This window comes from Micromys minutus (genome assembly GCF_963924665.1).
Source record: "Micromys minutus genome assembly, chromosome: 27".
Lineage (NCBI taxonomy): Eukaryota > Metazoa > Chordata > Mammalia > Rodentia > Muridae > Micromys > Micromys minutus.
The window spans coordinates 36848357-36990752 of record NC_137962.1 but is presented as its reverse complement, the minus strand read 5'-3'; the positions used below and the strand labels follow the sequence as shown (position 1 = coordinate 36990752).

General features: G+C 44.2%; 4 protein-coding genes across 7 annotated transcripts in view; 2 read left to right on the top strand and 2 right to left on the bottom strand.

The window, feature by feature from the left end:
- The first annotated feature begins 24730 nt into the window (after nt 1–24730).
- On the top strand, nt 24731–81720 carry EP300 (EP300 lysine acetyltransferase). Of its 3 annotated transcripts, XM_080939146.1 has the most exons (32): nt 24731–24831; nt 25127–25228; nt 36757–37394; nt 42168–42344; nt 43498–43759; nt 44557–44670; nt 45840–46085; nt 47831–47924; nt 48441–48578; nt 51786–51903; nt 53005–53179; nt 55376–55453; nt 56013–56122; nt 58152–58289; nt 59329–59760; nt 60329–60508; nt 60628–60772; nt 62030–62148; nt 63642–63881; nt 64455–64543; nt 65907–65987; nt 67999–68055; nt 68601–68678; nt 70741–70808; nt 71647–71797; nt 71909–72055; nt 72341–72454; nt 73154–73319; nt 74387–74551; nt 76136–76297; nt 77960–78241; nt 78442–81720. In XM_080939146.1, exons 2-32 carry the CDS (start codon nt 25135–25137, stop codon nt 80629–80631), a joined length of 7248 nt encoding a protein of 2415 aa, XP_080795272.1. In that variant the 5' UTR covers nt 24731–24831; nt 25127–25134; the 3' UTR covers nt 80632–81720. The 3 variants fall into 3 exon arrangements, with proteins under 3 accessions (XP_080795272.1, XP_080795274.1, XP_080795273.1); XM_080939148.1 differs by having other exon boundaries at nt 24786–25228; XM_080939147.1 differs by lacking the exon at nt 24731–24831 and having other exon boundaries at nt 25025–25228; nt 63663–63881.
- Nucleotides 81721–91320: 9600 nt separating this feature from the next.
- L3MBTL2 (L3MBTL histone methyl-lysine binding protein 2) lies at nt 91321–112176 on the top strand. Of its 2 annotated transcripts, XM_080938817.1 has the most exons (17): nt 91321–91450; nt 93918–94155; nt 95379–95512; nt 96879–97002; nt 97576–97655; nt 99732–99849; nt 100441–100575; nt 101064–101152; nt 105470–105701; nt 106099–106175; nt 106421–106525; nt 107344–107491; nt 107833–107915; nt 108249–108483; nt 108850–108915; nt 109741–109851; nt 110474–112176. In XM_080938817.1, the coding sequence occupies exons 1-17, from the start codon at nt 91427–91429 to the stop codon at nt 110584–110586; spliced, it is 2112 nt and encodes a 703-aa protein (XP_080794943.1). In that variant the 5' UTR covers nt 91321–91426; the 3' UTR covers nt 110587–112176. The 2 variants fall into 2 exon arrangements, with proteins under 2 accessions (XP_080794943.1, XP_080794944.1); XM_080938818.1 differs by lacking the exons at nt 105470–105701; nt 106099–106175.
- Nucleotides 109787–118233, bottom strand: CHADL (chondroadherin like; the record flags this gene model as incomplete). The annotated part of the gene is made up of 4 exons (XM_080938819.1): nt 109787–109925; nt 114517–114712; nt 115987–116153; nt 116572–118233. The coding sequence occupies 3 exons, from the start codon at nt 118231–118233 to the stop codon at nt 114529–114531; spliced, it is 2013 nt and encodes a 670-aa protein (XP_080794945.1). The 3' UTR covers nt 109787–109925; nt 114517–114528.
- An 8808-nt stretch (nt 118234–127041) lies between these two features.
- The window catches only part of RANGAP1 (Ran GTPase activating protein 1), a 22467-nt gene continuing 7112 nt past the window's right edge, over nt 127042–142396 (bottom strand). The window contains exons 3-16 of the mRNA XM_080939916.1: nt 141046–141173; nt 139735–139794; nt 137951–138130; nt 135998–136132; nt 134286–134444; nt 133489–133602; nt 133130–133229; nt 132961–133045; nt 131995–132187; nt 131083–131202; nt 129113–129215; nt 128311–128399; nt 128103–128224; nt 127042–127962 (exon numbers count right to left, since the gene is read on the bottom strand). Of these exons, the coding sequence (XP_080796042.1) occupies nt 127893–127962; nt 128103–128224; nt 128311–128399; nt 129113–129215; nt 131083–131202; nt 131995–132187; nt 132961–133045; nt 133130–133229; nt 133489–133602; nt 134286–134444; nt 135998–136132; nt 137951–138130; nt 139735–139794; nt 141046–141173 (1658 nt within the window). The 3' untranslated portion in view covers nt 127042–127892. The remainder of the gene's footprint in view (nt 127963–128102; nt 128225–128310; nt 128400–129112; nt 129216–131082; nt 131203–131994; nt 132188–132960; nt 133046–133129; nt 133230–133488; nt 133603–134285; nt 134445–135997; nt 136133–137950; nt 138131–139734; nt 139795–141045; nt 141174–142396) is intronic.

The following is a 142396-nucleotide window of genomic DNA, read 5'->3' as shown; positions in this document are numbered from 1 at the left end:
TAAAACTCCCAAACCTGAGTGTTGGGGGGGATTGGTTCTGATGCTTTGTTTTAGTCAAAAATCTTCATATACAAATGCTGAAGGACTTGTCCCCGGTTGGTTATTCATTGATCAAATAAAGATGCCAGCAGCATCTTTATTGGTTGGGCAAAGGGAGACAGGGTGAAACACTTGGATTTTTGGGGACTAGGACAAAGGAGAGAGGGGAGAGAAGAGAATCACCAGGTTTCAGAGGGAGATGAATCAGATCTAGAGCTGCAGAAGGAAAATTATCCAAAATGTAGGTGAGAAGGAATGTGGCCCTGGGAAGGGCTGTCCAGAAGCATCTTGTGCAGCCAAAATTAGAGGGCTGCCAAGAAAGGACAGGGCAGCAAAGATAGATTGTAAGTTTAGAGGGTGTTGATTCAGGAGTATCAGAGGGAAATCTATGATAGCTGGGTGGAAGATTAACACTGCCCAGCCTTTGAGCTAACCAAGACATTTCAAAAATAAGCTAACTTGTGTGTGTCTTTCATTCATAGATCCAAAGAGTTCCTGGGTGGGTGGCTGAAAGTTCTCAACCACCCGTCAGGAACACAAAGCAGTATAGCCAAAACTACCACTACATCTGGGAGCCATAGTTGAGGTCCATTATCCCACAGTACTTGGGAGGTAGAGGCCAGAAAGTCAATAATTCTAGGTCATATTTGGTGATATATAAAGAGTTGAAGGCTAGCCTGGGCTAAGAAATAGGGGCTAATACACCCCTATTTGTGAAATAACAACTAAGACATATTTATTTATGAATAAATACATAAGACCATAGCTTGAGTTTATTCTCTGACTAGCTCATAACTTATTTAGCCTGTTTTAAACTATTCTATGTCTACCACATGGCTTGTTACCTCTCCTTGGTTCCATTCATCTATCCTCTCCAAGTCCAGGGCAAAATCTCCTGCTCTTGACTCTTTCCCACAATACTATCTATCTACTGGACCTCCTGCCTCTTATTTTTCTACTTTTTACTAATAATAGGCCTTTAGCTTTTTATTGACAGGTGATGTTTTCCACACGGTACACAAGAGATCCTCTCTACCTCTCCACCTTTTTATAGGTGAGATCCTGATTTGTAAGAAGCTGGGCATAGTAGTATACGGTCTTAGTTACTATTGTTATCATGCATTATAATAACCAAAAGCAATTTGGGGAGAAAAGTGTTTAGTTGACTTATATTTCCATATCATAGTCTGTAGATTGTCCTGAAGCTGTTAGTATTTTAATGTAAATCCCACTTCCCCAGGAAGAGCTGCCTAGTCATATGACTCCAACTGAACCTTCCCATTTTAATTAGTAAAATAACGGAAAGCCAGTGACTGGGCGGGGTGAGGGAAAAGTAGGGAGGGCTGAGAGCTCTGAGGAGGTCAGAGAAGGTCAGACGATAGAGGGGGATGATCGAGGCAACACGGAGCGTCCGAAGGAGCAACTAGACCCAGGTGGGATTGATTGGTGTTAAAAAGCTATGAATATTAAGGATTTTACAGGTCTAGTGTCTCATGTAAAAAGGCAATTTGTATCTTTGTCTATTTGATGCAATTTTGTTGTGTAGAGGGTTTGTGGATTGAGAGTTAGATATATGAACCTGTATGAAAAGCTGTCGGGCTGTAGAGTTGTGTTTGTGGGATTTGGGGGTAAAGAAATACCCCAGGACAGAGGCAGAGAACAGGCGGTAGAAAACCTCCAGGGAAGGGAGTTGCGCGGACAAATTGGGACCGAGGCTGTGCCGGCCCAGACCTGGCGCCAGAGTCGCGTGGCTCTGTATCGGAGTCGGTCCTGAAGAGTGAGACCTCAGGGCCAGAAAAGAGATAAGCATATTTATTTTTTTTTAAAATATTTACTGCAATGATAGTCCATCATTGAAAGAAGTCAGGACAGGAATTCACATAAGAACGTGAACCTGGAGGCAAGGATGTTGATTACTGGCTTGTTCCCATGGCTTACTCAGCCTGCCTTATTATAGAACCCAGGACCACCAGCTCAGAGATGGCACCACCACAATGGGCTGGGCCCTCCTCTATCAATCACTAATTCAAAAAATGCCCACAGGCTTGCCTATAGTACATTTTTTAGAGGCATTTTTCAACTGAGGTTCCCACCTCTCTGGTGACTCTAGTTTGTGTCAAGTTGACATAAAGCTAGCCAGCACATATAGCAAGACTTTGTCTCGGTAATAAATAAAAGAATAACAAATCAGAAGGATGGAAAGTAGGAAAGATACATGTAACAAAATACTACTTTGTACAATGTGAATACTCAAGCTTACACATTTTGGTTTTCTTTTTAATTATTTGTTATTTATGGATTTACACATGTATGTACTTATTTATTTAATGTGCAGTGGTGTTTTGCCTGCATGTATGACTGTGAAGGTACCGGATCCTCTGGAACTAGTTACAGTTGTCAGTTGCTAGGTGGGTGTTGGGAATTGATCCCAAGTCATTTGGAAGAGCAGCCATTTCTCTAGCCCCCATATTTTGGTTTTATATGCTTAAAAAATAAATTTAGGGACTGAGAGATAGCTCTGCATTTAAGTGTCCTTATGTCTCTTCAAGGGGTCCTGGTTCTGTTCACAGCCTCTGTAACACCACTTTCAGGGATCCTATGCTTTCTTCTGGCCTCTATGAACAGAGATGGACAAACAGACAGAACACGAATACACAAAAACTAAACTTAAAAATATTATTATTTTTTAATTAAAACAACTTTTAATTATTTTGTTTTATATGTTTTTAAAGTGGTGGGGAAAAAAAACCTGTAGAGCCTATATATAATTCTAGCACTAGGGAGTCTGAAGGAGTGTTTTGAGTTAGGTTCAGCCTGGACCATAAACCAAAACCAAGTATCTTAAGTCTAGACCTTTATTTGTGCCTTTCTTTGAGCTCAGGATGGCATCAACCCACTCCATAGCCAAGGATACCTTTGAATTCTTGATTTTCCTGCCTTCATTTCCCAAGGGCTGGGATCACTCATAATCTGAGTGTGGACCTGCACCTTTGTTTTCTACTCTCTCCTGCTTTATTTGCTTTATTAATCTACTGGTTAAAAAAAAAATCACTGATACTATAAATATTTTTCTTCTTTCCTCTGCCCATTTTCCTTATTTAAAAAAAAAAATGCTGTCATTACCATCCTTTTTGTGTGAATCAAACAGGAGCAAAACAAAAGGCCTAGAACCCACTCTCTTCAGATGAAAGAAAAATCAGCCTCCTAATGTTCTGCAGGGATTGTGCCCTGGGGCTGCATTTACAATTCAGCAGGGCTCCAGTTTCTCTGGCAGCTGAAGAGTGCTGGGGCTCTGGGCTCCCAGCTCAAAGTATGTGTTTTGAGCATTAGTGGAGGCTTTCTGATCAGTTGCTTCTGGTCACACTAGCTTTCTCTGGAGGGCGTTAGGCAGATGGACGTAGGAGAGGGCTCCCTGTCCCCATAATATAACAAGAAGTGTCAGTGACATTGTTGCAGACACACCCATGCTATCTTTAAGCTCAGCCCTATGATGCTATTTTGTGGGCTAAAGACCTTTGGTTGTCGAAGAGCACATTTTCACTGCAAAGAGTCTAAGCAAAGCTGCTCCTGGCTCGAATGCAATGGGTAATGTTGGAAGGGAAGGTTCCAGGGTCCAGAGCTTTGTTCCTTGCCTCCACCCCAAGGAGCAATGCTGAGTGGATCCTGCCGCTGTCATTATTGATTTATGACCCAGCTGTTGGCCTTGAGTGACAGCTGCTTAAGGTTCTGCAGGTCCTGTGTGAGGGACTTGACAAGGAATGGTCCTGTGCCTTTATTCCTCTCTGGACCATGGGGTTGATTACATTGCCAGTACCATGTTCCTCCCATCTTCACCCCAGGCTTTCTCTGTATAACCCTGGCTGTCCTGGAACTCATTTTATAGACCAGACTGGCCTCATCTATCTGCTTGCCTCTGCCTCCTGAGTGCCGGGACTAAAGGTGTGCACCACCAGACCTGACCAGCCAATGCCATCTTAAGAAACTTATCGTATCTCCGAATCCCCTCCTCTAAGTGAAGACCCAAAGCTGTAATTGCTGAGGGGGCTGTTCAGAAGGTGTGGTCCAGCGGGGCTGAAACATGTGACTTGTAAAGTTGCTCCATAAGCTGGGTGTGGTGGTACATAGCCTGAAACCCCAGCACTGGGAAGGCAGAAGGAGGAAAATCAGGAGTTCAAGGCCATTCTCAGCTACAGAAAGGGTTGGATTAAAAAACAAAACAAAACAAAAACAAACAAACAAACAAAAAACAGGTAAGTTGGAGTCCAGCCTAGGCTCTATAGGAGACTGTCTTAAAAATATGAAAATCCAGCTGGGTGGTGATGGCACACACCTTTAATCCCAGAACCTGGGAGGCAGAGGCAGGTGGATCTCTGTGAGTTGAAGGCCAGCCTGATTTACAATTCAAGTTCTCAGACAGCCAGGGTTACACAGAGAAACAGTCTTAAAAAAAAAAAAAGAGAATAAAAGAAAAAAAGAAAATCCTGCTCCCTCCATCCCTGTTCAGTACCATTACCTGCTTATTATTTGGAAGAGACAGGCACAGGCATCTGAGCAAGGGCTGAGAAAGAAAGGAAGGGACTTTGTCACTGATCTCCTACAGACCTGTGCTACTCACTGAGGTTAATAGGGTGCTGAGGAATCGCACCCAGGGCTTTGTGCACACTAGGGAAGCACTCTACCAACTGAGTTGCATTTCCTAATCCAGGAACGTCTGACTGTTGGACCTTATGTGCTCCAGACCCTGTCTAAATGTACTGGTAGCTTCTCTTCTAATTCTTGCCAATAAGCGGGTGAGAGATTTTACCAACAATTTCTTAAATGGAAGGCCAGACAAGTTATACAAAACGACCGAGTGTCACAGCTGGTTATCTGTCTGAGGAGCTAGAACCGTTTAACAATTACTGTGCCTGTTCTAGGTAGCTCCTGTATAAAGCTTACAGGGCCTTCAAGACTGGTCCTGTTGAGGACATGATAAATCAATACAGGGCCATTCCTAAAGTTGCTGAGACTGTTCCTGGTGTAGGTGATGCCAGAAAATTCTCTTTTTTTGTATCATTTAACTTACCTAGCCCTGCTTTTGTGGGAGATTTCGGGTTGTGCCCACTGCTCATTTTTTCTTAAAGTTGTAGGTCAACAGCTTGAGATAGCCCATGGTAGCCTCAGCTCACTCAGTGCCCTTAGCACCTATGGCCTGTTCTTCCCTATTTTCTCTTGGTTCTAGCATATCTGCCTTAAAAATATGTATTTAATTTGGGGAGGGGCAAATGGGGGATGCACATGCTATACCGCGTGTATTGTGGGTGTGCCAATGACAAGGACAGTTGCTGATGTCAATATGAGGTTCCTGGGGATTTACTCAGGTTGTCAGGTTTGGTGGCAAGTCTCTTTACCCACTGAACCTTTGGCAGCTCCTTATCCACAGGTTCTAGGATTCTTAACTGACCCTGTTGGACTTCTCTTCCTGAAGCACCCACTCTGTTTCTTTCTATTGTGGAAGAACCCTGGGACTTGATCCTAAATGTCTTAGATAGGGTTTTACTGCTGTAAGCAGACACCATGATTAAGGCAACTCTTATAAATCAACTGGAGTTGGTTTACAGGTTCAGAGGTTCAGTCTATTATCATCAAGGCAGGAGCATGGTAGCATCCAGGCAGGTGTGGTACAAGAGGAGGTGAGAGTTCTACATCTTCCTCTGAAGGCTGCTAAAAGAAGACTGGCTTCTGGGCAGTTAGGATGTGGGTTTTAAAACCCACGCCCACAGTGATTTACTTTCTCCAACAAGGCTATGCCCACTCTAACAAGGGAGGCCACACCTCCAAATAGTGCCACTCCCTGGGGCCAAGCAAATACAAACCACTACACTGAATTCGTGTGCCTATCTAGGTGTCCTTGCAGTGACATTTTGCTCATTCTTGACTGTGTCCCAATAGCTTCTAAGTTATTTCTCCTGCTGCAGCCTCTTCTGCAAGAGATCGAGCCAAGCATCCCTTGTGTGCAGATGCTTCATACCAGGAGCCATCTTTGATACCCAGTGTTCAGTGGTTTGCAGTACAGCCACATACCTGCACAAACTACCACTGTGTTTTGTTTGCTAAGCCTGCTTTTTTCTGAGACAGGGTCTCCCATGTGCAATCCAGGTTGGCCTGGAACTCACTATGCAGCACATAAGCTAAGCACAGACCCTTTAAAAACATTTTCCTAGCCAGACAAGAGTGTCACTTGCTTTTAATCCCAGCACTCAGGAGACAGAGGGAGGTGGATCTCTGAGTTCCAAGCCAGCCTAGTCTACAGAGTGAGTTCCAGGACGGTCAAGGTTACACAGAGAAACCCTAGTTTGGAGGCAGGAGAAGGGATGACCAAAAAAACCACCACCACAACAACAACAAAATAAAAACCACTGATTTCCTTAAAAGACATTTTCAACTCCCTGGGACCTCCAATCTCTACATGCCCTTACAATCATTAATCTGCTTTCTGTCTACATACATCATTCTGGATGTTCTATACGAATGAGATTATCAACACGCACCCTTCACATGCCTTCTCCTTTTTCTCCTTCCTTCCCCTTCTCTTCCCTCGCTCGTTTTGAGACAGGCGTTTGTGTACCCAAGCCTGGCCTGAAATTCAGTATGTAACCCAGTGTGACCTTGAACTTCTGGTCCTCCTGGTGAGGGCTGGGGTGACTCACCACCACTCCTGCTGGAACTCAGCTTATAGGCATCGGCAGGCTGGAAAGGGAGTGGGCTCACCATCGTCTTCCTTCAGCTTCCGTGTGTGTGTGTGTGTGTGTGTGTGTGTGTGTGTGTGTGTGTGTGTGTGTGTGTGTATGTGTGTGTGATAAGCACCATAATTTTTGAGGCAGAACTGCCAAACTATTTTCTATAGTAACATGTCATTTTATATGCTTTCCACCCACTGTACCTCTCTGTATATCCAGCACTTATTATTCTCTTTCAAATAATATTTATTTCATTATTTGGGTGGGTGGGTAGGTGTGCATGCCCGTGGGAGCCCACAGAAGTTCACCAGGCCACTCGGTGGTAGAGTGATGGTGGTTGTGAGAAGATGCAGGAACCAGACTTGGGATCCTGAACCATCTCTTGCGGTTCCTGTTCAGTTTTTTTTTTTTTTTTTTTTTTTTTTGTTGTTGTTCATTTTTTGAGGCAGGGTTTTACCATGTAGCCCTGACTTGCCTGGAACTCCCTATATAGACCAGTCTGGCTTTGAATTCACAGAGATGTGTCTGCCTCTACCTGCCGGGTGCTGATATTAAAGTTATTCACCGCTATGCCGGGCCCTGTTTACATTGTATTTGATGTGTATGAGCATTTTCCTGCATGTATGATTGTGTACTATTTGCATGCCTGGTGTTCTTGCAGGCCAGAAGAAGGTATTGGATACCCTGGGACTAGAGTTACAGATGGTCATCCATGGCCATGTGTGTGCTGAGAATCAAACCTGTGTCTTCTGGAGGAGCAGTCAGTGCTCTTGACTGCCAGCCCCCATATTCAGTCTTTTGACGCAGTCTAATTGCATCTACTTCTCTGACCTGGAACTCAGGCGTTTGCTTCCCCAGTACTGGTATGAGCCACCAGTAAGAGTATTTACTTGTTGGTTTTGAAACAAGGCTTTTATGTAGTCCAAGATAGCCTCAACCTCATTATCTAGCCAAAGATGACTGATAAATGACAAATCCTAATCCTCAGGCCTCTGCTGGGATTATAGACATGTGCCCCCATGCCTAACTCTTTTTATTTATTTTTTAAATTGTGTGTGTGTGTGTGTGTGTGTGTGTGTGTGTGTGTGTGTGTGTGTGTTTGTGTGTAAGTAAAACATAGAGCTTACCTATGCATGCTCATGTGGAGGCCAGGAGTGGACTTCAGATTTCTTCTGTCATTCTCTGTTTGTTGAGATAGCATCTCTCACTGAATCTAGAACAGTGCCTCAAAGTTTCAGCGACAGTGGCTGTCCAGTAATCCTCAGAATCTGCCTGTCTTTGTGGCCCCAGTGCTGGGATTGCAGGCACATGTTGCCTCCCTGGCTTTTATGTGGTAGATCTGAGCTGCGGTTCTTAACATTTGCACAGCCGGCAAGCACATTCCATAGTAAACCAGCGAGGCGTCTCTCAGATCTGGTAGGGTTATTCAATTCCTCTGAGACAGAATTGCACTGGGAAGCTGAGTATGACCTAGAACAACGTACTGGAGTGAAACAACCTGGCCTTAAACTTGTGCTGCTCCTTCCTCAGCTTCCCAAAGGAATAGAGTGATTAATGATGGGTGTGTGTGTGTGTGTCTGTGTGTGTGTCTGTGTCTGTCTGTCTGTCTGTCTGTCGGGGCGTCTGGCTTCTAACTGCTCAATTCTTAACCTTCCAGATCATGTCACTATATCAGACCCACCCAAATTATCCAATGCAATCCCATTTGACATCTTTAATTACATTTACATGATAACCTTGGATAATTCAGTGGTTTGTGGGTTAGGGCATTGATATTGGGGGTGGGGAGGTGCGTTGGACTGGCTATATAGCCCAGGCTTGTTAGAAGGAACTCTGCTTCTGCATGGCATTCCAAGGGCTGGGATTACAGACTTGTACCATCTGCCTCTCAGGACATAGAAATCTTTTAGGAGTCATTATTCCAACATATATTAGTAGTATATTGATATTAATTATCTCCATGTTGGATAGAGTTTTTCTACATTAATGTATCAGTAATACAATGGTGACGATATTAAAGGGTATCTCCTGAGGCCTGCACCAGTGGGGGGTGATTTTGTTTTTATTGCTGTGAATTTTTTTTTGTTTTGTTTTGAGATAGGTACTCTCTGTATAGCCTTGGTCAGCTTGGAGCTCCGTATGTAGACCAGGCTGGTCTTAACTCTCAGGTATCCCCCTGCCTCAGCCTCCTGCATGCTAGGATTAAAAATCTGTGTAACTATGCCCAGCCTAGATTATTTGATTCTTGAGGCAGTGTTTCAGTATGTGGTCCAGACTAGCCTCAGATTTGTAGTAATCCACTTGCCTTCTAGGATTACAGAATGAACCACTCAGCTACACTCCCATTTCTGAAAAGCCCTCACTGTCAAATATAGTAGTGTGATGCTGGGCACAGGGGCACATCCCTTTTTCCCAGTGCTAGGGGGGCAGAGATGAACAGATCTCTGAATTCAGGGCCAGACTTGTCTACTTGTCTACCCAGGGACTTTCAGGACAATGGCCACATAAAGACACCTTGTCTCAAAAACCAAATCCATATCTATACTTACATATGTATATGTGTGTGAGTGTGTGTGAAAAGGTTTCTTTCCTGTGAAAGGTAGCTAGCCTGCCAATTTAAAACCTCCCTGATCTTTTAATGTGCCTCTTTGCCTAACACATGGAACTATGGTGACCTTCTCCTTCACAGTGCTTAGCTAATTGGGAAAGATTGTGAGGTCAAACTCCTACTGATGGGATGAGATAGTTTCCTCCTGCTTTATAATAAAAACTAAGTGAAGGGCTGAAGAGATAGCTCAGCAGTTAAGAGCACTGACTGCTCTTCCAGAGGTCCTGAGTTCAATTCCCAGCAACCACATGGTGGCTCACAACCATCTGTAATGGGATCCGATGTCCTCTTCTGGTGTGTCTGAAAACAGCTACAGTGTACTCATATAAATACAATAAAGATATCTTAAACAAACAAAAAAAGACCCTAAGTGAAGCCAGGTGGCAGTGGTGGTGCACACTGGTGCACACGTTTAATCCCAGCACTTGGGGAAATAGAGGCAGGTGTATCTCTGTGAGTTCCAGGCCAGCCAAGTCTACAGAGTTCTAGGACAGCCAGGCCACACAAAGTCACCTTGTCTCAAAACAAACAAACAAGAAACCCAGCTAACTCTCTAAGTGAAACTGTTGCATTGCACATCCAGTGTGTACCCTAAGCCCAACATACTGTCTTTCCTCATTTTACTATTATCATGTATGTGCACAATGTATGTGTGGAGGAGGGGTGTCTCTCATATTATGATGTATGTATGTGTGGAGGAGAGGTGTCAGCCATTCCATGATGCTTGCATGTGTGAAGGGCAGGGAGCAACTTTGTAGAGACAATTCTCACATTTCACCTAGGAGTGGTGTCAGGGGATTGAACTCAGGTCTTCAGGCTTGCATGGGATCTTAGGTTTCTCTTGCTGTGATAAAACCATGTTTAAGAACAATCTGAAGAAGAAAGAGTTTATTTTACCTCACAGCTTAGTCAAGGCGGGAGCTGGAGGCAAGGAACTGAAATGAAGCCCATGGAGAAGCCTATTGGCTTGATTCTCCTGGTTTGCTCTGTATGTTTCCTTTCTCTCTCTCTCTGTCTCTGTCTCTGTCTCTCTCTCTCTGTCTCTCTCTCTCTCTCTGTCTCTCTCTCTGTCTCTCTGTCTCTGTCTCTCTCTCTCTCTCCCTCCGTTCCTCCCTCCCTCTTTCCCTCCCTTCTTCTCTTCCTTCCTTTGAATTTATTTATTTTTTCACCAGGATTCTTCTGTGTAGCTTTGACTGTCCAGTAACTCTGTAAACCAGGCTAGCCTCCAACACAGAAATTCACCTGCTTCTGCCTCGGGAGTGCTGGGATTAAAATTTTGAGCCTCTATGGAAGGCCAGTGTGTTTTCTTATACAATCCAGTCTCCTCCTACTATGGGCTGGACCCTCCCATATCAATAATTAATCAAGAAAAAAAATGTCCCACAGGCGTGCCTGAGGCCTTTCTCAGAAAATGGAGGCATTTTCTCAGCTAACCTTTCCTCTCCCAGATCACTCTGGCTGGGGTCAAGTAGATAAAACACTAAGGGACATATGGCTAGTGCTTTACCCACTGAGCAACCTTGCTAACCCTACCCTGCTTCTCTACAGCCCCGGCTCACTAGGATCACTCTAATCCTGGCCACTAAGTCTCATGAGGTCAGGTATAGGGTCTGGATTGTCTCTGTGCTCCTGGGCTTTGCTTGTGTTCATTTATAGCTGTGTTGAGATGCCTGACACCCAACTTTGCCTCATGGTTTCATTCCATTGTGGTCGGAGAGTGTTGTAAAGCTGAACAGGTCACATAATTGGTACTGGGAGGTGGGGACAGAAGGAGAGGAAAGGAGAAAAGAATAAAATGGGAGAGGGAGGGGAGAATGAGGGCCAGGGGAAAAGCAGAGGGAGGAGGAGGTAAAGGAAAAGAGAAGAAAGGAATGGAGGATAATTGTTTTATCTTGTATTGCCCGGGGATAGTGCTGCTTACATTCTGGGCGAGTCCTCCCCTTCTTGGGTTCATCTTCTCTGAACCTTTGGTCACAGACACATCATAAGGTATGTTTTATTAATCATCTCTTAGCCATCTCCAAGCTGTGGATGAAGGCTAGCTTGCAAGTTGACCCTGGCACATTATGTTTAGTGTTCCCTGACAGACCATAATACAAACATTGGTTTTCTTTCCTTTGTCCTTCCCTCCCTCCCTCCCTCCTTCCCTCTTTCCTTCCTTCCTCCTTCCATCCTTTTTTTTTTTTTTTTAAAAGGTCTCACTGTATGGTCCTAGTTGTCTTGGAAACCCCCACATAGACCAGGCTGATTCATAGAAATCCAGAGATCCCCTTCCCCTCTGCCTCTGGAGGCCTGGGGTTAAAGAAATTCAAAGTCATACTCCAGCACTGGGGTTTCTCACCACCTGGTTTTCCAAATCAAGCTCACAGATTGTTGCTGGAATTGTATCTCCTATAAACAGGAGTTCATTCTGAAAGCCACCTGCTTAAAAAACTAAGGGCCCGGCCATTCTGGCGAATGCCTTTCATCCCAGCACCACAGAGGCAGAAGCAGTTGGCTTTCTATGAGTTCTGAGCTAGCATGGTCTACAGAGCAAGTTTCAGGATAGCCAAGGCTGCCACACAAAGAAACCCTGTCTAGAAAAACAAAACCAACAACCGAACTAAACCAAAGCAAGGGTAAAATGAACAGAAAGCAAAAACCCAAAGCCCTTTTGGCTTCACTTTCCTTAGTTTCTCAGACTCTGGTTTCATTCTTTGATCTTCAGATGTGCGGAAGACGGTCCAGTCACAGTCCTCAGCTCAGTATTCCCTCCAGCTCCTCTCTCCCACTCCCATGCACCCAGCACCATTTTATGGTACTTAATCACTTGGACAGCTGGCAGAGACCACGTATTCAAATGCTCATTTTCTCTTTTCAAACTTTTTTCCTTTCTTGGATTTTTCTCTTGACAAGTAACATTTGGATAGGGGACTAGCTCATCAGGGAAAGTGCTTGTCCTGGAAGCTTGAGGACCAGAGTTCATCAGATCCCCAGAACCCATAAAAGCACCAAGACACAGCTCTTTGTGATCCTGTACTTGGAAAGGAGAGATGGAAGCCCCAAAGCGAGCCGCGTAGGTAGGCTGGCTGCATCCTCATACTCTGGACTCAAAGGAAAGACCTTCCTTCAGTGAATAAGTATTCATGAAGAAACCTGATGTCAGTTTAGGGCTACTACATGATCCAGAACACATATGTGGCCACATACTATGAACATGTATACAACACATACACCATTACCCCATCCCCACTCCCACATAAACACATGAAAACTAAGATCTTCAATTGTTAAGTTACACAGACTTGATACCTGGATGCCACCTAGGAAATCTTAGGCAATGGGTTAAACAAATGGCCTCAAATATTACTTCTAAGAAAATAAATATTCTGGGTGGTGGTGGTACACACCTTTAATCCCAACATTCGGGAGGCAGACTTAAAAGCCAGCCTAATCTACAGAATGAGTTCTAGAATTGCCAGGGCTATGCAGAGAAATCTGGTCTAGAAACAACAACAACAACAAGAGCAAAAAAGAATAGTCTTTGCTACATATCACCAGGAAGTTCCTTACCTGCCTTAGCTTTGTTATGCTTTATATCACATTTGTAAGTTTGTTTGTTTCCTGTCAGGATCTCACTATGTAGCCCTAGCTGGCCTGGAACTCATTCTGAGGCAGACTGGGCCTGAATTTACAGAGATCAACCTGTCTCTGCCTTCTCAGTGCTGGGATTAAAAGTATGTGCCACCATACCTGACTTGCTTGCCCATTGTCGTTTTGTGACAGGGTTTCTCTGTGTAGCCCTGGCTGTCCTAAACCTGGCTATGTATACAGGATTGCCTCAGACTCAAAGAAATCCTCTTATCAGTGCCTTCCAAGTGTTGAAATTTTATTCTTACTTTACCCTCTGAGATTGGTGTTGTTGTCAAAGCTTGGCCTGCTGGAGTCTCCCAGGCTTGGGCCTCAGTTTGTGAGCAAAGTAAAATGCTGTATCACAATGCTCTGAAAAGGCAGCAGCCCAGTGATGCTTCTTCTGGTGGCCTCACCGCCTGCTCTCTGGCCCTGTGGCATCCATAAACATTTAGAAATCTCTTACAAGCTCCCAGGTGATGCTTGGTTCAAGAGTCCTAACAGGGTGCTGTTAATTCAGTGATCTCCTACTGGAGAGAGCACCATGTTCCAGCTTCTTCTTGGAACCAGAGGTGCTGCCTGGCATGTATGACAGAGACCAGCTGACAACACTTAAAGTTCTGGAACCATAAAGACCTGGGTGCATCTCCTGTCATTGACTTGTGCAGCTTCCAGAAGGTACCACATTGCTACGGGAGCAAGAAGGAAAAGCAGCATAGGAAAACTCCAGAGTATGGAACAGTCAGAACTCTCCAATCATGGAACACAATTTTTTTTTAAAGATTTATTTTATTTATATGAGTACACTGTAGCTGTCTTTAGACACACACATTAGATTCCATTACAGATGGTTGTGAGCCACCATGTGGTTGCTGGGAATTGAACTCAGGACCCCTGGAAAGAACAATCAGTGCTCTTTACTGCTGAGCCATCTCTCCAGCCCAGGAACACATCTTGTTTGTAGCATCCTTTCTGTGTACTAACACTGACCAGGGCATTGGCAGTCTGTGGTCACCTTTGAGTGCAGGGTCTATTTATTTACTTTGGGACAGGGTTTCACTATGGTGCCCAGGGCTAGTGTGGAACTCACTACATGGAACAGAGATCCACCTGCCTCTGCCTCCCAAGTACTGAGGTTAGAAAATGTGTGATCATGTCTGGAAGGTTTGGTTTGTCTTGGTTTTTTTGAGACAGGTTTCTGTGTGTAGCCCTAACTGTCCTGAACTAGCTGGGGCTACACCATGATGGGCAAATACTCTGAGAGCTGCCTGTCTCTGCCTCCCGAGTGCTGGACTTAACAGTGTGTACTTCACCACTGACTGGCTCATATTTTTTATTTTTAAAAGATTTATTATATTTGGGACCAGAAAATTGATTCAGAGGTTGTCTCAGATTTTGTTCTGTTGCTGTGAAGAGACACACCTTGACCCCAGCAACTCTTACAAAGAAAAGCATTTCATTGGGACTGACTTACAGTTTTAGAGATTTAGTCTATTATTCAAATATGGAGACCACTCCTATTCCAACCACCACAGATTGAACATGGAGGTTGCAACACTGTTTTTCTTTTTCTTTCTTTCTTTCCTTTTTCCTTCCTTCCTTCCTTCCTCTTTCTTTCTTTCTTTCTTTCTTTCTTTCTTTCTTTCTTTCTTTCTTTCTTTCTTTCTTTCTTTCTTTCTTTGTTTTAACAACCTGTGATACACACTCAGGAGGCAGAGGCAGGCAGACCTGTGAGTTTGAGGCCAGCATGGCCTACAGAGCAAGTTCCAGGACAGCCCAGGGCTAAGTGGGAAAATTCCTGTCTCAACAAAGAAGCAAAAAACAAAAGGAAAACCCTTTTGTTCCTTTTTTAAAAATTGGATATTTTATGTATTTATATTTCAAATGTTATCCCCTTTCCTTGTTCCACCTTCCCCTCCCCACTCCCCCTGCTTTTGAGGATGCTCCCTCTCCCACCCACCCACTTCCACTTCACCACTCTGGCATTCCCCTACAGTGACTGGGGTGTCAGACCTTCACAGAACCAAGGGCTTCTCCTCCTATTGATACCAGACAAAGCCATCCTCTGCTACATATGCGGCTGGAGCCATGGGTCCCTCCATGTGTACTCTTTGGTTGGTGGAAAAACCCTTTTTTACGTTTATTTTTTAATTGGGGGGAGGGCAGCCATGTCAGAATGGGCTGCGTCTGAGGACTGGGAAGAGTCAGTTCTCTCCCTCCGCCATGTGGATTCCAGTTACTGAACAGCTACGCCAAATCATCGGACTTGGTGTGAGCAACCTCACTGTTCTTTACGATAAACTTGCTGCTTCTCCTCCTCCTCTTCCTCCTTCACTTCTCCTCCCCCTCCTTGCCCTCCTTCTTCTTTCTTCTTCTGGTTTTATTTTTGAGGACAGAGACAGGGTTTCTCGGTGTAGCCCTGGCTGTCTTGGAACTCTGTAGATCAGGCTGGCCTCAAACTCAAGAGCGCTCCCTGCCTCTGTCTCCCGAGTGCAGGGATTGGAGTGTCCACCACCACCGCCCGGCTATGCAGAAGCTTAACTGATTTCTCCCCCTCCCCCTTGAGACAAAGTCTCACTCTGTAGCACAAGCTACCCTAGAACTCACTAGTACAGACTTCTTTCAAATTACCACAGTCCTCCTGGGTCTGCCTCCCTCTGGCTGGAATCACAGGCATGAGGCACCAAGCCCAGCTGGCCTTGTCCCTTTCGGGTTTTTTTTTCTCTCCACATTATACCTGGTTTCTTGCCCGGCTTCTTCTAAACGGGCTCATGTCTACTTCCGGCTGCACAGAATTTCTTTCAGTTCCTCAAATGGACTTTGGTCTGGTTCCCTCCAAAAATGTTGTTTCCTCTACTGGGGCTTCTCGTCCTTTAAAACCACTTCCAACTGGTTGGTGCTCTTCTCTCTCTCTCTCTCTCTCTCTCTCTCTCTCTCTCCCCCCTCTCTCCCTTCCTCCCTCCCCAAAATTTTGCTCAGTAGCACAGAATCTAGAACTGTGCATTCTAGGATTGACTGGAACCAATAATCCTGCCTTGGCCAGATTTATGCTGAGTCAAAAAAGTAGTCTAAAGGAAAAATCTGCAGTGAGTCTTGTGGTAAGAGGGTAAGTAGAGGTTCCTTTTGTGTCACCTGATGTTACATGGTCTGGTGTGTTTGTCACATTGAAAGAGTGGATCCATGCAGCCTTGTCCTGCTTGGCGCTAGTGACCCTTAGATCATACAGTTAGCTCCCTAGTAAGCCACATCACCAATACCCATGGTTCAGACTAAACACCCTTGCTCGTATGGGTGCAAAGAGATATCTGATCATATCGCAGGAGTTTTTTCCCAGTTTTAAATCAAATTTAATTTAAAAACTATTTATTTAGTAACCTTGGTTGTCCTAGAACTCCCTGTGTAGACCAGGCTGGACTTGAACTCATAGAGATCTACTTTACCCCTGCCTCCTAAATGCTGGGATTAAAGGCCTGTGCCACCACTATCTAGCAAAACTATTCTTATTTCTGTGTGTCTGTGTGAGTCTTGAGCACATGACTGCAGGTACCTGGGACATTCAGAGGCGTAGAATCTCCCCAGAGTTGGAGTTACAGGTAGCCCGGTAGCAGAATTTCCAGACCAGAGTCCTCAGAACATTGTTTGCTCCAGAGTATTGCAGTTGGTATATTGTGCTCAGACCTCTGTCTGTCTCTAGCAGATGTTTCTGTGCATAGATTTTCTGATTTTACCACTGGACTGTCTGTGCCATGGTTGAATTCTATATGGATATCCAGAAACCATGTTGCCGTGTTCAACGCTGAGCTCCTCTGATGTGCTCCTCATGAGAGGGAGTGCACTGGGTCCACATTGTATCCAGCAAAGCCATCATTCTGTCAACTGACCTTTGGTATCACCCCTCATTTTGTGAGTTTATCTTTCTATAAATAACCAGCAAAGGAAGATAAAAACATATGACTTTTATTAACTTTGAATTTGGAGCCCGAATTAAAGTTCACAAATGTCCATTGAACTGTGCTAGATGTTTTTTTGTTTTTCTAGACATGGTTTCTTTGTGTAGCTCTGGCTGTTCTGGAACCCAGTTGACCTAGCTGGCCTTGAACTGGGGTATCTGCCTCTGCCTCTGAATTGCTGGGATTAAAACCCAGCCAAAACTAGGTTTTTGTTTGTTTGTTTGTTTGTCTTCAAGGTCACATGCCCCAGGGTCCTCTTGAGGCTACACATAATATTCCTTTGGCTATATCTCCAAGCTGAGGATGTTCCAGTTACATTAGATTCTGGGAAAGATGCTCTTGCAAATGCCCTCTGCCCACCCTTCCCCTCTGGAGGCTGGTATTAAGGCTGAGAGCCAATAACTTGCCACATAGCAACAATAGTAAAGAATGAGCTATTCTGATTGGAGCAGAGGCGCACCTGCCACAGCGAGCAGAGCAGAGCTATTTTGAGATCTTTTAGGTAGCATCCCAGTCTGATAGGTCCATGCACTGCAGTCATAGTTACCATGCATGGCCTGAGCTGAGGGGCTACAAGGCCTCAGAAAGCCACCTTATTTGCATACATTTCCTTTACCATCCATTGAAGCTCTTTTGATTACAAAGGGGCAATTCTGAGTCATGGTTTTGCTTATTTTGATTGATCTGGATGTAGTATTTGCAATACATTTAATATTTTCATTCATGTCTGTGGTGCATGGGCCTGTGCTGGCTAGTTTTATGTCAGTTTGATGCAAGCTAGTGTCATTTCAGGAGAGGGAACCTTGGGTGAGAAGAGGCCCCCACCAGATTGGCCTGAGGGCAAGCCTGTAGCATATTTTCTAGATTGATGATTGATGTAGGAGGTCCCAGCTTACTGTGGGCGGTGCCACTCCAGGATGATATATGTAGGACGAGTGCAAAGCTGCAGTGCTCTTTCAGGGTCTGTGAGTCAGCTCCTATCTCCAGGTTCCTGCTGGGAGTTCCTGCCCTGGCCTCTCTGTATGGTGAACTACAAGCTGTAAGCTGAGATAAACCCTCTCCTCCCCCAAGTAGCTTTGGGTCATGGTTTACTACAGTAGTAGAAATGGTGACTAAGACACTGTTTTTCTTTCACTTTCTGTCTTATTTTCTTGAGACAGGCTGCACTGGATGTGGAGATCACCAGTTGGCTAGACTGGTTGGCCAGCGAGTCTCTTTCCTCCACCTCCAAGAACTGGAATTATAGGTACACAGAAGGTGCCACCTGGGTTTTCTTGTAGGTACTAAGGGCCTGAACCCAGCTTCTAATGTTTATGTAGCAGGCACTTCATCCACTGAGCTATCTTACCGGATTCACTGTTTTTTTTTTTTTTAAGATTTTATTTATGTAGATAATTAGCAGTCTTTAGACACACCAGAAGAGAGCGACAGATGGTTGTGAGCCACCATGTGGTTGCTGGGATTTGAACTCAGGACCTCTGGAAGAGCAGTCAGTTCTCTTAACTGCTGAGCCATCTTGTTTGTAGCATCCTTTCTGTGTACTAACACTGACCAGGGTATAGAGAGCCAGAGCTCTTAAGTGCTGAGTCACCTCTTTAGCCTGATAATTGTACAGAATGTGTACTGTATGTGTGTATGTGTGTGCTTATATCCAGAATATTTGATTCTTTTCCTCCTGGTTTTTGGTTTTCCAGATAGGTTTTCTCCTTGTAGTCCTGGCTATCCTGGAACTTGCTTTGTGCATCAGGCTGGTCTTGAACTCATAGATATTTGGTTAGAGATTTGATTACCTCTGCCTCCTAAGTGCTGGATTAAAGGTGTGTGCCACCAACACCAACTCTTCCTTTAAATGATGTTATTTGGTTTTTTTTGAAACAGGGCTTTTCTCATAACAGACTTGGCTTACCACATAAACCAGGCTGGCCTTGTACTCACTGAGATCTACCTGCCTCTGGCATTAAAGGCATGGGCCACCACCACTCTGCTAAAAATCTTTGTTCTAAAGATAGAGCTGAGTATGTTTCTTGGGCTGGCTTTCAAACTTTGAATCCTTTGCCTCTGCCTCCTTAGTGTTGGGATTTACAGGCATGTGCTGCCATCGTTGGCTTCTGTTTTAAGTTCATAGTTCAGTGCACTTACATATATTGGCATCATCTCCAGCATTTTATTTTACCAAAATGACATTCCATAACTAATAAGAACTCTCCATAGTTTCTCTCTCTCTCCCTATGCCCTACCAAGAACTGTTTTCTCAGGCTAGAGAGATGGCTCAGTGGTTAAGAGCACTGGTTCCTCTTCCAGAGGTCCTGAGTTCAATTCCCAGCCCCCACATGGTGGCTCACTACCATCTGTCATGGAATCTGATGCTCTCTTCTGGTGTGTCTGAAGACAGCTACAGTATACCCACATACATGAAATAAATAAATAAATCTTTAAAAAAGCAAGAAACAAAAAACTGTTCTCTCTAGTGCTCCCAGGCACTTACTAATCCAGATATCCTTAAGTAGCAATTTCCTCTTTAATTGACCAATTTCTTTCTAGAGGAGATTAAGACTATGGAAATAAAGCCAGGTGGTGGTGGCACACACCTCTAATCTGGTGTAAAGGAAACATTCAGGAAGTGAAGGCAGGCAGATCTCTGAGTTCAAGGCCAGCCTGGTTTGTAGAGTGAGTTCCAGGACAGCTAGGGCTACACAGAGAAGAAACTCAATAAACCTAAAAGAAAAAGAAAAGAAGAAAGGAGTAAGGGGTTGGAGAGCTGATGGCTCAGTGGTTAAGAGCACTGACTGCTCTTCCAGAGGTCCAGAGTTCTATTCCCAGCAACCACATGGTGACATGGTACTTGTATATGTAGAATAAATCTTTTAAAGAAAAATGAAGGAAGGAGTAAACAAAAGAAAGTAAATAGGGAGCTGGAGGGCTGGTCATGTGGAGATATCCTGGCCAAGCATAATTAATGTGAGCACAAACAAGGAGATTGGAAGTCGGGAAGGTTCAAAATAAGGTTTCAGTGTTAACATGTTCATACCGTTTCATTTTTTCGGTTCTTCCAGTAGCTGGTGTATGTGTTTGTGTGTATATGCCTGCAGAGGCCAGAGTTCAGTGTTGGATGTCTTCTCTATAAATCTGCACCCCATTGTGATTTATGTCAGTTTTTCACTGTGGAGTACCTTAGTTTGTTCCATAGGGTCTCATTAAGCTTGGAGCTCACCTGTCCAGACAGTCTGGGGCTCAGCAGGACTCTGGGTTCCTCTCCTGTCTTTGTTCTCCTCAGTGGTAGTGCTACAGGTGTGTGGTACCCTTTCGTGGAAACTTTAATATGGTTAACAGGGGAGAGAGGTTGTGTGGCAACCACTTTTCCAATTGTGTCATCTCCCTGGGGCTCTAGTGCCTCCTCTGAGTTACATACAATTCTTACCTTTTCACTGATTCAGAGTTTTGAGTCTTTCATGTAGGCTGGTCTCAGACTTTGAGTACTCCCGCCTCCATCCTTTCTGGATTCCACAGGATGGTCTAAAGTGGTATATTGAGTGGTCACTATATACCAGGTGTTATGTGTGACATCACTGTTCTTCCACCCCGTGATAACCAGGTGTTATGTGTGGCATCGCTGTTCTTCCACCCCGTGATAGGGGTAGATAGTGCAAACTAACTCCATGTTCTCCCTTTCAGCCACAGAATAAAGTAGATCTGGTTATGAAACCCACCTTACAGGCCATTAATCAGCCTAAATTCTTACAGCTTCTAGATGACAAAGCCAGACTTAAAGCCTGGTTCTTTCTGACTTCATTGTCCCACTTCTTACCTTACCTTCTACTCTTTGTTATTTACTTGGTTCCCTCAAATGACAATAGATAACTTCTTCTGCATAAATGCCTTCCTCCACCCCCCTTTTTTTTAGTGCTGATGACAGATTCTAAAATTCACATCAGCCATTGCCTTAAGTTTTTATTCCTGCATAAAACATCATGACCAAGAAGCAAGTTCATTGCTGTTCATCACCAAAGAAGACAGGACTGGAAGCTGATGCAGAGGCCATGGAGGGATGTTACTGGCTTGCTTCTCCTGGCTTGCTCAGCTTGCTTTCTACATAACCCAAGATTACCAGCCCAGGGATGGCATCACCCACAAGGGGCCCTTCCCCCTTGAACATTAATTGAGAAAATGCCTTATAGCTGGATCTCATGGAGACATTTCCTCAATGGAGGCTCCTTTCTCTGTGATAACGCCAGCTTGTGTCAAGTTGACACGAAAACTCGGCCAGTACAGCCATCAGCTTTGCCACCGAGCTATATCCCCACCCCAGTGGTCAGTCTTTTTTGGGTGTCTCTGATGTAGCCTTGGCTTTTCTGGAACTCTGGGTAGACCAGGCTGACTCTGAGCTCCCAGATACGTGCCTGCCTCCCATTTCTGGAATGTTGAGATTAAAGGCGTGTGCCACCATGACTGACTACCACAATCTAAAACCATGGCTGATGAAATTTCCCTTGTTTGCATTAGATATAATCCCACTTTAGGAGTGTTTTGTTTACATGGAAGTATGTGGGCCTTGACTGTTGTCATTGGAGGAGAGAGCATAGGGTCCCCTCAAACTGAATTACAGATGGTTGTAAGTTGTCACTAGATGCTGGGAATCAAGTCTAGAGTCTTCTGGAAAGGGTGCTATTTCCAGCCCCTGAAATCCCACAGTATTTTTTTTTTTTTTTTTTTTTTTTTGAGATAGGGTCTCTCTATGTAAAGCAGGCAGACCTCAAACTGAGAGATCTTCCTGCCTCTTCTTCCCAAAAGGAATAATCTCACTTCTGATGTAATACAGGCTAATGTGAAGGTCCTGTTCTTGACCTGCTTTCACCTCAACCTCTGTACCCCCAATTTGCCAACACTGGGAGTACAGGTGTGTATAAGCCATGCCCAGTCATGATGCTGGAGAGTTGAACCCAGGGTCTCATAAGTGCTGGAAGAACACTCTGACTACTGAGCCATGTCCCCAGCCCTAACCTATGACAGTTTTGAGGAGGTATTTCCTGAGCCACATGAGGTGGTCCTATACCTATCATTACAGCTCTCAGGGGGCCAAGATAGGTGGATTGCATGTTCAAAGATAACCTGGGCAATTTAACGAGACCTTGTCTCAAAGTAAAAATCAACTTGCCTCTCTAAGGCAACCCATGGCTTCAATTCTCAGGTACTGCATCCCCCCCACTCTCCACTGAAGAGTGAACTGTTTGAAGATCACAAGTGAGAATGCCTGTGGTGGGCAGCTACAGCGGCTTCATAGGATCATCCCCATCAGTTTTAGATGCTTGTCATGTCTCAGAGCCAGTTCTCATTCTAACACATGGCTCCTGGGGTTGGAAAGCTAGTCTTCACCTCACCAGCTTAGTCTTTCCTTTCTTCAAGGAAGGGTTTGTCTGTGTCATCCTGGAACATGCTCTGTAGACCAGGCTGGTTTGGAACTCACAGAGACCCACCTGCCTCTGCCTCCCAGTGCTGGGATTAAAAGCATGCGCAATCACTACCCAGCTAATTCTGTCTTCTCAAGCTATACTCTTAGAAGTCAAACAGCAAAAATGGAGGATGTCTGGTCACTCGCAAAACAGGTTAAGATATGAGAAAATATCTGAGAGTGTTCAGCAAGTGTAGAACCAACTGCTCAGGCTGAGGTTTTGGTTGGATCCTCAGAAACATAACATCAGTACAGAAGGAGAAATGACTCCTCTAAGTTGTCTTCGGACCCCTCCATGTGGGTCATTTGTACATATGTTCACACATTTATACATACCATCAGAGACACACAAGGTAAATGTAGTTAAATACAAATGTGAGAAAAAATTTATTTTCTTGGTAGTACTGGTGACTGAACTTTTATGGCCACAGGAAGAGTTGGCAAGCCCATCCAATTGGTAATGCCTTGACGGTTTCCTTCAGTGTCACATAGAACCTCGGTACTTTCCCTATATTTGAGGATCCCAAACACAGAAATCTAGTAATTTGCATGCTCTCTGCTTTCTACTTCGAATTGGGCTGTCTTACACACAAACTTCTTAGGAGGATTCATTTTTTTCTAGTGTTACATAGCAGCACCTAACTTTTTTTTTTTGTCCTCTCTCATATTTATATTCAAGGCACTGCACAAAGTGGTCTTTTATTAAACTCATCTGTTAGAGATGGGTGGAAATACCTTCAAAAGACCTTGGAGGTTTCAGGCAGGTTCAGAAAAAAATAGCTCTCAAGGATTCTTTACGAGTGGTAGCTGGTAAGGATGTGTAGATACGTGATGGGCAAAAAGAAAAAAAAATGCATATAGGGTCTAGCCCTGAACAGCCTCCCACTGCTGTGGTTCCCCCCACCCCCAGATTTTCTAACAATATCGTAGTCCAAATTTTTCGTTTATTTCGTTTTTGAATCAGACATAATCAGAGAAAACTTAAAGGACTGGCAATGTGTCTTTGAGATACGAACTGCTTGCTCCTTTCGAAAAGGCGATGGAGATGGAATGTGTTTCTACCCTGAAACACAGGTGCTTGGCGGATTTAGCGGGGTTCCAAAGATCAACCAGGGGAGGGCAAATCCCGGACGTTCCTTTTCACACAGAAGCGCCTGAGCTCCGACTGCATTCTGCGCAGAGACCCAGCCCAGACCTAAGTGTCTACCGACGGAAAATACGTTCCGCGTCCACCCCCGACCCCCCTTTTAAGACCTCCCCTTTAAAGGGAGCCACCGAGTGACGCCGGGGGAGTTTGCGGAAGCGCCTACCGCGTTAGGCACTTGGGCGGATCCCGTGATTGGAGCCGGCACCGCCCCCGGCGCCGCTTCCCCCATTGTGTGAGCCGCAAGGCGGAGGCCCCGCCCTCGCCCCGCCCTCGGTTCCTCGGCCCCTCCTCTCTCCGATCTCCCCCCCCCCCCCATCTTGGCTCATTTCCGGCCGCCGCCGCTACCGCTATCCTGTAAGGAGGGTTCGGCAGAGGCAAGAAACAACAGCCGCCATCTTGTTTGTGTGCTAGCCTGTGGGGGGGTGGGGGGGAGGAGAGAGCGAGAGGGACCGGGCGAGAGTCGGGCAAGCCGGACGCCCGGCTGAGTGCGAACTGCGCGAGCAGGGAGTGCGGAGGGTACCTGGCCGGAGAGCAGCGGCTGCGAACGAGACAGTGGTTGGGGACCCGGGGCGCAAAGGCTGAGGCGACCCCTAGCCCCCACCTGCCCGCACACACCCCCACCGCAGCCCGGGCCGGCGACGACGCCTAAGGGGGGAGACCATTACATAACCCCGCGCCCCGCGGCGTCTTTGCCCGCCGTCCAGGGAGGCCCCCGAGCCGAGCCCCTGAGGGGGGGGGCGGGAACTCCCGGCACCTGGCTTGCCGGGGCTGAGGGCCAGAGAGGCGGCCGTATTTATTTCTCCTCCACGGGCTTGCGAGTGGAGGCGGAGAGCGCGGCGCGCGGAGAGGCCGCGTCGGTGGGCTTGGCGTCAGCGCGGGCTTGCGGGCGGGCGGCCCTGCTCGGCCCGGCCCCCCTGGTCCTCCGGGCCGGCGAGCTCCACGCTCGGCGTCGTCGCCGCGCCTCCGCTGTCCCTGCGCGATGTGAGGTGGCCCCGGCGCCAGTCTGGCTCTCGGCTCGGGTGAGCTCAGTGCGGCCATTAGGGGCCGGTGCGGTAGCGGCGGCGCGGAGCGCAGCGGCAGGAGGAGGAGGGCTCGCAGGGTGGGGGCTCAGGCCCGGGAGGGGGCACCGGGAGGAGGTGAGTGTCTTTGGTCGCCTCCTCCTCTCCCCCTTTTTCGCCCCCGCCTCCTTGTGGCGATGAGAAGGAGGAGGACAGCGCCGAGGAGGAAGAGGCTGATGGCGGCGGCAGAGCTCCGAGAGACCTCGGCTGGGAAGGAGCTCGCTGTGGCGGGCTGGGGACTGCGTCTGTAGAGCTGTGAGTTCCCGAGAATTCGCTGCAGCGGACGTGCTCGTGGGATCAGTGTTGCTGTACCCTCCTCCCGGCCTGCTTCAGGCCCGGCCCCTCGCATTTGCCCCTACCATTTCTGTTGAGTCCGCATCCCTCTCCGGCCACCGCAACCAGGCGAAGAGAAAAAGGAACTTCCCCCACCCCTCTTGGGTAGCGGCGGAGCTTCGGAGCCCACCCTTAGGAGCGGGGCGGGGACCCCGTTTCGAAGAAGAGCTTTCCTCAGGATTCTTGTTTTTTTTTCCCTCGGTTGTATCTCCGAAAGAATTAAAAATGGCCGAGAATGTGGTGGAACCCGGGCCGCCTTCAGCCAAGCGGCCTAAACTCTCATCTCCGGCCCTCTCGGCGTCCGCCAGCGATGGCACAGGTTAGTCTCGGGACTCCCGGCCTTCCATAGTTCCCTTCGTCTTTTCTGCTGGTTGCACCTTCATTCTAGGGTATTTCTGTGTATCTTTTCCCATTTCCCTGGCCGGTGTTTAATTTTAAAGGATTTTGAATGGACTGGTCGAAGACTTCCACTAGTTCAACCATTTTCTTTGCCTTCTGATACATTCATTGCAACACTATGTCCTGTCAGATTGCTGTGTGTTCTGGAATTAAGAGCTTGGAAGTGGGAGCTGCATGGACCTTCATTGTTGCCTCCTTGCAATTTCATTTGGGAAATGCTGGTACAATTGCGTGTATGGGCTTTTATTCACTTTTACTATTTTCTGTTACTGGTGAATGAGGGATTTCAAATCTTTCTCCCCTATTGCACTTGATTCTTTTTCCTCTGCTTTCCCACCCCTAAAGATTTTTGCTCCTGTGAAGCACATTTTCTGTTGAGGAATCGGGATGGAAGACAATCTTGGTGTGTGGAATTCAAGGTTTTAAGTGTAACGTAAAGTTCAACAAAATACTGTTCTTAAGTCCCCTTTCTCCATCCTTGCCTGAAGAATCAGTGTGGACCACAGTTTATTTTATATCTATTTGGTGTGAAATCAAAATGTCTCAAACAATGTTTAGGTGAGGAGACCTGAGGCATTTATTTCCTTTGCAGGTTGTTGTCACTTTGTTATTTGGAAGGGAAAGAGAAAAGATGAAGCCTTTCTGGAATTAGGTACTTAGCAATGGAGATAAGTTGAAAGAGTCCCAGTCATGAACTTCTAACTAAAGTTATTGTACAAGTTAAAAAATGTACAGTAGGTTTTGTGCTTGTATGGTTTGTTTTACTTTTTGGACCTTTACAATTTCAGTTTGCAAGACCAAGGAATTCTTTTCTTCAGTCAGCTTCTTTGTTAGACCTGTAGGGAGACTTTCCACTGCCTGTTCTTTTTTCTGCTTACTATTAGCTTAGTGTTATTTTGATGATCACCTAGTTGGTCCCCCTTTGCTGTCTGACTTGTTTTTGAGGGTCCAGGATAATGAAGAAGAAGAATGGCTGGTCATCTGACAGTCTACAAGATCTTCCCCTTTACTACAAGCATCCCTTTAACTCAGAACAGACAGACTCAACATCCCTCCATCTGCCAATGAGAATGTGTAATGGAGTTAAAAACGGACACAAGTTGTAGAGATCCTGTTGGGCATGTTTCTGAGTAGGCATGAAAATAAGAACTAGTGCTTTACTCTGCTTTCTTAGCAGCTGTATTTTGAAGCATGAGTTTTGCTAACCTGCAACAGTTGGGAAGGATGAGTCTTGCAGTGTTCTCAGACTCTAACTTTAGCTTTATGTGAGCATTCATCTTTAAAGTTCTGTAGTCTTAGAGAATTTTTTTAAAATAATGTCTTTGAAATTCATAGGCATAGACATTAATTTTATAGACACATTCACTTTGCATTTTTGTTTTATCCCCACACTCCCATAATAAATGTACTTCTGTAAAATGTTCACAAGTTACCATATTTGACATAGCTGGTAACATTGTATGGAAAACTATTTAGAATGAAAATTTTGATTTGAGTGATTTAGTCTTAAAGTCTGTTTATACATTTCTGTTCAGGTGGACTACTTCATTCTTTGTCTGATCTCTGTTTTTTGCTAAATTGTATGGCTTTTGTCTAACTTTCATGGCTAAAAAAAGCAAAACGTACTCTGGATATCTTTGAATGCAATTACTGGAGTGTTTCATAAGGGGGTTGGGATCAGGGCTGGAGCTTTCCTTGTGTAGACCTGGATGTTTTGGAATTCAGATCACCAGCTTCTACCTCCCAAGTGCTTCGATTAAAGGCAGGTGCCCCCACTGACCTGCACCAATTACTAGAGTCTTAAATGAAAAAAATTCCAATACTGAGATTAATTTATTCTTAGTACTATGGGTTATATTAATTTGAGTAACTTTTTTTCTTTTAATATTATAGTGAGGGTTAATTTTTTGCTCTTTTAAATATATATTCCATTAGGCTTTTTTGTTTTTGTTTTGAGAGGGTTTTTTGTAGCTCTGACTGTCCTAGATCTCTCCTTGTTGATCAGACTGGTCTCAAACTCACACAGAGAGCCTCCTGCTTCTGCCTCCTGTCCTTTGGGATTAAAGTCCTGTGTCACAAGGACTGGCTTGTTTCTGTTTTTTTGTTTGTTTTTAATTTGATACAGGGTATCACCACATAGCCCTGGCTGACCTACAACCTAGAGAGATGGTTGCCTCTACCTCCCCCTACCCTGGTGGGATTAAAGGTGTGTGCTACTGAGTCCAGCAGATATAGTTTAAATTGTATCAGTCTAGTTTTGTTTTGTCAGGGCCAGGGGAATGAATTTACCATGAGGGTGCCATTACATTTTGGTAGTTCTTGGATCCAGAATGTGATAGTAACACATTTTAAGGCAACCTGTAAGGAAGCATTTTACATTTAAAACTTGCAGTGTCTTCGTTCTGATCATCCTCTCCCTTCACTCTGCTCTCATTCCCCACCCCCAGGATTGTAGCCTTGGTTGTCCTGGAACTCATTCCAACTAATAATAAAAGATCTCTCTGCCTCAGCCTGTTGAGTGCTGGGATTAAAGGCGTTGATCACCACTACCTGGTTTGCATTTTGATTTTTTTAAAAAGATGTCCCTTGGGTATTTTATAAACATTTGGTTGTTGTGCGTGATTTTAAATTTATCTAGAGCTGGCCAAAATTTTTAAAAAATTTAAAATGCGCATATATATACGTCTCTGTGACAGTGTTGCATCTCCTGTGACTATTATAGACAGGGGTGAGCTCCCATGTGGGTACTGGGAATTGAACCCCTGTCTGGAAGAGCAGCCAGTGTCTTTATTGCTGAACCATCTCTCCAGCCGGACTCTACAAACTTAAAAAAGTAAATTAGGCTTATAAAATGTGTAGTGTATGTCTACCTATCACATATTTGAATGTATTTTTTTATAAGAAAACTAAAGCTCTGAAGTGTCAAAACAGATTATTTAACCCAGCTTGTGAACATACACACCCCCATCCCTTTTTTCTTATTTTCTTATTGAGGTTTTCAAGAGAAAGTTTTTCTGTGTAACAGCCAACCTGGCTGTCCTGGAACTCTGTATGTAGACCAAGCTGGCCTTTTGCTCATTGAGTGAGATCTGTCTGCTTCTCCCTCCCAAGTGCTTGGGATTAGAGGTGTGAGCCACCACCTCCTGCCAACTTTTGGATTTAGGTGGTAATACAGAATTAAGAAGACCCCAGGTACATGATGAAATTGCCAGGTTGAGTCCAATGACTTGATTTAGGTTCACATTTTTTGTTGAAGTGGGAAAATACATCTCAGTATTTTCTTTCTTTCCTTTTTTCTCTTTTCTTTTTCTCTTTTTCTTTTCTCTATAAAAAAAGAGTTTTATTATGTAGCTCTAGCAGTTCTGAAACTCACTATGAAGATCATGCTCAAAAAGATCTATTTGTTTCTGTCTCTTTCTTCTTTCCTTCCTAGAAGAACATAAAAGCTATTTGTAAACTTATATATACATATAGCTGTTCATAGAAGTTACTAGGTAAGTTTTTGAATACCTACTGAGCTGATTATTTTTGCTGATCTTAAATGATGGCAGTGTGACCTTTTCCTTCATTGCTCAGTGAACATTTTGTCACTGCCTGGAAATCACTTAAAGAACAGACTATGTAAAGATGGGTAACAGTTTTAGGACTTACAATCTAGTAGGGCAAGGATTTTATTCTGTAGTGCTATTGTGTGGATAACTGAATTGGCTTGGATTTATGTCCCAAACCAATCTCTCTACCTACTTTGAATTTTGAACATGAGGTTAATGTATGTTCTAGAGAAATGGTAAAGATGATTGTTTTGCTACAGCTTTTTCTTCCTTCCTAGTGAGGATTACAGGGGCAAGCCACACTTTTTTTATAAAAAGTTTTTTTCTCAAGAGAACACTGTATAAAGTAAATTACTTACTATCCTATCTAGAATACATTTGTAGAGTTGTGTTTTATTTTTGCTCAGATCTTGGCATTATGCTTTAATTTTTTTGTTTTGTTTTGGTTTTTAGTTGCAGAATGTGTATATTAGAGTTGCTTTAAAATCAAATAGGTTGAACAACGTACCCTGCAACTTAGTGAGGTATTGCTGTGCTGACTGGTGAAATATAGCAGAACACTTTGCCCTATACCTTAAATTTCTCAAGGTCTTGTAAATTCAGTCATAGGACCTCAAGTGTCTGTTTGACAGTGACTGTTAAGAGTGTGGGTGTCTTTCCCCATCAGGAGCTTGTGTTCAGTGAAGTGATAGAAAGGGAGAAGAGGGCTGATGCCTTTTGGCATTTAGTTTTCTACCTCCTCTTGTCTATTCAACTTGAAGAAAATAATTTGAAACACTTGAAGATGAATGCATAGTGGTGTTTGTAGACATCCTAAATATTGCCTGGTAAGTGGAGGGTATTAAGTAATTGTGGTAAATTTACAAAAAAATTCTGATGTCATTTTGCCGGTTTATAGTACCCAACAATTAATTAATGAGAAATAGAAAATAGTTATTTTGTGGTTTTCATTCAGTTCTCCCCCCCACCCCCTGCTTTAAACTATAGGATAGGGTCTTACTGTGTTGCCTAGGTGGCCTGAAAACTGCAGGGTTCGACCAACCTTCCATTTAAACCTCCTTACTAGTTAGGACTAAAGGCATGTTGCATTACACCTGCTGGAAGGTATTGTGAGTGAGAAACTTTAGAGAAACATTTTATACCAAAGATTGAGACAAACCAAACATTTAATTTTGTGCTTGTTTTGGCTGCACATATACTAAGATTGGAATATTACAGAGATTAGCATGGCCCCTGCATAAGTAAGACACAAAAATGAGTTGGGCATGATCATTTGTACACGGCTGTAATTCCAGCAGTAAGGAAGCTATGGCAAGGAGGATTGAGTGTTGGAGCTCAGCCTTGGTCTTACCTACCTCAAGACAAATAATGGAAATTAAAACACAATATTTTGGGTTTTTTGGCAAATGACTTTCATATAATGACTAGTAGTTTATGAAATTTTGATACATTTTTTCTACATGTAGTGCTTTTAATTTTCTTTTATCACACCAAGACATACATACATACATACATGTATACACACACACACACACACACACACACACACACACACATAAACACGAATGGCAGAGTCTTATACTATAACTCAGGCTGACTTCAAATTATGACAACCCTACCTGCTTCCAGTGTTTTAGAGCCATCAACACCTAGCTTAAGGATTCAGAACATTTAAATGTAGAGCTAGAGACCTTGGTCACAGTGTAAAACTTGTGTGTGTACATGGGTGTTTGTATGTTGGTGTATGTATGTGGACCAGAGGGAGATTTTTCGCTGTTTTCTGTAATCACACTTCACCTTACTTTTTTCAGGGATCCCACTGAATCTGAAGCTCATTGTTTAGGCTAGATAGGCTGGACAGCAAGGCTCAGGGATCCTTCTCTGTTTCCCCAGGGTTGGGAATACTTGTCATTACTTGGCTTTTACATGGGTACTTGAGCTCAAACTCTGGTCTTGAGTAGCAAGCACTTTCCTAACAGAAGCCATCTTCCCAGTCCTATTGATAAATAGTATTTCTTCTCTTCTGCCTAAGCCTCCTTGAGTGCTGGGATTACAGTGATGTGCCACTGTATCTAGGTATTTTGTTTTGGTTTTTCAAAGTACTGATTGCTACCCCCTTTATGAGTGAGTTTCTTGGCCTTCTGTTAGCATGTGAACCTCAATTTAAAGAGTATTAGAGGGCTGGAGAGATGGCTCAGCGGTTAAGAGCACTGACTGCTCTTCCAGAGGCCCTGAGTTTAATTCCCAGCAACCACATGGTGGCTCACAACCATCTGTAATGGGATCAGATGCTCTCTTTCTGGTCTGTCTGAAACCAGCTACAGTGTACTCACATAAAATAAAGAGTATTAGAACAAAGAGTTAATAAGATGGCAGTAGTCTTTTGGTCTGATTTTTTTTTTTTTAATATATATACTAGTATGCTAGGTGTTTATGCTTGCTTGGTTTATGAAACACTCCATGTTTAAACAAACGTTTTTGTTGTTGTTTTTGTTTGTTTTCCCTTCTCAGAATTTACAAAGATAGGGTAAAAGACTGACACTGGGAAAGTCTGGTGTGACTAGCATTTATTTGGGAAGAATAGATAGGGACATACAGGTGAATATGAAGCCTAGGTTATAGACACTGATTGGTGTCTGTGAGGAGTTTGTGTCTGATGTCCCTTGGCTGAAAGAGGGAGAACATGAGGCTAGAAAATGTGATCATTCCAGTAACCTGTAAATCCCACTTGACTGGAGGGATAGTAAGAAGTTAGAGATGATCAAGTATAACATGTGGTAACAATGCTTATAAAAGTTTGAACTGTACATTTTAATCATTTAAATGGATGCATAGTTATACTTAAGATAGTAAAATGAGGTAAGACTTGGGAAGAGGCCGTAAGAAATGAGATATAAAGGATTCTGGCTTTAGTAATGGTGGTCTTTATCACAGAAGATGGAAAAAAGTGGTAAGGTTTGAAAGTTAGGTAGTCAAGATATAACCTGGTATTAATTCCAGTATAAGTAGTCAGCCTGTTTTTAGCCCATTGAGCTGATTTTTTTATTTACTTTTTACATGTGTTTGCCTGCACATACATGTGTGTATACTATATGCATGCATATAGGTTCTTTGAAATAGAACTGGGTCTTCTGCAAGAGAAGCAAGTGCTTTTATCCTGAGCTGTCACTCCTTATTTTTTATTATTATTTTCTTGTTTAAAGTTAAGGTTTTACTATGTAACCCTGGCTGATCTGGAACTCCCTGTGTAGGCCAGGCTATTCTCAAATTGGAAGAGATCTGCCTACTTGGTATTTCACTTATTTTTCTTTAGTGTGTATGGGCATTTTACCCCTCTGCATGTCTGTGTACCATGAGCATGCAGTGTGATAAGAAGGTATTCGATCGTCTGGAACTTTAGTTGCAGATGATTTTGAGCCACCATGTTGGTGCTATAAATTGAATTGGTTTCTCTGTAAGAACAGCCATTGTTTTTAACTTCTAAGCCATCTCTTCAGCCCCTGCAATTCATTTGTTTTGTTTCTTTTGAGAAAGGGTCTCTCTGACCTGGCTGGCCTTGAACTCACAGAGATTCATTTGTCTCTCCCTCTGCCTCTTAAGAGCTGGGATTAAAGGCCTGTGCCAAGCACATACATATAAGTAGAAGACCTAAACTAAAATTCTGCAAGAGCAGCATGCATTCGCGTTTGAATAATCTAGCACTCTTCCTCAAGAAGAGTTTTGTTTGGGATTGGGGAGGGAATACACACATTATGTCTTTTAAGCAAGTTCTCTAACAACTGAGATGTATTTCTAGACAGTAGTTTTTACATGGTTTTTCTCCCCATGTTAATTTGTGTGTGCCACAACTGGACAACTTGTGTGAATCTGAGTAGTCTCTCTTTCCACCATGATGGGAGGATGATCAGCTCATTATCAAACTTGTCAGGAGTCACCTACCTTTTCTGTCAGAGCCATCTTAGTGGACTGCCCCTGCTATTTTTATTACTATGTTTATTTTGTGATTTTTCTTCATAATTTGTGGCTTGTATATATTTTAAGTTGTCAAAGGTTATCTTAGTACCTTCACTATGTTTAATATACTGGTAATAGACTATTTCCTTGGATATTCCTGTGGAAAGTAAAAAAAAAAAAGATTTAAAATAATCTCAAGGATGTAATGGGAAAGTATTAGTATATTAAGCAATTTTTGAGTGGTAGCTTTAGATCACTTTCATCCAAAATTTGTTTCACACTGTCTAAGCTTTTTAACTAATGTTTTTGTTTGTTTTCATTTGTATATCTGTGTTTGGATTTGTACACATGTATGTGCTGCTTTTGGAGGCCAGCAAAGGATGTTAAGTCTCCTGGAACTAGAGTTAGAAATGGTAACTGAGCCTCATGAATTGGGTGGCTTGCATCCTCTGCAGTAGCTGTGCACACTGTCCTGAGCAGTCTCTCCAGATGCTGCATGGCTTATGTGTTTCTGGTAGAAGGACCAGTCAGATTCTTTAAAAGAAGAAAGTTTAAAAAAAACAAAAAAACCTAGACTCTAGGGCTAAAGCTATGTAGCTCTGTTAGCCTGCTTACTTAGTACTCACGAAGCCCTGGGTTAATCTTGAGCACCAAATAAAATGAGAAGTGGTGTATAACACAAGTGTAATCTCAGTACTTTTGAGATGAGGCAGGGGAAACAGAAGCTGAAGATTATCTTCATAGAGAATTCCAGGCTAGCCTTGGATAAGTGAAACCCTGCCCAAATGAAACATGACAAATTGTACTCCAGAAAGAAATAAAGGCACACTGACTGCTCTTCCAGAGGTCCTGAGTTCAGTTCCCAGCAACCACATGGTGGCTCACAACCATCTGTAATGGGATCCAATGCACTCTACTGGTGTGTCTAAAGACAGCTGAAGTGTGCTCATATACATAAAATAAATAAGTAAATGGAAAAAAAAAGATTGAGTCAAATGGGTCATGAAAGTGATTGCATTAGAAGTGGAATAATTTCTTCCATATGTGTGTGTATGTTGTACATATTAGCATTCATGTGTGTATGTGGAGATCTCGGGTTGAGTTGGGGTGTCCTTGATCATACTCTGCTTTTTTATATTAAGGCGAGGTCTTTAATCTTTATGTAAACCTGACTGGGAACTCATCTGATCTGTTTGGCAGCTTGGTTTTGGTATTGCCTGTTTCTGTCTCCTTCCCACTGGGATTGCAGGTTCTGGAGATCTAGACTCCAGTCTTCAAGTTTGTACAACAACTTACTGAGTCATTTTTCTAGCCTGGACTAGTTTTTGATTGTGTAGGTTCAAGTATATTTAATTATTAAATACCCAATAATGTATTTTTTAAATTATTTATATTTTATGTGCATTGGTGTTTGCTTGCATGTATGCCTCTTTCAGGGTGTCAGATCTTAAAGAGTTACCTATAGTTTTGGCTGCCATGTGGGTGCTATGATTTGAACCTGGGTAAGCAATCAGTGCTATTACAACTGCCAAGCTATCTCTCAAGCCCCTGTATTTTGTTTTAAGAGTTTTTTTTTTTTTTAATTTTGTATTTATGTGAATGGTATGGATATTCTTGAGAGTGTGGATACCGCATGAGGCCATTTGTTTAGGTACTGGTAAGTGAATTCTAGCCACTCTGTAAGAGATCTACGTACTCTTTAACTGCTGAATCATTTCTCTAGCCCACACTATTATGTTTTATTTCGAGATAGGATCTCATGTAGAACAGGTTGGCCTTGAACCCATGATCTTCTGCCTATATCTTCCAAGTTCTGGGATTACAGGTGTTCACCACTATGCCTAGTTTCCATTAATGCTTTTTCCATATGGAAACTATTTGGAAACTTTTTTTTTTAAGATTTTAGTTATTTTATATACACTGTATATGTTTTCAGACACACCAGAAAAGGACATCAGATCCCCAATTATAAATGGTTGTAAGGCACCTTGTGGTTGCTGGGAATTGAACTCAGGACTTCTGGAAGAACAGTCAGTGCTCTTAACCACTGAGCCATCTCTCCAACCCTGCCCACCCTCCTTTTTCTATTTAAAAATTTTAAAGGAAAGAAAAAACACAGGTCAATATGATGGTGATGTCTGGAAACTTTGTTTTTTGAGCCATTGTCTTGTACAGTCTGGAATGACTTTGAACTCCTTATCTGGCTTCTCAAGTGCTAGAATTTTAGGAGTGTGCTATAACCATGGATTAAAATAATGCTGGCGTACACACGCATGTAAGGTGCGTGGCTGTTTGAAGTTATACCAGTCAAATGCATATAAAAGTGTCTGAAAATGTTAAGAACTCAGTAAATCATTTGCTGGTATAAAGTGCTAAAAAAGTGCCAATATTGAGGAGCCCTAATCTATAAATATATACTGTAATTTTGGCTGAGGTGTAAAGTGATTGCTTGCAATTAATGGTTCCCAGAGGCTTTATTTCTAACATTTTCTGGCTAGATTTTGGTTAAAGCAAACTATTGTATAGGATACAAGTAGTATGTACCCAAATTCACTTCACTAGTAAAGGCTGTACTTGTGATATGAGAAATGATCAACCGTGGTAGACAGCCTGTCACCTGTGACTCACACTTAGTTGGTTCTATTTTACTGCATCCAGACTTCTGTATTACAATACTTAGTTTTCATTTTTTTCTCTAAATATTTATTTTGTATTTATTTTTATGTGTGAGTGTTCTATCTATATGTATGCTTATGTGCCAGAAGGGGGCATCAGATTCTATTACAGCCTGTTGTGAACCACCATGTAGTTACTGGGAATTGAACTTAGGACCTCTGGAAGAACAGTCAGTGTTCTTAACCAATGAACCATTTTTCTAGCCCTTAACTTTCATTCTAAGGAACACTGGCATTGTCCAATTTAATTTCAAAAGTTGGAGGTTTTTATTTTGAGACAAGATTTCACTCTATAGCCAAGTAAGCCAATTGTTCTTTCCTCAGCCTCCTGAGTGCCAGGGCTATAGGCATGAGCTATCATGCTGAATTTAGATTAACTTTTTTTTTTTTTTTTTTTTTTTTTTTTTAATTACTAAAGGGCTGGGAAGAAGGCTCCGTGGGTCACAAGCATCTCCTGCCTTTTCAAGGGCCAAAGTTTAGTTTTCAGCACTCAAGTTAGGCAGCTCACAACTACTTCTAATTTTCATCTTCAGGGGAGATGTTTTTTTTCTGATCTTTGATGCCACACTAAGAAGCAAAAAATCGGAAAACATAATTTTTACATTAATTTGTCTGTGCACCTGTGTTTGTGGGTCATCTCCGTGGGTGTGAAAGTCATAGGACAGCCCTTTTTATTCATGAGGGATCTGAGGCATGAACTCAGGTTGTCAGGCTTAGCTGCAAGTGCCATTCTCTAGTGAGTCATCTCTCTGACCCAGCATAACTTCTAATGAATATTAGTACAGTTTTCACCGACTCATTTAGTAGGTATTGTGCCAACACTCAGTCCTCTTTTGGCTTGGTGTTATGCCTCAGGTCTTTGGTTCTGGGTTGGGTTTTTATTGTTTTTGTTTGTTGTTGTCTTTGGTTTTGTTTTGTTTTTTAAGACAGGGTTTTTCTATGTAACAACCTAGCTGTTTTGGACTCTTTGTAAAGACCAGGCCTCAAACTCACTGAAATCTGCCTGCCTCTGAGTCCTGGGATTCAAGGAATGTGCCACCATATCTGGCCAGTTCTTAAGTTTTATAGCTTGTTTGGCTAACCAAAATTATCCTTTTACAAAGAGTATTATTCTAGTATTTAAAAGGATTCAATAAAAAAACTAAATAGTTTTCTTGAGATAGTTGTTGATGTAAGTAATTTATGCTTACCAAGAACTAAATTGTCTTTAAGAGCTTCTGAGTTGGGTTGTGTCACATTTAACCTTTATCTTTTCTATTTGTTTTTAGATTTTGGTTCGCTGTTTGACCTGGAACATGACTTACCAGATGAATTAATCAACTCTTCAGAATTGGGACTAACCAATGGTGGCGATATTAGTCAACTTCAGACAAGTCTTGGCATAGTACAAGATGCAGCCTCTAAACATAAACAGCTGTCAGAATTGCTAAGGTCTGGTAGTTCCCCTAACCTCAACATGGGAGTTGGTGGCCCAGGCCAAGTTATGGCCAGCCAGGCCCAACAGAACAGCCCTGGATTAAGTTTGATAAATAGCATGGTCAAAAGCCCAATGGCACAGACAGGCTTGACTTCTCCCAACATGGGGATGGGCAGTAGTGGACCAAATCAGGGTCCTACTCAGTCCACAGCAGGTATGATGAACAGTCCAGTGAATCAGCCTGCCATGGGAATGAACACAGGGATGAATGCTGGCATGAATCCTGGAATGTTGGCTGCAGGCAATGGACAAGGGATAATGCCCAATCAAGTCATGAATGGTTCAATTGGAGCAGGCAGGGGACGGCCAAACATGCAGTACCCAAACGCAGGCATGGGCAATGCTGGCAATTTATTGACTGAGCCACTACAGCAGGGCTCTCCTCAGATGGGAGGACAGCCAGGATTGAGAGGCCCTCAGCCACTTAAGGTAAGTACTTTTTGTGTTTGTATATATAGTACCTTTTGTCCATTTCAGAGATATAGGAAGAGTTTGAGGTTATTTGCTTAATTTTGTATTTATGTGCCAAGGATCTAATGAGTTGGTTCAAGTCATAAGATCTTTTATTAGATTTATAGAAAATATCTTTATACTTAGCTGGTAGCCTGGACCTTCATGATTTGTCCAAAATGGTGGCCTATGAATTCCTAATCATTCTAGTCTCTAACTATTGGAATATTTTTATCTCCTTTTAGAATCTATGTTATTCTTGTAGTCGTCTTATAAAAGTACAATTTGAAATAGGTATTAACACTGTTTAGGCAGAGAATTCATTTGTTCCTCTTCTTCAGTGCCTCTGTGTGTGAGTATGCTTGTGTGTGTGATCTTGGACTATTCTTGTAGAACACTAGAGTTCAGTTCTTAGTACTTTACTCCTAAGTGTCTTACAACTGTCTGTAACTCCAGTTCCAGAGGATCCAACTCTCTGGTTTTGCAGTTACATGGATATGTACACATTTTGCATAAAAACTGGTCAAGCACATGCATATACCCACAAATAAAAATATATTTTAAAAGTGGGTGTGGGGTGGTGGTGAAATGGTTCAACTGTTCAGAGCACTGACTGCTCTTCCAGAGGTCTCACCTTTTTGTGTCTTTATTGTTGTTTGTGACCTACTAAGTTTAGATAGGATCATGAAGTGTTACTTATTAGAACACGAGCAACTGTCCTGTGCCCTCAAGAAAATGAATTCTCCTTCCCCAGCAACCATTAACTGCTATAAACTTTTCCCCTGACTATGATGAAAGGATAATGGGCATCATCTTGTACAGGCATCATCCCTCTTTTTAAAAAAAAATATATGTGAGTGTGGATTGCATGTTACAACAGGTGTATGAAGATCCCAACAACTCTGGAATTTGTTCTCTCCTTTTCACCTTCACATGGATTCTAATTGAACCCTGTCATCAGACTTACATGCACATAAGCTCTTTTTCCCAGTGAACCATCTTTCTGACTCTTGTGCAGGTCTCATTCAAGTGACCACACTTGTGCATTCATCATTGTGGCAGTCATATTGTGTCTGGCATTTTACAGAGGATTCCTCCTTCATATTCCTTGAGTCTAGGGGTGATAAATTAACCCATTTGTTATTAAACACTCAACAGTCATTCTCAGTACCTTGGCCAGTTGTGATTAGTGCATTGTGTACATTAATCACTCTCCAGTGTAATACAGAGCTTCTCTGACCAAGGACCAAGACTTTACAGCAGCACTAGTAAGTAGATATAAACAAAAATACTAAGAAGGTACTTTGACACCATATAATGTAGTTGGCTACTACATATAATAGTTATGGGCTGCTACATGAATGAGACATAAATTTCCTCCTATGGAGCAGACCTGAAATCCATTCAAGAAACCTGTGGTTTACCCAAATAATACAATCTACAGAGCTAGCTCTGTAGATGAGGCTGTCCTTGAACTTATAGAAATGTGCTTGCCTCTGCTTCCATAGTGCTGGATTAAAGAGACCCAAATATTACTCATAACACACTCATTTGCCATCAAATCTGGCTTTGTTTCTGTTTGTTTTGCTGTGTAGCCCACATTGGTCTCAAATTCAAATCTCTTGTTCCATCCTTCTGGATGCTGATATTACAAGCTTGAACTTCCGTTGTAGAATGCTTTGTTTTGTCTGTTGCACTTGTTTTTGTCATCATTATATCTATGAGTATTTTACTCACATGTATGTATGCTCACCATGTACCTGTGTGCTAGGTGACACCAAATGCCAGAGGAAGATCCCCTCAATCTGGAATCATGGAAGATATGAGCTATCATGTAGATTTTTGGAAAATGGGTTATTTGCTAGAACAATAGTCTTTTTTTTTAATTTTCTTTTTCTTTTTTAAAAGACTTATGTATTCATTATATATGTAAGTACACTGTAGCTATCTTCAGACACACCAGAAGAGGGCATCAGATCTCATTACAGATGGTTGTGAGTCACCATGTGGCTACTGGGATTTGAACTCAGGACCTCTGGAAGAGCAGACAGTGCTCTTAACCAGTCAGCCATCTCTCTTTAGCCCCCTAGAACAATAGTTTTAATTGCTTAAGCTCTCTATCTCTTCAGCCTTGTTATTTTGCTTTGTAATGTGTCCATATGTATGTTATTACAAATCTAGTTTTTTTCTGCAGCAACTATAGTACTAATAAATGTTTAATATCTGCAAGGCTATTTTTTAGCAAAGGAAGAATGATATCTTGAAGTCTTTTGTGAGGTAGTGGGTATTTTTTGCTTGTCCCTTCCTTGTTGTGGGACACAACTTTTCCTGGGGAGACACAACACACAATGGCTACTACCCAAATAGGGACACACAGACTATAAATATCACCAAAATTCAATTTGGCGAACCAGTGAGCTTTATTAGGGTGTTTACCAGAGTGTGGATTGAGAGGTTATAAGAGAAGAAATGATTCAAAGATAACTGCATTACCAAAGCCCACCCAGCATGTGTTAAATTACACAAAGGTGGGAACCCAGACAGCCTACAGACAGGTCAGCAGCTTGAAGAAATCCTTTCCACATGCCTCAGTTCGTATAAACCTCAAGCAGCTTGGTTACTTTCTGATGCTTCTAAGCAGCTGGTCTGGTCTTAGAGTTCTCTTTTGAAGCCTTTCTTCTCTGAGAAAAAAGCTGGTAACTCAGCCTTTTGCGAATTCTGGCAGGGGATCTAGTGAATCTATCTGATCAGTTTCAGGAACTTCCTGAAGCTTTTTTTATATTTTATTTTTTATTAATAGCTTCCAATTTAAGGAGCTCCTTTTCAGGCTAGGTCAGTGTCTGTATTGGAAATCAGGAACTTTAAGCCATTAAGGGAAGTTGGATCAAATAACAGTGTAGCAGATACAAATACTGTCCTATCTTAATTCTTTTTGGTGGGGGGGGGGGGAGAAAAGGCTTAAAGAGACAGGAAGTATAATATTTGGATGGTGGAAATTCTGAGACACAGCACCAGTTTGTATTGAGATATATGTGAATGTAGACATTTTATAGACAGTGAGGCAGCTTATAAATTACTTCTGTGAACTTTTAGAAACATTTTGTTACTAGTTCTTTTATTGTGTCATTCAAAGTTCTATGGTTAACTTGTTTTTTAAAAAAGATTTACTTATTATATATAACAAATATAATGTGTAGCTGTCTTCAGATGACTGTGAGCCATCATGCGGTTGTTGGGCTTTGAACTCAGGACCTCTGGAGGAGTAGTCATTACCCTTAACTACTGAGTCATCTCTCCAGCCTTAAACTGGCTTTCACACTATGTCTCAGTGAATTTTTATTTTAATTAAGGACATAATTGTAAATGCACTGTAACTCAGTATAGGCATGGATATATAATTATTTTAGAATAAATATTATTTTAAAATAAGCTAAGGATTGAAGAAATGGTTCAGTAGTTAGGAGCATTGGTTCTTTCCCCTTTCAGAGGACCCAAGCATTATTCCCAGAATCTGTTAAAGCCAACCCTAGCCCCAGTTGCAAGGATCTAATGCCCTCTACTGTCCTTAAAAGGCACTGCATGTTAGTGGTATACAGATATACATCCTGGCAGAACACTCAAAATAAGCACAGTTGTGATGGTGCATGTTTTTGATTCAGCCTTGGGAGGCTGAGAAGGGGGTTGCACTTCCAAGGCAGCCTTGGTTTCATAGTGAGATTATGTCTTAAAGGAGTGTAAATGGTGCTACTTAAGAAAAAACATTTGCATTATTGTGATCTTAATATTAATTTCCTTTACAAGTTAATATTAGGTAATCACATAAGAGTAGGAATGTGACTAGCATGAAACTGGTAATTCTGCTTCTCCTCCTTAGTGCTGGGATCATAGTCCTTACAGGACCAAGCTTGGTATGAAAATGTAGTTGGGGTGGGGGTTAAGAAAGATTATTTGGTTAAATGCTTGCCACACAAGCACAGGGACTTATTAGTCCCCAGTACCCAAGTAGAAAGCTGGGTTTGATAGCATTTTAATCACAACAATGGAGAGGTGAATGGCCAGGCTCCTTGGCTAATCAGCAAGATCCAAGTATAGTAAGAGATTTACTTATGAGATCTGTTGGTAGGTAAAGACACTTGCCAGACCTGATGTTCATGACTCTAATTTCTAACTTCTGTGCGTGCAGGTGTGTATGTGTGGGCACACATGAATACACAAACATTCAGTGTCAAAAACTACATAGCATTCTTCATTCTATATTGGGATGGCTCCAGATAAACTTAGCATAAAGATGATCTTTTTTAAAAGAAAGTGTTGTGGCTTTATAGTTGAGGGTGACCTTGAAATTTCTGAACCTGTAGCCTCTGATGCTCAGCTTTTTTTTTTAAACATTAATTTGTATACTTTGATAAGCATACACTTTTATTCAGTGTGTTCTAGTTTTAAATTTGGGTTGTATTTATTTTGGTTGTATGTGCATTCTTATGAAGAGCATGTGTGTACCACCCACGTGTGGTGCAGCCTTGTGGAGCCAGCCCTCTTTTTTCACTTTTACAGGTATAGAGAATCAAATTCAGGTTGATAGAATTTTGCAGTAAACACCATTAACCTGTTCCTAAGCTATGTTCCTTAGGCTTTCAGTATGATTTTTAGAATAATCAAAGGAACTTACTTAAGATGGTTTTCTGATACAGAGCATGAAGGTGATGTCTTAATAATATAGAGAATGACATTTTGTTTTCTAATTTTATGTAGATGGGAATGATGAGCAATCCCAGTCCTTATGGTTCTCCATACACTCAGAATTCTGGACAGCAGATTGGAGCAAGTAGCCTTGGTCTCCAGATTCCAACAAAGACTGTTCTACCAAATAATTTATCTCCATTTGCAATGGACAAAAAGGCAGTTCCTGGTGGGGGAATGCCCAACATGGTGAGTACTTAGCACTATTTAGTTAAGATGATTTCTTCTTGTCTTTAAGTTAGTTTTCTTCTAATGAGAGTCTTGACCTGTACATAGGTCATTACAGATTACCTATTGAGCCGTTTTGTGAGCATATTAGGCTAGCATTTAACTAAACACTGATCTTATATATACTTGGCGCCTTAAGATATGTGACTCTTATTGCAAGGACTGTGAATACTAATTTTATTTCTCTTAGTGTAACAAAGTAATTTTTCAATTAACAATTTTTCCCCCTCTGGGATGGAACCAAGTATATGAGTGGCTACAGTCAAGCTTCATTAAGTAGCATCTGTAATGGACAATTTCCAGTAAGGTGGCTCTTAGTAAGTTTAGGCCAGCCATATCTACATATCAAGTTCCAGGCCATCCTGAGCTAAGATCAGACTTTAAAAAAAAAGACCCAACGAAAGAGGGCACGCTAGCCATGGTAGAACACATCTTTAATCTATGGAAATAGAGACCCGCACCTGTGGAGGTGGATATGATTTGGGTTCAAACAGTTTGTACTTAGGAATTAAAAAAATTTTTTTTAAAGATTTATATGAGTGCACTGTAGCTGTTTTCAGAAACACCAGTAGAGGGTATCAGTTCCTATTACAGATGGTTGTGAGTCAATATGTGGTTGCTAGGAATTGAACTCATGACCTCTGGAAGAGCAGTCAGTGCTCTTAATTGCTGAGCCATCTCTCTTAGCTCAAATGGTTTGTTTTTACTTTGTGAAATTTGTTGTAGAGCAATTTTATTTTTCTTTTAGAAGTTTTAGGATTTTTTTAAAAGATTGGTTTATTTATTTCATATATGTGACTACACTATGACTGTCTTCAGACACATCAGCAGAAGGCATCTGATCCTCTTAGAGATGGTTTTGAGACACCATGTGGTTGCTGGGAATTGAACTCAGGATCTCTAGAAGAGAAGTCAGTGCTTTTAACTACTGAGCCATCTCTCCAGCCCAGAGGTTTAGTATTTGTGTTATATTCATTGTCTGTATTCAAAAGCAAACAAACAAAACCCCATAAAGATCACCACCAAAGGTTTAATTTGAAAATAACAGGTTCTTGTTAAAAAGATGACTCACTGTAACACTGCGTCTTTGCTACATTTTTTTTTTTTTTTTTAGAATCAACAGCCTACTCCATCTGTCCAGCAGCAAGGCCTGGTGGCGCCAGTTGCCCCAGGGATGGGTTCTGGAGCACATACAGCTGATCCAGAGAAGCGCAAGCTCATCCAGCAGCAGCTTGTGCTCCTTTTACATGCTCACAAGTGCCAGCGCCGAGAGCAAGCTAATGGAGAAGTGAGGCAGTGCAATCTTCCTCACTGTCGCACCATGAAAAATGTCCTAAACCATATGACACATTGCCAGTCAGGCAAATCCTGTCAAGGTGAGTAGCTTTTAGGGTAATATTTTTATTTAATACTTTGATTATGTTGATGACATTTTAGACATAAACATGTTCCGACATTTTGTTTTCCCCTTTTATAAATCAACAACTTAGTACACCAGGTACATTCCTGACCAATAAATACAACTTCTTGGTGAATATTTCCGTGTTTGTGTTGTTCCTGGAAATTGAACCCCAAATCTTGTACATGGTAGAGGAACACTTTATTGCTGAGCCACATTTCTACCCCTAAATTTGCCAGAGGCTACTGATTAGGCTAATCTAGCTGTCAGTTAGTTTGCTCTGGGAGTTCAGTGTCACCAGCTCCCAAGCATTGGAGTTAACTTGACATATTTTGGGTACTAGGGTTTTGAACTCTGCTTTGGTTCTCTTGCTTGCACTGCAAGCTCTTGACTAAACTATCTCTACAACTTGCACATTATCCATTTGTGTCTCATAATACCTTGAAAGACTATTGTATGGTTGAAATACAATTTATCTGCTTTGTTAAAAAAAACCTGAATTATATTTTCTTTGGGAGATTATGAGCATAGTTGTTACATGAAAACTAGAAAACATTTTTAGTAGTACATGATTAGAGAGGAAGCTGTGGTATTTGTTCATTGATTTGTTCCAGGGTAGCCATGTGGGCAGTTATAGCACAATACTGTTTTGCCCAAGTGACTATATGTGTGGTGTCAGTGTTTTATAGGCTGTATTCTGCAGTATACCTTAGACTATCTTTACATTTGGAGCTCATTTTAAGTTGGATGTCAAATATTTTGTTTTGTTTTTAGTGGCACATTGTGCATCTTCTCGACAAATCATTTCACACTGGAAAAATTGCACAAGGCATGATTGTCCTGTATGTCTTCCTCTCAAAAATGCTGGGGATAAGCGAAATCAACAGTGTAAGTGATTAAATCTTAGTGAGTTTTTTTTTTTTTTTTTTTTTAACCCAAGTATTTTGAGCAGTACACTAGTGCCCTTTGACAGAGTGTAGCAGAGTGTAGACCAAGGCTTGACTTTTTTGAGACTCTGGTCCTGCTATGCAATTCTAAATTAAAGGTTTTCTCTTAATTAGTTTAAAAAAAAAAGTATTCCTCAACCTTGAAAAGGAGAGAGGGCTCAGCAGTTAAGAGCAACAGTGTATTCATATATGTAAAACAAAAAACTCTAAAAGAAAAAAGGAGGCATCAGATCTCATTACACTTGGTTGTGAGCCACCATGTGGTTGCTCTGAAAGACCAGTCAGTGCTCTTAACCACTGAGCCATCTCTTCAGCCCGCGGTCCCCCCCCTTTTTTAAAACTCAACCATTGTTGTTTTGTTATTGAGTAGGTTACTCTTCTTACATTCTTGCAACAAATAGATCAAATGAGAAATGTTGGATGTTGGATTGGGATGGGGAGGGTTTATTTTATTTTATTTTTTGATTGTTTTGTTTTCAAAATAGATAATTCTTTGTGTGACAGCCTTGTCTGTCCTGGAACATGCTTTGTAGACCAGGCTGGCCTTGAAGTGACAGATAATGTCTACCTCTGCATCCTAAGCTCTGGGACTAAAGGCTTGCACCACTGTCACCTGGACTTTTAAAAACTGTGTGTGTGCGTACATGTGTCTATTGTCTTTTTGTGTAAATTTTTGTTTACAAATTATTAAACAAAAGTGAGATTGTTGCCAGAGAAAGTAGTAAGTAAAAATACATTTAAAAAGTACAGTTGCTATATTTTTCAAAAAAAAAAATTATTTAGTGTTTGCCATGTCTGGTGGTAACACACATCTTGAATCTTAGCACTAGGGGGTGTCAGAGGCAGGCAGATCTGAACTTGAAGCCAGCCTTGTGTACAAAGCAAGTTCAGTCATAGCCAGGGTTATACAGAGAAACCCTGTCTCAAAAAGCCAAAAATTTGGAAGTGCATACAAAGCATGGATCTAGAAATTTTTTTAAAACCTAATTGGAGACACAGATCTATACTTATTACTCAGTCACATTATTAAATGAGACTTAAATTTTTTTTATTTTAAATATGTTTTCTTAATATAGTAGTCTAATGCTGTGTTATTGTTATTTTCTCTAGCAATTTTGACTGGAGCACCAGTTGGACTTGGAAACCCTAGCTCTCTAGGAGTGGGACAGCAGTCTACCCCCAGCCTAAGCACTGTCAGTCAGATTGACCCCAGCTCTATAGAGCGAGCTTATGCTGCTCTTGGACTAACTTATCAAGTAAACCAGATTCCACCACAACCCCAGGTACAAGCAAAGACTCAACAAAGTCAGCCGTCTGGACAGTCTCCCCAAGGCATGCGGTCCATAAACAACATGGGTAAGCGCTCCTACCAGTCCAGAGGTGATACTGATTAAATGTGTAAATAGCATGTATAAAGAAAAATTTAAAAGCCTGACTGTAGACATGTATTCGTTCTCCCTCCCTCTCCCTTTCCCTGTCCTCTGTCTCTGCCTCTGCCCTTCTTCCTCCTTATCTCTTCAGTCTCTCTCATGTTTTTTACTAAATAGAAAACACCCTTATAGTTCATATGCCAAAAACAATTACTGCCAATGCTTGATATCTTTTTGATATCTTCATAGTTGAGTTTGAATTCTCAGATTGAAAGCCTTTCTAATTCTCTATCATAACATGTCTTATGGACCTTTGCCCTGAGTGATCTCTTTAGCCAACCCTAAGTGTTCTTGTTTTACTTTTGTCTTTTTCAGACAGTGTCTTTCTATCTGGTCCTGGCTGTCCTAGAGCTTGTTATAGACCAGGCTGACCTCAGACTCCTGCCTCTGCCTCCCAAGTGCTGGCATTAAAGTCATGCACCACCACATCTGGCTAAGCTTCTTTTATTTAAAATGTTAAATTTTGGTGTGATGGAATACCAGCAAATGTTCTTTTTGGGTTTTGGTTGCTGTTTGTGTGTATGTATGTACATAATTTTTTCTTGGTTGTTTTCAGACAAGGTCTGTACATTTATGAGGCTTTTCCCCCCCTTGCTTGTATGTCATTGTACTACATGCATGCCGAGTCCAGAAGTGAGGTAGCAGTACCCTGGAACTGACGTTATCAATGTTGGGAACTACTATGTGGGTGCTTGCAATCAAACCCAGGTCCTGTTGTAGTCAGTGCTTTTATGATTTCCAACCTCTGTCTTGTTTTTAAAGATGTTTTTACTTTCAATATTTTTAAAAGATGTATTTATTTATTTTATGTGTGAGTACACTGTAGCTGTCTTCAGACACATGAGAAGAGGGCATCAGATTCCATTACAGTTGTGAGCCACCATGTGGTTGCTGAGAATTGAACTCAGGACCTCTGGAAGAGCAGCCAGTGCTTTTAACCACTGAGCCATCTCTCCAGCCCCTCAGTATTTTTTTAAATGTTTTTACGTGAATCAGTGTTTGCTTGCATGTTTTTCAGTATGAAGGGGTTAGATCTATGGAACTGGGGTTACAGATAGTTGCAAGCTGCCATGTGGGTGCTGGGAATTGAACCTGGGTCCTCTGGAAATGCAGCCAGTGAACGCTCCTCACTGCTGAGCCATCTCTTCAGCCCCCACTTTTCACTCTTTGTGAGAAATTGTGAGTGACTGTATGAGTGTGTGTATGCCTGTGTGCCCACATGCTCACGCGCATGTATTCTTTAGCCCCTTCATCCATATTTATGTGGGTCCATGTGTTTCTGTCCATAAGTGCATGTTTGTACAGGTGCCCTCTGAGCCTTCTCTCCAGCCCAAGTCTGTGTTTTCCTATTCACTCTCTGTCTTACTTGTTGAGTCCATGTCTTTATTAGCAGTAATGTCTGGAGATACTCCTTTTGGCAGTATGGTGACTTGAGTGTCACCACAGCCGAGCTTTATGTGTGTGTGGGTTTGGACTCTGGTGCTCGTGCAGCAACACTTCACTGGCTGGCCCTTTCCAACTTCTGTGCCTTTTACTTCACCTGTTAATCTGTATTCGTGGTTAATTGAATTGTTAATAACTGTAATAACTTTTCTTATTTGACTTTTTCCTTTGTTTATGTTACTTTATAGTGGCTACTTTTATTTATTTTGTTACTTTATTTTGCCCTAGGTGCCAGCCCCATGGGTGTAAATGGAGGTGTAGGGGTTCAGACACCAAATCTTCTTTCTGACTCCATGTTGCATTCAACCATAAATCCTCAGAAGTAAGTTTGTGCTTTGAGTCCTGTCAGATTTTTAAACAGTCCTTGAGTATTTTATTTCGTTTTCTTAGTTTGCAGGTAGCTTATAGGAAAGGAATGAGCAAGATGTCCATGTATAGCCTTACTTGATGTTTGAGACACGTACTTGGGTTAACCTATACCCCTCCAAAGAAACAGGGAGTTGTATTGTGCATATGTATGAGGCTTTCAAAGAATGTTTCTTTTAATATTGTTTTCAGTTATTGCTTAATGTCTTTTGTGAAAGTTAATGTGTGTCCACATGGCAACAGAGCCTAGTGACATGATTTGGACTTTTAAATAAAGAATTTACTCTCATCCTTCATAAGAAAATGTAACACTTTTCTTTATTTAAGTACACAAACAACGTGTGGTCTCTTACACATGCCCCTTAAATAGACTCAGTCACTACTTATGGCCATAATTACTGTTGGTGAGAATTAAGTGAAGTCTGTCTCCAATACTTTTTCACTAAAGCTATTTTCCCTTTGATTTTTAAAGCCCAATGATGAGTGAAAATGCCAGTGTGGCCTCCCTGGGCCCTTTGCCAACAGCAGCCCAGCCATCTAGCACTGGAATTCGAAAACAGTGGCATGAAGATATTACTCAGGATCTTCGAAACCACCTTGTTCATAAACTGTAAGTAAGACTATGGCATGTAACATTCATAAGAGCTATGCCAGCTGGGTGATGGTGGAGTATTCTTAATCCCAACACTTGGAAGCTGAGGCGGACTACACAGAATTCCTGCCTCAGGGTAAAAAAAAAACAGTTTTCATGAAAATAATGCTTCCCAGGCGCTGTGGAGATGGTTCAGTGGTTAAGAGCTCTAAACATTCTTCCAGAGGTCCTGAGTTTCATTCTCAGCAACCACATGGGATCCGATGCCTTCTTCTGTTATGTCTTAAGACAACTACAGTGTACTCATCTTTTTTTTAAATTATTAAATAGTGTCTTCAAAGTGTTGGACATACAGCACCTGTGACATATTGTGTGTTGACAGCTTACTGTTTGTTTTTCTCTCTTTTTGGGGGAAACAGGTCTTTAAAGAAGGTCTTTAAAGGTTAACCTTGAATTCCTGGTCCTTTCTCTACTCCTGGGTACTTGGAGTTACTGTGTGCATATGTGTATCATAATGCCTGGCTTCTTAAATCTATTCTCTTCTTTCTCCTTTGTCTCTCTGAATTTTATTTTATAAGTCTTTCTTCACATAAATTAATGTGCTAGGCTGAGGAGTTGGCTGACTGCTCTTCCAGAAGTCCTGAGTTCCAAATCCCAGCAACCACATGGTGGCTCACAACCATCTGTCATGGGATCTTGATATCCTCTTCTGGTGTGTCTGAAGACAGCTACAGTGTACTCACATAAAATAAATCTTTTTTAAAATTAACAAATTAATGTGACTAGATTTCAGAATAATTAAATTATTTATTATTTTTTAAATTACTTTAAATTGTTTACCTGATGATCATGAGTGATCATCTATCAAGTTTACTCCAGACTCATATGGTGGCAAGTGGAAAATTCACTTCTGAAGGGGTGCTGTGCTTTGGCCTTTACACTGATTCTATAGACTGCACACATGAACAACAAACAAGTTGAACAAAAATTGTGATTTTTTTTTTTTTTGGGGGGTCTGGCAGTGTGGCGCAGTTGGTAAGATTTATTTATTTTATGTGTATTAATACTCTATCTTTACTTACAACCTGTGTAACAGAAAAGGGTGTAAGATCCCATCACAGATGTTGTGTTATGAGCAACCATGTGGTTGCTGGTAAATGAGGTCTAGAAGTAGAAGTGCTCTTAACTGCGGAGCCATATCTCTAGCTCCTCTCACCCTCATTTTTAAATGAACTGTTGCCATGTATTTTACAGGGAATTAATATAGTGGATACCAGTTTCTTTGTATTTTGAGCTTAGATCTCTTGCTAGTCATAGTTGTCTTGATACTGGATATGTGGATCAGACTAGGCTTGAATTTAGAGATTCTCTGGTTTCTCTGTGTGCTGAGTACTGAGATTAAAGATGTTGGCCAAAAAGATGGTGGCTGTCATCTTTGCTCTTCCTTTACGAGTTCTTAAAATGTTTGAGTCATTATTGTGTTGTTTTTTCTCTCTTTCTCTTTATTTGCCTTATACCCCAATCATTGCTCCCACCTCTTTGTCCCCCCTCCCACTCTCCATTCTTCCTCACCTTCTCTGAGAGGATGGAGTCCTCCCTGTGTATCCCTTCACTATGGTACATCACATGTCTGCAGTACCAGGCACTTCCTCTCACACTGAGACCAGACAAGGCAGTCCAGCTAGACAAATGTATTTTTTAGGCAAATGACAGATTTAAGCCCAAGTTGCATCTGCTTCATGTGTTGGGGTGGGCATGCCTAGTTCCAGCCCTTGCATGCTCTTTGGTTGGTGGTTCAGTCTCTTTGAGAGCCCTCAAGGATCCATGTTAGTTGACTCTTGGTCTTCCTGTGGAGTTCCTATCACTTTAAGGGCCACAATCTTTCTTCCTATTCTTCCATGAGAGTCCCCAAACTCCATGCAGTGTTTGGCTGTGGGTCTCTGCCTCCCTCTGAGTCAGCTGCTGTGGCCTATCTGCAAGCATAACAGAGTTTTATTAATACTATCAGGGATTGGTGCTTACCCATGGGATGGATCTGAAGTTGGCCATTCTCTTAGTCTGCCCTGTCTTCTATCCCTCCATTTCTTGTAGACAGGATACGTTTTGGGCTGAAACTTTTGCGGGTGTGTTGGTGTCTCTGTCACTCTACTGGGATTTCATGGTTTTGCTTTAATAGGGAAAATGCATATAAAAGAACCAAAAATGCATAAAGGCTCACGGTTCTGGAAGAAAAGCCAAATATACATAATCAAAAAGACCAGAGAGTAGTTAATTTTATTTATGTATATGTTTTTGTGTGAGTTTATGGTATGTGGATGAGTGTAAAAGTGTTTGATTCACTGGAGCTGCCTAATATGTACTAAGAACGAAACTGGATTCCTCTAAAGGAAAGCAGTCCGGAAAGTATTTTATAAGGATCCTTTTGATGATTAGACATCCTTTTGACTATCCCTAATAATTTTTTTTGTATTGTAATACCAATCTTTTTTTCAAGAAAATGTTTTGTGGTTGTGATGGTCTATGCCTTTAATCCTAGCACTTAGGAGGTAAAGATAGACTGATTGCTGAATTTAATGCCAGCACTTAAGAATTCAAAGACAGCCAGAGCTACACAGAGAAACCCTGTCTCCAAAAAAAGAAAAATATATTCAAAATTAGGGATACCAAGAAGAGTAAAACTGGGCATACATTATTTTGTTGCTAAATTTTTAAGAATAAGAGTATTTATTGGCCTAGAGAAGTGGCTTATTTAAGAACTCCGGCTGCTATGCGACAGACCTGGGTCCAACCCAGCTCCCCTACATGATAGGTCACAGCTGTATTTTATATCTGCTCTCCTTTTCTGGTCTTCTGGCCTCTGTTGGCTCTCTACACACATGGTGCACAGACATACAGATAACACTTCATTTGAAGAACTTCAAATTAAGTTTGGTTTTTGGTTTGTGTGTTTTTGTTTCGTTTGCTTTTGATGCAGGGTTTCATTGTGTAGACCTGGCTATCCCAGAACTCAGTCTGTAGAGCTAGGCTGGTTTAGAACTCAGAGATCCACCTGGCTCTTCCTCTCAAGTGCTATGATTAAAGGTGTGAGCTATCATCACTCAGCCCATAAAAAAAAAAAATTAGGTTTGAATAAACTATGTCAAGGCTGGTTAAGGAAAATGTCACAGTATTGTATGTTTTTTGTATTGTGACATGTTATTACAGTGGTTCTATTTTATGTTCTAGTGTTCAAGCCATATTTCCCACTCCTGATCCTGCTGCTTTGAAAGATCGACGAATGGAAAACCTTGTTGCATATGCTCGTAAAGTTGAAGGGGACATGTATGAATCAGCAAACAATAGAGTGAGCATGTAATTTATTTCTTTTCTGAAGTAGGACTTTCAAGTCTTTAAGGCATGGTAGCATATATTTTTTATCCCAGTACTCTGGAAGCAGAGACGTGAGGTTCTATATAAATTCGAGGCCACATAGTGAGAACCTGTCTCAGAAAAAAACAAAAACATGAATTTAGTTTCCTTGAATAACATGACAATGTTGGTTTTCTTAGTAGGATTCTCTTTAGTTTTATCTTTAGCTTTATTGACCCATCTTCCCATTGCTGAACAGTTAAAAATGAAGTTTATTTTATTTATTTGAGACAACTTCCCATGTAAAGTTTGCTGGTCCTCCTTGTCTTTTAACTGCCAAATGCTAGGATTTTGTGTGGTGTTACTAAGCTTGGCCAACAAAGCATTGTCTTTAAGTATATGTCACTTTTTATTCTCATTCACTCTCTCTTTGTCCTTCCCCTTGTTCCTTGGCTGTCCTGCAACTAACTCTGTAGACCAGGCAGGCCTCAAATCAGATCTGTTTCTGCCTTCCTAGTGCTGATAGTATATAGGCTTGTGCCACCATTTGCAACTTACCTCTTCTTATAATGAATGCATTGTTTATGTGGAACTTAACCTTGAAAAGTCACTGTACAGGTAATAATAGTTCTGTGCTGTTTTCTATAGTATGGGGTGGATAAGTTAGTTTCTTGATATTTTATGTCAAGCAGTATTTCCTCTGCGTGAAATTGGACCTTCTTAAATTGGTGCTAAAATGTAGGTTATTCTATATACTATAAATTGGCAAGTTTTATTTTGTAAATAATATATCTTAAAGTTTTATTTTATTTCATAAGTTCATGGTAAAATTACTAGTCATGCCATTATAAGTATGAGCTCATTTATTAGTGACTTTTTGTTTCTGTTGTTTTGGGTTTTTAGTTTTTCCAAGACAGGGTTTCTCTGTCTATCTTGAAACTTATTCTATAGACCGAGCTATACCTGCCTCTGCCTCTACAGCTAGTTAGTGTTAGTTCTTGCCTATTGTTTAAATGAACCAGTTTTGCTCATTTCATTTTTTTTTTTCTGTTATTCAATTTCTCTCTTGTCCTTTTTAACTTAAAATTTCTTCAAGGCGGAGTACTACCACCTTCTAGCTGAGAAGATTTATAAGATCCAAAAAGAACTAGAAGAAAAACGGAGGACTAGACTACAGAAACAAAACATGCTACCAAGTGCTCCTGGCATGGTTCCAGTACCTATGAATACCGGGCCTAACATGGGACAGCAACCAACAGGAATGGCTACCAGTAAGTACTCTTTATTATACAAAAGAAAAAGAAAATACTTTCACATTTTTTAAAGATTCGTTTTATGTATGAGTGCACTGTAGCTATCTTCAGACACACTAGAAGAGGGCATCAGATCCTATTACAGATGGTTGTGAGCCACCATCTCCCTGGAAGAGCAGTCAGTGCTCTTAACCATTGAGCCATCTCCACAACCCATACATTCACTTTTTAAAAAGATTAGAAAAATAGAACATTTTTAAATGTGATAATTGGCATAAATTGATAATTACAATTCCCAAGAGGTCCTTTCAAGTAGAAAATACGAGCTTACATGTTTATTGGCTTTCTCTAGCATCCTTTGTCTTGTATTTCACAGTAGCCAGTAAGTTTTGGAATACCAACTATCTTCAGGGTTCACTTGAAACATTGCTTTTTGTCATTCAGGTTTTGTTGTTGTTTGGTTGGTTTGGTTTTTTAGGTTTTTTTTTTTTTTTTTGGACAGGGTGTTTTAGTGTTCTGTTATAAAGAGATACTATGACCAAGATCAATAAAAGAAAGCATATAACTAGGGAAATGCTTACAATTTTAGAGTATTAGTTCATGATCCTAGTGGGAACTAAACGTGTAGTATGGAGCAGTAGTTGAGAGCTTTACATTCTGACCCATGCGTGGGGGTAGGGAGATGGGACAGACGGATGGACAGACAGGCAGAGAGAAACTGGATGTAGCTGTGGTTATGAAACCTCAAAGCTAGTGACATACCTTTTTCAAGGAGACTGCTCATTGCATAAAGGCCATACGTCCTACTCCTTTCCAAATAGTTTGCTCACTGGAATCCAAAGCAATCAGATATGAACCTATTGGGATTGTTTTTATTCAGAACACTACATGGGATCTAACTATGTCGAGCAGGCTGGCCTTGAACACCTATACTTCAATATAAATAGCTTCATATTACAGTAACATTTTACTGTATATTCCAAGGCTGAAGACAATTCATTTGGTAAAAGTATCATATCATAACATATTAACTTCCACTTCTGATTTAACACCATTCTTGATTTGTTAAGTAATCACATATGCGTTGTGTGTTGTAAGTAATCATATATATATATGACTTACGAATTATTTATTTCCTGATGTACTTCTAGATTCTAAGTTGTAAAATACAGAATAAGTAGTTGGGAAGATTAGCACAAGGTGTGTAAGTTATGTGATATCAGTGTCTGTCATGTTGAGTAAAACAATAGGGCAAGTAAGTGTGAATCTTAGCAGCTGTCCAGAGGAGGGTAGAACAGGAAGAAACAAGACCATGCCTCTTTTCATTGGAGATCAGAAAGAAAAGACATGGCCAAAGTACAGAGAAAGAGTAAGTAAGTGTAGAAACCCAAAGTACCCTGGAAAGTCTGCTTTAGGCTTAAGTTTTTGGCTAGTAAACAGAAGGAAAACTCTTGAAGTAGAAAAGCTAGCAGACTCTGTATAATGGAAGGTCTGCAAGCAGCTCTTGTTTGTTTGAGGTTGGCTCTCAAACTGGACTTAAACTCTTAATACTCCGTCTCTTAGCTTTCTAAGTGCTTGGTTAGAAATTTAAGTCTACCTTACCCAGAACAGTAGGAACTGGTTGACTTGAATACACCACTCAGGTTGGAGGACGATTTGCAGTAGTCACTTCTCTACTTCTGTCCTGGGTATCAGATTCAGGTTGAATGGTCAGAAGCATGTACCTTTATTCGCAGACCTGTCTTACTGGCACAGTGCACTATTCTGTGTACCTTGTTGAAAGTGTTTAACTAGATGATGTTGAGATAATCTAACAAGATACCAAAGTTATGTGTTTTAATCTCAATTAAACTTTTATATTTAAGTAGTATAAAATTGTCTAGTATAATATGGAGGCCGTTTCTTGAGATTCTTTTCTAGTTAGAGATTGTTTAAGCTATTAGTAATAATGTAATTTTGTTGTTTTTAAGAAACTAAAAGGGCTGGAAAGATGGCTCAGTGGTTAAGAGCACTGACTGCTCTTCCTGAGTTCAATTCCCAGCAACTACATGGTGGCTCACAATCATCTGTAATGGGATGTGATGCTCTCTCTCTTCTGATGTGTCTGAAGACAGCTTCAGTGTACTCAAATATATAAAAATGAATAAATCTTAAAAAATAAAAGAAAGAAACAAACAAACAAGAATATTTAACTATTTCTGTTTTTCTTTCCAGATGGTCCGCTTCCTGATCCATCTATGATCCGTGGCAGTGTGCCAAACCAGATGATGCCTCGGATGACTCCTCAACCTGGTAAATTTTGAATAAAAAAAATACCTGGCTGATTTTTAATAGTATCTGCAATAGAACAGAGTGACACTTGCTTCATTAATTTCTGATTTAATCCAGCAGCAAGTCTCTGCCAGGCATGGTAGTGCTCATCACAATTCCTAGCACTCTCTCATCAGGCAAGGAGATGGCACTTTTGAAGTCAACACCTAATCTGTATTGTGAATTCTAGACTAGGCAGAACTACATAGTGAAACCCTACGTCAAAAATAAACTAAAATAATACCATTACCCAGTAGTGGTGCACATGTTTAATCCTACCTCTCCGAAGGCAGAACTAGAGATCTCTGTGAGTACAAGGACAGCAAGGGTTACATAGTAAGATCCCTATCTGAACAAACAAGCATAGATACATACCACATACATAGTTATTGCCCTTGTTTAACTGGTATGACTGAAACATTGATTCAGAGTTTCAATATTACTTTTTTGGTCCTGAGAAAATGATCAGAATTTCATATGAATTTGTGTCTGTTCTTAAATTCAAAAAAATTGAGATATAATATTTTACATGTATTTACAGGTTTGAATCAATTTGGGCAGATGAATATGCCACAGCCCCCTATTGGACCCCGGCAACCCTCTCCTCTTCAGCACCATGGACAATTGGCTCAGTCTGGGTCACTCAATCCGGTTAGTTTTATCCTTTTTGCCTTTAAAAAAATTCTTTTTTCTTTCTTACTACTTCAGTTCATACCTGTCTCAGCAGAACACTTTAATCTATGACTAAAGTGTATATTCTTGCAGAAATCTGAGTACAAATTAAACATTATTTCTGTCCTTCCATGTGTGTTCCAGGGAATCAAAGTCAAGATTCTCAATCTTAGTGACAACTGCCTTTTACTTCTGACACATCCTAACCACATGAGACCTCTTAAATTTTGTAGTTTTCTTACGTTTAGCCTATAATATTGCATAGTTGTAGCTTAGAATGTATCTCAGTGATTTATAGCATATGGAAGACTTGGTTGTTTCCTTAGCACCACAAAATGGCCCCAAATCCCAGTTACGTAGACTGCATTTTAGAGATGAGATTAAGTTTGCTTGTCATCAAGATTTCACTAGTTAGCTCTTAATCTCCTAGCTAAAACTCTTTATGGAAACCAGTCTGACTTCAAAGTCTGAAATCCTGCCACTGCCCACTTCCAGAGTGCTAGGATTAAAGGTGCGTGCTATCACGCCTGGCTAAGTACAAAATCTGAAAGAAGTGGAAGGGCAGAAATTAGTACACAACACAATTGATGTGTACTGAGGAGATGCTGTGAAAGCGTAAGCAACTGAGTCCAAGATCCCAGCAGCCTACAGAATCTAGGCTATGGTGGCTCACAGTTTGAACTCCAGTGTTACAGTTAGAGATTTCTGAAAGCTTACTGGCTATCCATCCTAGCCTAAAATGTGAAATCTGGTTTAATGTGAAACCCTGTCTCATAAAATGAAGTGGAGGACCTGGGTATTTGCTCAGCTAATAAGAGAGTTGTTGCTCTTGCATAGCATCCTGGCTCAGTTGTGCCAGCAACTTTATATGGTAGTGTACATAACTACAGATCTAGGATACATGATAATCTTATTTGACTTCCATGAGTACCTGGCACGCATGTGGTGTACATATGTACATGTAAGTAAAGCATACACATAAAATAAAATGTATCATAAGAAAGTAGCAATAATATTTTTTTTCTTAAGTACAATGAGGTAAAGAAGAATGTAGGCGGTACATTTTATTTTGCTCTGGTAAAATACTATGACCAAGAGCAGCTTAAGGAACAGCTTTATTTTGGCATATGATTCCAGGGGATAGGCATGGATAATAGAAGTATGGCAACAGGAGCATGAATCTAAGGGATTAATAAGTCTATAAACTCAACCCTCATCTACTGATACACTTTGTCCAACAAGAATTCACTTGCTGAAGATTTCATAATAACACCCCTAGCCAGAGACCAAATTTTCAACTGCCCAAGAATATGTTTCTCATTCATATTACCATAGTTTCTTAATTTTCCATATTTCTGGGCTGGAGAGTTGGTTCAGTGATTAAAAACACTGACTGCTCTTTTAGAGGTCCTGAGTTCAAATCTCAGCAACCACATGGTGGCTCACAACCATCTGTAATGCCCTCTTCTGGTGTGACTGAAGAGAGTTACAGTGTACTTAGATATAATAAATGAATAAATCTTTAAAAAATCTTTTCTCTTAAGGCAGTTTTAGGAGGGAAAAGTAGAATGGTATCAGCACATTTGCTGATCATGAATACCACATTAGCCAGTAGCTAAGTGACTTTTGCTTGTTTCCAGCCATTTAGGTTTGTGCTGTTTCAGCACCAGTAGGAAGAGCAGAGAACTCATGAAGTTACTGATTGATTTTCCAGCGTGAAGAAGATACTCAAGTTGTTACTTTCTTGTCAATGTTCTAGATATCTCGGAGCCTCCAAGCCATCTTTCCCTTCACCCTCTTCTTTCTTGAGTTTACTCTTAGTTTTTAGGTGATTACTAGTTCTTTCACTCATTCTTTGTTTCTCCTCCCAAAAATACTGTTTTTTATTTTTCTCTATGCAAACATCTGGATAGTAGAACAGGAGTGATTGCTTGTTACAGTTGGAGAATACCTGTAGTTAAGCAACTGGTAATCTAAGATTTGGTGTGGTATTTTTGTTTATTTACAGCCTATGGGCTATGGACCTCGTATGCAGCAGGCTTCGGGCCAGAACCAGTTCCTTTCTCAGACTCAGTTTCCATCCCAAGGAATGAATGTAACAAACATGCCTTTGGCTCCATCCAGCAGTCAAGCACCAGTGTCTCAAGTATGTTTTACTATTTAAAATTTTGCTTAGTGTGCAAGTATAGGCACTCGGGCCACAGGGCACACATACAGGACAACAGTATGTACTCTAGGCTCACTTCTACCTTTATGTGGGTTCTGAAGATTGTATTTAGATTCCCAGTCTTGACAGGTGGATATTCTTTCCTGCTGATACATTTTCCATGAGAAATGTAACAATAAAATACTCAAATTTTTTTCTTCTGTTCAAAGACAGGTCTCACCATTTAACCTTGGCCTTTAACTCAGAAAACAAATCTTTACTTATTAAAAATATTTATTTGGAATTTTGAGACTAGATCTCATGTGGTTTAAGCTGGTCTGAATGTCATATACTCCTATTTATCCCCCAATTGCTAGTATTCTAGGTTTGCCTTACCACACTTACTCTGGAGCAAGAGACATTGGTTTTGTAATATTAAGCTAGACATTGCAACCTTTTAATTAATTAATTAATTTATTTATTTGAAATCAAATCTAACATGTGCATATGCATTGAAAGTATTGTACTATATGAACAAATTTAGTAAAATAGCTCAGGATAGCGCTGAACGTTTCCCAAGCAGTCTAGGTCATTCTCAATTCATGATCCTCCTGTTTCCTCTCAACTTGCTGGCATTAAAGGCATGTACTACCAGGATCGCCCAAGGATTAATGCTTAAAAATAAAAATTTTGGGTTCTTAGAGATGGCTTTGAAGTTAAGACCACTTGCTGTTCTTCAAGTAGACTCTGGTTCAGATTCCATTGTCTTTGTATCAGTTATCTCACAAGTGCCTGTAACTCCATTTCAGTGGATCTGATTTCCTCTTGTGGCTGCTTTCTAATCATACACATCTTTAATCCTTGCTCTGGAGACAGAGACAGGTGAACAGATTCCTGTTAGTTAAAGCTAGCCAGTTCTACATACCAAGACATTTTTTTCAGAATGAAAAGCATTAGGTATTGTTTTTTGTTTATTCTCTCGTGTACTAAGTACTATATGTCCTGCCTTTGTAATACTGTATATTTTTCATTTTCACAGGCCCAACTGTCCAGTTCTTCCTGCCCAGTGAACTCTCCTATAATGCCTCCAGGGTCTCAAGGGAGCCATATTCACTGTCCTACTCTGCCTCAACAAGCTCATCAGAATTCACCTTCTCCTGTTCCTAGCCGTACCCCTACTCCTCATCATACCCCTCCGAGCATAGGGACTCAACAACCACCAGCAACAGGAATTCCAGCACCTGTTCCTACACCTCCTGCCATCCCAACTGGACCACAGCCCCAGTCTCTACATCCCCCATCTAGACAGACACCTACACCACCAACGCATCTGCCTCCCCAAGTGCAGCCTTCACTTCCTGCTGCTGCTTCTGCTGACCAGTCCCAACAACAACCTCGCTCACAGCAGAATACAGCAGCTTCTGTTCCTACCCCAACAGCACCATTGATGCCTCCTCAGCCTTCCACTCCAGTAAGTAGATGTATATCAGCGTGTCCTCAGAATAAGTTAAGCTCCAGCAATGTTTTTGTTTTTCTTTCTCATGGTTTTGTTTAGTTTTGCTCCTCATTTTTCTTTATTCTATGTTCTAGGATCTTACGTTATCACAGTGTTCTTTATTTATGTAAAGATATTTGAAACAGATTATGTTGCAGTACTGAGAAATTAAACTAAAACGTTATGGGACTAGTTACATATAAACACACAAGTCAGGACAACCTGTAGCAGTTGGTTCTCTTCTACCGTATGGGTCCCAGGGATCAAGTTGAAGTTATCAGACTTGATAAAAGGTGCCTTTACCCAGTGAACCATCACATTGTCCCTAATTTCAATTTATTTATACTTTGAGTTTCTCAGGGGATGTTATCTTTGGAACTAACACCAAAAGCTTGGTAACCATTCAAGTAAAACCAACCAGCCAGCATTGGCAGTACTGTACTTCCCATTCTTAAAATGAGCTGAGTAAGAGGAGACAAACTCTGATTGAGCAATTGACAAACTTTTGTGTGCATTTTTTTTTTGTTGTTGTTGTTCTCAACAGCTTTCTCAGCCAGCTGTAAGCATTGAAGGCCAGGTCTCAAACCCTCCATCTACTAGTAGCATAGAAGTGAATTCCCAGACTATTCCTGAGAAGCAACCTTCACAGGAAGTGAAAATGGATGTTAAAATGGACGTGGATAAACCAGAACCAGCAGATCCTCAACCTGATGACACAAAGGAGGTGAGGTTCTGTTATAAAAAGAGATTTTGTGGTTATTCCTAGTGGAGAGAGTAAATAAGGTGATGGCCATGGCCCCGGAGTATCTGTGAAATACTCAAAGTTCCTGCCTGGTCTTTCAGGCTAAAGCTGAGGATGGTAAAGTAGAACCTACAGAAACAGAGGAGAGAGGCACTGAGTTAAAACCTGAAGTGAAAGAGGAGGAAGACCAGCCGAGCACCTCTGCTACACAGTCCTCCCCAGCTCCTGGACAGTCAAAGAAGAAGAGTAAGTAAAGGCTCAGAAGGTCATCCAGTTAGTAAAATACTTCTCCCACAAACAATCAAGATCTGAATTTGTTTTCCAGCAGTTGTGTGAACATACCAGTTGTGTGCACAACTTTACTCCCAGTGCTTGGGAGGCAGAGGCAGAAAAATTGGAATTCAAGGCTAGCTTTGTTTACTACATAGCAAATTCCAGGTAAAGCTGAGGTAGACAGTGAGACCCTGTCTTATAGCTGAGCATTATAGTACACTTGTAATTTGACTACTGGGGAAATAGAGATAGGAAGAATTCTGGAACTTGCTGGTTAGTGAGTTCAGACCCTAAGACTCCTTTTTGGCAGGGGATGGGAATATAAGATGGAGAAAGTTAAGTGCTTCACTGTTTTTATAGACGACCCAGATTTAACTCCCAGCAACCACATGGTAGGTTATAACTACCTGTAACTCCAGTTCTAGGGACTAGACATCCACTCTTTTCCTCAGGCTTTATTTAGCACATAAATTTACACATACATAGAATGAAGTATTAAATGTGAATGAAAAACAGGATTATTAACCTGAATTAAAACAGTCATCTAATGTTGACCCTTGGTATACAAACTCATAGAGACACAGACATACACACATGACAGCCATGCTGGAAAGAGTGTTGACTCTTCCAAATTGTTCTTTGGCCTCTACAAATGCATTTGTACACAGGTACACAAATAAATGCTCACAGATAAATAAAAATATATCTTAAAATTTTTTAAATTATTGATCGATTTCTTGAATGCTTCATCGTTTGCATTCCACAGCAGGATCTTGCTGTGTCCTTAATTACCCTATATCCCCCAACCTTACCTCAACATCTGTCTGGATTATGATGCCTGAAGTTAGGAGTGCTGCCGTGTGCACCCATACCAGTTCAGAGGACATTGCAAGCTCTGCTTGACAGAACCCATCTTTCACAAACAGCTTTTGGACTGTTTCTTTGAGAAGTCTCTTAGGAGCCTTTGGCTTCTGTTTCTATTTGGCCAAGTTTATTCTCAATAAATCTGCAGCTGGCTGGAGAAGTAACTCATCTTGTAAAAGATGGACCAGCTCTTTTGTTTTACAGGAAGTGGTTAAATCAGAGTGGCAATTAAAGTTGGAACATGAGCCCTTAGTTAAGTTTCTCTGGACAGTGTCACTTTAGTGTTCTAGGATACATTTGACATGAATATGTTTTTACCATCCCTTTGCTCAGTCAATAATTGATTTCAATGGACTCTCCTTAAAGTTTTCAAACCAGAAGAATTGCGTCAGGCTCTGATGCCAACATTGGAGGCACTTTACCGGCAGGACCCAGAATCCCTTCCCTTTCGTCAGCCTGTGGACCCACAACTTCTAGGAATCCCTGTAAGTATTTGGTATTTTTTTATTTTCTTTTAGACGGAGAAACAACTTTATTAACATGATTAATGTTACAGAAGTTCCTCTACTTACAGTGTGCAAGTTTTAGTATTTTCATTGCTATACAACTATCGCCACAAGTTTTAATTCATTTTCATAACCTCCCCAAAATAAACCCTACCTCCATTAAAATCACTAGCAGTAGCACTCATTCTTTCCCAGCCTTTGGAAGGGCTGCCTAGTTCCTCTGGATTCTCCTAGTTTGGTTATTTTTGTTGTGGTGTTGAGAATGAATGACTAACGGTTTGCACTGACCCCTCCAGTCACCAGTTCAACCTTTGAGGTTCTTCCTTGTTATGTTACTGTGTCAACCAGTGCTTCCTTTTAATCATACAATACTGAGTTACATTGCTATTGCTGCATTTTGTGTATGTATTTAATTGGCAAGTATTTGCTTATTTCCAGTTTTGGGCTATTGAGTGCGACTGCTGTAAAGTCGGTGTGCCAGTACTGCTTTGTTTGTTTAGATTTTGAGAGAGTGTCTCATTTTATACCCCAAGTTATCCTTGAACTTTTAGGTCTTGCCTTGGCCTTCATGCACTGATAATGCAAGTGTGTAAGTTTTTATGTGTTACAGATTTGTTTCTCTTTGGTATCTTAGAGGTGTGATTGTCGAGTCAACTATTTTTGATGACTTGAACAGCTATAGATCACAGCAGAAAGATGAGTCCCTTGGTTCTAAAGATTTATTTATATTTCATGTGTATGTGGATGGGTGGTGCCACTTTGGTTCCTCAGCCAAAAGAGGGCGATGATGACTTCCCCTAGAACTGGAGTTAAAGATGGTTGTGATCTATCGTGGAGGTACAGAAAGCTGAACCTATATCTTCTGTAAGAGCAGCAAATGCTTTTAACTGCTGAGCCATTGGTCAGTGAATCTTCCCCTATTTTAACTCTCAAGATCTGGGTTTTATTTTTGTTATTTTGAGAGGAGGGTTGGGTTGTGGGTGTGTCTATATCCCTAGTTGGTCTGAAATTGACTTAAGTAGATAAGACTGTCTTCAAACTTATGGTTATCTACCTGCTCTCCCAAAGTTAATTTCAAAATATTTGGAAATTGAAATGCACCCAGGTTGCTTACATGTTTTATTCAAAGATTTTCATAAGTGTAATTCAGTGGATATGGTATTGGAGTGCTTTTCAGGGACACAGTTTATTCGGGAATTTTTAATATTTTAATTTTTTTTTAGTTACTTTAGAACACTAATTTTCTAGAATTTGTAGGCTTCGTCTGGTACTTAATCCTCAAAGCCTCTTAATACATTGGTAGATTAATATTTTTAAAGAAATGACGGACTTCAGTCAACTCCCGGGAAGTAAGTCATATCGACTCATTACATTATGTGGAAAATTAATGATGATGATGATAGGAAGACACTCCCTCTTCCCCTAAATACCCTGCTCATGAGTATGTGATGTGGTGTTGCTTATACTTCTAGGATTACTTTGATATTGTGAAGAGCCCCATGGATCTTTCTACAATCAAGAGGAAGTTAGATACTGGACAGTACCAAGAGCCCTGGCAATATATAGATGATATTTGGCTTATGTTCAACAATGCCTGGTTATATAACCGCAAAACTTCAAGGGTATACAAATATTGCTCCAAACTTTCTGAAGTATTTGAACAGGAAATTGATCCTGTCATGCAGAGCCTTGGATACTGTTGTGGAAGAAAGGTAAGAAGTAGCTTTTAGACGTGTCTAACTTCTAAGATACCTAGAATCTAGTGGTGACTTTGGTTAAAAATGCCCTCTTTCTGACTTCAACAGTCTCCCCATCTCTGTTCCGCTTCTCATGTGACTGGAGGTCAAAGCAGATTGTTGAATCACTTTACCAATGGGCTACCAGCCCCAACTCGTCCTTTCCTTAACACACAATATTGTCTATTTGTAATGTGCTTTCTGTGAATACCATTTTTTACACACACGAGTTATGTGGCAGAGCTGAGCCTTTAGTGTACTTACTCATCAGATTAAGCTCATGGAGTAGGAGCTATCCTTATAGGTGCAGCGTGATCCACACGTGATGCTTTCTTTTCCTTGCTGTAACTGCTCATGTTGCTTGTGGGTATCTGCAAAGAGTGTGGACAGATATGCCTACTCAGCCTGATGAATTTGTGTAGTAAACTGCTGGTGGTTTATCTAAGTGAGAGCTGAGTTGGCACTGGCTTGTTTGTGATTTTTCCCTTGTGACTATTCTGCCTTATACTTCAGGTCTTTGAATTCTTAAACAAATACTTTCTTTTGCAGTTGGAGTTCTCTCCACAGACTCTATGTTGCTATGGCAAACAGTTATGCACAATCCCCCGTGATGCTACTTACTACAGTTACCAGAACAGGTAAGCTCAACCATGTGTAGACCATGGTCCATGTGTCTTTGATGTAGACATACATACAATCTAGACATATTGGTGCATGTGTGTATAGTCTCAAGTGTGTGGACACAGAGTGTGGTTCATGTTATCTGCTTGAAGACATCTGTATTGCATATATTCTTTAGTATTTTCTAGTTTTTTGTTTTTGTTTTTTTTTTTAAGCTTTACAAATTTTGTGAACCATATCTCACCCTAATTTCTTATTTTTGGATTATGATGTAAAAGCATTCCAGTGTATTTACTTTGTTAGTGTCAGGGTTTGAGCCTAGCACCTTGTAAATGGGGTATAGTGGTTCAAAAATTATAATCCAAGTACTACAAGAGGAGAGGTTCAGGGATTACTTCAAAGTTACTATATAAGTAAATTTACTTATATAGTTACTGTATAAGTGAACTCTGGTTGGTAGTAATCAGCCTGCATTAGAAATCATCTAGTGTTTCTTCTCAGACTTCTGCAACAGACCTGCATATCTAAGCAGTGACTGCCCTGGCTTGTTTAATGCTGTTAACACTGGCTCAGAGGTTAAGAGCACTGCCTGTTTTCCCAAAGTACCTAGGTTCAGTTCCTTATGGTGGCCCACAACCATTTGTAATGCAGTTTTTTTTTTTTTTTCCTCTTCTGGTTTGCATGAGAACAAAACACTCACATACATTAATAAAATCTTGCATGGTGGCCACAGTGCACACCTTTAGTCCCAGCACTAAGGAGGCAGAGACCAATGTAGTCTACAAAGACAGTTCAAGGATATCACTATACAAGAAATCCTGTCTCAAGGGAGAAAAAGAACATATGATTGAGTGATAGATTCAGTTGTGTGTGTGTGTGTGTGCGCGCGTGCACGCGCGCAGCAGCAGCAACACTGAGAGTAGTAATAATCAAGCAGTATGGGTTTAAGTGACAGCTCTTTTTTATTTGGTGTAATCATTTACTACCTGTGATCCCAATGAAATATTTAATGCTAATATGTGCTTTGCCTTGGCTTTCTGCTTTGTGTTGTCTTGTCTTGCTTTTGTTTTTTGTTGTCTTGCAATCCCTCATTTCTTCGTTTGTTTTGTTTTTTTTTCTCCCTCATGCTTGTCGTTGTCTGCGCTTGGCTATGATTGCAAAAACACAAAAAAACAAACAAAACAAAAATTAAAAAACAAAACAAACCCAAACTGTGGGGCCCATAAATCTGCATCATTGAATGTCCTTGTCGCCGTTGATGACCTGCTCTCTGCTCCCGTTCCCCTCATTGGCCTGCTGTGATTGGTGGCTTCGTTGCTTGGCTTGGGCTATGTTGTGTGAACGGAACAGTTCACCCCAGTATGGCCTTCTTGCCGACAGGTATCATTTCTGTGAGAAGTGTTTCAATGAAATCCAAGGGGAGAGCGTTTCTTTGGGTGATGACCCTTCTCAACCTCAAACGTAAGTAACTTTTTTATTTTGAATCTGCGCTTTTAGCTCTCCATTCTCACAGGACTGTTCTCAGGCATGTCAGAGTAGTCTCATACTGTTATCTCTCCAGTACTGTATCCTAACAGCCATAGGCTACTGTTTTAATACAAACATGTTTGAGGTAAATTAAGTACTGACTCTGTTGTCTTCTCACCTACTTTGGCTATTTGTTACTCAACTGGTTACCCTAGATTATGTTAACAAAGTTCTGGGCTAAGAGTCATCTGAGCATTGGACATTCATCATCATCATAAGTACTTATAAAAATATACCTTTTCTTCTAAAAATTGAAAGGTTTGTATAAAAGTATTTCATTGTTAAGTATATTGAGTTCAAAGGAAGTTGGAGGTATTGTCTCTGGTAGGTTAACTAAATACCCCCAGTTATAGTGGACTTTACTATACACCTTTAAGTGAGCCTGCCTGGAGCTTTGTCATTTCATAAGTTTCTAGTCTTGAGTAAATGCCAAGAAAAATTTCAAAACATGGCCTAAACTGCTAACTAGCATTGTTAGTTTCTTTAACAGAGAGTTAAATGCTATACGTCAACTTTATGAAGAATGTTTATGTGAAATAGTGAGGTGATGGTGTTACTGAAACAAACCTGAGGCACCTGGTTAGTCTTATTTTATACAACAGCGTTCCCTTTCCATTAGTGTTAACACGTGTAGTAGGTTCAGGGTGCTGTGTAGGAAAATAGAAATAAGAACCTACAAAGAGACATTTCTACTCTTAGCAGAACCAGAGAAGTCTACACTAGGGAAGGGTTTCCTGATGTGGAAAGAGAAGTCAGTCATTTTTATCCTTGGATCCACAGAGTAGCCTGTCAGGTATTCTAAAATTTAAATCAGTAAGGCTCTAAGGTTAAAAAGTATAGAATTCCCTTCCTGGTTCTGCAAGTCTATAATGACCTAAGAAACTAATTTTTTAAAAGTTCCCATGTCATTCTGGCTGCTCTTGGTCTTTGGGTCGTATATCAAGGTCTTAGGAAAATCAGGAAGGTGAATGAATCTTGAGACTTTTATTATGTAAGATACACTTTTAAATTTGTTTTATAGGGGAGTCGGGGGTCCTGAACAGAATGGGAAGTGATGGCATATAATACTGTGAATTGAAAAAGTTTTGTCCTTCAAATTTAGTCTGAGGTAACTGCAGGAACCTAAGGCATGTACTTAGTCTTTTTTTCCCCTTGCTAAAAATACAAGACTTAAAAAACAAAACAAAACAGGACTTGACCATCTGGTTCCTAAAACCAAACTTCCCTCAAATTCAGAAGGTAGCCTTTTTTTTTTGCGTGTCTTCCCCCGCCCCCCCCCCCCCCCCGCCCCTGTAGGATCTCACTATGTAACTGAGGTTGGTCTGTAATTTCAGATCTTCTTGCTTCTGAACACTGGGGTTAGAGGTGCACACCACCGTAGCCGCCAGTCATCTGGTGGATTTCTTTGTACTTTTTGGAAGGGTGATAAGAGTATGGTGTTACTCTCTATTCTAGACTACAGGCAATTCTCTATCCTCGGCCTCCCAAATAAAATTTTTTTGTTTTTGTTTGGTTTGGTTTTTTTTTTTTTTCTAAGACAAGATCTCAACTACATACCTCTTGCAAAATTCACTGTGTAAACCAGGCTGGCCTCAAACTCACAGAGTTCCACTTGCCTCTCTGCTTCCAATGTGAACACCATGTTTACAATCTAGGGACAGCAGATTATAAAAACTAGACACTGCATAAGAACCAGATTTAAGAATAAAACTGTACATGTTAACATTCTTTAATCTGCACTACAGAGGCAGAGGGAGGTGAGCTCTCTGAGCTGTTTCAAAAGGATGTGTATGTGTCTATTAATTATGATGTATTATATAGAACAGTGTGTTATTATATAATTCCATTTCTATGACCTAAAAAATACAGAAAAGGAATTTTGTTCAGAGCATTGTATATTCAATTAGTCATTATTTTGTTTTCTCATTTTTTTTTCTTTTCTTAGTACAATAAATAAAGAACAATTCTCCAAGAGAAAAAATGACACACTGGATCCTGAACTGTAAGTAGTTTCGCACTCTGACCTTTTTTCAAGATAACTTAATGTTCTTGAGCTAGCATCTGCATATCATAAATGTTACAGGGGCTAAAGCTGTCTATCACCTTAGAGTTAGTATTCATTAATGTTCCTGCCAAGCATCACACTACTGTCTAATGCTGTGCCCTCCTCACTGCATTTTCTGTGCATCCTTAGAATCCCTTAGCCTACCTGTCAGCTTTCTGAGCCTAGTGCACTGAAAAGGAACTGGTCCCTCTTTTTACTCTGAAAATGGGTAGGATGGCTTTAGGGTCTCAGAAGTGAGAACTGCCTTTCTGGATTGAAATTTTAAGTTGTTGGTTTAATAGCTATGCTTTATTGCTTGTGAAATTTGCCCTCCCTGTAACATTAAAGCAAAAAAAAAAAAAAAAAAAAACACTCCACTAAGCTAATTTTTTAACTCTTTGGGCATGACAGTTGACTTTTGATTTGTTAGAATTTCAAGGAGATATTGGACATTTTTTGTTTGGTGATGCTTCAGAACCTTAGAATGTACTGTTCATTTTCAGGTTTGTTGAGTGCACAGAGTGTGGAAGAAAGATGCACCAGATTTGTGTCCTTCACCACGAGATCATCTGGCCATCTGGGTGAGACTGGAGATATTAGTGGATATGTTATTTGTTTTCTTTGATGAGCATTCCATAGCTGTTTTGTATGTTCGAGTTTACTGGTTTTGTTAGGGCCTCACTATGTAGCTCTGGCTGGCCAGGAACATGCTACCTCCTGAGTGCTGGAATCAAAGGTGTACCTGGAAAAAACTATGTCCTTCTAAGTATTTTCTTTGCAATTAGGAGTCTAGCTTATTGCTACAGCATATGCCTGCCATGGGTTGTCTTTGGATTTTATTCTAACACTACCAAAACTTTTTTCTTTGGATTGGAAAAGGATCAGTATAAACCCCAGTTTAAAACTATAAATTGCAGCTGAAGAGATGGCATACTGGATAAAGGACTTGCCATTTAACTATTTAGTTACCCAAATCATCTGTAATAGCTCTATAGGTGTGGCACCAACCTATAATCCCAGCCTTTGGTCGACAGATTCCCACATGAATACCGATCTCCATAAAAAGAAGGAAATGTTAAATGTTGTTGAGAGTGTTTACTAATTACTAACTACAGTCATGAAGGGGGAATAGGTATTGATAAAGCCAAGGAACACCTAATCATCCTTCCTGAAGTATCCTAATTGGAATGATATACTAATGACTCTTGGCCAGGCTAGGGGACCAGTAGTAAGCTCATAGTATTTTAAAAGAGTCAAAAGTGATACTTTTCATTTTGGGTTTTTTGAGATAGTATTTCTCTTTGTAACTCTGGTTGTCCTGGGTCTCAGAGATCCACCTGCCTCTGCCTCCCAAATTCTGGGATTAAAGGTGTGTGCCGCCACCACCTGGCTAACAGGCTAATCTTTCTTCCCAAGGGGGAAAAGAAGTTAGAGTCATATTATGTCATGTCTCCTTGCTGTATGAAACTGATTTTTAATATAGCTAAGAGTACACACAGATAGTGTCATCTTTCTGGAAAAATGCCAATAACTGATTGTCAATGGCTATGTTTCAATTTCCGGTTTGATTTGCCTTTATGTTTAAGAGACATGCTTGATAAGACTGACATGTTTAAAAAAAAAAAAAAAAAGGCTTAATTTTTTAAAAATTCTTGTAATTCAGAATTTAAGACCAGTCTGCTAAACAAAGATAATCATTGTGGCTAAAATAATTGGCTCTGAGTTCAGTTCTTAGCCCTCAGGTCAGCAGCTCACAACTACTTGTAACTATTATTAGAATGAACCCACAAGCACCCACACATAAGTGGCACATACCTAGAGCCTTTTGGGGGGGATTTTTTTGGAGATAAGATTTCCCTTGTTGACCAGGCTGGCCTTGAACTCAGTGTTAGGATTAAAAGTACACGCCCCCGCCACTACCACCTAACTATTTTTCAAAAACATATATTAACCTTGCTTTATTTTTTGTTTGTTTTCTTTTTAATTAGGAGTCATTTTATTATAGAATTTAATGTCAGTACTCTGACTTCAAAGGCTCACAGGAAAATCGAGAATTGACAACCAGCCTGGGTATAATGCCTAGGAGTACATAAAGTTCAGTAGTAGGGAACTTTCCTAGTGTGTTGTGTACTTAACAGAAATCTGTGGAGGTGTAGCTGTGTGGCTGAGTGATTGGTGTGAAGAAACACGGGTCTATCATCAGACTTGCTTATGAGATAGATAGATATATATATATGTGTGTGTGTGTGTGTGTGTATATATATATATATATATATCTCCATGACCTCTTGCATCCCTCTCAGGTTAAGCATGTAGCACAAAAGCCTAAGGAGTAAGAAAAAGACTTCTTTTTTTGTAGATAGTTGTGTTTTGAGATACTCTGGCCAGGATCTCCTTGATCTTTCTATCTCCCATTCTTATTTGGGGTTACAGTTGTTCTCTTGTTTCTCTCAGTTAGAAATCCTTGACCTGCCTTTTGAGAGCTGTATACTGGTTATATCACCGTCGTTACATATGTAGGAAATTATGTCAAGTTGTTTGCGTTTACTTGGATTTGATTGATAGATTTTTTTTTTTTTTTTTTTTGTTATGTGGTGCTTTAATTTTTATGTTATATAAGCAAAGTTCTGGTTTACATTTTAGGTTTGTCTGTGATGGCTGTTTAAAGAAAACTGCACGAACTAGGAAAGAAAATAAGTTATCTGCTAAAAGTAAGTCTCATTCTTAGAGGTAAACCTTTCTCTAAAAATTACAAATAGCTGGGAGGTGGTGGCACACGTCTTTAATCCCAGCATTTGGGAGGAAGATGCTGGTAGATTTCTGAGTTTGCAGCTGGCCAGCCCTGTCTTTAAAATTATATATATTTTATATCCTAAATCTTGGGAAAATGAAACTAGCCAAGATTAATCCATTTTAACTGTTTATAACAAGTGTGATGCACACCTCTAAGCTCTGTACTCAGGAGGCAGGCAGATCTGAGTTTGAGGCCAGCCTCATCTACATAGTGAGCCTATCTTTCAAAAGAGTAAAAGGGATATAGCTAAAATAAAATAATTCTATAGCATACTGAATATTGAAACATTCAAAAAATTGCTGAAATTCACCTTAATTTCTTCCTGTTCTGATAGATGTCATAATATCGGACACATATTTAGAAGGAAGAAAAGTGGAGCTGGAGGGATGGCTCAGAGGTTAAGAGCACTGACTGCTCTTTCAGAGGTCCTGAGTTCAATTCCCAGCAACCACATGGTGGCTCACAACCATCTGTGATGAGATCTGATGCCCTCTTCTGGCGTGTCTGAGCACAGCTACAGTGTACTCATATGTAAAATCACTGTAGTATTAATTTATAGGCACCTTCTAGTACTTTGTGTTGAGGGATAAGATACCAGAGTTACCTTACTATATTGAAAAAACAAATGCAACAGGTTAGTTGAACCTCAATGTTGACAGTAAAATTTTAGCCATGATAACTTCATTCCTATTCTTTAACATTAGGAATTGTACACCAGGCCATACCTTGGTGACTTGTAACTTTTATATTCCTAGGATTGCCATCTACCAGACTTGGGACCTTTCTGGAGAATCGAGTAAATGACTTTCTGAGGCGACAAAATCACCCTGAATCAGGAGAGGTCACTGTTCGGGTTGTTCATGCTTCTGACAAAACTGTGGAGGTGAAACCAGGCATGAAAGCAAGGTGTCTAGTAATCTCCATTTTATATTTTATAGATCCATGATTGTGCACACTCAATTATTATTGATTTCAATGTGATTGATTTGTGGTTTCCTTTTAATCTGAATTATGTAGGTTTGTAGATAGTGGAGAGATGGCAGAATCTTTTCCATACCGAACCAAGGCCCTGTTTGCCTTTGAAGAAATTGATGGTGTTGACTTGTGTTTCTTCGGCATGCATGTTCAAGAATATGGCTCTGATTGTCCCCCTCCCAACCAGAGGTAGGACTCGATGTGACCAGCTTCTCATGTTGTGGGAGAAGGAATTGCAAGGAAATTGGGTTCATGTTATAACTAATAGTAAAGCATGCTAGGCAGAAACAGGATGGTGAGGATAGCATGTGCTAAATATATTGGAGCCTTGGCCAACCCAGGGCCCCATAGTCACACCTGTGATTTCCATATGATAATTACAAGTAAAAAGAGCACAGGAAAGAAGGATGTCTTTACCCATATAAATAATTTGATATGTGACGAAACATTTTCCCTCCTTTTTTTTATATATAGGAGAGTATACATATCTTACCTCGATAGTGTTCATTTCTTCCGTCCTAAATGCTTGCGGACTGCAGTCTATCATGAAATTTTAATTGGATATTTGGAATATGTCAAGAAATTAGGGTAAGTATATTAAAAAGTGTTATGGAAAATGTGTCAGTATGTATAGTTTTCTCATGTTGTTTAAGATACAGTGAAGCTGTGACCCTAGTTTGTTATATCTGTGATAATGAAGGTGATATCACCATGTATTAACTAGTAAACTAATCCTTTAGTTCAGTTTTGTTGAAACCATTGATATTATTATTCATTTGAGAATGAGAAATGTTTTCTTGATCCTTTTATAATTAAATATAGAGACTGAAATCGTGATGTTATACACTTACAATCCCAGCATATAGGAGGCCTGGGGCTGGAGAGTACATGTTCATTTGTAAGTTAAGATGTGAAGGGGAGTCCTTACCTTTAACGTACATACATCCTGGAGAGGACTTGCCACCTAGCTTGTAGCTGCTCACCTTGCACTTAATTTGTTAGCGTGGGTTTCTTCTCTTTTTTTGATCTTAAAATATAGTTTTGAGGTTTTACGATCAAGAACCAAGCCCTTTTATAAATGGAATTCACAACATTCCTCCAAGGCCTCTCAAAACAAGTATGTAATGTGAGAACTGTTAGTGCATCTGGTTTTGGGTCTTGTTGAGAGTAAGCGTTTGTGTCTGTGTTCAGGACGAACAGTGTGCAGTGGTTTGCACCTATAGCTCCACTCCTGAGAGCACTGCTATAGCTTTCTCTGACACAAATGATATCTCGATATATTTTTAGATACACAACAGGGCATATCTGGGCCTGTCCACCAAGTGAAGGAGATGACTATATCTTCCATTGCCATCCACCTGATCAAAAGATACCAAAACCCAAGCGCCTGCAAGAGTGGTACAAAAAGATGCTTGACAAAGCTGTGTCAGAACGTATTGTCCATGACTACAAGGTCAGTTCAAATATAGAAATGTACCGGTCTACTATATTCTGTCTTCTCTTTGATAAGTCTTGTTAGGTCTTATAATATGTAACTGGTATAATTATGTTAATTCATTAAAGTCTATTTTTAATACATGAAATTTCCAATTTAGAAAGGCTAGGTATTAGGTGATTTACAGATGAGCAAAGCTTACCGATAATCTCACTTTGAAAACTGAGGCAGGATGATTCAAAGTTCAAAAGTGTCATGGGGGTCTTAGAGCACTTGTTCTTGCAGAGGACCCAGATTTGATTCCCAGCACCCACATGGTCGCTCACATCCATCCTTGACTCTAATTCCAGGTAATCTGACTTCCTTTTTTGGCCTCTGTGGGCACCAGGCATACACATGGTGCACACATGTGCATGCAGGTCAAATGCTTATACATATAAAATCAGTAAATCTAAATCTGCCATGGGTAGGATATGGTGGTACATGTCTTTACTAACAGTGGGTAGGCAAAGGCTGGTAGATCTCTGAGTTTGAGGCCAGACTTACCTACTTAGGGAATTGCAGGCCATCCTGGGATAAATAGGGGCACTTCATCTCAGAAAAGAAAGAACTGGGATTGGTAATTACATGTGATTAATCCCAGCATTCAGGAGACTGAGGTAGATGGAACTGAGTTCTAAGGAGACCAGCCAGCCTGCTTTACATAATGAGCTGTGTGTGTTCCTAGTGAACCAAGGGTAGATAGTGATACCTCTCTAAAAGAAGGTACAAATTGAATAATAATTTGAATTTCTCTGGCATGTGCCCTAGAGAACATTTTAATTTTTGCCATACAATGAAACTCTTTTAAAAACAGAAAGCCTGCCGGGTGGTTGTGGTGCATGTGCATGCCTTTAGTCCTAGAACTCAGGAGGCAGAGGCAGGTAGATCTCTCTGAGTTTTAGGCCAGTCTTGTCTACATAGTGAGTTCCAGGACTGCCAGGGCTACACAGAGAAACCCTGTCTCAAAAAATAAAAATTTTAGAAAAGAAGCATAAAAATTTCTAAATGTATTTACATGGGGATTTTTTTTTTTAAAAAAACAGGATATTTTAAAACAAGCTACTGAAGATCGATTAACAAGTGCAAAGGAATTGCCCTACTTTGAAGGTGATTTCTGGCCCAATGTTCTGGAAGAAAGCATCAAGGAGCTTGAACAGGAAGAGGAAGAGAGGAAACGGGAAGAAAACACCAGCAACGAGAGTACTGATGTAAGGACTTTCTTTGTCCAGAGTGTCTACCTTGACATCTCATTGATAATACAGAAAAGAGTTTACACTTTGAATTTGGTGTAAAGCAGCAATTTAAATTCTGCTAGGGGTGATGTGCTTAATTGCAGTACTTGGGCCCACACAATTCAAGGCCAAATTTGGCTGCATACCAGGCAAACTGTCTCAGAACTAAGTTCTAAGTAGTATCTTGACATTGAGTAATATAAGTTCCTGGAGAACTGTACCAAAAATACTTCTAATAGGCCAAATTATGGCTGCTACAGGCTTTTGCTAACTGCATTTCCCCTCTAGTGTATTTTTCCAGAAGTGCTGGGGATCACATACAGGCACAAGCCTAAAACAAAGTTAACTTGTCTCCTTCATAGTAGCCTGGTCAGTTATTGACCAGAGCACATCTAGACTGTTCTCTGGATTTCAACTTAATAAAGTCTGGTTAGGCGGAGTGACACACCTTTTTATTTCAGCACTCAAGAGGCAAAAGTAGGCATATACTTGTGAGTTCTAAGGCCAGACTATAGTGAAATGTTGTCCAAAAAGAAGGGAAAAAATAAAAAGCTCAGGCACGTGGCCACCAAACTGAGAATTCACTCCCTGAACCTACATCTTTGAAGCAGAGAACCAGCTTCCATAAGTTGTCCTTAGACCTTGGATGTCTAAGGTGTGTGCTGAGGTACGCACAAATACAAAGGCCCTAGATGTGTGGGCTCCAGCACCAAAATAATGAAAGTTTTTAAAGCAATCATGGCAGTACCTATCTTCTATCTTGTGTTCTCCCTCCCTCCATTTACCAGGATGCTTTAACCTTTGGTTAACTTCATGATTGAATTGGTCATCGTACATGTCAGTTTGCTGGTTTTCCTCTTTCTTGATCACCAGCCATGGTGGTACTCACTCAGTCTTGTCTCTAATCTGGACGCTTGAGTCAATGGCTTCTGAAAACTGGGGCTTTTCTTTCTGTGTTTTTCTCCTTTTTTTTTAAATCTGGAGATAAGTAATTCCCTGTGTAGCCCTGTCTGTCCTGGAACTCACTCTGTAGACTAGGTTGTTGTCGAATTCAGAGATCTGCCAGCCTCTGTCTCTTGAGTGCTGAGATTCAATTCATGCAAATTGAGGCTTTTTCTAAAAACACAAGTATATGAGCTTTATTTCCATAATGTAGCTTGGTCTTTGTTGGAGGCAATTTAGAAAGGTTGCTTAGAACTCCAGAGTAAGTGTTGTTCTTCAAGAAGAACCCAGTTCAATTCTGTTCTCTATACCCACAGCTAAAATCTCATAACTTTTCAACAACCTCTAATAAAAGACCCTGCGCAGAGATAGTATACATTCATTAAGCTATACACATACCAAAAAAGAAAGTTAAACCTGTGCTTGTAAGTTTAAAAAGGGGGGATGGGGGGAGAACCATTAAAAGGAAAATAGTAGGTGGTAAGCAGCTACAGAAACTAAAAACAAAAACAAAAAAAAAAAGCTACCAGCCCAGAGTCAGAGCGTCTTACCTTCATCTCATTTCCAGATCTGTTCTAACAACCTAGCATTTCCTTTCTCCTTTGTGCTGCCCTACAGGTAACAAAAGGAGACAGCAAAAATGCTAAGAAAAAGAATAACAAGAAAACCAGCAAAAACAAGAGCAGCCTGAGTAGGGGCAACAAGAAGAAGCCTGGTATGCCCAATGTATCTAATGACCTTTCTCAGAAACTGTATGCCACCATGGAAAAGCATAAAGAGGTGAGAGGCAGCTACGGGGGTAGAAGGATATGGCAAGCGGGGTTCTGAACTGCTCACCTTAGCCGGCATGATGAACTTCAGGTTGCTGGAAATTGGGAGGGAACTCCAGGGTTTGATTGGGATGAAAAGAATATGCATATAGAGTTTGCTTGTCAGAAAATGTAACTAAGAGGCTTTTATAGATTTACTAGATGTTGCATTGTGTCTTAAAGTATAAGCATGGTTTGTCTAATCATATTGATAGATTTTCTTGGGTTTCTGACTTTTTTAAGACAGGGTCTTATTCTTTAACCCCCTGTATGGCCTTGAATTCACATTGATCCACCTGCCTCTATCTTCCTAGTTCTCAGATTGAAGGCATGTGCCAACATGGTTTCAGATTTGCTTTTCAAATGTTTCGTGTTACTTAGAGCCCCACTCATTACAGTTTGTTATAATGCTTAATGTTAGATTTAAGACCGACTCAGAAACATTCATAATCATATTCCCATATTTAAATCCCCTTCTAAATTAAAACTCAATTACAGTGTTTCTCACATGGACTTATTTATTTATTAAGTTTTATGTGTATGGGTGTTTTGCTTGCCAAAAGGGATACCAAATCCTGCACCTGGAGTTAGACAGCTACCATGAAGGTATTGGGAATAGAACTTGGGTCTCCTGCAAAAGCAACTAGTGACAGAGAGCAATGCCTAACCCTACTGAGCCACTGTTCTCTGCTCCTTTAGTATGCTTTTCTAAGAACCTGGGGAATGAAAGCAAATCATGATAAGCAAGAAAGAAATAATTAGTTGTTTTGTGTTATGGCCGGTTTCCACTCACTGTCTAGTGAGGACAGTCTTAAATGCCTAGTCTAATCATACATAGTACCAGGCTCCTGAGCTCAGCTACATCCCCAACCCATTTTTTTTTTTTCTTATCGCAGTTCAACTCTATTTTAAAATAAAATTATAACTAGTTTCTTTTTATCTTATATTTGTTTTCCTTCTCAAGATGTGGCTTCTCTGTGTAACAGCCTTAATTATCACTTTATAGACTCCCAGAGATCCCTCTGCCTCCTAAGTACTGGGATTAAAAGGCATAATCCTACCACACCTAGCCTTATATTGGTCTTTTTTTTTTTTTTTTTTTTTTTTTTTAGTTTAACTGAAATGAAGTAACAGGATATATGAGTTTAAATTTATTTATTTTATGTATGTGAGCACACTATCCTATAGCTGTCTTCAGACACATCAGAAGAGGGCATCTGGTCCCATGACAGATGGTTGTGAGCCACCATATGGTTGGTTGCTGGGAATTGATCACTGGAAGAGCAGTCAGTGCTCTTAATCACTGAGTCATCTCTCTAGCCCCTGGATATATGAGTCTTGAGGTTTTGTTTGTTTTTTCAAGATGTTTTTCTATGTAACAGCCATGGCTGTCCTGCAGCTTTCTTAGACCAGCTGGCCTCAAACTCTGCCTCTTCCTCTTGAGTCCTTTGGTTAAAGGTGTAAGCCACTTACTATTCCTGGCTTGAGTTTTAGGTTCTTTAAAGTTTCACAAAGAACAAGGATGGAGAAGGGCTTTAGCTAACCCACTCCTGCCGTGCTCTCCTCTCCTCTGGTGCCTTTCTATTGCAGTGGATCGTAGTTCAAGAGTCACAATGAGCTTGTTTGTTGGCAGGTCTTCTTTGTAATCCGTCTCATCGCTTGTCCTGCTCCCAACTCCCTGCCTCCCATTGTTGATCCTGACCCACTCATTCCTTGTGACCTGATGGATGGTAGAGATGCATTCCTCACCCTTGCAAGGGATAAGCACCTGGAATTCTCTTCACTTCGAAGAGCCCAGTGGTCTACCATGTGCATGCTGGTGGAGCTGCATACACAGAGTCAAGATCGCTTTGTCTACACCTGCAATGAGTGCAAGCACCATGTGGAAACACGCTGGCACTGCACTGTGTGTGAGGTAGGTATTGCATGTGGGAAGGACAGGACAGGCTGCAATGGTCTTTATTGTATGAGTTGTGATACAGACATGTGTTACAAACATCTGCCCTCTTGTTTGAGTGACAGAGCTGAAGAGATTGATTTTGTTTTATAAAAGGAACTTTTATTTCAGTCTTCCATAGTTGACCTGCATCTTGTTTTGTTTTGTTTCTCCTTCAGGATTATGACCTGTGTATCACCTGTTATAACACTAAAAATCATGACCACAAAATGGAGAAACTAGGCCTCGGCTTGGATGATGAGAGCAATAACCAGCAAGCTGCAGCTACACAGAGCCCAGGAGATTCTCGCCGCCTGAGCATCCAACGCTGCATCCAGTCTCTAGTGCATGCCTGCCAGTGCCGCAATGCCAACTGTTCTCTGCCTTCCTGCCAGAAGATGAAGAGGGTTGTGCAGCACACCAAAGGCTGCAAACGGAAAACCAATGGTGGATGCCCCATTTGCAAACAGCTTATTGCCCTTTGCTGCTATCACGCCAAGCACTGCCAGGAGAATAAGTGCCCGGTGCCATTCTGCCTCAACATCAAGCAAAAGCTCCGGCAGCAACAGCTGCAGCACCGGCTCCAACAGGCTCAGATGCTCCGCAGGAGGATGGCCAGCATGCAACGGACTGGCGTGGCGGGGCAGCAGCAGGGCCTGCCGTCCCCAACTCCTGCTACTCCAACTACCCCGACTGGCCAACAGCCAGCCACCCCACAGACACCCCAGCCCCAATCTGCCTCTCAGCCGCAGCCCACGCCTCCCAACAACATGACACCCTACTTACCCAGGACTCAAACTGCTGGCCCTGTGTCCCAGGGTAAGGCACCAGGCCAAGTAACCCCGCCAACCCCACCTCAGACTACTCAGCCTCCCCTTCCAGGGCCTCCACCTGCAGCAGTAGAAATGGCAATGCAGATTCAGAGGGCAGCAGAAACACAGCGCCAGATGGCCCATGTACAAATTTTCCAGAGGCCAATCCAACACCAGATGTCCCAGATGGCACCTATGGCCCCTATGGGCATGAACCCACCTATGGCCAGAGGTCCTGGTGGACATTTGGATCCAGGAATGGGTCCTGCAGGAATGCAGCAGCAGCCACCTTGGGCCCAAGGAGGAATGCCCCAGCCTCAGCAGATGCAGTCAGGGATGCCAAGGCCAGCCATGATGTCAGTGGCCCAGCATGGTCAGCCTTTGAACATGGCTCCACAACCAGGATTGGGCCAAGTAGGTGTGAGCCCTCTCAAGCCAGGCACTGTGTCTCAACAAGCCTTACAAAACCTTTTGCGGACTCTCAGGTCTCCCAGTTCTCCCTTACAGCAGCAACAGGTGCTTAGTATCCTTCATGCCAACCCCCAACTGTTGGCTGCATTCATCAAGCAGCGGGCTGCCAAGTATGCCAACTCTAATCCACAGCCTCTCCCTGGACAGCCTGGCATGCCCCAAGGACAGCCAGGGCTGCAGCCACCTACCATGCCAGGTCAGCAAGGTGTTCACTCCAACCCAGCCTTGCAGAACATGAATCCTATGCAGGCAGGTGTCCAGAGAGCTGGCTTGCCCCAGCAGCAGCCTCAGCAGCAGCTCCAGCCACCAATGGGAGGAATGAGTCCCCAAGCTCAGCAAATGAACATGAATCACAATACTATGCCTTCACAGTTCAGAGACATCTTAAGACGTCAGATGATGCAACAGCAGGGAGCAGGGCCAGGAATTGGCCCTGGAATGGCCAACCACAGCCAGTTCCAGCAGCCCCAAGGAATTGGCTATCCACCCCAGCAGCAGCAGCAGCAGCAACAACGAATGCAGCATCACATGCAGCAAATGCAGCAAGGAAATATGGGACAAATGGGTCAGCTTCCCCAGGCTTTGGGGGCTGAGGCAGGAGCCAGTCTACAGGCTTATCAGCAGCGACTTCTTCAGCAACAGATGGGGTCTCCTGCTCAGCCCAACCCTATGAGCCCACAGCAGCATATGCTCCCAAATCAGGCACAGTCCCCACACCTACAAGGTCAACAAATCCCTAATTCTCTCTCCAATCAAGTGCGCTCTCCCCAGCCTGTCCCTTCTCCTCGACCACAGTCTCAGCCCCCCCATTCCAGTCCATCTCCGAGGATGCAGCCTCAGCCTTCTCCACACCATGTTTCTCCACAGACCAGTTCCCCACATCCTGGACTGGTAGCTGCCCAGGCTGCCAACCCCATGGAACAAGGGCATTTTGCCAGCCCAGACCAGAATTCAATGCTTTCACAGCTCGCTAGCAATCCAGGCATGGCAAACCTCCACGGTGCAAGTGCCACGGACCTGGGACTGAGCACCGATAATGCAGACTTGAATTCAAACCTCTCACAGAGTACACTAGACATACACTAGAGACACCTTGTAGTATTTTGGGAGCAAAAGATTATTTTCTCTTAAGACTTTTTGTACTGAAAACAATTTTTTTGAATCTTTCTTAGCCTAAAAGACCCATTTTCCTTGGAACATGTAAGAACTGTGCAGTAGCCATTTATGGTTTAAAGCAAACATGCCAGATGAACCTGAGGGATAATAGATTACAAAGAATATATTTTTGTTATGGCTGGTTACCCCAGCCCCTTTTTCCCCTTGTGTGTGTGGTTCAAGTGTGCACTGGGAGGCAACTGAGGTCTGAAGCCAACCATATGCTCCTACCTTGCACCTCCAATAGGTTTTATTATTTTTTTTAAATTAATGAAAATATGTAATATTAATAGTTATTATTTACTGGTGCAGATGGTTGACATTTTTCCCTATTTTCCTCACTTTATGAAAGAATTTAAAAAAAAAAGAACATTTCTAAAACCAGAGGACAAAAGGGGTTAATGTTACGTAAAATTACATTATATATATATATATATAAATATATATAAATATATTAAAATACCAATTTTCTTCTCTGGGTGCAAAGATGTTTGTTCTTTTAAAAACATTTTAAAAAAAAAAATTAAAAAGCCTTCTCTTTCCACCCCTCAAGTCAACTTTTGTGCTCCAGAAAATTTTCTATTCCGTAAGTCTAAGGGTAAAACTTCAAGTATTAAGATAATTTGTACATGTAGAGAAAAAAAAATGACTTTTTCATAATATACAGGGGCAGCTGCCAAATTGATGTATTATAATATTGTGGTTTCTGTTTCTTGAGAGAATTTTTTTGTTATTTTTACATCTAACAAAGGAAAAATTTAAAAAAGAGGGTAAGAAATGACTCCAGTGGGGTGATTTTAACATGCAAATGTCTGAGGTTTCTTCACTTGCTTTCTTCCTTACTCTGCCCCCACACACGTACACTTTCTGTAAAACTTGAAAATAGAAAGCAAAAACCCTCAACTGTTGTAAATCATGCAATTAAGGTTGATTACTTATAAATATGAACTTTGGATCACTGTATAGACTGTTAAATTTGATTTCTTATTACCTATTGTTAAATAAACTGTGTGAGACAGACACCTGGGCTTTGTGTCACTTTTTTTTTTTTTTTAAAGATTTATTTGTTATATATAAGTACACTGTAGCTGTCTTCAGACACACCAGAAGAGGACATCAGATGCCATTACAGATGGTTGTGAGCCACCATGTGGTTGCTGAAATTTGAACTCAGGACCTTGGGAAGAGCAGTCAGTGCCTCAACCACTGAGCTATCTCTCCAGCCCTTGTGTCACTTCTTTGGGACTCATCTTGTCTTAGAAAACACTTGGAGATGAAGCTGGTACAGTACAAGTCAGTCCCCCAACCAGCCTTAGGAATGCAGTCAGTACTTAAAAGGTGGAAGCAGATGATGAGCCAGAAGTCATTGTCAACTGTGTAGCAAACTGGAGAACATGAAGCCTAGGTACATGAAGACCCAGTTAATGGATCTCAGCACAATAGAAAAAAAATACCCTGCTACTTAGCACTACTATTTAGGGCAAGAGAAAAAGGGAAATACATATAATAGCTTAGTACATTTTGATGTTTTTCTAAGGTTTAGGTGATAGTGTCATCTATACCAGCCAAATGTCACGGAGCTCTTAGCTACCAGATGTAGAATCCCCATGAGAACATCACATGCCAGCCTGGGTTACACCATCGAGACAACCCTGTCCCCAGAAAAAGCTGCTATTAGTCTTTTGTGGTGGCACACATCTGCAATCCCTGCACTTAAGAGGCAGAGGCAGGCACATCTCTGACTTTGAGGGCAGCGTGATCTAATTCCCAAACAACCAGGAGCAACAGATACTCTTCTCTCTCTTTTTTACCCTTTGATTCAGGACTTCCTATTCCTGTAAAGAAGACCCTTTAAAAATTATTACATTTTATTACTAAATAATTGTATTACTGTAACTTAGCCAGAGTCAGTTCTTTACTGACAACTCATTCAGGGAGCACCTAAGGATCTACCAGGCCAGCTTTCAGACCCATGGATGACTTGAGGGTTTACTGTTATAATACAGTCACTCCTATAATCCTAACCTCAGACTTGTAGCAATCATGTTTCTTTGTCTTGAGTGCTGGGATTGCAGGCATTCTGACACTAATGACTCATATTTATTCTTCATTACTTCAGTCTTGAAACAAGAAAGCATTATCTTAAAGTAAGATGGATGTGAACCTGCTAGCATTCATTAAGAAGAACCCTGGCTCACATCAGCTCACCAGTAGACACAACACCTGTGTCTGGGGCAGGTCTGACCTGTGATATAAACATGTTTCCCTGACCTTAGCTCACAGGCTGTGTGCCCTCATATTGTCTCCCTCTGGGGGGGGGGGTAGGAGTGGGCACCGTGCACTAGATGAACGGGGCTTTTTTGGAAGCAAAGGCCCTGAGTTTGTTCTTACTGTTAACTGTTCTCCCTCAAATGGCTCTGTATATTTATTTTTGAGACTAGTGACTGTCCTGAAACTCAATTAGGGGGACCAGGCAAGCCTGTTCAATCATAGAGATACACCTGTCTCTGCCTCCGAGTGTTGTGGTTAAAAGCATGCACCATCATGCCAGCTTCTTTTAACACTTTCTTATTTGGTGGAGATGGTAATGATAGCTGGTCAGAGTCTGATGCATCCAGCTTTGTTGTCCTTCCTGGAATTCAAGCCTTTCTCATATCTAGTTAGCTTGACTATCTCAGACTGATCTGTGAGTCTTCTTATTTTCCCTGGTGTTCTCAACCTCAGTGTTTTCATCCTGTTTGTTGATCATTGAAAGGCTTAGAAGGGCTGGAGAGATGGCTCAGCAGTTAAGAGCACTGGCTGCTTTTCCAGAGGTCCTGAGTTCAATTCCCAGCAACCACATGATGGCTCACAATCATCTGTAATGGGATCTGATGCCCTCTTCTGGTGTGTCTGAAGACAGCCACAGTGTACTCATAAATAAGTATTTTTTTTAAGGCTTAGAAAAAGTGAGTTTAAGGCTTTTCTATATAACCCTTGGACAGGCTGCAGGTTGGTATGTCAATTGAACTGGTCTTACACTTAGACTCTAGACTCTTGTTTCCAGTATTCAGGGATTAAGAGAGTGTGTCACTGGCCTACTGATCCTTTTTTTAAAAATATGTTTATGTATATATGTGCCACCACATATAAGAGCATCAGATGATCTAGAATAGGAGTTACAGAACACTATGAGTCACCATTTGTGCTCCTTATATGACAAACCTTTCCCTGAGGAGGTTAAACAATTATGCACTTGTTATGGGGTCAACTTAGATCCAACTCAAACACCTAGCCAATGCAGATGACAGAAAGTTATTGCATTCAAGCTGCTACTGATTGATCAGGGCCTTGCTCAAAATAGGGAACCCACATCAGACCAACGTTAAGATACCACTAAGTCCAACATAGTGAACTAAGGAGTTTTGGGGGGTTACTTACAGGAGCAAGAATGACTCAGAGACAGCTGCATCACCAAAGATCACCCAGCATGGGTGACATATGGCTCACAAAGCTGGGCACCTGGAGCTCACTGCACTGCTTACAGGCAACTCAACAGGTTAGAGAATATCCTTTATTACCAGGTGTCTCAGTTGTCCTGCCTAAGCCTCTTGCAGGCAGCTCTTCTTGTCTGGGTCTTCAGGCCTCGCTCTGCTTACTCTGGCAGGGAGGAGCCTAGGAAATCTGCTCAGTTTCGGGGAGTTCCTGAAGCTATTTTGTTGTTATTTACCTCCCTGCTTAAGGAGCTCCTCTGCAGGATGGGATGTTTTAATCTTTGAGGAGACTTAATACTCCACTCCTTAATTAGGCTTTTACATCCTTTGTGCTCTCTTATTCTACAAAAATCCCTGAGCTTTGTGGTTTGGGGGTGATGATAAACATGGCTAGCTAATAGTAACACAGTAACAGCTACTTTTTAAGAGCTTTACCAGTGGTCAGAATTGAGGCTGTAGCTTTATGATTGGAGAAGCCTTAGGGGCTTCCCTGGGGAGCAACTCGGGGAGGTAGCCCACCCTGGCACTGGGATTTCCATTCAGTAACCTTATGGCCTCCAGGAGTGTCCTTGCCCACCCATGTAAGGTACTTTTAGATTTAAACTCTTTAACTGTTATTTTAGCAACCCATATTTATTTTTAATTAACCCAGCCCCAGTAGGATTGTAAGGTAGATGGAATATACTGGTTGCCTTTCCAGTGGCTTTCCAAATCGGCAAAACACTCTGATGTTAGCACTCTTTGTGAATGTGCGTGGGTGTGTGTGCATTTATACAGAAGGTGGGCAGGACAAGGCAACATCTTGAACCACCATATAACAAAGATAATGTTGGTGAAGTGCTCTGAAGGTCTGCTGTCATCTGCTCTCAGCAGTGTCGGGTGAACCCAGAGGATTCCATCCATTTTTATCAATTGCTTTCTCCACAAATGAAGGTGCAAGGCATGCATGGATGGGAAGCGTTAACGTAATTAGGTCCCTTGATCCTTAGGCATTCTCTCTGAAGTATCAGGTTTCCATATCCTGGAGCTCTTCCATGAAGCATTCCTCCATTTCTCCACACTTGATAAACTCTTTGTGCCTGTATTAGTTTGCTCGTACCTATTCAGCGCCAAAGAGCAGAAGGTGCTTCTCTCTTTAAAGCTTCTCTCTTCAAGCCTCTTACAGGCCTCTCTTGTCTAGGTCTTCTCTGCAGCTGGTCTTTCTCTGTTTACTCTGACAGGGAGGAGCCTAGGGAATCTGGTCAGTTTCAGGGCGTTCCTGAAGCTATTTTGTTGTTGTTTACCTCCCTGTTTAAGGAACTTCTCTGTAAGATGGAATGAGTCAGTTAGTTGGTTGGTTGGTTGGTAGGTTTGGGTTGTTTTATTTTTTTTTTTGTTTGTTTTTGTTTTGTTTTTTAGATAAGGTTTCTTTTTTCTCTGTGTTGCCCTGGCTGTCCTGGACTTGCATTATAGACCAGGCTAAGCTTGAACTCACAGAGATCTCTGCTTCTGTCTCTCAAGTGCTGGGATTAAAGACCAGGGACACCAGGGCCAGCTAAAATGGAATGCAGTAATCTTAAAACAAACAAACAAACAAAAAAAAAAACTGTTATACCACAGTGCTGGGAATCAGACACAGGTCCCTGTTAGCCGAGGCATCATCTCTTCATACCTGAGGTCAAGGGATTTAAGTCCTGTATGAAACTCCATTTGTGTTACTTTTTCAATGATCTATTACAAATTGACAGGTCAGAGATCCCTGATGATACAGAGTGATACAGGGAGAAGGCAAGGCTTTGAGGAGGAGAGGGAATAAAGTTAGTGTAAGGGGCCAACTCAACCAGCATCTCGGGTGCAGCCTGACACAGGAGCTGCAGAGAAAGACAAAGAAGTCTCAACTCGGCTCCTGTTACTGGGGACCCAGCTCTTCTTTCCCAACCATAAAACTAGAAAGTTTTCTGGAAGTAGAGGATGCTACACGTTATGATTAGAAAGATAAGATGGGATGATGGATTTTCTGACTCACTCAGACTGGATGGGAAATGACCCAAGCTCTACAACTCCTGCCCTCAGGTCTGGGTCTTATTCCCAGATACCTTCTTGTCTTTACTCATCTATATCATAGGTGTCTCCAACTACACACAATTATTTTGTTTTTGTTTCCAGACAGGGTCTCATGTAGCCCGGGATGGCCTTGAATTTGCTATGTAGCTGTCTGTGGCTAGCCCTGAGCCTTCTCAGCCTCCATTCTCAGCGGCCACACCCTAAGTACAGAGGGCCAGTGCAATCAAACCCAGGGCTGGGAGCTCCCTATTTGTTACTTGTTTGCTTCTGTGTATGTGGTTTGTGCAGGCTGCCACATGCCAAACTTCACACCTGGCAGTCATAGGACAACTTTGGGGGTTACAGGGATATTCAGACTTGTTCAGAAGGTGCTTCTACCTACTTACCAATCCTTTTTTAATAGAATTATTTGTTTTTATTTTATGCGCATTGGTGTTTTGCCTACATGTGTCTGTTGGATCCCCTGGAACTGGAGTTACAAGATAGGTGTGAGCTGCCATGTTGGTGCAGGGAATTAAAAACTTGGATCCTTTGGAGGGCAGCCAGTGCCCTTAACCACTGAACCATCTTGTATGGGCTCTGCTTACCAATCTTTGTGACCTCTTTCTATGTTCCCTTTTCTCTTTCTTTTTGTTAAGATTTATTTATTTTATTTATGAGTCCACTGTAGCTGTCAGACACACCAGAAAAGGGCATCAGATCCCATTACAGATGTTTGTGAGCCACCATGTGGTTGCTGGGAATTGAACTCAGGTCCTCTGGAAGAGCAGTCAGTGTTCTTTACCACTGAGCCATCTCTCCAGCCTTCCCGTCTTTCAAAAAACAGGTTTATCATTATTTATTATATTATTGTTAATAACATAATAATACAGGATCTCACTTTGTAGCCCTTGCTGGTTTGGAACCAGACTGGAACTCAGAGTGATTCTCCTGCCTCTACCTCTGCTTCCTGAGTGCTGGGGTTAAAGGCAAGCTTCGCCATACCCATCTTGTTTTTTGTAGTTTGTGTTTGTGTCAGTGTGTTACCTGAGGCATTGCCTGCAGTGACCCGATGAGAGTGTTCGATCCCCTGAAGATGGATTTCCAGGCTGTTATGAGCTATCTGATATGAAGACTGAACTTGGGTTCTCTAGAAGAGCAGCAAGTAGTCGTAACCACAGACCCATCTCTCCAGATCCACTTCCCCACCACTTTTCTCTTTCTCTTTTGTTTGTAAACAAAGAGCATTGTATAGCCTGGGATGCACTCTGGAGCCTGGGTTGACCTCAAACTCAGGCAACCATCGTGCCTGCCTCAGTCTCCTGAGTGCTGAGATTATAGGCAAGAGTCACAAGGTCTTGCAGTCCTGCCTGAGCTCTTTTAATTGTGATGTCATTTTGTTGTTTTGTAACTCAGTGCAACTCACAGTTCCGTTTCCCATCCAGGCTCTTTTATTCCTTCTAAAGTTCTATTGTGTTTGAGATAAGGGTCCAGGTAGTGCAAGGATTGCCTCAATGCCTGTAGTCCCCCCTTTACATAGTGAATTCAAAGACAGTCTGAGACACATAAGATCCTGGCTCAAAAAATTCTCAATTCCAGGCTGCAGAGATGGCTCAGCGGTTAAGAGCACTGACTGATCTTCTTGAGGTCCTGAGTTCAGTTCCCAGCAACCACATGTTGGCTCACAACCATCTGTAATGAGATCTGATGCCCTCTTCTGGTATGTCTGAAGACAGCTATAGTGTACTTGTATATAATAATAATAAATCTTTTAAAAAACTCTCCATTCCTTCCTATCCCCAAAATGCGTACGGTTGTTACCCTATCTACCTCTGCCCTGATTGAAGCTACCATAATTTTCCTCTGCCTTATTACAGGTAGTTTCTAATTGTCCTTCCTGCTGTTTCTCCTGACCCACCTTCCATTTGTTCTACACACAGCCCCCAGATCTCTGTGGCTGAAACTCATTATGTAGCAGAGGAGCAGAGGATAAACTTGAACTGCTCACCCTCCTGCCTCTACCTCCTTAGGGCTAGAATTAAGGTATATATATACATACACATATATATACACATATATATACACACATATATATATATACACACACACATATACATACACACACATATATACATACACACACACATATATATACATACACACACACATATATGAAGGCATTTACTTTATGGAGACTGTATCCCTTCCTCTAGTTCTCCCATCCCAGAACAGAAGGATGCACCTAGCAAAGTCGTGAAGGCGGGAAAGAGAACATAGCCCACCCATGTCATTGAATCTTAAGGAATTTATTTGAAATCCAAAGGAGCATTTTTTGTTTTTGTTTTGTTTTGTCTGTTTGTTTCAAGACAGGGTTTCTCTGTGTAGCCTTGCCTGTCCAAGTAGTGATCAGACCAACATGGATGCCGAGAAACAAAGCTGGTTCCTCTGCAAGATGTTGCTTCCTGATCAGCCATCTCTCCAAGCCCAACTGCCAGGGATTTGAGACAAGAGAATGACAGCGTCACTGTAACTCAAAGTTTGAATTCTTGCCTGCGGTCCTGTATTCTCTCTCCATCACCAGAAAAAAAAAGAAATCATTTGTGTAGATTAGCTTTTAATGTAGGGCTGTGAAGACAGCCTAGTCAATAAAACCCTTTCCATGAAAACACAAGATCCTTTCCATGGATCTTACCTCTTGTAAAAGCTGTGTACTTAATACAGCATCCTCCTCTTACCCCAGTGCTGGGCAGAATGAGACTTGCTGGCCACAGAGGCTCATCAATTGCTGAGCTCTAGTGAGAGACAATTTCTCAAAACAAAAGAAACTTCTAGGACAGCCAGGGCTACATTATGAGTCCTTGCTCATACCCTCTCCTGCCAAAAACAAAAAAAACAACAAAACAAAACAGCCCCCAAACTCATTGAAACCCAATAGTCAGGTCGCAGAGAGTCAGTGCTGTTTTGTTTTGTTTTTAAAGATTTACTAACTTACTATATATAAGTACACAGTATTCAGACACATCAGAAGAGGGCATCAGATCCCATTACAGATGGTTGTGAGCCACCGTGTGGTTGCTGGGATTTGAACTCAGGACCTCTGGAAGAGCAGTAGGTGCTCTTAACTGCTGAGCCATTTTTCCAGCCCTGAGAGTCAGTGTTCATGGTGTGCTCACCCTCAAACAGGACAAAACACATAACCAACCCTCAGACCTCAGGGAGGCATGGACAAGAGGAGTTGGTAAAAAATGTTTAAGAGGCTAAAGCTAAATGATGTCTTGAGGATGCAACCGGACCACATCTGTGACTTTATAGCAGCCAAGGTTGCTTGTGTAAGACTTGCACTAGGTGAAGCCACTCAACACCCTGCACAGGGTGGGGAGGGGTCTGAGTGTTCCTACCCCTAAATGAGGCACTAAAGACAGTAGACAGACTTTGGGGGAGAGTCGGTTTTCTTTACGGTGTGACTCCTGGTCGGTCTACCACACTCCCCCCGTGGGTTGTTTTATAAGAGGAATATCAGGGCAGTACAGATTGGACTTAAAGGCTTTAAAGAGAAAAAAAAAAAAGTAACAAACCCAGTAATGGAGATGCCTGACTTTAATACCAGCCAGAGAAAGGAGGATCTCTTTGAGTTCAAGGCCAGTCCAGCCACATAGTGAGAACATGTCTCAAAAACCAAAAAAAGAAAAAAAAATCAAAACAATGGATACAATAACAATGAACTGGAGAGGGGGTTCAGTTTTTAAGTTCACTGGCTGCTCTTTCAGAGAACCAGGTTCGAGTCCCAGTACTTCATGGCAGCTCATAACCACCTGTAGCTCCAGTTCCATGATATCTTATACCCTCTTCTGGCCTTTGTTGGCACTGGCCACACATATGGTGCACAGTCATATGAGCAAGCAAAACTCTTAATACACATAAAATAAGTAAGTAAATAAATAAAATTTTAAAAATAAAAAGGCAACACAAAGAGGCAGGGAGCTAGGAGTACATGTGGGAGCAAGTAAGTAAGATAAGTTAAACCAGACCTGTCTGATTTCAGATGTTCGTAAAGCCACACAATTCCCGAGAGCCCAGGATGTGGAGGGAAGTTATACAAGGGACTCACTCCATGTGTATACTCCAGTTGGCAAAAACTTTGGCTTCAGGTGTCTTCCTCAATCTCTCGCCACCTGCTGCAACTATGCTGGCTGACCAGCAGGCCATGGGAGTCCTTCTGTTTCTGCTTACCCAGTGCTGGGATTGCAGGCATGCTTCATCATGCACTGGGGACAGAACTCAGGTTTCCATGTAGCAATTACTTTACTGGGTAAGTCATCTCCCCTAGATTGAAGGTTCTAACATATATCACTATAATTTATTCATGCATATGGGTGTTTTGTTGAATGCATATATATGCACCATGTTAATGCCTGGCATCATCAGATATCACAAGAGACCGTAGGATCCACTATAACTGGGTTTACAGATGTTTGAGTTGTGTCGTGGGTGCTGGGAATCGAACCTGGTACCTCTGGGAAAGTGGCCAGTAACCACTGAACCATTTTTCCAGTCCTAGGCTTTTTTAAATTTTTTTTTTTTTACATTTATTGATTTAGCTCATGTGTGTTTGTTTTATATGTGTGACACAGAGGTCAGGGCAACTTTGTGGTAGAGTAGGTATTCGCCTTCCAACTGTATGTCGTGGGCTCAGGGATTTGCACTCAGGTAGTAAGGCTCATGCAGCAAGGCCCTTTGCCTGCGACACCATCTCAACAGCCCCAGAGAGCAGACATAGGTTTTAAGAATATTCCTGTTTCTGCCTGAGATGAAAGAGGGATCAGGCATTTCTGCTAAGCATTCCGGTACAAGAACACCTTTGCTTCCTACCTGCGGAGAGTGCGAAGTTTTGTCTGTGGCCTAGACACGTCCACCCTAGGGGCTCAGAAGTTTTGAAATTTGACTTAAAGAGGACAAACCGAGAAGTACCCTCCAGGAGATTTCCGCGTTGTAAGGCAACGCCCCTTCGCGTGCACCCCGGAGAAAACTACAACTCCCATAATCGCCCGGGCTACCCAGCTCCTCCTTAATGGAGGCGGGGCGCGAGCGAGCGCGGAACCGGCTTCCTATTTCCTGCGGCATGGTTGGCCCGCAGCTCAGGTGCGGTAGCCAATGAAGACACTCTCGGAGAGCGGCGAGGGCAATATGGCTTCCTGCTCCTGGTGACGGTTGAGGAAATTGAGTTTGGTATCATGGAGAAATCGCGGGGCGCTGAGGTAAGAGGGAACGGGAGCCCCGAACGCCTCACTCGGCGGAGGCGCCGTTTTAGCGACGTCTTGGTGGTGGAGAGTTACAGGCTTGATAAACAGGTACCGAGCTTAGTCCCGGCCAGAGGCCACAGAGACACCTTTTGGTCTGGTGACGAAGGAAGGAAGGCAACGCCTCCCTAGCCAGGGCCAGGGAAACTGGTCTCTGAATTTTGTCTTGGTTTCATGGTTCTGAGCTTTAGGATTTTGCGGCCTGTCCCTTCCACGCGGGAAGTAAAGGGAGGGAGATCAGAGTTTTTACTCCACACAAGGAGCCTTCACGTGCGGTCTTCCAGTGTATTCACAGCCATCTTCTTTAGGGAGGGCTTAAAATAGCCTTCTGGATTGACAGAGCTGGAAAGCGCAAGAGGTCGTCACCAAGTATGTCAGTTTCCAAAACTGTTATGCTTTTCCCATGGTACAGCAGCCGGTGACCCACCGCACCTTGTAGTTGAGGTCTCTTTCTGCCTCCAAGCGATAATAATTGCTAACCTTTACTGAGCAGTGTTCTGAGTGTTTGACGTTTATCATCCCTTCCCAAAATATTAAATAGTGGTATTGTCCTCATTTGGTGGAAACTAAGGCAATGTAATTGACTTGCTGTAGATCATACAGCTAGAAAGCACTAAAGGTCTTTTTCTTTCTTTTTCTTTCTTTTTTTCTTTTTTTAAATTTATATGAGTACGCTGTAACTGTCATCAGACACACACGAAAAGGACCCCATTACAGATGGTTGTGAGCCACCATGTGGTTGCTGGTAATTGAACTCAGGACCTTGGGAAGAGCAGTCAGTGATCCTGAGTCATCTCTCCAGCCCTGCACTAGAGATCTTATCTGAACTTTGGCCCAAAGCCTCATTCTCTTAACCTTTGTCTTGCTCCTCCTCCCCACCTCCCACTTTTCTAGTACAAGCTGGAAACGTTTTTATGTAGCATCTCATCAATACCTCACATTCTGTGGCCCATCCCCTGTTATAGATGAGAAAATTGACTCCCACAGACCTTAAATGACTTGCCTGAGAATTAGTTGCTGATTTCAGTCAGAGCTAAACTCACGGCTGTGGTAATACTACTCTCTCCGAGAGTCATCTGACTCAAAGCCTCCTTGGGATATAGCCTGGGTCTCAATTTTTTTTTCAGCCTTTTTTTTTTTTTTTTTTTTTTTTTTCTTTCCCTCTAGTTTCCTTTAAGGAAGAAAACAGGTTTATTGAATACACCATGGCAAGGGACAGTGGGCGAGGCAGCAACACAAGGACCACTGCTAACCTTAAGTTTGCTTCTGAGTTGAAATCATGTGGACGTACATATATAGCAGAGGGAAGAATGAGTTTTAAATGCCTTCTAGCCCAGTACAATTTTTTGAGGTACTTAGTACATTTCCACATTATTGTACAGATCTCCGATCTCTGGCATAGTTTTTTTGACCTGATAATGGTATGGAAGCAATATTTTTTTCAATAGACACTGTACTTTGAAATTGGAATTTTGCTCTGTACCCCTAGCTACCAGTATGAGAGGTGTCGGTGCTGGGCAGAGGCTCAAACCAGTCACACCCTTTAGTTAGCCATACATTCATTAGAGGAAACAACCCATTTTCTCTTCTTTCTTAATTCCCTTCTGTTTTTCTTTCTTTCTTTTTTTCTTTCCTGTTTTGTTTTTGTTTTTCAGGGAACTTGTTTTGTAGACCGGGCTGTCCTCATAAATCCACCTACCTCTGCTTTCTGAGTGCTGGAATTAAAGACATCCACCACCACGCCTGCCTTTTTCTCCCTTTCTGTTTTTGTTTGTTTGTTTGTTTTCTAAAGAGGATCTGTAGGCAGATGGTGGTGGCACAAATGGGAGGCAGAGGCAGGCAGATCAGTGCATTCAAGGCTGACGTGGTCTACAGAGCTAGTTCCAGGACAGCCAGGGCTACTGAGAGAAACCCTGTTTTTTTTTAAAAAAAAAAAAAAAAAAAAGAGAGAGAGAGAGAGAGAGAGAAAGAGAGAGGTGGGAGTGTGGGGGTCTACTGTGCAGTCTTAGCTGACTTGGAACTTTCAGTGTAAACCAGGCTGGTTTCAAGCTCAGGGTATTATGTCTGCCACAGAGTGTTAGAATTAATACTGTGCACCATGATACCTAGCCTCCTTGATGTTTTAAATGATTGTTCAGCATGCGTGCATATATATTGTTTTTTCATGGCAGGATTTCTTTGTGTAGCCTTGGTTGTCCTAAAACTAGCTCTGTAGACCAGGCTGGCCTCAAACTCACAGAGATCCACCTGCCTCTGCCTTCCCACTGCTGAGATTAAGGGCGTGTGCCACTACCACCCCCAGCTCAGTTAAGAGCTGTTACTGCTCTTTCAGAGGGCCAATGTTCATATCCCCAACTCATATTGGGTGGATTAGCCAGTTTGTAGCTTCTCTTCCCAAGAAAAGCATATGACATTTTCCTACTAGGAGACAGCATCTTCAAAGCAAATGGAAGAGGAGGAGGAGGATGACTTGGAACTCTTTGGGGGCTATGATAGCTTCCGGAGTTACAACAGCAGCGCGGGCAGCGAGAGCAGCTCCTACTTGGAGGAATCGAGTGAAGCAGAAAATGAAGATCGGGAAGCAGGGGAGCTGCCCACCTCCCCTCTTCATCTGTTCAGCTCTGCGAATAACCGTTCCTTGGATGGAAGTGGTTCTGAGCCAGGTGCTTCCACAGTGGCCTCAAAGACGGAAGAATCGGGGATGTGGGTGGAGCCATCCAGATATCTAAGGGACTTGTCCTTAAGGGTCATTTCCTCTCTGCAGTCTACTTTCAGAGTCTTACTCTACAACATCTCTTGTGTTTACTCGACACTGGTCAAATTCCTAGTCACACACAAATTGTGTGACTAGGTTGGGTAGTCCCTGCTGAGTCTGGATCTGATGACAGTGAGGCTCAGTGGTGTGAGCAGTTTTGAACAAGGGGACAAGTTATAGCTTGTGGGCTGCAGGCTGGCAAGTCAGGGTAGGGGTCGTACAGGATAAAGTGGTCTTCAGGTCAAAAGGCAGGCACAGAGGTGGGCAGAGGGGAGTAGCCATGAACCATCTGGAAGCCAGTTGACTTCAAAGAGGTGGTGCTTGAATGGCTGCTAGATCCTGTGTGAGGGTGTCCAGAGTGTGGGCAGTGTGTCCTTGGAAAGAGGCAGGCTCCAATCGAACAGCCCCTCCCGTCCCTTTACACTGGTGCTCTTGGACCGTGCAGTCAGCTTTCCGTCCACTCATCCTGGCTTCTCCTTTTTTGTGGCCTTTTTCACTTTTTCATTTTCCTTCCTCTATCTTCTTCCTGCCCTTTAGAATCTGAGAGCATAAAGACTAGCGGGAATCATTAGGGAGAGCAGCTGTCATAACCCTGGCTGCAGGTTAGCGACATCTGGGAAGCTGGGAAACCCCTTCAGATGGCTGTGTCACTGCAGCCCAGGGCATGGCAATCTCCAGCCACAGCACTGTTTACCGAAGGCTCCTCAGGTGACCCAGTGTGTGGTCAGACAGTGCAGCTTGCATGCTTGCCCCTGGGAGGACAAAGCTGCAGATACCAAGGGACTTGAGCACCTGTCCTCTTGTCATGATCCTCTGACTCAAACTTGCCGACCACTTGTTCATGTGGATTTACAGTCCTTTAGCCCAACTCTAGACACAGAACCAGGGGCGGTGCATCGATAGAGTGGCACACACTTGGAGTTCCAGCTGCTGGAGACACTGATGTAGAGGATCAGTTGAACCGACAAGTTTGAGGGCAGCACACAGTGAGACTTGCTCTTGGAAGAGAACTGTTTACCCCTCCTTCCTGCCTGTCAGCCTCAGAGCCTAACACTCATATGGTTGAACCCATGGTTTTGTTTGACTTAAAGTAATTATGTCAGGGAGTCACATGCTGCGTTCTCTTTCTAGCTGTCTGTGAGATGTGTGGTATTGTGGGCACAAGAGAAGCTTTCTTCTCAAAGACCAAGAGGTTCTGCAGCGTCTCATGTTCCAGGAGCTACTCCTCCAACTCCAAGAAAGCCAGTATCTTGGCTAGACTTCAGGTGAGAGGAGCCCCTTACACCTGTCTTGGGCCCTGGATGCTGAGCCAGAGCCATCATGTAACTAGAGGCAAACGGCTTAGTCAGCTTGGGGAACTCATTTCTAGAGTTCATCTGAGGTACATGAGATCCTGCCTCAAAAAGTAACCCCCCCATTTATTTATTTATTTAGATTTTATTCATTTTTATGTGTATGAGTATTTTGCTTGAATATGCTTACAGTGTCTGAGAATTCAAAAAGAGGGTGTCAGGTCCCCTGTCAAGTTGGTGGCAGTTCAAAGCCACTATGTCGGTGCTAGGAACTGAGTCTGGATCCTCTGGAAGAGCAGCCACTGCTTTTAATCTGTGAGCCATCTTATCAGACCCCTTATTTTTGAAACAAGGTTTTGCCCTGTGATTCTGACTGACCAGACTGGTCTCAAACTCAGAATGATCTGGCTACCTCTGCTTCCCCATTGCTGGAATTAAAGGTGTGCCCTCCCATGCCCAGCAATTCTTATTTTAAAAGGCCAAAGCTTTTGGTGTCTTTAAGACAGTGGTTCTCAGCCTTCCTAATACTGTGACCCTTTAATGCAGTTCCTCAGCTATGGTGACCCCAACCATACAACTATCTTCATTGCTACTTCATAACTGTAATCTTACTACTGTTGTGAATCATAATGTAAGTATCTGATTCACAGGATATCCAATAGATGACCTCTTTGAAAGGGTCACATTCAGTCCAAAGGGGTCATGACTTGTAGCTTGAGAACTACTTCATTCAGGTCAGAATGCAGCCGTGCCTCCGCTTAGCTGGTGTGTTGCATGGGCTCCTGGCCTTTATCATTGGTGCTTAATGTAAGTGAGCTTTCCCTGAGGACCTGGTGATAGGTCCTCAGAATGTTTTCTCCAGAACATCTACATGTACAAAATGTTGCCTCTGGATTTGGAGCGTTTCTGGCTCTCCTGCAGTCACTCAGCTTTAGCTCTCTGTGGAGCTGGGAGCAGCAAGAGGACAGACTGCAGTGACAGTGTTGGAAGAGGCTCCTGAGGAGGTCGGAGGCCTGAGTACACGGGTCTATAACCTGCAGCTCTCCTGACCCCATCCTTCCGTAACCGTCTCCTGAGTCCTCTCACTCATCATTACTTTTACAGAAGAAACTCAGGCTGGGAGGTTAGATAACTGCACCAGGAGCTCAGCCTTAGGAGCCCCAGTCAGACTCTGTTTCCTTACTTGGCGTGGTGGTTCGTGCCTGGAACTTCACTCAGGAGGCTGAGCACAGTAGCTGCAAATTCCAGGCCACCATATCTCAAAACAATAACAAAGCAAAATAGAAACAGATTCAGGTTCATATCCCACAACCTGCACATTTCTTTTTATGTCCTCCAGGGAAAGCCACCCACCAAGAAAGCCAAAGTTCTGCACAAGGCAGCCTGGTCTGCCAAGATTGGAGCCTTCCTCCACGCCCAGGGAACAGGACAGCTAGCAGATGGGACACCAACAGGACAAGATGGTGAGACAGAATCCTGGATGGGAGACTAGGCTGGGATGGCCTACTGGGAATTGGGATTCAGGTCTACAGTGAAGTGTCTCTACCTGCTGGCTTTTGTGGAAATGACTTTAGGCATTCCTTTCAGTGGCCCTCAAGTGCCTGCTTCCTCCAGCACACAGAAAGCAAGAGTTAGCTGCTTTATTTCTCTCTGCATCTGTCTTCATAGTTTCTCTCTCCCTGGTACAGAGCAAGTCCAGGGTGTGTGGAGCAGGTGGAAAGGGTCCCCCCAGTTTTCCAGGTATAGTCATGGCTGAGCCCCAAAGATGCTGGAATTGCACTGTGGGCAGTCGCTGCTCCTCCTGCCTGTGCTGAGTAGGTGTGGCCAGTGACTGGATTCAGAGGATTGATTTAATCCTAGATCTGAATTTCCCTTTCTGTGGAGCAAAAAGGGAAAGAAGTTTCTGGATGCTTCACAATCCTGATGGCCATTAGTGGCCAGGGACTTGTTTCTAGAGCCCCATGGGGCTTCCAGGTTCATGTTCTAACATGGTTGCCGTAGGTACCCTGCCTCAGCTCTTCATTTGTACTCTGCAGCTCTGGTCTTAGGGTTCGACTGGGGGAAGTTCCTGAAGGATCACAGTTATAAGGCTGCTCCTGTCAGCTGCTTTAAACATGTAAGTGTCCTGGCAACAGGGGAGGGACTGTCAGGGGACAGCACAGCTGGGGCCAACTGCTTCATTGCTTCCTACACACTTCAGTTGAGTTGCTCTAGGTTGGACAGTGTTCTTGAGAACAGTGGCCAGAAATCCGCCTTCGTCTTGTAGGCCTGGAATTAAAGGCACTTAACCTTCCAGTGGTCCAGAGTTCAATTCCTAGCACTCACATGGCAGCTCACAACCTACCTGTATTCCCATGGGTTCCTATACCCTTTTTGGTGGTGTTGACGCAGATGTAGACAAAGCAGCAATGTGTGTGTGCATGTGTGTGTGTGAGATTATATACATACATAATTATATATAATGTATATACATATACCATATATGTCAGGTGTGGTGGCACATACCTTTTTTTAAAATATAATTTATTTATTATATATAAGTACACTGTAGCTGTCTTCAGACATACCAGAAGAGGGCATCATATCTCATTACAGATGGTTGTGAGCCACCATGTGGTTGCTGGGATTTGAACTCAGGACCTTTGGAAAAGCAATCAGTGCTCTTAACCATGGAGCCACCTCTACAGCCCATGTGGCACACACCTTTAATTCCAGCACTCTGAGGCAGAGGCAGGTAGATCTCTATTCTAGGACAGCCTGGGCTACACAGAGAAACCCTGTCTGTGGAGGAAAGGGGGCTTCACATTCTCTAGAGGTGGAGTACTGCAGATGGTGTGACTGCTGTGTGGGTGCTGGCAACTGAACCCTGGTCCTCTGTGAGAGCAGCAAGTAGTGCTCTTAATCACTGAGCCTCTTCTGCCCTGCTTTTGGTTTTGAGGGGTTGGTTTTTGTTGCTTTAATTTTGCTTTTTTTGGTTTTTGGGCTTTTGAAGAGAAGGCTTCTCTGTGTAGCCCTGGGTGTTTTGGAACTCACTAACTCACTCTATAGAAGAGACGGCCTGAGACTCACAGAGGTCTGCCTGCCTCTGCCTCCACCATGCCTGGACTGTTTTGGTTTCAATGTGTCCCAGGCTGGCTTCTTACTCGATATAGAGCTGAGGATAGTCTTGAACCTTTTGTCTCAACCTCCCAAGTATGTGTCAATGCACCCAGCCTTCCACTAGTTAATTCTCAGGGCCCAGATTACCTTTTTGCTGGCACTAGGAATTGCATGCAACTTGACCACCAAGCTGCGTCCTCAGCCCTTGTCTAAGGCCCTTTCTGATGCCAAACACAGTACAGTGAGGACTCCCAGTTCTTCCTGAAGAGTGAAGGGTTGAGGCCCTGTTTGGATGTTTTGGATGAGCTTGAAGTCAAGAACTTAACAGTACCCAGCAACAACCCTCCCCCAGCCCGGTCTTAAGACAGGGTCATACATTAGCTCAGGCTGGCCTAGCACTCACTGTGTAGTCCAAGCTTAGTAAGCCATGCTTCACTTTCCTGGATTGTCCTGCTTGCCCTGTGCTATGACTTCTGTGCCCTTCTCTGAGTTGTTTATTGTAGAGAATTAGATCATATTTAACACAAGGTTCAGTATGCTCTGTGAAGAGCTTGTCCTGTGTGTCTGGGTCACTCCATGCCTCCCCAGGTCTATGTGAACCTGTCCACCTAGGGATATGGATTGTTACTGGTTTAGATCAGGTCTGAGAGAGTAAGATGATACTTTTCCTAAATGAGTATCAAGTTCCCATTGGCAGCAAATCAAGGACTAAGCACTGGGAAGGTGGCCAGAAGACACCCAGTAGGAAGCAACTGGGTAGTGTGGATGTGTTCTGCCAGCTCTGTGTATGGGCCCAGGTTGAATGATGTTAGGGAGGTAATGTCTGTGCTAAGATACTGTTGTACAACTGGCCAAAAAACATATCCAGGTGCACCAAGTTGTCCACACTGAGCTGTCCCTACAATGATGAGAACCAGGTCTGTGTCTCTGGCCCTCTACCCATGGCTCTGTCTGGTAGTACCCTGCCCTTCCATGTTTCTCTTTATTCCTAGTTTTCTGCACTGTGCATGATGTGAAGTGAGGGTGCAGATAGGAGGGCTCAGCCTGGGGGGCTAGCTCCTGTCAGCCCGTCAGTGCTCTTCTCACCACACAGGTACCTCTCTATGACCAGTGGGAAGACGTCATGAAGGGGATGAAGGTGGAAGTCCTCAACAGTGATGCTGTGCTCCCCAGCCGGGTGTACTGGATCGCCACTGTCATCCAGGCAGCTGGTGAGTGTGCCTCTGGCCAGAGCAGGGTCTGGAATTTGCCATGTGTCCTATCTAGTAGGTAGATAGTTTTTCAGGGTGAAATGGGTTTCATAAATCAAAGCATCACCCACTAGCTTTTTTTCCCATTCTTGGGGATTGTCCTCCTTTAGATGAGAGCACAGGACTAAAACCTGAAAGTTAGTTTTGTTTTGTTATGTGTTTTCTATGTGTAGTTGGTTGTTTTGATTTTTTGAGACAGGATTTCTCTGTATAGATGTATCTGTTCTGGAAACCAGGCTGAGGCCTCAAACTCAGATCTGCCTGCCTCTGCCTCCTGAGTGCTGGGATTAAAGGCGTGCTCACCATATCACCTTGCTTTTTTTTTTTTTTTAATAAGGTTTATTCTGGGGATGATGAGGGCATAGAAGAGACCAGCAGCCCAGAATGCTTCCCAAGAATGCAGCATGATACTGTTCTGCTCTGTATGTCAGGGACCCCACTGCCCTGGAAGGAGTTCCTGGAATAGGAAGTGTGAAGTCTGGCTGGTGCTAGAGAAGGAAGAAAGCCTTCCCCATGCCACCTCCTCACAGGTTCCCTTGTCCTTCCTTTCAGGGTACCGGGTGCTGCTCCGATATGAAGGCTTTGAAAATGATGCCAGTCATGACTTCTGGTGCAACCTGGGGACTGTGGATGTGCACCCCATTGGGTGGTGTGCCATCAACAGCAAGATCCTGGTACCTCCACGGAGTAAGTTAATGAGAAAGCGCCTGTGCTGGTTCCTTTAGGACTCTGGGCAGAAGCCTTCACCTACCTAGTCTAGAAGTTTAGATTTGTAGAGTTTATAGAGCCTGTTTGTTGGTCTTGTTTATATCTATATCTTATTTATATATATCCTTACTATATATATTTACTTTGTGTGTATATGTGTGCCTGAGTAAATGTTTGTTCACCATGTGTGTGCAAGAGCCTGAGAAGGTGTTGGATCCTCTAGAACTGGGGTTAAGGATAGTTGCAAATCACCATGTGGGTGCTGAGAACAGAACCCATGTCCTCTGGGAAAGCAGCCAGTGCTTTTAACCATTGAGTCATCTCTCCAGCTCCCAGAGGCTGGTTTTATAAGATGGTGTCATCACTGGCCTGAAGTTGCAGAACTTAATAGTTATGTCTGTGTAGCTGATCTCTGGGTTGAAGGTGTTATCAGTCTGTGTCACCAATTACTGTTGGTGTCTCTGCAGCCATCCATGCCAAGTTTACTGACTGGAAGAGCTACCTCATGAAGCGGTTGGTGGGTTCCAGGACACTTCCTGCAGATTTCCATATCAAGGTCTGGCTGGATTCCCGGCTCACTGCCCTTCTTCCCCCTGCCCCTCCCCTCTTGCTTCCGTACCCAGTTTTTCCATCCTTCATACAATTCATTTCAGGCATTTGTTTGTTTTTGTGGTTCTGGATTTTCATACACTAGCACTGTGGGTAACGCCACTAGTTCCCATCATTATACCTTCTGTGGCCTCTTGGGCAGGCTTCATTCAGCCCAGTGCTGCTTCAGGTGCTGGACACCTGCCTTCCTGCCAAGAATCTTAAGATGGTCCACCATCTTAATCATGTTGCCTTGTTGGCCTTTTGGATTTTAAAATCTCCCAGATTCTTTCCCTTGCTGCTAGCATTTTCAATAGTACCTGAGGTTTCTACTGCTGTGATAAAACACCGTGACTACAAAGCAACCTTGAGAGGAAAGGGTTAATTTTGCTTATAGTTCCACATCATAGCCCATCATCCAAGGAAGTCAGGGCAGGAGCTCAGGGAAGGAAGCTATAGGCCAGAACTGAAGCAGAGGCCATGAAGGATGACTGTGTACTGGCTTGCTCCCTCACATTTTGCTCAGTCTGATTGCTTTCTTACTCTTTTTTATTTGTTTGTTTGTTTCCCCCAAGACAGGGTTTCTCTGTAACCCTGACTGTCCTGGAACTCACTCTGTAGACCAGGCTGGCCTCAGAACTGTAGGTTTCCTTTCCTCTACTCTGAATGCTGGGATTAAAGAGGTGTGCCATCACTTCACGACTTCAGCCTGCTCCTTATAGCATCCAGGAATACCAGCTCAGGTGGCACTGCCCACAGTGGGCTGGACCATCCCACATCAGTCATCAGTCTGCTGGGGCATTTTCCCATTGAGTTTCCCTCTTCTAAATGACTTTAGCTTGGATCCAAGTTGGCATAAAACACACCAGGCAACAGAGTAATCACTCAGAAATGGCATTATGTGTGGTGAGAGACAGCACTATAGGCCAGTCTTGGTGGCACATGCCTTTAACCCCAGCACTTGAGAGGCCAAGGCAAGTGGCAAACGGGTCTTATATTGAGTCTATATTATGAGTCAAGTATCTCAGTTCAATTCCCAGTACCACATCAGGCAGCTCAGGGGACCTACTGCCCTCTTCTGGCCTCCACAGGTGCCCACACATGAGTGTAGATACACATGAATAAACATTCGAACCAGCACTATGGGAATACAAGGAAAAAATGCATATATATATCCTCACCTAGATTCATGTACACAAACAGTGCTAAAAACAGCCCCCATCTGAACTGGGGCTATTCAACCATCTGTATGGACATAGCAGTTCAGCCAAAGAAAGCTACTTTGGCAGAATATGGTGGCACATGCCTTTAATTCCAGGACTTGAAATGTAGAAGCAGATGAATCTCTGTGTGTTTAAGGCCAGTATAGTCTACGTAACAAGTTGTAAGCAAGATGGGACTCTACAGTGAGATACTCTTTCATCAAACAGCAAAACCTTAGAAAAGCTACCTGACTAAGGCATGTGTACATAGTAGCCGCTTAGAAGAGATGATCTACGGCGCGTTGAACATTGTTCCCACCTTGATTCCTACCTTGGTGGACCTCACTGGGCCATCTCCCAGATAGGTACCTGGGCCACCTTGAGGTGTCCTGATGAGACCTTATTAAGGTGTCCTCATTAGGTTGGGAGTGGGATGCAGGGAGTGTGGAACACTTGCTGCTAGGACACGTTCTCAGAGGAGCAGATTTCCAACTGGGTTTCCCAGAGACAGTGGCTTTTGGACTGTACTTGCATGGATGCTGTAGAAGCCAGCTCGAAACAAGGATGGAGTGGAAATTGGGGTCTTCGCAGACAAGGCCTGAATGTGGGCTGCCTAAGCTATTAGAGAACTGACTTCTCCCCTGTTGTGGGTCCATGCACCTCACAGAAGCATTCTTCCTTCTCTAAAATGGAAATTGTTTTTCCTTTGAAATTACTGGGATTTGTGTCATTGGCTATTGTGTCTCCTCTGTTAGCTTTCCCTATACTCCATATCCAGCCTTTGTGTCCTGTATCCCCTTGCACAGTTGGCAGATTTAGTGACTGGGGCAGTCGGCTTCTTCCTCAGCCAGCACTGTTACAGATAGATGATGGCAGGTGGCATGGCCCAGCAGGGGTAACAAGGAGGCCTTCGCTTTGCTCACACTCACAAGAATCTGGGCCTGTTCCACGTGGACCAGTCTGTTGATTGCTGCCTGCTCCATTCTGCTTTACACTCTGGAGGGGCAATGGTAGAACAGGACTACTAGTCCCTGGTTGGGGCAAGAACAAGATGCTGAAAGGCAGTAGAGGATTCCAGATAGGCTCATTGTGAAGCCTTGGGAGGTCACTGTCTCCCAAGACTTGAAGTATTGGGCTTTGACAGGGTGACCACAACTTAGCCATTTCCAGTGGGAAACACCGGGCTGTTGCTTTGCCAGGTGCATCTAAACACAAGGGTGGTAGGGCGGAGTGGGGTGGGCTTGTAGAGATTCCCCAGACACGGTCCTTGTGCTACAGTGGAGGACGTGCACAGCATGTAGGTTGTCTGTTTTGTTTTTGACAGTCTGATGATGTAGGAGAGGGGGTGCCCTTGAAGTTTACATGTTTATTTATAGTGCATGGGTAGAAGTGTCAAGACAACCGTGTGCATCTCAGAAATTGACCTGAGGTCTGCAGGTTTTTACCCACTGAACCATCTAGTAAACTGAACCTGGAACTTGTATTCTTCCTGCCTCTGGCTTTGAAATGCTGACATTACAGATAGAAACCACCAAACCCAATGTACTGTAATATTTTAGGGGTTTTGTTGTTTGAAACAGGATCTCTCTACATAGTACTGTCTGTCCTTGAACTTAGTACATAGCTCAGGCTAGCCTTGTACTCACAGAGGTCTACCTGCATGTACCTCCTGAGCACTGGACAACTAAAGGTGTGCACCACCATGCCCAGCCCACAGTAATGTTTTCTTCCTCACTCTGGTCAAGTGTGTCTGCATTCATCCATTCATTCTCTTATAAAACAGTCTAAATGTGCCTAGCTCTGAGCTGAGGATGGACCTTAAAAGGAATGTGTTAGAGAAGGCCAAGTAGAGTAAGTGGCTTATTATCCCAGGCCTAGACCTGGGTTACTCTCCTAGATGAGCTGCTGTCCCCTGTGTTTGGTGGCAAGAGGTAGTCTGGCCATGAGCTTTGGAAAGGCAAGGTCTCTCTGGTTAGTTCTATTGTTGCTGTGTTGTAACCTCTGAGATTGCTCTCTCCAGCATGTTTAGAAACATCCCTGCTCAGTCTCAGCATCAGCTGGCCCTAGCTGCTTGAGTCAGCTGTGTCTTGGTGCTATAAAGCCCTACAGCCCACCCTAGATACAGACATCTTGGTTGTTGGCTTACACATTACAGACTGCTATTAAAGTATACTAAGTCCTAGGAGTCACGTGTGTAAACTATGTCACATATGTGTATTTAAAAAGACAGTCTTTTCACATAGTCTAGGCTGGGTTTGAACTCCCTGTGATCCCAGGTAGGCTCCTACCTCTTATATGCTAGGATGATAGCTACAGTACCCACTGGACAGAATCTTGCATGTACCACCCACAGAGAGCCAGACGGTAGAGGAGAGTGTTAGGTGCCGAGGGGTCAGTGCAGAGCTTGTGAGAAGCCCAGAACTAAGTCTGCCTATGCTTTCCTAGGTCATTTGAGTTTCCTTGGTCTGAAGTAGATTCTGGGATTTCCATCATCCTGACTATCTGAGATCTGGTGAGACCAGGTACCCTCTGAGAATTAACTGTAGGCCTGCCCACTGTGCTATTCTAAGGGATTGGGGCTCAGGGGCTCTGAGATTTCACCACCCTTCCCTGTCCTCTCTTTTAAAATGTTATTTCATGTGTATAGATGTTTTGGTTGCATGTATGTCTGTGTTGTATGCATGCTGTCCCTTGAAGGCCAGAAGAGGGCGTTGGGTTCCCAGGAACTGGAGTTAGGGAAGGTTGTGAGTGGCCATATCAGCACTGGGAATCAAATCTGGGTCCTCAGGAAGGGAAATATTTTTCACTGCTGAGTTATCTCTATAGCCTCTCCTTTGCCGAGCTTTTGTTTAGTTTGCTTTGGATTCAAGAATGGGGGTTCTCTTTGTAGCCCTGGCAGTCCTGGAGCTCAATCTGTAGACCAGGCTGGCTCTAGTGTCAGACTCGAATCCACCTGCCTCTGCCTCTGCCTCTGCCTCCTTAGTGCTGGATTAAAGGCCTGTACCACCACACTCAGCTTTCACTGACGGCAGGAATGTAAGGGCTGGGTAACTGAAGCAGATTGCCTTCTTGTGTCCTTCCAGATGGTGGAAAGCATGAAGTACCCTTTTCGGCAGGGTATGCGCTTAGAGGTTGTAGACAAGACCCAGGTGTCACGTACCCGCATGGCTGTGGTGGACACAGTAATTGGGGGTCGCCTACGGCTCCTCTATGAGGATGGTGACAGTGACGATGACTTCTGGTGCCATATGTGGAGTCCCCTGATCCACCCAGTGGGTTGGTCACGGCGTGTTGGCCACGGCATCAAGATGTCAGGTCAGTAGAACCCCTGGCTTGTGTGACTACAGGTTCAGCCTCCCTGTGAAGAAGAGTAGGACCTTTGCTGTACCTCATAGTAGTGCAGTGAAGTGCAAGTGGCACTGTTGAGGATCAGAGAGGCCAGTGACGGGTCACTCAGTTCAGTCTGCACAGCATAATCCAGGTGTAACTCAGATGGTATTGGCACAGTGCCAGGACAGAGAGCCTGGCTCCCCTGGGCTGAATAGCCCACACCACTGCTCCAGGGTCTTGTTTTCCCATTTAGGGAAAACAAGTTGGGCACAGCTGAGAACAGAGGTAGCCTTCTTGACCACATACTTCTGGGAGAAGCGTGTGATAACCAGTGGCTGCCTCCAACTCCCTTTTCTTTCCTCTTCTCTGTCATCTTCCCTAGAGAAAAGATGTGACATGTCTCATCACCCTACCTTCCGGAAAATCTACTGTGATGCTGTTCCTTACCTCTTCAAGAAGGTGAGGTACAGCCTGTGCCCACTTTCCCTCTTGGCCATAATCCTTCATTGACTTCTCTCTGGGACTGTCTGTCTCTTGTCTCTTTTGTAAACATGCTGAGAACCTTTAGGAAGGTAGATTGAGGCAGGATACCACTGTAGCCCAGTTTGGCTTGTGCTCTGCCCTCATTGCCTTCCCAGGCCCACAGTATCTGAAGGATTATCCTCTGCCTTCTCCTGAATCCCCAATTGCTTCATTCCTTCAAGGTCCGAGCTGTCTACACAGAAGGTGGCTGGTTCGAGGAAGGAATGAAACTAGAGGCCATTGACCCTCTGAATCTGGGCAATATCTGTGTAGCAACCATCTGCAAGGTAAGCCTCGGCTACTCTTCCCACCTCGAGAATGGTGCCTGAGGGTTGAATGGCACAGAGCTTTACTTCCACCACAAGGTTCTTGGGGCTCTGACACTGGCTGCTCATATTGCCCTTAACCTCTGTATAGTAGAGGGAGATTATTCCTGGTTTTTACTCTGCACCTTCATGTTAGGGTTCAGACTAAATATCTAAGCCTTGTCCTGTGTCAGTTATAGGCATAATACTGACCCCTCATGTAGGCCTTTCTGCCACTAGCCTCTCCTTTGCTTGCCCAAAGCCTCAGCCCAGCTTCTCACTCCTACCTGCCATCATTGCTGCAGCCTAATGACACTGAATTGTCCACCTAGCCTGCTCTGTGTCCAGCCACATGCTGTCTACATACTCAGAGCCTAGTGGCAGGAAAGCAGGGGCAGTCCTGGCTGGCATGGGTTGGCCATCTAGTGGAGAAGGGTACACTACCCCTCCAGTACCCATTCCCTGAGTACAGGGTGCTCTGCCAAACACCAGAAACTGGGATATTTTGGTATAAGGCAGAATTCAGCCATCCATTTGGATCTATGTCTCATGTCTAATCATAGCCCCCTTACTTGGAGGGTTTGCAGTTAATGACACATGCCATCCATTTCTCTCTCCCCTCCCCTAGGGCTTCTTTGGTTTTGTTTTTAATTGCATTCATTTATTATGTGCATGTGCATGGAAGTCAGGACAATTTTGTGGCAGTTGGTGTGTCCTTCCACTGTATGGGTTCTAGGGATCAAACATAGGTCATGCTGGACAGTTCCTACCCTTTGAGCCATCTTGCTGGTTTCTCCTAGGTGCTCTTGGATGGTTACCTGATGATCTCTGTGGATGGGGGGCCCTCCACAGATGGCTCAGATTGGTTCTGCTACCATGCTTCCTCCCATGCCATCTTCCCAGCCACCTTCTGCCAAAAGAATGACATTGAGCTCACACCCCCAAAAGGTAAAGCCTTGCAGGGTGAGGCCGTAGCCCAGATCCCTGATGTGTGGCACCTTGGCATGAGACAGAAGCTGCGCCTCTCTAGCCACCACTACTTTTACACTGCCCGGGCTGACCCAGCTGATGTATTTAGCTGGTGAACAGGACTCCTGTGAGTTAGGGCCATCCAGGAGCTGTGCAGCAGGACTGTCCTAGAAGAGGTGTCACACTGGAGAGAAGGGTAGCTGTAGGCTACACTGGGACTCAGCTGCAGGGTCCCCGAAGGGTGCTGCTCTGCCCTTAATCCCCCAGGTCTTACTTTGTGACTCTTCCTCCCTCACTCTTCATCACACTCTCCCCTCCAGGGTCTGAGGCACAGCCTTTTGACTGGGAGACCTACTTAGAGAAGACCAAGTCAAAAGCAGCGCCAGCAAGACTCTTTAACATGGTGAGGAGACTCCAGACTCCAGTGCTGGGGCCGGGGGGTCTGTGGTAGCTGGGGGCAAGTTTAACCCCTTCTTTAAGTCTTTACTGCTAGGATCGGTAAAACAGCTTCTAGAAAACTCTGTGATGTGGATACTTACCGGGCCACAGTGTGAACTGGTCCCTTCTCCTTAGAGGGGTTGGCACCTAAGAGTTGAAAGGGTTGCTTTCTGACAGAACCTCTTCCAGTGGCCCTTCTCCCTATGCTCAGTCCTGCCAGCAGCTCCTTGTCTACCTGGATAAGCTTGCTAAGGCCTAGCACTGGCCAGCTGGGCAACTGCTTTCTTATTCTAACCAGGACTGCCCCAACCATGGCTTCAAGGTGGGCATGAAGCTGGAGGCTGTGGACTTGATGGAGCCCCGGCTCATCTGTGTGGCCACCGTGAAGCGGGTGGTGCATCGACTCCTTAGCATCCACTTCGATGGCTGGGACAACGAGTATGACCAGTGGGTGGACTGCGAATCCCCGGACATCTACCCTGTTGGCTGGTGTGAACTCACTGGCTATCAGCTCCAGCCACCTGTGTCCGCAGGTGGGATGGGGTTGCCCAGCTCAGAGAGCTCTTGAATATTCTTTACCTGACATTTTCCTTCCTGCCAACTGCTCCTCCACATGCCCAGCATCCTCTGGCATGAGCCTAAGGAAACTCCAGGTTGCACTGAGCAGAGTTGTGTGCCCTGCCTCTGCTCCCGACCCTTCAGAGCACCTTCCTTCATCTTGCCCACTCTGTCTTATGCCTGGGCCCTTGTGCACCCCGACCCCTGGAGCAGCCCTGGTGACAAGGGAGAGGATGGGATAGCTGCTCTCCTGCCCCTCTCCCATCCTGTTCTCAGTGTTTGTTGTCCCTCATATGACCTTCCAGAACTCTCTTCTCATCTCTTGTTTTTTCAAACATTAGAACCAAACACACCTCAGAAAGGCAAAGACTCCACAAAAAAGAAGAAGAAACAGTTTGGGAAAAAAAGTAAGTAAAACATGGAGCATGACTTCTGGGCACTGCACATTCATTACCCCACGCTCCCTTCCTGTTTCCCGGAACTTGCCCCATGGACCCTGTGCCTTAGGAGACCCAGAACACAAATAGGAATATGGTGTGTGCTGAGGAAGCAGCTGATAATGTTTGAGGAACAGAGAGAAGGGAGTCACATCCTTTCCCTGCTGCTGCTTGTCTGAAACAACTTGTAGATGCTGGTTCTGAGGAAAAGGCAGAGAGAAAGGAACCCTCCTCCTACACTGCCCCCTGGAATATCTGGTTATGGGGTTAAAAGAGGACAGGACAGAAGGGCAGGTGACAAGGTCATTCTCAACTATTTAGTGTGAAAAGTAGTGGCACAGCATGGGCATCAGGCAGGGAAGAGGATGTTCTACAGTGAGACCGCCACTGCGAGGTGCCCCTGCGTACGAGTGGTGTTTGGATTGAGAGTGCTATTCAAAGTGGGGACCTGAACATTCCAAGTCCCCTTTAAGAAATCAGACATTACCAGGCAGTGATGCACACACCACACCTTTAGTCACAGCACTCGGGATCAGAGGCAGGTGCGTCACTGCAAGTTTGATGCCAGCCTTGTCTACCAAGCAAGTTCCAGGACAGCCAGGGCTACACAGAGAGACCCTGTCTTGGAAGGAAAGAAGGGAAGGCAGGCAGGCAAACTAGCTAGCATCCATAGCTGCTTGACCTTAGGCACCTGGCCGTAAGGGGTGTTGAAAATTGAAGTCCAGGTCCATTGTACTTGGTTCTGCATTGCCTGCTAAGATTAATGCTAGGTTTGTTTTATTTTTTAATTCATAGGGAAAAGAATCCCATCAGCCAAGACTCGGCCCCTCAGACAGGGCTCCAAGAAACCCTTACTGGAGGACAACCCTGAGGCTTTGGAGGTCTCGGAACCAGTTCCTGATGACAGTAAGAGCCAGTGGGTTGGGCTGAGTCAGGGGCAGGCTGCTCCATTCTCACATGTGGTCTCTTTGCTTCTTTACCTGGACACAAAAGAATAGAGTCAAGTTTGAAGGGAATTTTTCAGGCACCAGTTTTCAAACCATTGGACTAGAAAAATCTAAATCCATCCAGCTCTGAACTGAGAAGTCTCTCTCTCCAGCCATGTGTCCTGGCTTTTCCTCTCCTAAATACCCCATGCTCACTAAAGTGAGTAGCAGGGTATCTGGTGCCAGGTTTCTGGCATGATCTTGCTGGCCAGGAGTCTTTGCGCTTGTTGCAGAGTATTTGGGGGATTGTGTGCCACAGAATGTGTAGCATCAGTGAACATTTCAGGGGTTGGTTCTCTCCCACCATGCGGCTGTCAGCTAGGCTGCGAGTGCCATTTTCTCACCCACTGTGCCTGCAGCCTCAGGCCTTCTCTGTTGCTGCTCCTGGGAGGGGGAAGTCAAAAGTGGTCATTCAGGCTCCTAGATTCCTCCAAAGCTCTCTCTCTGAAGGAAGCTAACTTCCTTAGCAGCTTCTCATCCCACCTCAGGCCATCACACCTTCACACACTCACTCTCAGTTCTCTGCCTGCCTCCCTCTACAGTTATTGCTGTGTGTGTGAAGGAGGAGCACCAGGACATGCCCTCGCCTGACAGGTCACCCAGTCCACAGCTGCCTCTCCTCATTGAGAGCATCAAGCAGGAGAGGGACAACTGAGACTTCGTTGGCATCAGCCTGGATCCTAACAAGCCAAGCCTGGTCATGAGCAGAGAGGAGGCCTGGCTTTACTGCTATGCAGTGAATGGACAGCCTGGTCTTCGGGGCCCACCTCTGCCTCTGGCCAGGCTTATTGACTGGTCAGCTTGAGTTCTAAGTTTGCATACTCATTGCACCCTCAGCACACTGGAAAACTAGACTGATCCCCACCCAGACAAGTGGTAGAAATAAGGCTGTGGAGCAGCTGTGGGTAGGCAGCCCATGTTGTCGCTGGGTGTGAATGTAGCCACCTCTGCCCAAAATAAATTGAGCATTTTGTGCCTCCTGGGGGCACCAAGCCTGATGTCCCAGGGGCCCCACTGTGGCAAGTAATTGGCCAAGGTAGTGAGTTTGAGTGATTAGGGTTTGGGCCTTGACCTCAGGGATGGCAAGAACACTGACTTTTTTTTCTTAGAGGGAACAGTTGGGAAGATGTGCAGGAACCCGTGCCCCTAAGGGAGACTTGGGCCAAGCTACTTGCTGTCAGGTACAGGATCAGACAGTATGGCCCTTGATCAGGGGGTGCTGAGACCATCCTTCTCTAGAGCCGAGCTTGAGTTGGACCTACTGTTTCCACTCCCCTGCCTGGGTCAGCTGGGCCACGCTCAGCTCACTGTTTTAGCAGTGTTTGGCTTTTGATTTTCCCACTTGGACACTTTGTTTGTTTGTTTGTTTTGTTTTTGAGACAGGGTCTGTTAGTACTTGCTGTTCTGGAGCTCATGCAGACTCATCTGATAGGGATTCCCCCTGCCTCTGGCTCCTGAGTGTTGGGTTTAAAGCTGTACACCCATCCCCAGCTAGACACTTGGGAACTGGTGGTCTAGCCCCAGCTAGACACTTGGGAACTGGTGGTCTAGCCCCAGCTAGACACTTTAGAACTGGTAGATTAGCCCCAGCTAGACACTTGGGAACTGGTGGTCTAGCCTCAGCTAGACACTTTAGAACTGGTGGTCTAGCCCCAGCTAGACACTTGGGAACTGGTGGTCTAGCCCCAGCTAGACACTTTAGAACTGGTAGTCTAGCCCCAGCTAGACAATTGGGAACTGGTGGTCTAGCCTCAGCTAGACACTTTAGAACTGGTGGTCTAGCCTCAGCTAGACACTTTAGAACTGGTGGTCTAGCCCTTTAGTATCATCCTGAACACAGTGGGGCTCCTGCAGTGCCCTCTGTGTTTCACTGGGTTTGGGACAGAAGCAGTGAGGCCAGTGGCCCCTGTTGTGTAGCAGCTGTGGCTGTGCTGCGTGGCCATCTCTAGGCCTGTGCTGGTCAAGTCTGTGCTGACAGACTTTGCTCAGGACCAGGCTTGCTTCATCCCCTGAGGGGAGATGTGAGTGGCCAGTCATCGCAGACTGGGCGGGCTCTGAGCTAAAGATAGCCCACCCTCTGCAGAATCTAGGCCATGAAAGAGGCCTTTGTCAGCCTGATTTTCTCAAGGGAAGAAGATGAAAGTCCACACACAGCAAAAGGCAGGTTCAATTCCCAGCACCCACTCACAGCCGCCTTTATCTTGAGCTCCAGGGGAGCCTATGTCTCTGGTTTCTGTGGATACAAATGTGCACATCCTTAAACATAATTAAAAATAAAAACTTTGAAGAAAAGAAAACAATGAAATACCAGATGATTCAACCTCGGCCCCTACCAGGGGATACTGGAAGGAAGGTGGCCCGTGCCTTTGGTTGTCTTAAGTATGGGATCCTCTGACAGAGGGTACAGCTGGATGTTTGCTCTTCATTCCAGGCCTGGCCTCCCCAGAGTCCCTGTCCATTCACAAATGAGCATAGGGAGGCTACTGGGCTCGGTAAAACTTCAGAGCTGGGATGGCTAGGGCTTAGGCTGCTTGACTCCAGATTCTTGTTAGAACAACAAAAACAGGCTTTCATATAGCCTGCGCCAACCTCAGCTTCTGACCTCCCACTTTCTGAATGCTGGGGTTACAGATGTGTGGTACTACACCTCTGTGAGACAAGTTCTTGGCTAAAGTCAGACTTGCACAGTATATTCTGACATATGACTTCAGTGTTAGGTGTTAAGACACAAAGGGTAAAACAAAGACTTCCCTCTGTCTCCATAACAACTGTAGCTGTATTGGTGGTTCTTGGAGCTCACCTGTCCCTAGTTCCAACCCTGGCACAAAGTTGGAGTGGTGTTAGTGAAATTAAGAATGCATGTAACTGATGTTGGTGATGTTAATGGACCAGGTTTGTGGTCTCACTAGGTAGCCTAGGCCTTGAACTCAACCTTGCCTCAGTTACAAAAGTTGTGGGAGAAGGTCTCATAGTGTGAGTTTGTGGGTTCTAAGAATCAAGCCTGAAAATGTGGATTTTTATTTATTTATTTTTGCCTCAGTGTGCCCTTAGATGGGAACTAAAAGGATTGGAGTTTTAGCACTTGAGTTGCTGGCTAGCATCATTCTAAAATACCTTCCACACACCCCACTTCCTCCACTGGAGGCTTGCGGTGACCATTAGACCAAATCTCAACACTTCAGGAGCCTACTCTTTGCTTCTCAAACTCCTGCAGACCCAGTCTCAATGAACCTTCCACCTCTCCTGTAGAAGAGGAAGCTGGGTTTTTTTTTTGTTGTTGTTGTTTTGTTTTGTTTTGTTTTTTTGGTAGAAGTCAAAGCTGTTAAGTGCCTTTGGCCTGAGGTTACAAGCATTTGTGAGCTGCTTTTCATGGGTGATGGGAATCAAACTTGGGTTCTCTTCAAGAGCAGTATATGCACTTAGAAGCCCCAGCCCCGGGTGTCTGCTGTGAGCCCAGGCTGGCTCACACGTGAGCTGGGAATCTCCCTTCCTGTCTCGGCCTCATTTCCCTGTAGAAGTGCTGGGTTTATAGATGGTCCTGCTGTGTTACTGGTTTTATGGGAATTCAGACCTTCATGCTCCTGTAGCACGTGTGAGGTATTCCTTCACCACTCTAAACCTGCCTCCACAAGGAACAGTTTGTGGCTTAAATTGTGTTTCTTCAGAAGATAATTGATTCCCAGTAACTCAGAGTCTGACCTCTTGGAATTAGGGTCTTCTATGAAGCTGAAGTGATACATTAAAAGGTTGAGCTGCCAACCTTGTGAAAAGGGGAGGCATGTACAGACTGATAAACAGCAGGAGGCCACTATGAAGAAATGGCGGGTACCACACTGAAAGGGGCAGGTTAGAAATGTCACAGGCCATCATTGGCCAGAAGCAGAAAGATGGGATCCTTTTATTCCAGGCTCCAGTAGAAAATCAACATTTTGATTTCCAACCTCAAACCTCCAAGACAATTGGGCACATTGCTGTTGTACTCAGTTTGTGGTCCAGGCTCATAGCAACTTTAGGGAACTAATATAAACACCCTTTGATTGCCTCAAGTCTAAAAACAGAGTTGATGGAGAGGTACAGCCTTCTCCCCGCCTTCCCAGCACCTTTCTCTTTGCTCATTTCCTCTAAGACATGATCTCTTCCCTTTGGATTCCACACTTGGTCTTAAATGTCTGCCTCATCGGAGCTCAGCCTGCTCAGCCTTCAGAGATACATCAAGGCACATTGCTACAAGTGAGTTGAAGCTGGGTCGGGACCTGAAATATCACATCAAGTGACATCTCAACCTGTGACTGACAGGTGGTTGGGAGACAGAGCCAATACACCTGAACTTCCACTCCCCTCCCTGAGAAGAGCCAGGTCTATGAGGTCAGGATGGAAAAGGTGGGGTACACACAGATCCAGCAAAAACAGAAATAGGATGAATAAGTTGTGGTATCCACAAAGGCATAAAGTTAGAACATTGCTGCATCATGCAAGGTGACCATGGGTCCTTGCCCAGCTCTGGAATCACAAGTCAGGGCTGAGGAACGTCGGGGCTCAGTTTCCCAGCAACCTTGGGACCCAGACCTCCTGCCCAAGGGCTGACCTTGTCTGTTCCTCAGTGTCTGTGGATGGGTGCTCTCCTAGTGCTGCCCCTGGAGGTTGGTGTCCTCTTGGCCTTCCTGGCAGTCCAGCCTGGGCAGGCTTCAAAGATAGTAGCTGCAACCTTCACCTTCTGGCCACGGACACTGGGAGGGGTGGCACAGGTGGCACCCACCCGCAGGTTCAGCCCAGTGAGCCACCTGAGGAGGAGAGAGATGGGGAGCCCACTGTGGATGAAAATGGGTGGGAGAGTTCCTGAGGAGTATGAGGAGGGCTTAAGAACTTTGAGGCAGTGTAGAAGAGGAACAGTCTCTCCTGCGTTCTCACAGGGTGGCTCACCTCTAAGTCACTTTAAGCTTCAGACCCCTTCTCCCTTCTGCATAAGAAGGAGGTGAAGATGGTGGCAGTGCTCATCATGTACCAGGCACTGTGTCAGCTCACGTCTGCTAACATTGATTCCCACATGACAACCACGGAGACTGTGGGACTCATCTGGTAAAACTGCAGAGCCTAGGCTTGCTAGAGCCTAGGCTTGCTTGACCAGATTCCTGTTCTATTAGAACAAGAAAAGCAGGGACTCATGTAGCTCAGGTCAACCTCAACCTCTGATCTAGACACACCAGAAGAGGGCATCAGATCCCATCGCAGATGGTTGTGAGCCACCATGAGGTTGCTGGGAATTGAACTCAGGACCTCTGGAAGAGCGGTCAGTGTTCTTAACCACTGAGCCATCTCTCCAGCCCACTTCTTATCTTCTAATCTTTACCTACTGAGTGCTGTGTTACAGATGTGTGCCACCGCACCTGTATTTATGAAGCTCTAGAAACTGAACCCAGAGCTCCGTGCATACTAGGCACTCTACAGCCTTTGCTTTCGTGTTTTGAGGCGGGGTTCCATATCGTCCAGGCTGACTTCATACTCCTGAGTACTACCTCTACCTCCCAAGTCCTGGGATTACAGGCATGGTGGCCACGCCCAGCTTCTCATTGCATTTTTATGTAACTGCCAAATGTGCTTGTGTGTGTCTCAGGGTCCCAGCACCCCAAGCATGGACAACATCATCCTGACTTATGAAGGAACTGAACCTTAGTTTTGTAGTACCTGTGCCAGGCATGTCTATGGACATTATCTTGATTAATAATGGATGTAGGAGGGGCTGGAGAGATGGCTCAGTGGTTAAGAGCACTGACTGCTCTTCCAGAGGTCCTGAGTTCAATTCCCAGCAACCTCATGGTGGCTCACAACCATCTGCAATGGGATCTGATGCCCTCTTCTGGAGTGTCTCACAATGGTCCTGGGTTGTATAGGAAAGCAAGCTGGGCACACCTGTAAGAAGTGTTCCTCTCTCATCTTTGCCTCCCGGCAGTTCCTGAACCCCTATCTCTCTCTCCCTCTCTCTCTCCTCCCCCCACCCCCCGTTGGTGGTGCACAACCACAGGGAGATAGCTGGATTTGACCAGTGGTGGGGGCATACCTGTGTAGCGGGAGCAGCTGGCAGTCACAGTGGAAGGGATTGCCGCTGAGCTCAATGAGTTCCAGCCCGCTGAGCCACATCGGGGCAGGCAGGGACTGAAGTTGGTTCTTCTGCAGGTACAAGCTCCGGAGCCCCTTTCCCAGGCCTGAGAAGGCCCTGGAAGAAATCTGCAAGGAAGTGTCAAGTCCTGTTGTGAGTGCCTGCCAGGTGGGCTGTGTAAGGTCTGCAGGGAGCTCCATCCTCCTTCCAGTAGAGAGATGGAAGGCCCAAGGTGCTCTACGTTGGAGGGGCGTTAGTACTGAGGTTAGAACCCAGGTTGATCTTATTCCAAGTCGCACAATTCCCAGGATCTTTCGGTTAGGCCTGAACCCCACCCTTATAGCGGCCAAGACTCTTAGGGACTCTCACCAGCAGTCAACTGCTCAGACTCAAGTTCTTCCATGCCTCTAGCTGCACCTGAACCCCTTAAGGGCCGAGGGGAATGCTCGGTTTATCTTAGTGGTCTCATGCCTGCCTAGAATGCTTGCTGGGGGAACGCACTCCAATAGACTTGTGCTTCCTGCCTGGACATCAGCCAGCACCCACCTGCTCCAGGTCACTGCTATTCAGGAAGAGCTGCTGCAGCGACCGCCCCACAGGCTGAAAGGCCCCATCTTGTAGAGCCCTCAGTGGGTTCCCCGAGAGCTGCAACTCCTTGAGTGCAGGCAGCCCCTCCAAGGCTCCAGTAGGCACCTCTCGCAGCTGGTTCCTGTCAAGGTGCAGCTTCTCCAGCTCCCGAGCTGGACCTAGCGCCCCAGGTGAAACCTGAGTGATGTGATTTCCACTCAGGTAAAGGCAGCGCAAAGCCCGCGCTCCTGCCAGATCCCCAGGTGCCAGGCGGTCCACCGCGTTGTCCTGAAGGTGTAGAGAGAAGAGGCTAGGAAGGGCACGCAGAGCGGCCCCCGGGATCCTCAGGAAGCGGTTGTGCTCCAGATACAGGTAGCCCAGGTTCGGGGCCCCCTCGAGGGCTTCAGCGCTCAGGCCCGAGAGCTGGTTGTCGGAGAGGTAGAGATAGACCAGGCGGTCCAGGCCAACCAAGGCGCCCGGCTCCAGCTCCGCGATGCCGCAGTGCTGCAAGTGCAGCGACACCAGGTGGCGCAGGCCCGGGAAGGCCGCGCGGGGCACGGAGGGGAAGTGGTTGCGCCTCAGGTCCAGGAGCTGGGTGTCGTTGGGGAAGCCGCGGGGCACGGCCTGCAGGCCGCGGCCGTCGCAGGCGCTGTGCCGGGTCTCCCCGACGCACACGCAGGCGGGAGGGCAGGGCGTGGCCCACGCGGCCTCTTCGTGCGGGGAGCGAGGAGGGGCGCGGGGACCGGCCGGCCGGTCCTCGTCCTCGTCTTCCGCCGCGTCTCCGGGGCAGCGCAGGTCCGAAGGCCGCAGCGTATCCAAGGCCTCGCCTCGCAGACGCCGCGGTCCCCGGCACGCGCCGTCCGAGCGCACTCGAGCGCGTACCAGCCACTCGAGCAGGGGCCGGGCGTGGCAGGCGCACCACAGCGGGTTGCCCTGCAGCCGCAGCCGGCGCAGCTGGCCCGGGACCTGCAGCGGGGGCAGGGTGGTCAGCTGGTTCCCGCGGAGGTCGAGGGTGTGCAGGCGGGGGCAGTGGGCGAAGGCGCGGGGGCCCAGGGCCTGCAGGGACCCGTGGTCCAGGGCGAGCTCCCGCAGGCCGGGCAAAGCCAGGCCATCCTCCTCTCCCGTGTAGGTGAGCGGGTTGTGGCCCAGCTCCAGACGCGCCAGGCTGCGGGCCTGGGACAGGGCGGCCCCGGGCAGGGCCTGCAGCTCATTGTGGTGCAGGCTGAGGCGGCGCAGCGCGGGCAGGCCGGCCAGAGCCTCGGGGGCCAGGACACTGAGCGAGTTGTGAGACAGTTGCAGCCAGCGAGTGCGCATCAGCCCCTGGAAGGCCATGGCGGGCAGGTAGACCAAGGCGTTGTGGGCCAAATTGAGAGTGGCCAAGGAGCCCAGGGCGCCGAAGGTCCCCGGCCGCAGCTCCTCCAACATGTTCCTCTCCAGCTCCAAGCGCCTCAGTGAACCCAGCCCGTCCAGTGCCTCCTGGGGCAGCGTGCTCAGGCGGTTGGAAGCCAGGTTGAGGAGGAGCAGGCGGCCCAGGCCACGAAAGGCGCCCTCGGCCACCAGCTCCACCTGACAGTGCTGCAGGTCCAGATGCGTGAGGTAAGGCAGGTCCTGGAAGGCAGCTGGAGGGATGACCTTCAGCATATTGCCTTGGAGGTCCAGCCTCTGGGTCAGCTGTGGACCGGAGCAGAAAAAGGAGGATGAGCCACACAGGCACGCGTTAGCCTCTCTACCTCACCTATCTGATTCTCATTAGCCACTGTGATCTTTTCCTTCTTGTCCCTGCGTCTTGGCTTACTTTCCCATTAATTCCTAACACCAGAGGGCAAAAAGAGTATCTTATCCAAGCACACCCCCAGTTCACCCTGGGACCTGACAGGAATACATTATTTATTAATCATAGGTCACCTAGGTATCTCAGTCACACAAAAAGGATTTTAAATAAACTATACTGTTAATGGCTTGTCGAGCTTTTTGTTGTTGCTATTTTTTTAAAGATTTATTTATTATAAGTACTTTGTAGCTGTCTTCAGACACACCAGAAGAGAGCATCAGATCTCATTACAGATGGTTGTGAGCCACCATGTGGTTGCTGGGATTTGAATTCAGGGCCTCTGGAAGAGCAGTCAGTGCTCTTAACTGCTAAGCCATCTATCTAGCTGGTTGCTGTTTGTTTTAAACATGGTTCTGGCTAGCCTGTAACTCACTCTGTAGACCATGCTGGTCTTGAACTCAAAGAGATCTGCCTGCCTCTGCATCCTGAGTCCTGGTGTTAAAGGTGTGTGTCATTGGATTTGGCCCTTACCAGTTATTTTTCTTCCCATGTAGATGTTGATACCCAGGCTCAACGAGCAGGAACCAGCCAGACAGTGGCAGGGCCATTAGTGTAGCCCTAGTTCCTGCCACCCCTCCCTTCTTGCCACACTGCCAACCCATGCCAGAACTTTCCTTCTCCTGACCTCAGGAATGGTGTTTGGCACCTCGGTGAGGTTCTGGTTCCGGCAGATAACATGCCGTCTGGAGTTGTCACAGACACAGGTCTGTGGACATCGCTGGGCATCTGCATGCCAAGTTGGACTCAGGAGCAACGCCATAAGCAGCAGCGTGAAGAGCCAGGTGGAGCTCCGGGGCCTGGGAGAGGAGAGAGAGCAAGAACATGGGGGATGGGGGGGCATCAATGCTAGTGGGCGCTGAACCCCTGATTCAGGACAGCCAACTCCTGCCTTACAACCCCTCCAAGCACAGGAAAGTGCATGGCTTGGTTTTCTTCCCTTACCTCATATAGGGGATGGGGGGGGGGCAGGGAGCTCCTATTATCAGCCCTGGTTTTTTGGGGGGAGAGGGGGTTAAGATACAGAAAGTTCAGAGTCCCGACTCTGCCCAGTGGCTCTTTGACAGCAGGAAGGAAGGCCCCAGGGCCTAGCCCAGGTTTTAGGGTGGAGGTTCAGATGTTGGAGGGCCTGAGAGACACTGTCATGGTAAGCAGACAGCCCAGGCCTATATGCCTGCTTCCCCTTTGTCCTCTTGTTACCTGAGTCTACACTGCTGACTGGCCTGCGACAGGGGAACTGAGGACCTGGGTTATGTTCTGCAGAGGGGGAGGAAAGGTCTCACTTGTCCACCCATCCCTCCCTCCACCTCAGGACAGACACTTGTTCATTTCCTCTTAGGGATGGTTGTTGCCACCCTGTGGCTCTCCTGGCCTCCCCTGTGCTCCCCCTAACAGCCAGAACACAGAGAGGATCCTGCTACTCCTAACAGAAACCTCCCCAGGGTCTAGCTGTCCCTGTTAGTGGAAAAAAAAAAAAAAATCCCAGTTTCTGGTGCCTCAAGAATGTATAGATTCTCCATCACACACCTCGAGTGGTACAGGCCCAGCAGCGCTGAATTCACTCAGCTCCTGTTACACACTTGGGTCACAGGTAAATTCTGAGTTGCCTTCCCTGATGTGGGGCTGAAATGCTACCCCATTAACCTCCCCATAGTTGCTCCCAGGATTGTTAATGTCTGGCCTTGTCTCCTTTTAGTCCCAGAATTCACCTCTTTCTCAGGCCTTCTCTCACTATAGCTGGAGGGTCAGGGGGCTGATTAGGCTGATACCTGAAGAGAAAAAGCTTCAGGGCATAGAGGGCTGTCATGGATCCCTCTTCTTAAGGTTCCAAAGGGCTACCCTACAGGAGTCCAGAGGAACAGTTACATCTGGAGCTGTTTTAGGGGCCACCTCTAGGGAACCTCAGGTACAGGAAGGTCCTATGGCTCTGCTGCCAGCCTCTCAGAGGCACAAGCAGATCAGTGGTCATCTCTAGCTATCTAGTTCATCTATGGCTCCCTCGCACCCCCAGGGTCCCAAAACTCACCTCTCCATGCCGACTGGAACTGCCAGCCCTGTCTGGAGGCCCCACATAAGGGAAAGACCAGGGACAGTCCTTGCCTGGTCACCAGCAGTACCCACCCCCATTTGCCCATGGGCTTGGCAGCCGGGACGGAGCTGAATGGGAAGCATTGTAAGCAGCCCAGCAGAGCTGGGGCTTCCCCAGGCTGTGGGGGGGGGGGGGGTGGGAGCAGCGGCTGGAGTTACAAGCTGCCTGTGTGGCACAGGCCTGAGTCCTTGGACTGGAGTGGCAATGGGGTGGGGGGGTGTCTGGGAGGAGCCTTCAGGTGGGTCAGCTTCACTGGGCTCCTGCAGACTCTCGGGACCCTGGGAAGAACTATGCGGACACTGAAAGTTGAAAACTAGCTCACTAGGCTGCTGCAGGAGTTAAGGTAGGAACCTACAACCCAGGCACGTGGAAACCCTTAACCCCTTCCTTCCTGTGAGCTTCTACTCTCACACACACTGAAGCTACCGCACACGTGTATCTTCCACCTCACTTTAGCGTGTTATTGAGAATATCCAAATTGATGCCTAGAGTCCTATCCATTTATCAATGGATTATATGGTGTTTCATTCTATAAACAGACCCGATGCATGAACCAGGTGGTGGTGTACATCTCAGGAGACTGAGCCAGGATTAAAAAACATAACAATTTACCAGTTCATCTAAGATTTTTTTTTTTTTTAATTTATGGTTTTTTAGTTTACTTTACGTGTGGCCTATATCTGTACAGGGCATTTGTAGCATGGCTGGTACCCATAGCAACCAGAAGAGGGTCCCAGAGCCCCCAAAGTGGAAGCACAGATATTCATCAACCTCTATGTGATTATCGGGAGCCAGGTCCTCTACAAGAGCAGCCGGTGCTCTCAACCAGTGAGCCTCCTGTCTTAGATATTTTTACTGCTCCTCCACCCGTCCTGTGTTTGTTGTTGTTAGTGGAGTTAGAAATTCAAGGCCCAACTTAGGCTACATAGTGTGACCCTCTCTTAAAAAAAAAAAAAAAAACCCTGCATCAACAGACAGCATACCTGGATCACAGACCCATGTTTCTGGCCCGTGGTATCTTTTGTTTCTAGGTTTGCTTGGCCCTTTGAGATGGGGTATTGTGTAACCCTAGCTGGATTCAAAGTTACTATGCATCTGAGACTGCTCTTGTCCCCTGGCTCCGGATTTAAAGTGCTCAGACAGCAGGTGGGTGCCATCACCACCCAGCTTGGCCAGCTTATGCATAGTTCTACAATTTCTAAGTGTTTCTCTGTGCAGCCCCTGACTGTCCTGAAACTCTGTAGATCAGACTGCCCTCAAAATCATAAGAGATCTGCCCATGTCTGCTTCCCAACTGGTGGGATTAAAGGCACACACCACCACTGCCCAGCTCGGTTGTTTGTTCTCAGGGTTCCTCTGTGTAATCCTGGCTGAAACTCACTCTTTAGAGCAGGCTGACCTCAAATTAAGAGATCCTCTGGCCTTTACCCACTGATGGCTGGGATCACCACCACTGTCCAGCTTCAGAGATATATTTTTGATTTTTTTCCTTTATGTTTATGGGTGTTTTGCCTACATGTATATGTGTACCACATGCATGCAATACACATGGAGGCCAGAAGAGGGCAATGGATCCCCTAGAACTGGAATCTCAGATGGGTTGCAGACCACTTATGTGTGTGCTGGGAATCAAACCCAGGTCATCTAGAAGAACAGCCCAGTTGGAGTTTTAACATTACATTTATGGACTGGAGAGATGGCTCAGTGGTTAAGAGAACTGTTTTCCCAGAGGTCCTGAGTTCAAATCCCAGCAACCACATGGTGGCTCATAATCATTTGTAATGAGATCTGATGTTCTCTTTTGGTGTGTCTGAAGACAGCTACAGTGTACTCATAAGCATAAATCTTTTAAAAAATCATAAAATTACATTTATTTGCACATGCAAATGCACAGCAAGTGTGAAGGTCAAAGGACAACTTGCAGGAGTCAGTTCTCTCTTCATGTGGACTCCAGGACCTAACTCAGGCTTTCAGCTTAATAGAAAGTACTTTCATCCATGGAGTCCTCTCACTGGCTCCGTTTGGCTGTATTTTAAGAATGTCTCACATAGTCCAGGATAGCCTTAAATACACTGAAGCCAAGGATGACCCACAACACAAGATCCTCTTTCTTTACCCCCAAATTACTGGGATAAAAGGGATCTACCCATCTCAAGGGGGGAGGAGATGTAAAAAAAACAAACCTTTCTTATTGCTACAAAATATCCAATGTATGGATGAATATACCACAGATGGTAAACATAAACGGGCTCAATTTACTCATGTTCTTCCACGTATTGCAGAATACTTCCCTTGTATAGGCATGCTTTAACTTCGTTCAACTTATTCTTCTGGTGAATGAGACACTGGGTTGCTTCTACCTCTTGATTCTATACTGAGACTAATCCTAAGAAACTAGCACACAGTACTCATTTGTATCTTTGCTTTTATCTCTATGGGTATAAGCCAGTAGTAACTGTTAAAGGGCAACCCTACAATTCACTGATAGCTTAAAAAAATCATGTCCTCTGAAGACATGTGTGCTCTGTGGTCCAGTGAGTGACATTTTCTCTTTCAGATGGAATCTCCATTGCACAGGCTGGCTTTAAATTCTAGAGCTCAAAGCCAGGAGGTGCTGGCACACACCTTTACACAGTACTCAAGAGGCAGAGGCAGGAAGATCTCTGAGTTTAGGGACAGCCAGGGCTACACAGAGTAACCCTATTGCAAACAACAACAAAAAAATTGATGTGCCTGAGTGTAGGTCTGGAGCTAGAATTATAGGTTGTTGTGAGCTACCTGATGTGGGTGCTAGGAACGGAACTCAGATCCTTGTTAGAACGGTATGTAGCTCTGGATGTCCTGGAATCACTTGGTCTCGAACTCCCAGAGATCTGCCTCCCAAAGTTTGGGGATTAAAGGTGTGTACTGTTTGTTTGTTTTTTTTAGTTTATTTCTCCTAGAAGCCTGCCTTCTTTTATTTTTATTTTATGTATATGAGTACACTGTTGCTGTCTTCAGACACACCAGAACCTTCAGAGGGCACCAGATCCCATTACAGATGGCTGTGAACCACCATGTGGTTGCTGGGATTTGAACTCAGGACTTCTGTAAGAGCAGTCAGTGCTCTTAACCTCTGAGCCATCTCTCCAGCTCCATTGTGTGCACCATTTGTAAGTGGACATTTCTGTGTTGTAAAGTTTTGCCCCCCTACAGTATGAAATCTTACCCAGTGCACTACAACCTAGGCTGTTCTCAAACTCAGAGCAATCTTTTTGCCTTACCTGCCAGCCTTGTTGTGGCTCACCGCACCCAACAGTTCAGTTTTTCTCCATTAGGGTGTGAGCGGTGGGCCTTCCATGGCTTTTATTCTTCTCCTAGCTTGAGCATATGCCGACCATGTGCATGCACGAACCATGGAGGTCAGAAGAATAGGCTAAACCCCCTGAAACTGGACTTAAAGGCTAACTGTGAGCCCTGATGTGGGTTCTGAACCTAGGCCCTCTACAAGAGCAGTGTACATTCTTAACTTCTGAGCCATCTCTCTAGCTCCAAATCATGGTAGGTTGTTTTAGATTTTCAGTTTTTAAGCTGTAGGAGGCACTGAAGTTTCACAGATCAGCACTAGGAGAACCAGGAATGTCAAACACCGTGGGGTTGTTCCTTCAAAGGAAGGGATGCATAACCTTTTACCTACCCAGAAAGCCGACAGTGATGATCTTTACACTTACCTGTGTGGCCAAGAACATCTGGGGTCCTTCCCCCTGACAGCTATGAGCTTGTTTTTCTGTCTCTAGAACTGATCTTCTGGTGTTGCATGTACTTCCCAAAGTGTTTCCTACAATCTGATCTTCACACATGATTGTAGATCACAGGAAAGTTCTCATCAAATTGTGTTGTCATTTTAGTATGCCTAAAATAAACTACCCAGGGTCAGACTCTGACGCTTGAATCAACAGTGGCTACTTAGTTGTGTTGAACCAAACTGCTTTCTTGCCTCCCCACACTAAATGGCCCACAGTGGTGCTAGAAACTGAAACTGTCCTCTGAAAGAATAACCAGTGTTGCTGTTAACCATTTAGCCACCTCTCCAGCCCAGGTCTCGTTTTCTAGACCTGGTTTCTCTGCGTAGCCCTGGCTGTCCTGGAGCTTTCTGTAGACCAGGCTGGCCTGAAACTGGAGATCCACCTGCTTCTGTATACAAAGTGCTGGGATTAAGTGTGAGCCAGCACAGCTCACCTCCCGAATTTTAGATTTATTATAAATAAGCACACTGTAGCTGTCTCTGACACACCAGCTCTAGTTCTGAGTTTCAACTGAACCGAAGTAATCTTCCTACCTGTGTGCTTCTGAGAAAAAAATGTCACTATGTAGCTTGGTACCAGCTTAAGTTTATGTACTTTTTATTAAGTGCATAATTTTTTTTTGCATGCATGTGTACCTGTGCAACATGTGTGTGCCTGGTCCCTGCAAAGGTCAAAGGGATTCAGATGCCCTGGGACTGGAGTTATGAATTGCCATGTGGGAGTCCAGAAATGGACGAAATCCTTTGCAAGGACAGCAAATGCTCTTAACCACTGATCCAACACTCCAGCCTTGGCTTCAAATCCTCCTAAGTATTAGAATGCTTTGAATTATCCTGCATCTCCATGAAAAACCTTATTTTGGTCATACTGTATGATCCTTTCAGCTTTTAGAGTTTAAGACAGGGTCTTGTATAGCCCAGGCTTGTCTTGAATGTCTGATCCTTCTGCCTCCACTTGAGTACTAAACACTGAAGCCACGTGGCTACGGTTGGTCTGTGCCCGGGCTTCATGCATGGTAGGCAAACACTACTGAACGAGAACTTTGTTCCCTTTGGGACTTTTGCCTGTTTTTTTCTCTAGACCGGGTTTTCCTATGTATGCCTGGCTGTCCTAGAACTTGGTCTTTAGACCAGGCTGGCCCAAACTGCCTGGCTCATCTTCTAACTTACATTATTGGGTATGAGTATTAAGAGTGTGCACAACCAGTCTATTTGTTGAGATTAGAACACAACTTGCAGGAAGTTTCTCTCCTCCCACTACATGGACCTCAGGGACTAGATTCTTATTGTTGGGATTAGAGATGTGTCCTTACCCACAGAGCCATCTCTACAACCCCTTAATTTTATGTGTGTAAACTGCTAATGTACTCTTCATACTTCATGTGTGGGTGCAAAGGCATCACAGCACACAACAGAGGTCAGAAGACATCTTGGGGGATTTGGTTCTTTTTCTATCATGAGTTCTCAAAAATTCAGGTATCAGGTCAGGCAAACACTTTTACCTACAGAGCCTTCTTGTAAATTTTTTTAAAGAGATTTGTTTTAAGGGGCTGGAGAGATGGCTGAGATGGAAGAGCGAAGGACCTGGTTCAATTCCCAGAACCCACATGGAAGCGCAAGCACCTGTAACCTCCAATTCTAGGAGACCCGGCACCCTCACACATACACACACGCAGGGAAAACCAATCCACATAAAAAACAATTTTTGGAAATTGAAAAAATTTATTGTATGAGCATTTTACCAGCACATCTACACTATCCCAGAGGGCAGAAGATGGAAATCGGTATGGTACCTTGTACTGTTGCTTAATACAAATGTCTGACACACAGATCAGTAAAGAATGTTTATTGTAGGCAGGGGCTGATGAATTCTGAATTAGAAGAGCCTTGGTCTACAGTTCCAGTACAGCCAAAGGCTATACAGAGAGACTGTCTTGAGAAACAAAACTATCTTTGAGGCTGGAGAGATGGCTCAGTGGTTAAGAGCACTCACAGCTTTTCCAGAGTCCTGGGTTCAAAACCCTCATACAAGCAAACATGTAGCTAAGACACCAATGCACAGGAAAAAGTTCATTGCTCTTGTAATTCAGTTCCCAGCACCCACATGGCTTCTCACAGTAGCCTATAACTCTAGTTTCAGGGGCTTCAATTCTATGGAACTGGAGTTATGGCTAGTTAATTTAAGCTACCACACAGGTTTTGGGAACTCAACTGTGGATATTCCAGAGCAGCAACTGTGCTGAATCACTGAACCATCATCTCTCCATCAGCTAAATCAAAGCTGAGCTGAGCAACACAGAGAAGAATCAGGTACTAACAGCGTGCTGGGAGGTAGGATGAGCTTGTTTGAGGTAAAGGATGGATGGATGGATGGATGTGTGGATGTGTGTGTGTGTATTACATGGAACAATCAGCCTCAATGTCACCTACTGGACTGGAAGGCAAGCAGGTCTCTCAACCCATCTTCTCTGTCACATACCATCCTCTGGCTTCACATCTGAACCTCAAGACGACTTAGAATCCTCAGGACTTGAAGGTTTGTCTCCTCACTGCCCACTGGTCACATTGGGACACTACTCAGGCCTGAAGACTAGAACCAACTTAGCCCGCATCTTGTAGGGAGATGCTTGCCCCACACCATGCAGAGCACAGACAAAGACACAGGCTGCCCCTCTGAGATGGGACACTGCCCTAGAGCCTCTCTATGCTACACTTTGTGTGTATATAATGTGTGCATGTACACGGTCCTTCCACTTTGTACACGGCTCTTGAGGATCTGAACTCCGGTCCTGACCCCACTTTTGATGAAATAAGCTTCCGGGACTCTGTAACTACCACAGGTGACTTTTATTTGTGAAGCTCCCAGGCACAGCCCAGACACACAACACAACAGGAAGTAGTAGGTGGCTAATAGCCACTTAGGGAAGTCACAGGGCATCATCTCCCACCCAGCTCAATCCCTACGACACACTCCTGTCTCAGAAAACCCTCAAAGAGTAGGCCTAACGTGTGGTTCAGGCATTAGAGGACCTGCCCTTCCCTCCCCAGGATGAAGAACAGGGCTGGGCCAGCCAAGGTCCACTGGGTCCAAGAGCCAAGGTACCCCAGGCAATTCCCACTCCTAGGCTATTTGGGGTTGGCCCATGGCTGTTCCTCCAAGCCACATGGTTAAGGCCAGAGTTTCACTTTCTATGACAGCCCATCTCGGACAGTCTGTTCCTTAGGCACGGTGGACACAGCACACAGACAGTAATTCCCCAGGTTTCGGAGGGACAGGAAGGCAGGGCAGCCAATGGAGCCTATGGCTAAGTTGGCCTAAGTTTAATAACAAAGCAGCGTTTAGCCTTCCCCTGGGCATCAATACCCTACAGTGGACCGGGTTAGTCCAGCAGGGAGAGGAAGATATGCAATCCAGACAGGAAGTACACACCCACACACACACCAAACCAACACAGTATCAAAGGACCAATAAGACATGAGACAAAGACCCACCCCTGCCTCTGGTCAAAATCCTATCCAATGGAGATGTTGGTTGAGCTCAGTCCATCCATGTCCCCCAGTCACTGGGGAGGGTGAGGGACAAGAAGCTGGCTTCGAATCTAGATGTTATGTAGTGTCTGCAGCAGAGTGTGGCGGGCAAAGGAGCAGGATTCCAGTGCGCCATTGGGCCTGTAAAGAAGACAGCTCAGTGAGTGGTATGGCCACCTCAGGATCCTGGGAGCACCATGGTCAGAAAGGTTTGCTTCCTGGTGGGGTGGCCTCTGAAGCCTTAGCTCAGGCAGACAGGACACAGAGGCTCCGATACTCACTTTGTCACAAACGCCAACAGTAGCGGTGTAAGGGTCTTGGGGAAATAGTCCTGTTGCACCACATGGTTCAACACCATCAGGGGGCCATACAAGCTGGGGATGGCCTTGATCTTGTCTTCACTCTGCAAATAAATGTAGGCAAGCTCCAAGGTTATCTGTGAGTTCTACTTCTTACCTCAGTGACCCACAGAATGATGGGAAGTCTCACCTTGAGCAGACCCATGTGGATGAGCAGCCTGGTAAGGAAGGTGTTGGAATTGAAAGAGGAGGAGCTGAAGGCCTTCTTCATGAGGGCATCTACGGGGCAGAAATAAAGTGTGGTAGTAAACAGGCGGGAGAGGTTCACACACAAGGGTATCCGGAGCCGCTGACTCTAGCCCTGTCGAGACATAGAAACTGAAGGGGTTGCAGCTAACTGGGTTGAGCACTGGAACCAAGGGAAGGCTCAGTTTACTGGCTGGAGCACCTTAGGTGTGGGAACAGCACCCTTCTGTACAGCTTGCACACAACCAGAGTGCTGGAAACCACTGGAGGGAGGGTTAGACAGTTGTTGAGAAAAGAAAGTTCACGGTTCCTGCAGAAAATCCAGAACCTTCCTCCCGGGTGAACCGCTCTTTTCTCTTGCCATGACCTAGGCCTTCCGCTATCCTCTGGAGGCTCTCACAGATATGAGAGGTAGAAGGTGACAGAGTTGGACTGGAAACAAAGAAATGGGGACAGACAGGGCTTGGAGATGCCAAAAAGATTCCAGGAAATGTCATAAAGTTGAGAACAGGTTGTCTTCTGTTTTTGTGACCACAGTTTGGAGTCTCCCACAGGGGCACAAAGGTCCCCTCTGACAGAACTCACAGGACCTTATAGATTTGTCTGGCTTTTTAAGATAGGCAGTGTCTTGCCCTGACCCCGTTTGGCCTAAGTTCTAACTGTATACAACCATATGCTTTGGGAAGTTCCCCAGTGCAGAGTTCAGAAGAGCACCTAGGTCTACCACCCTGCCCCCCTCTCCTTACCGATGGTATCCAGCACTGCTGTCTTTACTGCGGCTTCATCTCTGAACACAGACGCCACCTTCAGGAAGGTTGAAACAACCTTCTCAGGGTCAGAGGTATCAGTCTGAGACAAGACATAATGGCTGGTTAGATGCCCCAAGGTTCTGACTTCATATAAAATAGCTACAGAAGGCCTTGGCAATAATAGGGGCGGCAAGTATAGAAAGCTACTTTCCCCAGGTGAGTCCCTAGAGTCTGGTGAAAAACCTAGTCACAACAGGTATGAACAGCAAGTGAGTTAAATACCATTATTCCCAGGTGCTAGGGTAACATTTTTGTTCACTATGTGAAGATGTGTGTCTGTCCTTCCTCACCTGCCTAAGGCATTCTCTCAAAAAGCTGATGGCGCATAGCTAAGGCAGGAAGGAAAAGGTAAGACTTCTGGGCAGAGGTATGAACTCTGGGAAAGAAACAGGCTCAGTCGTAGGATTAAATAGTTAAATTACATGATCTAGTTAGGAAATAGCATAAGCTAAGGCCTGAGTTATCATAAACAATAAATCTGTGTATTTATTGGGAGCTGGCAGGTCAAATAGTCTGACAGTATTTGGCATCCAACATGGTAGCTAGAAATCTAATAAACATAAGGCAGATTCAGGTATTAGGCCAAGGGAGGAACCAAAGACATTTAAGCAACTGGGAAGTGGGTTTCTCAGCAATGGAACAAGCCAGCTCAATGTATTTCTCAGGCTATGGTGAAGCCAGTAGGTACCTCAGCCCACAGGAACACATGGCAGCCTGAGGAAGGCCTACTTTACACAGGCCCAGCAACTTCCCATCCAAGGCGGCCGCCATTCACATTGGCCCAGGGGGCCTGCAACTGCACAGGGCAAAAGGAACATCTTTCTGGAGCTACAGTATGACTGAGAAGCCCCAAACTTCTAAACTGGTAATAAGTTTGTAAACAGTTAAAAAAGAAACTGGGTATAAGAAACCATAGAAAGATATAGTTCAAAATAAAGTCTCTGAAGAAGAAAGATTTAAAAAATTATTTTTTGTGTTAGACTATAATGTCAAAAGGCACTAGAACCCCATATAATTTTGTTTCGATTATCAGCATACAAATATATTTCCAGTAACGATCACTTTAAGAAAGATCAGATTAAAGCATACTTAGAAAAGAGATGAGGGGGCTGGAGAGATGGCTCAGCAGTTAAGAGCACTGACTGCTCTTCCAGAGGTCCTGAGTTCAATTCCCAGCAACCACATGGTGGCTCACAACCATCTGTGATGGGATCCGATGCCCTCTTCTGGTGTGCATGGAGACAGAGTACATAAAATCTTAACATGAATTTCTTTAGCCCTTTTTTCTTTTAAGTTACAAACGATAAAACAATGAGACAGGCCTTTAGCCCAGAATAACTCTTTAGGAATGCAGTCTGAAGTCTATCCCGCCACTGTGAGGGGAAGTGGACGCGGCCGTAGAGACTTTATACTGAATCAAACCAGGCTTTGATGACACGTCAGAGCAATGTCATACAACATACAGTAATGTATCCTTTTGTAAATTAAAGCATGTACATGTGTTAACACATTATACAATTGATACCTGTTTAAAATTTCAAAGGGCTGCTTCTGCCTTGAGTTCTGAAAAGGCTGTCTGTAACTACATTCATTAGAGACGACGGCCTTATGAGAGATGCCTTTCCAGAGTGAAGAGGATAATGCTTTTCCTGACATGTCAGCAGTGCCCCCAATACTAATTCAAACATCGAAGAACCTCTAGATGGCATTGCTTCAAATGTGACAAAGTTAGCCACCAGGCAACAAACTGTCCTCATGGGACACACACTGTGGGCATGCACAAGTGAATCTGGCAAAAACTCAAATTCAATTTGAATTTTTGCTAGGACATGGCAGGGACCCCTATGACACTACAACTCACTGACCAACCTCTGTTTAAAGAGGAGTGGGAGGCTGGGTATGCTTACCTGCTGGGCTGTCAGCGTTGAGGCCTTGGGACCCAGCCGCAGCAGCTTCTCTGGGGAGGGGAATGACAGGAAGGTGGACAGGTCTGTGGGAGACGGGGAGGACAGCACGGGAGCTGGCTCCTGAGAAACAGGTGACACAGGGGCTCTGTAGATTCCAAACCCCAGATTACTCAACCTGGCTGTGCCCGTTCCCACACCAATAGCGTCCTTACTCCAGCCAGCTCTAGAGTCTAGGTTCAGAACTAGCTCCCACTCAGTCACAGGGCCCCCAGTGTATGGTTCTAAGGGTGCTGCCCCCAGAAGTTCTGAAGCTTTGGGGAAGAGGAAGGATAACGTTAGCCTAAGCACTCAGAGCGGAGTTTTGCCATGCAAACAAGACAGGTGCCTGGGTCAGTGCTTGCTGTCAGCAAATCCCAGGGAAACCTAACTTTGTCAGCCAGCTGCTCCCAGAGCACAGAGGAGCAGCCCTGCTCCGTAGGAGTGTGAGCTCTGGCTGTAGTTCAGAACCTATGAGACACATGAACAAGGTGCCAGTGGGGTCAGGCAACTAACCCAATCCAATGCCAACCTCAGCTGCCGCTCTTGACCACCCCAGGAGCCACCAGGATAACACAAAGTGGGGAGGAGAAAAGATTAACTATGTAGCCCAGGGTAGTCCCAAAACATTTTGGTAAATCTTCCTGCATCATTATTCTAATGCTGAGGCGACAGGCAGTCATATTCAGCTCTGCATAACTTACAATTTATTTCTACAGAACACAAGCATACAAGTGTATTTACACTCAAAAAAAAAAAAAAAAAAGGTCCCTCCTGGAATGACTTTCTGAGAAGCAGCTGGTCTCTGTACTCACTGGACTTAAACAGATGCTAGCTATACCCCAGGACTCTGTTCCCAGCAAATAACAAACTCACCCCACTGTTAGGGTCAAGGATCTTCCTTGAGGGTGTGGCTGGCTCCTCTCCTGACCCTCGCTGCTGTGGCTCTTCCTCTTCCTCCTCCTCCTCATCGTCCTCCTCCTCTTCTTCCTCATCGTCCTCTTCATCCTCCTCCTCCTCATCCTCCTCTCCTTCCTCATCGTCATCTTCATCCTCTCCCTCATCATCACTGCAGAGAGAAGCCAGCTAAAGCCCAGGCGCCCATGTTGACTTCGAGGTCTAACTCTGAGGCTACAGACTCTGGTTAGGCCAAGAAGCACTGCACTCAGGACAGCAAGCAGGGTCCCCAGAGTCTTCATTCCACTAAGGATGGTACCTATGCCACAGACACAGAAGAATCAGAAATGGTCACTGTCCCCAAAGAGCCTCAAGTCCCACATGGAAGCAGGTAAAGAAGCCCGTTGGGATCTGACCAGATTTGGATGCCTGGAGTGGCACCATCTGTATCTCAGGCGACCACAGAAGGATATGAGTGTGGAAGAGCGATGCCCTGCTAGTTCTCCCGAAGCTCTGCCTAACACTGGAGCCCCCAGGCCCAGCCCTGAGAACACACACAATGTCAACAAGAGAACGAGGCTTCCCTAGGAGTGACAGAGGCAGGGCAGATGATGCTGGAACTGACTTTCCAGTGCTGCCTGCCTCAACCACTTCCATTCCTCCCCATCACCCACTGGGAACTGAGTCCACCCCCTTCAGGTGCCTCCCACGATCTCCTCCACTTGCTGCTTCTGTCAAAGACCTGGGAACGAGGGAAGGCAGAAGCAGGAGGATTTCTATGACTTCCAGGCCAGCTAGGGTCTGTAAGCTGGTCCTTTGCTGAACACACAAGCTATCCTCCATCCCTCTCTCCATCCCCTAGTGCAAGGTGCCAGCTATCAGGAGAAATAAGTGAAGAGCAGGCCTGACCCCGGCCTCTGGAGCCACCTTCCCAGAGTTCCCTACCTGAGGGATGCCAGCACCTTGGCCATATTGAAGCTGTCCAGCACCTCCTGAAGTTGTTCACAGCCCTCTTCGCCTAGGGCATTGCCTGATCCAGGAAGAAAAGGAAGGTCAGGAAGGACAATGCTGGGGCCAGGTACCCAGAACTGATCTGAGGCTGACCCCTACCTACCGTTGAGGTCCAGCTTCTCCAGCTCAGCCTTGTCAGCCACAGCCTCGGCAACAACCAGGGCAGCATCTCTCTTGATTTCACAGAATGACAGGTTCAGCTCCTAAAAGCGAGAGAACAGTAGAGAGGCACGTCGAACCTGGGCTAAGAGAAAAGCCCTGTTCTCGGCAGCCTCAGTAAAGGCAGGCTTGGTCTTCTGCCTTTGGCATTGGAGTTGATGAAAAAAAAATACCATGAATCCAATGCAAAGTACTTGATATGTTTACACCAAAGTGAGAAGGCTGAGACTTGGCCCACCCCTTCACACCAGACCCCTTATGAACTCATACCCCACCACCACAAGCAGGGGCAAAAGCTAGCACCTTCAGCTTGGGCAGGCCCCCACGGACCGCATCTGCGATGGCAACCGCGCCCTTAGAGCGCACCAGGCAGTCTCCAAAATTGATCGCCTCCACTTGTCGAAGAGTCTTCAGAGTCTGAGAGGAGGAAGCAAGGGTTTAGGTGATGCTAGCATTTCTTACACATCAGCCTGGCCTCAGCCCCTCCTCACTGCCCACTGGCCTCTGAAGCCCTGGCTAAACCTCAACCTCACTGCTCCCCATGTTACAGAGTTCTCCCCAAAGCATGATTCAAATTTAACCACATCCCATCACATCAGGGCTTCAAACTCCATGGCTTCCTATTAAGAATTTCAGACTAGAGGTCTCAAATTCTTTTCCCTTCATTATTCCAATACCCAGTCATATCAATTAAGGACCAACTTAGGAAGGCTCCCTTGTTAGTTTGTAGACTTTTCCCATCCCATTAATCACGGTGGCTGAACCACCCACCCCCACCATTCATCAGAATCAACCAGTCTTTTATCCTTAGTCAAAAAGATACCCTTAGCTTGCTTGCAAGCTCAATTCTAAGATCTAATCTTTTCTTCTACCTGTATTAACACCTGCATTTGTGACATTTATAACTTACTTTTCATGAGCCCTTCCCACCCAGAAGTCACTCAACATTAGTCTGCAGGGACCTTCTAACACGTAACCTTATTCTATGCAAATAAGAGGGACTGTGGGGCATTCAACATGGAAGGATGGGAAGGTAGAGGCAAAGCTACGCTTGCCAATGAGCCTCCAGGGGCCCATGTGGCCTCATAGACCCGCCTCACCTCTGCCATGGCTACCCCACCCTTCTCTGTGAAGGTGTTGTCATTTAGGTTGATGACTCGCAACAGGGGGTTGATGGCAAATGCCTGGGCCAGGGCAGTGACACCAGGGTGGTTAATTCCATTCTGTGGCATATGGACCTCTTCCAGAGTCCCGATGATCTGTGGGGCAAAAGAGAATCGAGAAGTGTCGCCTGGTGCTCTACTGACACACAGTAGGAGAGGTTAACAAGAGATTCAGGGAGATGCTGCCAGTGTTCAGGGCACAGATCTCCAAGCAAGCTACATCAGATCCGGGGAGAAAACAAGGGGTCAGAGATGCCAAAGACCAGCCAGGTTCACAACCAAGTGGCAGTTTCTTGTTGGTACCCTTGGTGGCTTTGGCAGGCAGTCGGGCTCTTTTCTGGATGTAGGGGACCACTCATCTTTCTGAGGACCCCCTACAGTCTCACTGTCAGGCCACATCCTTTCTAGGCCTTTGACACCTCTTCCTTTCTGCTTCTGAGCAGCACTATTTCCCTATTTGTTCCCATTTTCATTTGTCTCACAGACTCCGAACTAGAGCCTCAAGTGTGCTCATGGTGGGCTGCACTTCCACTGGTTTTTTTCTTTACAACAACAACAAAAAAACCCATTACTGTGAACTGTGACTGTGCCGGTGAGTGCAGGTGCTAAGAGCCCAGAAGAGGGCCGATTCCTTGGTGCTGAACTTACAGGCAGCGTTGAGTTGTCTCACACAGGTACTGGGAGCCAAACTCAGGTCCTCAGCAAGTGCAGCACTGCCCTCTGCTGAGCCACCTCTCCACCCATGGCATCTTCTTGACCCCACAGCTCTCCCTTAGAACTCCAGCTCCTGAAGGGGCCCTAGATTTGTTTCTGTTGCTGTCATAAAATACTTGGACCAAAAGCAACTTAGAAAAGGGGGCCAGGCATGGTGACACGTGCCTTTAATCCTAGCCCTTGGGAGGCAAATCCCTGTGAGTTTGATGCCAGCCCTACATAACAAGACACTGTCAAAAGAGAAAAAAAAAAAAAAAAAAAAAAAAAAAAAAAGGCTGAAGAGCCTGGCACTGGGAGGCGGTGGGGGGGGGGGGGGCAGGCAAATCTCCATCTCCATAAGTTCAAGGCCAGCCTGGCATACAGAACAAGTACCAGGATAGTGAGGTCTACAGAGAAAAGCCTGTCTAGGGGTTGTGGGAGGAGAAAGAAAAAGGCTAGAGAAATGGCTCAGAATTTAAGAATAGTTGCTGTTTTTCCAGCACCCACATGAGAGTTCACAACTCTCTGAAACTCCAGTTCTAGAAGCGCCTTCCTCTCGTCCCCACAGGCATGAGGCAGAGTAGACAGACATACAGCCATGTAAGCAAAACACCAACACACAGAAGACAATTTGTCTTTAAAGAAAAGTTTTTTGTGTTGTTTTTTTCCGTGTAGTCCTGGCTATCCTGGAATTCCCTTTGTAGACCAGGCTGTCCTCAAACTCAGAAAAGGACTGCCGCCCTGTACCTTCATTAAAACAAACAACCCCCCCAAAAAAACAGTTGGGTGTGGTGGCACACACCTTTAATACTAGCATTCAGAAGGTAGACTCCCTTCTGTATCTGGTTCAGGACTCAGAGACCCCATCTCAACTGGATAAAACCAACAACCCGAGGCTGTCAGTCTGTAATGACCCCTTCTGTGTCTGGTGCAGCTGGGTACAATAAATGACTCACCCCAAAAGCTTCTGCCAGTGCAGTGGCTCCATCATTCTCTAGACGATTTCTGCCAGCCACGAACACCTTCAGGGCCAGCGGCTTGCCTTGGGCACTGGACTTTCGGTGACACTCAGTCAGAGCTGCTGCCAGAATCTGTAGGAAAGGCACAGCGGTGTGCATGTCTTGGCAGGTCCTGATTCCATCTGCCTGTCAACTGTTCCCCAGTGTACCACACCTCCTCCAGGGGGTAGGGAAAGGGGACACTGCTGAAAAGCAATGGCCACAGAACTTTTATACTTTGTGGTGTTTTGTTGGTCTTAGTTGCAGGGTTCTGAGGCAGGTAGAGCAGCTGGATTTTAAGCTAACGGTGGTGTGCATTCCCAGTTATCTCTGCTAGGATAAAACTGTTATGATTTCAACCTTTCAAATGAGGAAACTAAGTACAGACTCTTGCACTGAGATAGGGTTTCATGTACTTGACGCTGGCTTTGAACTCACACTGCTGTTAACTTAGCCATCCAAGTGCCTCCAGTCTTGCTAGGTTGTCCAGGATGGTAATCTTCCTGCCTCAATCTCCAGAATAATTCACAGCCAGCATATGCCACGTCAACCAGCTGAGAAACCTCATGGTCATTAAACTGGTAGACTCTGAATCAGAACAGTGTCTCTCCTATGCTCGGAGGGAGTTTCCCGCCAGACCACAGACCATCTGCTCTATGTGACAGTACTTGTGCCTAAGTCACCTTTACTTTTCTTCTGAATAGCCCCAAGTACAGAACAGATGATGTAAGTCATTTAAGCATGCCAAACAGAAGAGGTGAACTACTTTCTGGTTAGGGATGTAGCTTGGCTGGTACAGAGCTTACATGCACAAAGCCCTGGCTTCAAACCCTGAGAACAACATCATGTAGCATACCCATAATCCCAGCACTCAGGAAGAGGATTGAAGTTCAAGGTCATGCTCAACAGGATGGTCTGAGACAAGGCTGTGCTATTAGATACCCTGTCTCAAAGACAAAACACATCCAGGCACAAGTTTTTAATCCAAACTCAAGGGAGGCAGAGGCAGGCAGCTTTCTGTGAGTTCAAGGCCAGCCTGTTCTACATGGAGAAACCCTATCTTGAAAAACCAAAACCAAAATACAAACACATAAAAAAACTTTAAGTGAAAGGTGTTAGGCAGGGAAGAGGACACCTAGGGACGGACTGGGACCTGCCACCACTCTCCCCTCACAAGACAAGACAACCTCTACTGACCAAGGTGTGGTCACTGGCTCCTTAGCTTGGGACAATTCAAGGCCCATTCTAGGTTTCTCTCATCTGACTGGAGCCTGTGAAATACAGAGTTAGCTCAATGGTGGAGCCCTTGCAAAGTGTGTATTGAGGCTCTAGGTTCAAGTCTCACTGCCACAAGGAGCAGAAAAACAGAACGGAACCTCTGGTAAAGGCTCAAACTCTTAACTCGCCCCATCCCCCAAACCTTTGTTTACTCGTACAGGAAAATGAAGGCAGTACAAAGCCATCTTCATAAATATACCCCATCCCTCTTAGCTGTATCCCAGCTCTGGGTCTGAAAGAACCTCAAAAAGAGAGGGAAAGAGGAGGGCAGCCTCCATCACTGCACGGCTGGTAGCCACAGGGTGAACCCGAGGCACAGCTCTGTCCAGAAATAAGCCAATTATGGCTGGCGCTGCGCCTGCTGTTCTGAGTAACGAGGTTTGGTACAGGGATATTCCAACCTTGAAATCTGCACGGCAAGCAGGTCAGAGCAGGTTATGCAGCAGCACTGCCTGTGTTGCCAAGGCAACTCAAGAACTTGGAATGGTTGCTTAGCAACCTAACCTTCTGGACTCCTTTCTTCACTGGCTGCAGGCTGCTGTCTGAGGCTTTGCTTTTCTCCTCTGAGGTGACAGACAACAGCTCCTGCCCCCAAAGGTGGCCTTAAGGGACTGCCCAGGGCTGCCAACCCACCTTGCCACCACCGATGCCCATGCCACAGTTGTTAAGCTTGAGTTCCTGCAGGGTGAAGCAGGCTGGGCTCTTGAGGAGGGCCTCGAAGCCTCGCACCCCATCAGGCCCAAATGCGTTGTCACTGAGGTCGAGCTCCACCAACTGTGCTCCTGCAGTGATGAGCCCCTCTCCCAGTGAGATCTAGACAGAGAGAAATCAATCAGTCTCCCAGATATCTGCCAGATGCCACTTCTTTGCCAGCCCCAAGCCCTGGCCACAGGTCATACCCACGTCGATGGGAATGTGGTATGGTAACTGGCTTAAAAATTATCAATTACTGTCAATATTACTAATACTGTGTTTGAGTCCAGGCACGTTCTTAATTACAAGCATAGAGGTCAGAGAACAACTGGTTCTCTCCCCACCAGGGCATTTATTGCCTGAGTGCAGCTTGAACTGAGGTGAGCACAGCTCACATTCAAACACAAGTACCCACTGAGCCACCTTGCTGGTCTGGACACTGGCCTTTACAGCAGATTGTCCTTACTGTGTTCCTACACTATAATGGGAGTGAGTGGGGCCCAGGAGTAGGGAAATCTGGGAAGGCTCTCTCTGAAGGAGGTGGTTCTAAGCTGACTGAAGATGAGAGCCATTCAGTCAATACAGAGATTCCAGACAGCAACAGAAACCAGAGCAGAGATACAGAAAAATGGCAGCCTGCCTAAGCTGGGGCCCCTCTGGATATGCAGGAAGGCCTCATAAACACCTCAGGCTTCAGGACTGACTGAACAGGATGCTGTTGGAAATGTGGGAGTGGTTCAGCTGTGCCAATAAAAATGACCAGAGATGGCTCTGCCAGAGAAGGGATCGGGAAAGGGGCAGACGTGTGTGGGTACTCCACAATGGGAGGAATTCAAGGGGGACACCTTGCTTTTGCCCATACCACACACAAAGGTTCCTATTATCCTATCACTCAACAATGACAATGGCTGACAGCCATCTGAAGGTCTGGCCCCAGCTCTGCCCTGTGTCTACCTCTCCTTGGACCAGTATTGTCACATGCCCGAAGGTTCGCTTCTTACTTCCTAAGATCCATTCTCATGACTGGGAATGTTGAGATACACACATCTTCAATACCGGAACTAAACAAGAAAGCCGCTGTACTTCCTGTCCCACCCCAGCTAGTTTACTTAGCCTGTGTTCTGAATCCTGCTTATCCTTCCAGGGTGAACACTAACTCCATCCCTCAGGACCAGAATTCCCTGCTATGGCTCTTTAGGAGGGAGGACGGTGAGGCTTTTCTGAAACCTCACTGTGCCGTGCAGAAGGCCTGACTGAGGGTGAGACAGGACAGTCACCACAGAAGCCTTTGTCTTGACACTGTGCTAGGCAGAGAGAGCCCACTGACAGCTGGTGCTCAGACCCAGGCCACTTCTCTCTCCTCTCCCCCTCTCTACAGTTCAAATGCTGGGGACTTGGCCCCAGACAATCTGGAACTGCAGCCACTGAGTATCACAGCAAACAAAGTAACACAGTAACAAAAAGGGGGAGCAGTCACAAGATACTGAACAGGTCCCTGAGATACCAGGACTTTGGGAATGCCGGCTGTAAGCAGTATCTCCTCCCATCCGAGGCTTGGCCCTGTGGGCTCCTCCATGTCCTCACGTGCTCCCATCACTTGTCGGGACACAGGGCAGGAGCCGGGCTAGCCTTGTTTTCACCTGTGAAGCTGAACTGACTCTTCAGAGTTAACAGGTAGGTGTGAGGGGTGCCTGCGTCTGCAGGAAAGCACAACCGGTCCTTACCAGAGCTGGTGGGATCTCAGAGCGAAGCCTTCCGGTGAACATGTCACTCCAGTGGCATCGCTGTGCAGGAAAAAGGAAAGAGTTAACTCCAGAACCCAGGAGCAGCCTCAAGTGAAGTCTCAACCCAATAATGTCTCCTTCAGAGCTTGGGCACCAAAGAGAAACTAGGTTTCCTAGTTTCTGTTTTCTCAGCAGAGAATTAGATCAATTTTGGCCACAGCTAGAGGGACCCAGAAACAAAGAGTAGTCTCTCTGATGTGTCCACTCTTTTGGTGGAATGAAGATTCCGGGTGACAGAACACCACAGAGGTGTTACCATGGAGAAGCACCTCTTTCCAAGCCCCCTGACATCCACCTGGGCAGGACCCTTCCCACTTCCACTGTTTGTCCTTTTGTTGTCTTCCATACAAGAGTCTCATGTAGCCCAAGCTAGCCCTGGCTATGTAAGTGAAGTCGGCCTTGAACTCCTAATCCTTTCCCAACCTCCCAAGTACTGGCATTTCATATTTGCACCACCATGCCTACCAACTAACTTGCTTTTTAACAAATGGAAAACCAGACTCGGAGGCATTAGGTGGAAATAGTGTCAAGTTAAAGTCCATACTATTCTGTTTTATTTTCTGGTGTATTATGTCTGGTGACTTTCTTTTTAGAGAAATGGTGCTGGCCTTTAGAGGCTAGAGAGACAGCTTAGTATTTAGGAGCCCTGGCTGCTCTTGTAGAGGACCTTGGTTGAGTTCTCAGCACACAACTACCTAAGACTCCAGCTCCAGGAGATCCTATGTCCTCTTCCGTCCTTTGCTAGGTACCAGATACACGTGTCCCACAAACACACATGCAAGCAAAATACCCATACAAATAAAATTTTCCCCTTAAATACATAAAAAGCTAGTTCAGTGAAAATGATCAGATAATGTCACAAAGGCAGAAGCCATTTAGAACTTGGTTGCAAAAGCCATGTCCCCAGCACTGGTTACTACAGGTGGGTTTCTAGGAACAGCCTACGAGAAGCTCGTGCTAGCTAATCTTCATGCTCCTTAGAATAGGACATTCACCTGAGCAAAAGACTCTCCGGGTTTCTCTCTCATGGGTGCCACCTCTAATTAAGACCCCTGGATTCCTAATGCTACCCGAAGATTGCTTCATTTCAGAAAAAGGGGTAAATAAAACTGTGTTCTCAAGTAGTCAAGGGAGAGGAAGGAACTATGTGAGTTCCAGGACAGCGCTTTGGTAGGTTCAAGATCTCAAGTGGCAGTTGTGGCAATGTGAGGGGATCTCATCTAGTACAAGCCTCCTCTGCTGCACCCTCACCTTCAGCTCCGGTTTCTTCTCTAAGGCCTTGGCGATGACTCTGGCCGCTTCCACGCCCACCGTGTTGCCCTCCAATCGTAGAGCTTCGAGGCTGTCAAACTCTTCAATCTCCTTAATCACATCTTTAGCTATGTAAACAGAAGATCCCTTTGGCTTAGGCAACCATAAATCCAGCATGAAAACTCAGAAAGCTTTTACTCATTTACTCCAAGGGCTATGGACCATGTATCTCTCTGGAGAAGAGACCTGAACAGGCTCACAGCTTCTGAGGGAGCAGAGCTGTGCAGACCATTCCTGTGAACAAGCCAGCACAGGTCTAGTCACTTAACACTTGTGACATAAAGCGGAGTTTTGGGGTTTTGTTAATTTTTTAAAATTTATCTAAAGATTTATTTATTTATGTATGTGAATACACTGTAGCTGTCTTCAGACACACCAGAAGAAGGCATCATCAGACCCCATTGCAGATGGTTATGAGCCACTATGTGTTTGCTGGGATTTGAACTCAGGACCTCTAGAAGGGCAGTGAGCGCTCTTAACCTCTGAGTCATCTCTCTGGCCCTGTCTTTGTTATTTTTAAAGAAAGTCACAGTCAGGCTTTGAAGTTTTCTATATAGTCAAGTATGACCTTGAAATTCTGACTCTCTTGCTGTCTTCTGTGGTTCAGGTCTCTTCTCCAGAGGTCCTGAGGACAATGGCTGGAACTGATCTCTTTGCCTTTTGCAAATCTTGCTCCAAAAGGTAGCCACCTCTAATGCTAGGAGATTTCCCAGATGGCTGTGAGAGGAAACAGTCCTTAACAGCCTGGGTTACACAGTAAGTTCCAGAACAACCAGAATTACAAAGAGAGACCCTGTGTTACCTAATAAGTAAAAATTAAAAATTAATTAAAGGTAGATAAAAAGTGACTTTCACTTCTCAGGTCCTTTGTTCAAATCTCTCAAAGATGTTCACATTCTGCCTCCCAAATATCTCGTTTCCTCTCAGATAGGAGTTCCTGAAAAGCTAGAGTAAGTTAGGCATCCCAGTGAGTGAACAATAGAATGCTAATAGAACGCTAGCAACATGGAAAAACTAGCCACTGAAATTTCAAAGCCAAACTCAGGGCTTTTGTCTGCTTTCTGCAGTGCTGGGCACCAAATCCAGGGTTTGGACAACACAAGCATTAAATCGCTGAGCTGCACCCTGAGCTGAAAGCTTGAGTTTCTCAAACCTACATCGAGCACTGGTAACTACTGTGCCTTTAGGGAGTTCTATCATGACCTCAGTCAGTTTTCAAATCTGCAAAGTGGGAATAAAGGAAAAAACAATCTGTATACATTGATTTACTTATTTACTGCGCTTATGTAAT

Excerpts from the sequence above, each read along its gene's own strand:
- EP300 (XM_080939146.1), top strand. The coding sequence starts at position 25,135 with ATGGCCGAGAATGTGGTGGAACCCGGGCCGCCTTCAGCCAAGCGGCCT. Across the intron at positions 58,290-59,328 it reads GTCAAGCACCAGTGTCTCAA|GCCCAACTGTCCAGTTCTTC; the intron begins GTATGTTTTACT and ends TCATTTTCACAG. Across the intron at positions 59,761-60,328 it reads CTCCTCAGCCTTCCACTCCA|CTTTCTCAGCCAGCTGTAAG; the intron begins GTAAGTAGATGT and ends TGTTCTCAACAG.
- L3MBTL2 (XM_080938817.1), top strand. The coding sequence starts at position 91,427 with ATGGAGAAATCGCGGGGCGCTGAG. Across the intron at positions 94,156-95,378 it reads TGGAAGTGGTTCTGAGCCAG|CTGTCTGTGAGATGTGTGGT; the intron begins GTGCTTCCACAG and ends TTCTCTTTCTAG. Across the intron at positions 105,702-106,098 it reads CCACGGCATCAAGATGTCAG|AGAAAAGATGTGACATGTCT; the intron begins GTCAGTAGAACC and ends CATCTTCCCTAG.